The sequence below is a fragment of the Cryptomeria japonica genome, chromosome 10, assembly GCF_030272615.1.
Source record: "Cryptomeria japonica chromosome 10, Sugi_1.0, whole genome shotgun sequence".
Classification (NCBI taxonomy): Eukaryota; Viridiplantae; Streptophyta; class Pinopsida; order Cupressales; family Cupressaceae; genus Cryptomeria; species Cryptomeria japonica.
Window position 1 is genome coordinate 34,328,151 of NC_081414.1, and position 144,179 is coordinate 34,472,329.

General features: G+C 35.9%; 1 protein-coding gene across 2 annotated transcripts; it reads right to left on the reverse strand.

Moving 5' to 3' along the window:
* Nucleotides 1–1,051: 1,051 nt before the first annotated feature.
* Nucleotides 1,052–93,194, reverse strand: LOC131038234 (uncharacterized). Of its 2 annotated transcripts, XM_057970608.2 has the most exons (8): nt 93,037–93,194; nt 92,766–92,933; nt 56,902–57,494; nt 56,149–56,518; nt 55,839–55,919; nt 54,425–55,198; nt 54,130–54,299; nt 1,052–2,277 (listed from the first exon to the last, which is right to left on the reverse strand). In XM_057970608.2, exons 2-8 carry the CDS (start codon nt 92,787–92,789, stop codon nt 1,509–1,511), a joined length of 2,781 nt encoding a protein of 926 aa, XP_057826591.2. In that variant the 5' UTR covers nt 92,790–92,933; nt 93,037–93,194; the 3' UTR covers nt 1,052–1,508. The 2 variants fall into 2 exon arrangements, with proteins under 2 accessions (XP_057826591.2, XP_057826592.2); XM_057970609.2 differs by having other exon boundaries at nt 56,902–57,569; nt 92,766–93,185.
* Nucleotides 93,195–144,179: the final 50,985 nt, after the last annotated feature.

The window sequence follows — 144,179 nt, forward strand, 5'->3', positions numbered from 1 at the left end:
TGTTATATCACTTGGCCCTTCACAATAGTAGGGATATATAACTTTTTTTAAATGACAAAAGACTAGGAAACTTCATATTAAAAAGTAAACCGTTAATAAAAATTTTAACCATTTAAAATAATAAAACAAACAAATTATGCCTGGGTATGGATACACATTTCACAGTTAAAAAATCTGGATTCAAAAACATTTTAATAGAGCAATAGTCCTCGAAACATCAAATTTATAATCCAGAATAGATATCTATAATACTAAACTACAACAGAAATTGAACAACATAGAATTCCACTCCATGAGTTCCTTTCTTCACATGGAATAAAACAATGCACATGATTTCTTTCAGTGTTGTGGAGACAAGGTGGCAGTGTATACATATATAAAAACCCTATTGGATAGGCATTTTTTCCAAAACTGACAGTCACCAGCTAGAATTACCCACTTTTTCAATTATATCTATCTATTTAAAGCTTAATATTTCCCTCAGATTCAGAGGAGTATGAATCTTAAGAACTATGGGACTTTTAAAAGTAAAATCTCAGAGAAATGGCCATGAAAAGCATATTTCAGCCACAATATATGCAATTCAACATACAAAAGATTCTGAAAACCTACAGTTCAAAATACAGAATATGGTGCAGTCTGCTGTATCAAAATTTGCAAACTCTACATGGTATTTATTTATGAAAAGTAGACAAAATAAGCTCATTATTATATTACAAGAAGAGTGAATAGACCTTCTCAAAGATGCCAATTTTATTTTTTCCATTGTCTTTAGCATAGAACAATAATGTAGTTATAAAATATTTAAGATTATGCTAATCATCCAATAGCTGCTTGAAGGCGCATCATGTAAAACTATGCATGGGAGGGCCATATTAATAAACATAAGACTTCTACTTCATATTTGTGAACTCCATGCCAGACAAAAGCCTACAATACATATATTGGAAGGGCGTGCTTTTACTTGAGTATCAATGATTATGCCCAAGTAAATACACAGGTAATAACATTCTGAGCATGTGCTGCATTAAAGACCTTGTGCACAAAAAACTGACCCAAGCCTCTAATGCTTATAAATTTAATGTCATGATCCATACAGTGTTTGAGTTTGCTGGTAAAATTTACATTACTGAAACATAAAACATTTCCATTCCAATAAATTGCAGTTTCAGGTTATATACAATTGTTTACATTTTCATGTCTCGTAATTTACCTATGGGAAGTGTGTCTTGAACTAATCATAATAGGATACATATAAAGAGTTCAGCATAATTAAGCACTTGAAAAGGGGAAAATCCAAGGGCATGTATATGTTGCACATATAGCACATCTCTGCACCAGGTCTCAAGTAACATGAAATAGAATGCAAATTCTTCCTTCAGCAAAAATGAAAATTTTTATAGGGACACTGTCTCATAGAAACAGCTTCTTTCTCCATTAATGCTTTTTCACTTCATTAAAAGTGATATGTTACAGCATGCTGGAGGACTTTCTGGACAGAAATGTTTTCATCTACTGAGACGATGTTTCTTTGAGCCTCTTATTTCTGAGAATTGTTCTGATGTCATAAGCTCAGAATTTGTGTCCATAACATCAACTGCATCAGAATCTTTGTCCAACATATCAACATCCGGGCTTTCTATAGATTCTTTTTTTGTGATATTTTGAGTGCTTGATGGAAAGATGTTACTTTCTTCTTTAACTTCAGGCAAATGCTGGTGGTGACATCTTAGTTCAATTAAGCCTTCATTATTATCTATGATGGCACCCCTTTCAGATTTTTGGTTGCACTTGACACTAGGACAATTGGAATCATTATTATGAGGCACACCTTGATGCTTCGACACCAAAATACCTTCAGAGTTTTCAACATCCATAGAGGCTGGAGAACCACATATTTGGGGATCAAAAAGAACGTCAGACACAATGGAAGAACATCCTGGGGAAGAACCATTCCTATTGATCATGTTCTGAGTACAACATCCTATTCCATTATTTACTATGGATGTAGGTGATTGACCTGATATAGGGAGGTGAAGGTTGGTTGCTGGGACTACTTGCACCTCAGTGAGTAATTCGAATTCTGGAGGTTGAGACAGCCAGAAATTTGGTGTTGCAGAAAAGGATTGTGAATTTGTGGAGAAAGTTGAATTACTAGAATCTGCAGCTGCAGTCATAAGCCCTGCTGAGGGCATTGAATTTTTATGAAAAAGCAAATGAGCAATTGTTCTATCAAAGGGATTTGTCTCCGTTTCAATGTCATTCGGTCCTAAACACCTGCAATCAGAGCAGAACAATTGCCAAGTATTAATCAACTCATTACATTGTAACTCTCTTCCCAAAACATATAGTTAAACCCAAACTGAGAATAACAAAATCCATTTAAACTAGCATTTGACAAAGTAAGAATGCAATCCACACAACCGGTGTCTAGAGACATTAATGCAATGATGGGTGAACTTAAAAACATACATTTACTATGCACAGTACATCACTAGTTGATTTTTTAATATTTATGCCATCAAGGTGGACTTACTTGAAGCACAGAACCAGCAACAAGTGATATACAATAACAAGTGAACTTGAAACATACATGTACTATGGGCAATGCATAACCATTTGATTTTCTACGCCATCAAGCTGGACTACTGTAGCATTCACACTGTAGACTGTGTTGTACCTATAAATTTGCCAATTGAAAACTAAATGACAAAATATACACTTATATGATGCCTGCAGATCCAATTCTTGATTTATTCTTTCTCTTATTGTGATCGCTACAGACTGCACCCACATATTTTTAACTGTCTGCCCTTAAACATGTTTGCTACAGTATGTGAATGTGTAACATAGTATAGTTTTTGGTGGTGCCACCTTTTTACTAACAATTCTACATAGTTCATAACACCCTCATGAACAGTTCAACCAAGCCCCCAAAAGAAAAATATAATGAACAACAGACCAGTAGTTACTGAAGCTAAATCCATGTAAAAATTCAAACTATCGAAAAAGTTATTTAAGAAGTTGCAAATAAAGTACATTGAAAACGCATCACAAATAAAAACATTATTTCCAATTCACTAGCCTGTACTTTCTCAATCCTTAAATTTAATCCTCACAGCACTGTTAGCACCATATGTAATTATCCTATATCTAAAACATGTGAAAGAAAACTTAAATTTGTTGATATGACTCTTAGTAAGAATCTGAGAGAAGTTTGTGAACATGAGGTTTATAAACTTGATTATTATACTTTGTAATTTATAGAAACAAATTCTAATATTATTCAATGGATTTCAAATGACACCCCTTGCTGCCTCTAAGCCTGTCAGGTATTAAAATATAAATATAAACTTGTTCCCCTAACAAATAAAGGTGGGATTCATGTTTCCTTCTGGGATGATCAATGGGATATTATCATATTTGTAGTTATCTTTTCTCTCATCTTGTTCAGACAATACCCATCCATAGGTAATCTCAATCTGACTTCATGAGGAACAATGAGCTCATTCAAATCTTTCGCACAGGCTTTTCTGTGGTGGTGGAGAATTTGATCAAAGAGTTGGAGGGGCAGACAGTTTTAAGTAGCCTGGCCACTTATGCTGGGGCAGGTTTCAAGGAGACTGTCAAATCATATAGTCTACCAGAGTCCCTAGCAATACAATGATAGCAATTTGGTCAACTGTCAAGACTCACAACTATGTAAATTTGAAGTTATGGATGAACAAGAAGATTTTCCAGTTGTCCAAAGCCATGGTTCTGCAATGCTTTTCTGTTTTCTCAATGTAAAGATTTGCAATGATTAAATTTGTTTAGTTTTTTGTTTTTCAATGCCCGAGTTTGGAATTGCATCCAAATGACATCAGAAGTGGAAGCTATGGTCGAAAAGACATTGCTTGGAAGCATATCATATTAGGACTGACTGAAGGAATGATTTGCAACTACTATTAGCTGAAGATGAGTGAAAGCATCAACTGTCTCAAATTCAATTACCATCTTGCACAGACTCCTAACTGCAGCATCCAATTGTGCCTGAATGTCCAGCATGTAGTTGAAAGGGAGATTAATGCAACCCTATCTTTGATCAAGCAAAAAAGATTAGAGAAAGCGGAGACCCAACCAAGCATTGCATCAATAATGAATCCCAATATGATTTGTGAATCGGAATAAGATATAGAGACAAAGATTGTGGGCTTATATCATGGTCCATTAATTTGCAACTTGTCTGCTTTATCAAGTTGCAGCCATCTGCATAATTTTTTGTGAAACACAACACACCAAGTACACATCCTTTGCTTGAAGGTATTGCAACTTGTATGCTTCATCAAATTGCAGCCATCTAAATAACTTTTTGTGAAACACAACATGCCAAGTTCAAGACCTTCGCTTGAAGGTATAGGTTGGAACAAGGAAAAGCATAAAGAGGCAGGGTAGGGTTATGCAAATTTTTGGTATTACAACCTTTTGTTCACCATGGCAAGAAGCATATATCGGTACAATCCTATCACAGCCTTGATTGTTGCAAGAGACAGGCACAAGGCACTTAGACAACATAAAATTGATGGGTTGTTGCTCCAAAAAGCAATGGCGACTACACAGTCAGTTGTGGAAGAGGAGATTATATGGCATGTGGATGTAACATACTATCAGATGGGAGGACCAATCAAAGGATATGCACAGTCCTCAACTGTCTAGTTTCTTTAGGTGGTCAACAAATGATCTTGAAACCCAATGAAATGTAATGTCCCCTTTCCAGCACTAGTCCTTTTGGATGACTTTTAGCCTATTACGGAGGCCCGTAGGCTAATTAGAGACAAAATTAGGGTTTCCATCTTCTGGGAGGTTTTTAAGGGATTGTTTGCAAGAGTCTAACAGTTTGCTCTCTAGGTCTTTCTGGGTTTTCAGAGAGCTTCGGAATGGTGTGACATGCATTTCCATCAAAGGAGATTTCTAAACTTACTATTTTTAGAAATTTTCGACAACTACTTGAATTGTGCTTAAAAGGTGTTTGTAGTCACTCACTATTTTTAGCAATATGCTATTTTTAGTAAGTACTATTTTTAACAGTATGTACAACACTTGATTTCTATTTCTGGCAGTCCGATCTGAGGGGTGGCTTATTCAAGTTTCTTGGAGTTTGTTTCTGGAAGGTAATAACTGAAGTGATTTTATTATTTAAAGTTGCTTTTTGACCCCACGCTTAGGCTAAATGACTTTTAAGTTGATTTTAAAAGAAGTTCTCTTGTGGTTGCCCAAGTTGGGGATTATTAATAAATTTTATTAAGTTATTTGTGCACATGAAAAGGGACGTCCAACTTGGAGGGAAAAAAGGAATTTGAAAAGCTGGGTTTTGAGCCTATAAATACAAGGTCTCTCCTTCTCTTTTAGTATGCGATTATTTTGACAACAAAGTGCTACTGAGATAATTCAGAGACTCCTGCTTCGGAGTTTAGTGCCTCCTAGCCTCTTCCAGTTTCAAGTTTGAAAGATAACTCCCAGTTGATTGTGGTGCAGCATCATCCAGAGGTTGCCACGATATTCCAATGGAGATGTTAGCTCTTAGTCTTTCCGTTTTGTGTGGATTCGATGTTTTTTAACTGGTGTGTGAGTGGTGTTTGTTTGGTTTTTGGAGTGTGAAAACCCTATATGCTGATTCGAGTTTATACTCATACCAACTGGAGGTTTAGTCCGATTTTTGTAAGTACTGGCTCATTCTTTCCCAGAGATCTAAATGCTCCTATGCCCAAGGTTTTGTGATTTTTGATGAACACTGATTTCTGCTGCTGTTTGTACCTTTTAGCTAGCCATACCATCTTGCCTGGTCTGCATTGGGATTTGCACCTCCTTAGTTGCTTGTTTGGGACTTGAAATGATAGGAAGTTGGACACCTAGCCCTTATGGTGTCTTTGCTTTCAGTTGGAGCTCATTCGGAGAAAAATCAAGGAAGTTATTAACAATTTAAGCTATCCAGTGTTGCTGGTAGAAATAAATCAGTGTGCAGCTATTGCATATCAGATTGGGTATTCCTGCTCTAAACCCTTGGTTTTTATTATAAATTATCAGCTTTGAGTTAAGGATTGATTCTCTAACAACTTGAACCATAGTAGCAGTGTTTTGTCATTATGCTTCATTGTTAGCTTTATTGTGATTTGTTGTTATAGTAGTACTAAACAGCGTTCCTTAATTTTCAAATTTTGAAGCTAATCTTGTTAACCACTGAAAAAGTGGAAGAGGCTGGTTTACCGCCAATTTTGTATTCTATTACTTTCCAGCATTTGATATTAACACTCCTGCTGAATAAGTGATCGAGTTTAGTTTTTGTATTGCCCACTAAGAAGTGGAAGTGGCAGGTTATACCGCCAAGTTGTATTCCCTTTCATTTTCTAGTATGTTTTTCCAAGTTGTTATCTAATACTCCCGCTGGACAAGTGGTTGAGTTTGCTGGATTTTCTTATGCTAATGTTAACGGGTGCAAATTCTTGTGCTTTAAATTGAAAAAAAATTATGGGGATATTTCATGACACCTCAAACATAGTCAAGGATGTGGAGAATCTAAGTAAAATGTGAATGAGGTTGTACTAGAGTTTGGCATTGAGTATGTGGTTCACGTGGTGACAAATAATGCAGCAGCAAATGTGGCCACATGGAATAGACAGCCATCACTTCTTTTGGATGCCTTACACTACACATTGTCGTGATCTTCTCTTGGAGGGCATAGGAAAACTTGATTGAGTAAAGTCCATGGTGGGAAGCATAGAGAATGTCACTAAATATATCTACAGTCACCCTTGGGAAAGGAGCTTGTGAAAGTGAGCTAACTTCATTGCCTCACAAAGCATTCATAGTTTGATAACACCTCTAAAGCATATGTATGTGAGCTAAGTTACTGGTTCGGGTTCGACGACGCAAACCTAGTTTGTGGGTTTGGGCAAAAAAAAATTTGCCTTTGGGGTTCGTGGGTTGGGTTCATCCATAGATACATAAAGACATATATATATATATATATATATATATATATATATATATATATATATATATATATATATATATATATATATATATATATATATATATATATATATATATATATATATATATATATATATATATATATATCTGCAAAAATTTAATGAAATATACAAAATTACAAATCTAAATACATTTAATAGTATGCTACTTCATCATTGATCAATGCCAAATGCAAATTAAATTGATAGTTCAGAATTTCAATAATATCATATTATGTTATATACTCATATTCCATATAATATATATCAATGTATCATAGATTCATATATGTCTAGGTTCACGATTCAAATGAAAATCATTACAATTACAAAATTGACAATCAAAAATAATAATTGTCTTCTATCTTCTATGTTCATCAATCATCAAAAGGATCTAGATCAAGGGGCAAATTAGGGTTTTTTTCTTTAAAAAGGCAAAAAAAGATTAATTTTTTAATGTTAAAAGTCACTTTGATGTGACTTAAGCCAGCTGGTCACCTGGGTTCACCCGGGTTTGCGCCCAGGGTCGCCTGGGTTTGGCTAGGGTTCACCCTAGAGGCCCTGGGTTCCCTATGGGTTTATGAACACAAATCCACAGGGAACCCAGGGTCCTTGGGGTGAACCCTAGCTGAACCAGGCACGAACCCAGACCCACGCAGACTCGGTCGTGTTAGGGGCCTAAAACCCACGAACCCGACAACTTAGTTTGGGAGCAAAGGAAGATTCATCTTATTCAGAAAAGGAAGATAGAAAGGAGGTCATGAAGGAAACTTTTGATGATATCTTTGCAATCATCAAGGTAAATTCAAACTTTGATTTAAATTTTAAACTGTATTCTCTGGGTTCACATTTTGTAAATTGTAATTTCTAGATATTGTTCATTTTTTTGAAGTTTTATTTTTTATTGCAACTTTATTTTGTTTGTAGGTGTCTATATGATCCATAAACAACTAGGTTGATAACCTAATGGTGCACCAACTATGGTTTCCAAAACCAACTTTCCCTCACAATTCTTACCAACTATGCTTGAACAAATTAAATCACTTGCAGTAATATGAAATTTGAAAAAGCGGGAAACAACAATTTACAAAGCACATTCACACAAGAAAATCTAAGAGGGTATGCATTCAACATCCCATCACTATCTGATGTCAATATATGAAGTACAACACCACATCAATGGTCTTTTGAAGCAATTCAATGAGACCTTCACACCTTCATTCTACTACTACAAACTTGAGAACTCTACAAAGACCTCTCTAATTGAAAAAAAATGAGTCACTTTCTTGAGCTAGCTGAACTTTGAAATTGACTCCACATTTGACTTGTATCTTTCTCTGGCCACACAACACAAGAAGAAAGATGGAAAAATGCATTGGAATGGGAGCATCACATTTGCAATTGCCCAACAAACCACTATCCACATTGCCACCCAAATGACCATCATCTCAAAGCTAAATCCACCATCAAGGAATAATTGCATCACCTAGCAAAGGAAATGCTAAATAGCAGCCTCAAATAATTCAACAATCCATTGGCCCACAAAACTACTTGCTTCCCTAAAATGACCCCACACAAGCATACAAAACACAGCTAGGCAAAGTCAATTGGCCATCAATAAGAGACATTAATCTCATAAAAATACTCTACCTTAACATCCTCCTACATGTAGAATTGGCTTGAACTGACTTCCAACAAACATATCAATGGGTAATCAACTAAAATACTCCATGGTGTTGTTCCAAACCACCACCAAGATGCCATCAAACCCAAACTCCAACCTTATGTTCACTATCCACATTTGCAACATTCAAAACATTGCTAGAAGCACATATAAATTGCTTAACCAAAATCACACCAGCAAGAGAATAATTCCAAATGTGACCTATGATATATTATTAATTGAACTATAGTAGTGTTAAAAAGATTCTCCTTTGCTGCAAGTGGACTTAAAACAATACAAAATAATCTTCGATTATCCAAATGACCTCTTAGCTGCAAGAGCACTTGTAAAATGTGCCCAACTATAGAAACAAACCATCAAACATCTAAACAAGTTTTTTGATCCACAAATGCTTTAGTCAAGATTTTACATTTGGTGGATGGGGAGCAAACCTTCAACGGATTACCCATATGAGGCCATCGAAAACTATTACAAGGGAGATCCTATAGTTTGTCGGCCCATTTGGAACATCATTGATAAGAGGTGGAACAATCAACTCTGCCAATCCCATTCATGCAACAATGCACTACATCAAGGATGTTGATGGAGAGGTTATCGAAAGCCTCACAACATGTATTTGGAGATTTTACCTAACATTGAGATTAAGGACAAAATTATGGAAGATTTGCAAAGGTATGAGCATGTTGAGGGAAGTATTTTCACTTCACCACTAGCTATCCAAGGGAGAACCACCAAGGCATAGATAACAAGAAAAACTCAACCTTCACTAAAACTCACTTCAATCTTTGATATATGTGATTATTGCTACTTACAAACTTGTGAATGTTTTCTTTTGCAGTTGTTTGATGGTAAGAGGGGGGTGTTAATAACCCAAATCTTCAAGGGAGATCCCTTCAGATATTGTCTCAAACCAGTAGTACTTCTAGATTTGAGCACAATTGGAGTTCATTGATTCCATTCATGAAGAAGCACAACATGTTCACACAAAAGCGCCTCTATGACCTCGTCTTCATGCAATACAACATTTTCCTTCTCTAAAAAATGTTTGAAGCCTCAATTAATCAGAGGCAATTGACTTGGATGACAATAATCCATATAGCAAGTGGATTGCCCTTCACGACAACCCCATGTGTATAAACGATAAGATTATCGAAATTGATAGACATGCATAGCCAAGTGCTACAAAAGCAAAAGTGGGAGGCATCAAATTGGAGTCAATCATGGCCAAAGATGAGGATGGTCTTGAGAGGGTATTACCTTGTAGTTTGAGGGCAATGTTGGTGTTCCAATTAACATGAAGTAGAACCCCAACCATCACTACGATGTATGTGGCGAAGAGAAAAATTTAAATGTCGTAACCTGAATAAAATTGTAATATTTGATAATAATTTTTAATCATGTGATTCATCTCATATTATTAGCTACTATATTTGCATGTTGAAGTGATTATTGTACTCCTATTTTATTCAAACCAAAAAGAAAACATTTACCCAACATTTTACAAACTCATTTATATGTTTTGAAATTGTATTTTGCATGATATTTATGTTTTTTAATTAATTTAATATATTTTATTGTCTTCTTAAGTCTAAGTCAACTTTAGATGTATGGAGTTTTGCAAAGTTGCAAGCTTTGAAGCTATCGGGTGGATATTCCATATGCTAGTCAACAACTTATAAAAATTTGTTAGAAATTAGAATTTGAGAGAAAACAGGTGATTGAATTCCACAAGAATAATTTTATTATATATAGCATGAAACAAAAATCAACGTGACAAACACCAAAAAACAAGAGAACCAATATACCCTAGAGAAACGCCTTGTGGGTAAGAACTAAGAACTCTAAAAATTGAGTCAAACTCAATTAAATACTCCAAATAGCGATTGCAACTAATCTTTAATACATAGACTTGCTTAAGAGCTTGCAAATATTACTTTAAGATCAACTACAAGTCAACAAAACAACCATGAATATGAGCATAAAAATTTCAAGGTGGCTCCAAAAGTTTGAGCTACGCAACTCAATTGACACCATTCATGCTCAATTCAAGCTTAGAATGCATATCTATAAAATTTGAAGGCCTTAGAAAAAAATTGGAAGTTGCAAGAAATGTAAAAAATTCAGAGAATCAAAATTAGAACATCAAAAGGACATTTTGTGAGCTCAGCAAAATCATCACTTTTAGCAAAAAGAGAGGAAGTTTCACCTTGATGGTTTCAAAACCACCACTAACACCTACTAATTACCCTTATTAGCAACTTTTTCTCTCAAACCCACCAAAATCCATAACTAAGCCATAACTTTTGGATACAAATTCAAAACAAGGTGATGTTTTTGAATTGCACAACTTTTCAAGAGGAATCCAAATATGTAATAAAAATCATCTTTTGATTTTCAAGACCTGTTTTAAGACCTGCAATAAAAACGTGTCATTCCTCTAATAGAAATTGGATCCTTTTCAAATCAACCAGAAGCTTATAGTTAAGTTCTCAATTATCCTATATTCAATTTCTAAGTTATTGCATCGAACTTAAAACTGGCCATTTCTAGGTATGAGTTGTATCGAAATTGAGTATGGTGTGGGATCAACCATCGGTTCGCACAGGGTCCAATTTGCAACTTCAATGTGTTTTTGTGGCTCTTTAATAGGAAAGCTGATAACCCTAAAGTTAAATGACTATTGCAGCAATGTGAAACCAAAATCCTATACCCGTGAATTTTTCAAGGTGTATTTCATGTGACATACACACACAAATGTGGATTTATCAGTTGTTGCAAAAAGAAATACTACCAGGGGGAAGAATTTGACTCTCTTGTAGGCATCTCACCCTATTATTGAGTGGTGTAAAAATTTCGAGCTTAGGCTCTCCTCTATTGATTGGACTGAACCAGCTTGGGGGAGGAAAGAACAAATTCTTCTAAGGGAGGAAATGTTTTCTCTCGATCCTATTTCGAATGGTTGGGGTAACAGGATTCTCGATTAGGAACATATTGTTAAAAATATTTATAATTTATATATACATAACATTTTAATTTTATGTATATATATTAAATATTTAAAATACATTAGTCTAATATATTTCAAATTTTTAAATTTTATAGTAATTTTCTTTGGCAAGTATTCTGAATTTAACTTTTGTTTTCAAATATATATATATATATATATATGTGTGTGTGTGTGTGTGTGTGTGTGTGTGTGTGTGTGTGTGTGTGTGATTTTTATATGCATTTTGTATAGACATACTCAAAACATACCCAACCCTCCCTCAAAATTTTGTCGTACCAGCATATCATACCCTCGTACCCATAAACAATTCGGCAATTTAGTTTAATTTCATATTGTTTGGTAGCTTCTATCTCTAATTCTTGGTTCACACAACCTAAAGAATAAGGATAAAGATAATCATAACCAACTCAAGCTTGTCTACCAACTCTTTAAAAATCAAATTTTCTTGTGAACAAGAATTGTAAAGAGATTCAACACAATTTATTCTTAATTTGAATCTTGATACAAAAGAGTTTAGTCAATTCACATTTATCATGCACTTGATTGCTACTCAAGTATTCTTCTCTTCAACCAACATGCAAGTTACCCTCTCATCCACAACGGAATTGTTCCTTATTGCTTCCCCTCCCATGAGCACATGGCCTTTTTCTTTGTTCTAATAAGGATGCAATTATATATGTAATTCCAAACAATTCTCATCTAAATGACCATCAATATCACAATGCGCACGATGTTTCTTAGATTATTCCTTTGGAAAATTTGTAGTAGCATTACACTCAGAGTACCATTTTGACATGAAGACATCTTTACTATTTTGTGCAAAAGACGTGGATGATAGATTCTTTTCTTGGCCATCTCAAGATGATGGCCTTGAGTACATGCCACATCTCAAACTTTAGGGTCGGCTACGTTAGCCCCATTTTTAAATTCGACAAATTTTAATCTAAACATCAAAACCCTAATTAGGGTTTCCCATAATAGCAATAAGAGCAATGCATGGAAGATAAGTGGCACGAAGAGCTATCTTCTAGGAAGGCGCGTCCTTGTCCTCTTGAGTGGCAGTATGTTCAATAAATGTGGATAAGATCAGGCTGACCTCTTCCATCATAGCGTGGCAACATATTCACCTTGAATTCTATTCAGTCCAAATCATCTACATAAGTGGCAAAAACATTCTCCTATTCCAACTCCTGTTTCTGGAAGGCATCCTAGATGGACAAGAAATTTGATGCCTTAGTCAAATTTTGTTTCAGGATTGGTCCGATAATGGCGAAGAAATTCTCTTGGGTCCTGAGCTTTAGATTTTCCACCTACATGTCATTTTCTCGAATAGTCTCTTTCCCAAGTACATCAACAGCTACAAGGAAAATCTTGTTCTAAATTTCTCTAATCTGCCCCTCAACTTTGATACAATCAACCTTCACCTTTTCTTCTTCAAAATCTCCAATTGCTTCTTGTGAGAGATTCAAAAGTGAAGGAGCCACTATATCGCCTTGATCAAGAGGTTTGGTCAAGTGTTGGATATTGTAATGTCCCTACTAGTTATAGATCACTTTCCTGCAAAACAGACTGTTAGAATGCAACAAAATATATATTTACTAATTTAAACTTCAATTGCTTAATTAAACAAATCTTCATTTTTTTGTAAATAAAAAGGATACGGGTGATGTATTGGGATATGTCCTTAGGCGAGATGTAATGCCCGTCTTCTTGGAATCAATTATGGTTCCAAGCCTTACCAGGGAAGTCGATGGATAATTCGATTCTTGTCTTGGATGTAGCATCTTACATCCAAGCCTACCAAGGAAGATCGTCATATGATCAATTCCTGCCTTGGATGATACATCTTATCATCCAAGTCTACCAGAGAGGATTGACTAGATCCATCTTGTCTTGGGTGAAGCTTCCTACACCCAAGCCTTTAACATATATGCATATGAGTACTCAGTATATACTGCCTACCAGGGATTATCATAATCCCAAATTAGGCTAGGGGGATTTTTCCCATTAGCCTCCATCACAAAGCCAAATTATTGTCATTCATTAATACCCAACATTTCATAACAATTTATATTTTCATTATCATTTAAATTATAATTTATGTCTGCCTTACATACTTCTTTATTCCTATTATTGATTCTACATGAACAAGTAGATTGCAGATATATACACCTATATATATGTGTGTGGATACACACATGTACACATATTTATATATATTTGTATGAGACAACATTATAATAATAATATAATTCTGTAAAAGAGATTGAAGACATACTCCGTATGACAGATCTACCAAAAGAATACAAATATATATATGTGTGTGTTGCACACACGTCCACACACATATACGTACCTGTGGTGTAAATGCTATCTTCTTACTTTCTCTACCGCCTCTGCTAGCGCAGCCGCAGTTCCTCCCTTTTCCTTGCTCTTCGTGCTTCCTTCCCTTCGGATCTGCAAGCCGTCTTACTTTGTACCCATGGTGGGGAGGGGTTATGTCCCACCATGGGGTCCCTTCCACGGGAAGGGGTGTGACGGTGGTCGCAGCCCAAGGCTGCGACTCCCGTCCCACCACTTCCCGCGGGGGGTAATAAACTTTAGCGTTAATTCTTTGCTAGTGAACTTCTATAATGTATTAATATTATTTAATAATTTATTTCTTAATATATTAACATTATTTAATTATTTAATAATTTATTTCTTATATTAACATTATTTAATAATTTATTTCTTCATTTAATATATTAACATTATTTTAATAATTTATTTCTTCATTTTATATATTTCTAATGAACTCATTAATATATGCTATTATCATTATTGATGTATTCTTTCAACCTTTGCATAGATTTATTTAATTTTAAATTATTATTAATACCTTCATACATTTATTGCGGTAATAATCCTAGTAGGGTTTATGAATGCAAAAATAAAGAGTAGATTTCTATGATACCAAGGTAAGATTTACATCATGTGATACAGTAGAGGGTTATCACAGATATACCTCTTTAACTGCTCAATTTCTTAATTGTATTCTCTTTTCTTCCCTATTTCTTTCTCCAGTCTCGCCCTTCATGGAAATGACTGAATTGTCCAAGTCCTCAACTTCTTGACCCTTGGTGGTTGGACCTAGGTTGATAGTGGTGATTTCATACTCCTGAGGAGTAATGTCTTCCTTTGCTTTGTCCACTTTCAGCACAACAATCTAAACTATACGACAACCCGTTTCATTCCTCTGAATTGTGGAAAACCTCTTAGCTGTCTTCTTTACTACCATCTTCTCTAATGTGGCCAAGAAATCAGCTGTCATCTTCTTCTAGAACTTCCATAGGCGCTTTTATTTTCATCCTTTCTTTTAACCTATAAGGAAATGTGGACTATTCAATACCTTCTTCTTCTTGTTTACTTTCTTCACATGGATCATCCCCGACCCCTCGAAGAGCAGAAATCCTTCCCTCTTGGAATCCTTCATTCGGAACATTCATCTTATTGTTTGACTCGAGTATCTCCGTGTTTGTAGGAGATGGGGGCCCTTCATCCTCCTCCTGGATTGATTCCACATTTCCCTTATGGATTGGGGAAGGAATCCTTATTTCGACAAGTGACTCATCCTCAATAGTTAATACATTGTTCACATTCCTAGATGTGGCAGAATGGGATGGGCCTATTTTCTGCCTCTTTTCGGTAGGTTCCTAATTCACAACCTTCTTCCCTTTCGACCTTGTAGAGTCATCAACTGCTTCCTTCCTTTTCCTTGAATTAATGCTTTCAATTAGTCCGACACTTTGAGATGTACCTTCATTAGAAGAATATGATTATATTACGCCCATCAAGTTGTAAGTGAGAGTCATATTCATCCGCTTCAACTCCTAGACTTGCTGACCAACCCATCATTGTGAATACTTGACAACTGGCCGCATCAAGGTGACGAAATCTGCAAGCTCTGGTTCTGACCATCTCACAGGAGGAAGAGGCATATTCTCATCAAAGTGTGGCTTAGTGCATAGATGGACTACTCGCCGAATACTTGGTGAGTAGTAAAAACTCGCCGGGTTTTTCGGCCAAGAGAATATTTACCACTTCTACGTCGAGTTTTTGGCGAGTTTTTGGCAAAAACTCGACGAGTCCGAGCCAAAAACTCAGTCGCGCCAGCACAAAAGAAAAAAACGTCAAAAGTTCATGCCATTTCATTTCTTGAGCTAGGTTTTTTGGTGAGAAGGGGGAAGAGTGACCAGCAAGGAGATTTCAAGCTATTCTTGCTCATTTCAAGTAGATTTGAGGTGATTTTTCAAACAAAATCAAATTCCCAGGTTAGTTTTTTTTCTATGCTTTTTTAAAACAATTTGTTTATTTTTTGTTGCATTTAGATGAATTAGAAATCATTCCTAAGTAGTCTCAATCCTTTCTAAGTTATTTGCACAAGATTTAACATTAGATTTGACAAGTTTTGTTGAATTTTTCACAATTTTTTTGAAGAATCTCTAGTTTTCAAAAAAAAAATCAAACCCTAATATTTTTTTTTTTTAAATTTGAATGATGTCTAGATTTATTTAAATAATGTAGATAGTTTGCTAAATTGTTTAACTAAAATGTTAACTTCTTTTTTTCACTTTGTATGTGTAGGTTAAGTAAGCATTTATCATGGCAAGGGAGGAATGGCCACTAGATCCATGCCCATCTGGATATATAGGCACCCGTCCTAAAGGTGCTAGAGATGGGGCATGGAGGTATGCCTATGAGGGACCCGATCTTGGGTCAGTTATATGCATAAAGTGTGAGAAAATACTTCATGGAGGCATCAACCGCCTCAAATACCACCTTGCAGGAATAGACAGGCATGATGCTAGACCATGCCTTGGGACCAATGAAGAAATAAAAAGACAAATGAATGCCCTACTTGCAGCAGGGGAAGAGAAGATTGCAAAGGGAGAGGGCAAAGCTAGCCATGAGATCAGCCATAGCAGAATCTTAAGGTGTTTCTATTGACATTGAAGAGGAACAAGAAGTACTTGAGGGCGTAGTGGGCTCTAGGCGTGGCCCACGAGTTCCCAGACTCGCCGCGAATTAAGCGAGTTCGCCGAGTTGGTGAGTCGAGCCAAGCTCAGCAAGTTTTGCCAACTCCGGCCTTGGACTCGGCAAGTTTTGCCCATAAGAGTCAGGAGAGTTATGGCAAAACTCGCTGAGTCCGAGCTCCAGGACTCGGCTACGGCATGTGCAAATTTCGACTTGCAAAAACAAAAGAAAAAAGTTTTTTCAAATGTTTTTTTTTTTAATTTCTTTTTCATTTAACCCTAAAAGGTCTTCTAATTGCTAGTTGTGAGAAGAAGAGAGGAAAAGTGAGAGAGAAAAGGGAAATCAAGAGGCCATAGGTTTGCAACCAGTAGGGAAGAAGAGCATCAAGGAGTCCACATCAAGACTTATCAACTCATTTGAAAGAGGTAAGTGTTAAACTTTGTAGATTTTGTTGTTTTTTTTAGGTATGTTAATGGATTTTTTTCATTTGTTTGTTAAATTTTTTTAGTGTTGATGCAAGTATTCTCATTGATGTCAAATTAATTGAAAGCAAGAAGCATCTAAAATAACATCACAGAAAGAATGAAAATATCTAAAATATATCCTAGAGTCGGGTGTTGGTTTGGAAGTTTCCTGGCAAATCAACACGATGAAGCAAAAGATTAAAGTGAGCATGGTTCGTATCTATATCATTATCTGAAGGCAAAAATAGAAATCAAATGAAAACTATTAATGGAAAGACTTAATAAATAATCCGATATATTTATTACCCGATATATAATATGGAAAGACTTTATAATTATCGGCAAATATATTAATATAGCGGCAAGTTTATTAAAGCGAAAAAATGTTTTGATGGCGAATGTATTAACCAAGTATTTTTTACGGCACCTCATGAGCGTTAATATATTGAACAATATTATCAGCGACACACTTTAAATGAATTAAAGCGGAGATAGATATGGAGCCGCAAAATTAGAAGTGAAAAATTAATCTCGACAGCAAAAATTATTAAACTTTGTGTTTTGCGGAACTTACTTAATACCGGCTGGGAGAATATAATATTCTAAATAAATTACATACCTTATTTTTACAATACATATTATCGGGCTTTATTGAGTTCGGTGGTTTGTTTATTATGAAAAGTATTGTCTAATGTATAGTGGCATAAGAGTTTATTAATATAAACAAAAGTGTTTGGCAAACAAATACTCCCGTAAAAAGTTTATTAATAGAATTTAACAAAAAGAAGTTATTGAAATATTGAAGGATATGACTTTTCAAACTAAAAGTCATGTTGGTTTGCAACCGATGGAACTAGCACATATATATATGAATTTTTAAAAATGCTTTGAGAAGGATGTTGATATGCTGGATATATATACTTTGTATAAAACTGTGGTTTTTTGAAAGTATACCTGACGTAGGTGAAGTAAGAGGTGTGCAAAGAGAAACATGAACAATCAGTCCTAAAAGAGCATAAGTTTAGAATATAATAGCAGATATATAAACTTAGCACATGCAGATTTGAAATGAAGAGTAAGGCAAATTTATGATCAGCTTACAGCAGATTTAAGAAAGAAATTGTGACATATTTGTATGAAGATGTGTATGCAGATTTAAAGAGTGTTACCATTGTCCATCATCTATTGTTACAACAACATGTTCAAGATGGAAAATTAGATTTGTGAAGAGTGAGTTGGTGCTCACAATTTCAGCACACAGAGTTCGGGGGTTGGTGCTTCTAGTGGGTTGATGCTCACAAAACAGAGTTCGGGGGTTGGTGCTTCCAGTGGGTTGGTGCTCACAAAACAAAGTTAGGGAGTTGGTGCTCACAAAATTGTAAAAGAACATAAATATATAGCATTCATTTTCAGTGGTTTTCTCTCGCATTGGGTTTCCACTTAAATCTTTGTGTTATTGTGTTCATATGCAAAATTATTTTTAGTGATTGATTCTATCATATAAAATATTGAATTGAAAAGTTTCATTATACTGATTCACCCCCCCCCCCCCCCCAGTATAACTATGTGCTCTTCAAGTTTAACAGTTAACTTTCCAAATCTTGAATGTTTTTATTTTTTTAGTTTAACTTCAATGAGAGAAGTAGAATAATAGCAAAGTACAAACCCTACATTTTTTTAGAAAAAAATTGTAAACATGTATTTACAATTTTTTCTTAAAAAAAAGTAGGGTTTGTTGATTTTTTCTATTAGTTTATAACTTTATTAAATTTTCTTATTGCAGCAGCCTTCACGTTTTAAAAACATTCAATTTTCACAATGCCTAAAAAGGATGAGGCTTGGAAATATACTGAAGAGTTTCCTGGCAGACAAAAAAATCAAACAAAATGTTTTTTTGTAAAGAAATTGATTTTGGTGGCAACAATAGATTTAAATACCGTATTGTCGGCATACCTGGCCATGATATTGAGGTATATAAAAAACAAACTATTGAGGCAAAACGTTTTTGTTATGTCCAATTAGAAACACGTGAACAAGAAAAGTTAACTAAGAAGAGGCAATTGGAAGAGTTAGGTGTTATTGGCTCCCATGCACCCGCATCCGCATCCACATCTGTAGGCTGTGTTGGAAAGGGTTCTTCCATGCCTCCCTTTCGTCCTACTGCTTCTGCTAGTGCTAGTGATTCTACTTCTACTCTTCCTAGTGGCACTATTACCTTTGGCCCTAGAGTTCGGAAATCCAAGTTGGATAGTTATTTTGTGCCACGCAGTACTCCTGGGGCACAACCCTTGCTTGAGAGCATGGGTTGGAACAAGGAGGTTCATGATGTTGCAAGAAAATAAATTTGCAAGTTTTGGTACTTTTACAACATTCCATTTATTGCAGCCAGGTAATTCTTTTTTATTTGATTGCTTTAAGTTTAAAAGTAAATTTATAGTTTGAAGTTGAACTCTACTTTGTTTAATCATAATCTATTTGTGACAGGTCTTCTTATTGGCAAGGCATAGTAGATGCCATAACCATTTGTGGTGCGGGGTTTAAAGCCCCTATTGATGCTGAGTTAAGTGGCCCCCTCTTGTTAGAAATGATTGAGGATATGAAAGTTGAGCTAGAGGACCACCGACAGTCTTGAGGCCAAAAGGGTTGCACCATCATGACAGATGGTTGGACAGATAAGAGGGATAGAACACTCCTAAATTTTCTTGTTTCCTGCAAAGGTGATCGATCATTCTAATTTGTACTTCCCTAATTGCATTGAATAAATTAAATTTTGATTTGTTGAAACTTGATTGATACATGAAAATTGATAATTATTTTGCTCTATTTTCAAGATCCACCATGTTCTTGAAGTCTATTGATGCTTCCTCACATGTGTAAAATGCCACATACTTATGTGAGACTATTGAGGAAGTCATACAAGAAGAGGTGGGGGAAGAAAATGTGGTGCAGGTGGTGATAAATAATGCAGCAAGTTATGTTGCTGCAGGTAAACTTTGAACTTTTCAAGTCTTGATGGAGAGGCATCTATGGTTATTTAATATTTTCTTAACACATCAAAATTTCTAATTAATTTAAAATTGTTGCAGGTAAACTTTTGATGGAGAGGCACCCGAAAAAATTTTGATCTCCATGTGCGTCCCATTGCCTTGACCTCATGTTGGAGGATATTGGTAAGCTTGAATGGGTGAAATCAATAGTTGAAAGGGCCAAAAATATCAGCAAGTTTATCTACATTCATGCATTGGTCCTTAGCATTATGAGGCAATACATGGGGCAAAAGGAGTTGGCTCGTCCTGGTATCACGAGGTTTGCCTCAAACTTCCTCACACTGAAATCCTTGATGAAATCAAAGGCAACTTTGAGGTGTATGTTTGTTGGTGAGGAGTGGACTTCCTCATCCTATGCTACGACCACTGCAAGGATAGATGTGGTAAATTGCATTTTTTATGAGCCAGGTTTTTGGACCCCTTGTGAAGAAATCGTGCAGGTAAATTTATTACAATTTAACATTTAGTATCTAGTATCTACTATTTAGTAATTTACTTTTAATTTATTAACAATTTACTTTGCAATTTTGCTTTTTTTTATTTAATTTGTGACTTAATTGTTTTTGTTTAACCTTGTGTAGGTCACTGAGCCCCCTCGTAGTTCTCCTACGAGTTGTTGATGGGGAGAAGCCCTCTATGGGCTATATATATGAGGGTATGGATAGGGCCAAGGAGGCCATTAGGTCCATATATGCAAGAGATGAGGATAAGTATGGCCCCATTTGGGAGATTATTGATAGGAGATGGCAGAACCAACTTCACAGGCCTATCCATGCAGCAACCTATTACCTCAATCCGACATTTTGATTCTGTGATGACTTCAAGGCGGATGAGGAGGTTCTTAGTGGCCTGTATACAGTGGTACAGAAGTTGTGTACTGATGGCACATCCTCAAGTACAACGCTCCAGCTACATAAATATAATAATCAAGAAGGGGCAATCTTCGCAAGCAGCATGTGCATAGAGGCTCGAACACAATTGCAGCCAGGTAGAAATATATGTAAACTTAAGATTCTTAAGTTTATGGCTTATGCATTTTAATTTTTGATTTTATAATCTAGCCTTAAAGTTGGAAATGAGATTGATTTTTATTTTTTTTTCGTTATTTCAGATTGATGGTGGCAAATGTTTGACCCCTCAACCCCAAACCTTCAAAAAATTGCCATCCATATTTTGAGTCAAACCATGCAGCGCTTCTGGATGTGAGCGCAATTGGTCCATGTTCGAGCACATCCACTCGAAGAGGCGTAATAGATTGTCTGTGCAAAGGTTGAATGATCTTGTTTTTGTTCATTACAACCTCTGTCTTAGGACCAGACAGATTTTGGACACTGACTCCTTTCCGATCACTTTAGCGGAGATCAATCCAGAGTCTAAGTGGATCACTGAGTCTACCAATCTTGTCTTCACTGAGGACGACCATGAGTGGGTTGACCATGCAGACAGAGAAGCTGAGGTTGTGGCTATGGCAGGGGAGGAGGATAGAGCACGATCCGGCACAGGCACAACTAATGTTGATCATTATGGCACCTCACAGGCGGAGACTATGGCTACTTAGTCATCCAGGACCTACCTTAGATGCATTTGTAAGAAGCAGACAGACTACTCAATAGGTTGAGGCTAAGGATGAGCTCGAGCCTGAGCCATAGACTTTTTTTTGTTTACAGTTACATATATGTTTGGGAACATTTGATGTCATGGATTTTATATACATTTGACAACATTTATAATTCTATATATCTATGTTTTATATTTCCTTCAGCTACAATTTACATTTCTACGCATGTGATGGATGTATGTTTATGTATGTGATCAAATTAGCTTCTATTTGATGATGTTATGGTGTCTTTAAGCTTTATTCAATAATGGGTGAATGAAACAAGTTTTAAATCGTTAAAAATCTCTAAATTTCAAGGGTTTTTTTAAATTGTCGAGTCATTGCCGACTCATAGCCGAGTCAAGAGTCGAGTCAGCCTTGCCGAGTCCAAGTCTGGGAACTTTGGTGGAAACCCTTACAGGAGAAAACCACAGTAAATCAGTGTTTTTATATATTTTTTCTTTTACAATATTTGTAGGCACCAACCCTTAACACTTTGTGAGCACCAACCCACTGGAAGCACCAACTCCCACTTCTGAATTTTGTGAGCACCAACCCACTGGAAGCACCAAATCACACTTCAGTATATGTGAGCACCAACCCACTTCTCATAAATCTGAGATTCCACCTTGACAATGTTGCTATAACAAAGGATGATGGATATAACAATGTTTGTTGGTAAAACTGGTAAATTAAATATAGAAAATAAAAATGTACATGACAATGCATACCAAACACAACAGTAAAATATATCTTTATTCACACATGCAATCATTATAGAGATGAAGACCAGAGATGGTCGGCCAAGGATTACACAGATCCGACAATACCATGCCACTTCCTTGACAGTACACGACATATTTAAAGGACCCGACGATTGTCGAGAGGTACACAACCGTCAACCAACCGACACATAACTACCCGAGTGTAATATTCCCACTAATTTTTTTCGTTTTTTATCACAACAAATACTACAATGCACCCGTTAAAATTAGGAAATATAATCTCAATACTGCTGAAAGTAACCCTTCCACTTTCTGATCACCAAGAGCCCAATGTGGAAAGGTGAGAGCATACGGTGATAAGGGGTTTGTTAGCTCACTGATCTACTGGAAATTACAATGCAAGTACAATACTGGGCGGCAAGCCAGCCCCTTCCACTTTTCAGCGAGATGAAGGCCAAGAACTTGGCGGTAAACCAGCCAAGGGAACAAAAGCATAATCAAAACCAAATCACTCTACCGCTTATGCAGCGGGAAGACTTATGCATAAAAACTATCACTCGACCGCATATTTCAGCGGGAGGACAATATCACTCAACCACTTTTTCAATGGGAGGGCAAAGCTGAATTACAAAACATGAAGGCGGCTAAACCATCCTCTTCCACTTGTTCAGTGGGAAATACCATATAATGCAACTAGAATGATTGATCAGTACAATTGAAGCAATCTTACAAAGATAGAGATGCAAGAGAAGATAGAGTTAAGTACATATCTCTAGTATTCAATATCAAATTCACACAACAAAATCACTATTTGCTAATCTGAAATCAGAGTCAATAAAACACAAAACCAGCCACACCCAAATCCACTAAAATACTTGTAACTTTCTCAAAATTCAATGAAATCACGTTAAACCAAATGCAAATAAATAGCATAACTTAGGCAATCAGTTCAATACCATAAAATAACAGCTAGAGAGCCACAGGAGTGATGCACGCAACCCAATGCAAATCTGAAAATGGTGATTTAGTTGAATATTTCGATTTGCAATCATAAATTGGAGAGTTCCCCAAATGCCACGCCAATGTAGAAGAACTATTGTCTCTCCAATACGCTTCTAATGAGCCTTCGCCACGAACAATGCACCCGACATGCAAACAGCTACGAACAAAATACACTTCCAGCCAACACACACCAGCAACTCCAAAAAAACGCAACAGCACACAACTCTTCAAAAACACACCCAATGCAATCCCAAGTACACCAAGTAGTTCACAAATTCGAACCACAGCTAGGAGTGATATTTCACAATCGAAACTGGAAAGAAAGATCTAGGAGGTTTTTACCCTCGAAGAAGTCTACAGTCATTCTGACAACATAACGATATATTTTCTCTGGATATCAAATCAGAGGCCAAGCACCTGTATTTATAGATTTTTCCCTCTAAAATTCAAATGCAAATGGCGCCCAAAACCATTGAAACTCAATTTCATTTCATGTCATAGCCTCCCCTAGACATGGCATTAATTTTCCCAAACTCCCTATGCAAAGTTCGAACTTTTTCCGAGGTGACAACTTTGCAATATAGACATGAAATATTTCATCTTTCTCAACGCCACCTTTTTAATGCCACTGACTTAGGAAAATAACAATATTGCTGGCAGAGAGATATTTTTCCTAAGTTGCCCATAACACAATTAATCAGTAATAAAAATAATTAAATATCAAACCTTAGGATAAGGAATTAATATTTAATTAAATAACTTATAACTCCAATACTGATTAATACCAAAATCAAGGGCGAAGCTGTAATATTCTCACTAATTTTTTCGGTTTTTGAGCACAACAAATATTACAATGCACCCGTGTTGTGACCTTTTCACACATAGCCCCATTGCTAACGGGGACCCCTCTTTGTCAGCTTCCTGCGTTGTTAGGTTAGGGTTTTGGCTGCTTAGTGGGCAATTTTGCGTTTCCCGTGCCCGAGTCTCGGAGTTTTGATCATGCCTAGTGTCGTCTAGGGTTTTTGGAGTTATAGGATCAAGTTGTAAAAAGTTGATATTTTAAAGATCCTAAGTTTTTTTGTCTAAGTGTAAACCTATTGAGCGTTAACGTGTTTTTAAACACGCGCATCAATGATTTTAAAGTGCCAAGGTATTCACAGACATTTTGGAGTTGTTTTCTCGCTCCTAAGGTATTATTTAAATTGATTTCGCACTTTATTCCAATATTTTCTTAGCGTTTCGCTCATATTTTGGGAAAATTAGCCTAAGTCCAGTGTAAATTTAATGTTTCTAAGTGATTTTGAGTGGTTAAAATGATAAAATCCTAAGGGAAATCCTTATTCTATGGGTTAAAGGGTCAAATTTCATGCTAGAGGTGATTTTCCCCTCACATTCCAGACTACTCAACCCATTCTCCCACTCAAAATCCATACTGGCCACTATTTTCCCCCACTGTTTATCCATACCCAAGTCGAATTTCCCTTGGAAGTGCTAAAATTTGTCTAAGTGTCAGGATTTATCCAGACTGCCATCGATTTTCCACCAGGAGTGCGGACAAAGTTAAGGATGATTCCATGCCTGGGTCGATTTTCCACCAGGATTTTTGTGACAACTAAGTAAGGATTTTTGTCCGGATTTTCATCCAGACAGAGGTCGATTTTTCCCTAAGAGCATTTGTAAGGATTTTTGTCCGGATTTTCATCCAGACAGGGATCGATTTTCCACTAGGAATATTTTGAGTGAGTTTTGAGTGTGGATTTTTGTCCAGACTAATATCGAATTTCCCCTGGGGGTGATTTTTTGCAAGTAGAGTGGATTTTTGTCTGGATTTTTGTCCAAGCTCATATCGATTTTCCCCTAGGAGGTTTTTGTGTGCGATTTTGATGAAGTTATGCATGGATTTTTGTCCAAGCATGGGTCGAATTTCCCTTATGGTGTAAATTTTGGCATTTTAATGAATTTTGAAGGGATTTCTCAATCCCAACCTATATCGAATTTCCCCCGAAGGCTTATTTTGGATTTAAATTACAATATTTTAATAAATAAGCCCCATTTTTAATTGCTTTTAAATAATATTAATGATTATTTAAAATTTAAAAGCGAAATTTAATAACTTGCAATAATCATTTAATATTTGAACCTTCTAGAAGCAAGTTAGGTTTTCACCAAGCAAGTATTTATACAAGTGTTTTATCCCACATTGCTTGTGTGATAAAAGTGAGAGGTGAAAGCAAGTATATGAGAGGAGACTTAGCATTATTTTATTATTATTTCTGCCAGGTGTCTCCATGAAAGCGATATTTTCTCCAAGTTGAGCGAACTTTTTTAGCAAGGCGTTTTTGTGAAGTGTGGGATTGAGAATTTATTTTCCTCCATTTTTTCCAACTTGTTGATCTATTCCTCTTGGTTGCCATTAAAGACTAATTTCAGAATTTTGATTTTGCTAAGTTTGGCGATTTTTTCAAACTTTAGCATTTTTTGGTGAAAATTGGCAATTTCATGTTTGGAAACTTAGGCGATTTTTCCTCCACCATTTTGCTTGTTGTTCAGACCTTCATTGCTGCAGATTGCTGCCATTAACAACATTTTTCAGAATTCTGAAAATTTCGCTTTTTGCTAAGGAAGGCGATTTTTTGTGTTTGGGGTATCCAATCCCAACTTGGGCGATTTTTCCAGATTGCTGCCATCCTTGCTACTGCAGATCTAAGCTGCCATTGACATCATTTTCAGATTTCCATTTTGGTGCCATGCTTGAGAAAATTTCGATTTTGCTAAGGAGGTGATTTGGTGCCACATTTTGATGATTTTTGTGCATTCTTGTTGGCTGCCATCATTTCCAGCCTGTTGATTCGCTTCAGATCCGAAGTTTGCTTCAGATTTTGACCTCCATTAATGGCTGCCATTAATTTTCAGACTTAAGTTTTTATTGCCCAGCCAATTCCAACTTAAACATTTAGCATTTGGAGGTATTTTATGGAGTTTTCTGTGCATATTTTAGACCATTTTATCGCTGTTGCAGGTTTGAAACTCCATTGTTAGGTAGTTGTCCTCAGAAATTTTCATTTCCAGCCACCTAACCATTTTTGGCGATTTTGCTTGGAGTTGTTTCCTTAGCCATTTTTCATCATTTTCAGAGATTTAAACCACTTTGCAAGGTACTGGCAAGTATGAAATATCCGATTTTCAGACTTGTCCTCAGAAAACTAAATTTTACCAGCCATACTTACATTTCAGAAAATAATTGTTTTGATAATTAGAACTGATTTTTATCAAGATTATGCACATTTTGAAGATTACAACATGTTTTAAAAGTCTGATTTTCAGGTTTCTTCAGAATTTTGACCCCCATTGTTGACTGCGGAAGGTGTCTTCAGACATTCATTGTGTGAAAACACAAACCTTTCACACCTTTCTTTAGTCATCATTTATCCGGTATACTCCTTTGCATTTTAGCTTGCATATTTTCTAAGCATAAGGAGGTATTCAATAAATTTTATGGAAGGCTTCCATGCCTTAGTGTTGTCACACTTTGAACTTAAATGCTAAAATTTACCAAGTGTATGGATTATTTTCCTGACTCCATGCTCTAAATTAGGTAAATCTTTAGAAAGTCAGGAATTTTATTATGAATATTATTTTCCTAAGTCTAACTTCGAGCTTCGTACAGGTGCGATGTTAAAGTCAGGATATAAGGAAAGAAAAGAACTATTGAAGACGCTGGAGACTGGATTTTATCCAGAGTTTAAGATTTCATCCAGATGGAAGGAGATCACTGATACAAACATGCATTTCCTAGACTTCGACCATATGCAGCGTCAGATGTTCGGAGTTAGAGATCAAGTTCCTTCCCCAGCATGTGCGAATATTATGAAGAGTGGCATTTTCCATGCCGCTGGATTTCCACAGTCCATACAGTGCAGTGAGCTTATCCTGGAATGTGCATGATGTTACGATCCGCTCACAAGAATGATTAAGACTCCTAAGGGCATTGTCATCGCCTACCTTGCTGAGGATGTCATTGCTGAGGTGTTCAGAATTTCACGCGGAACAGACATGAAGGATGTGACCAAGGAAGATTATGCAGACAGATACACGAAGAAGATGGGTGTATGCAAGAATTTAATTAACAAAGAGGAGATGATTGAGCCTAGGTCTCATCATTCCAAGGCTCCCAAGACACTCATGTACATAGATTTTAAAGAGGAATATAGTGATTTAATATTCCTACTCAACAGAGTGATGGGGATGCCGTAGGGAGCAATATTTGATGGATGGATGTTCTACTGCATCCAGGATTGTCTTAGAGGAACACTAGTGAATTGGTCCAAGATTATAAGCGACAACCTGGATTTTCAGCTGAGGAATGGAGAGCGGTCCAAGTAATTCGCCATGACTTCTTACCTGGTATACCTGCTTGCACGGTTTGTTTCATACAGAAGATTAATATGCAAAGGTGAAGTCGGGAATGGGCAAGGACAGTTCAAGAGTTATGAATGCTACCCCCAGCTGAGCATGCATAGAATTGAAGACTATAAGAGAGTAAATGATGCATTCACTATGTACATCACACGGATGTTGCAAGGCGGAATCCACAGAAGATTGTCCAAGGAGGCAACAGAGTTGATAGAAAAATATGGATCGTGGTATATACAGTTTCCCACTTTCACATACCTCAAGATTCATGGGTTTCAATCTGAACCCTACAGACTTCCTAGGTATCCAACCGACAAAATGATATTGTTGGAAGTGGTGAGACAGCTTCTAGAGTTCGATGTTATCCAGAGAGAGAAGTACAGGCCAAGAATGACGTTCCCTATTTTAGTTGGGAAGACGTCAGAGGTTTGCCAATCCGCCATTGCCACCAGCACTGCGACTGAGGAGCTTGCATTCTATCGATTTGCTATATATAAGAAGAAAAAAAGATTCGATCCAAACAAAAAGGTCGGAAGGATCAGAGGAGAGAAGTTCACTCATAAGATTGACATAGAAGATTATTGGGCTAACCTGATAGACGAGCAAGCAGTGAAGAGAAGAATGTGGTCCAGAATGTCAGTGGATTTCATGAAGAAGTGTGGACTTTTCCTCATTCCTGATCAAGTATTAGATGATAGAGATCATACACATCTACAGTATGAGAGTGAAATGAAGAAGGCAATCCTATTGCCTAATTGGTCAAAGTCAGAAGAGATTGACCTGAATATATTGATGAGAGAGGTCTTGAATTTCTCCCGCCTATGGGTGGATATATAGATGAATAAGTTAGTTGACATGGGTGTTCCCTTCACTTATGAAAGGATGAAGCCGGAAGAGTCTACTTCTGAGGATGATCAGAGGACTATCAGTGATGTCAAGATTCATGCAGACGAAGAGAGTCAAGCTCCCAAGAGAAAGAAGAACACGCCAGGAGTAGTCAAGGCTAGAGGGAAGAAGATTGAGGATGTGAAGAAGAAACAGAAGACTATCATTCCTCCACTCATCATTCCTTCACCCCCTCCCAGTGTCTCAACAATCGAAGTGATTGAAGTAACAGAACAGAATAAGGAGATTCAACAGTCTTCCAACACAGTGATACTACCAGAGAATATTCAAGAATTCCATGCCACAGCGACGTCTACACCTCCTGATGAGAATAATGATCAGCCGAAATCCCCTACTGTCCTTTTGGAAGTCAGTTTGGGAAATGAGGTATATGATTGGACCAGGGATAATCCTAATGACAATGAGGATGTTATCTCGGCATTGAAAGGACTTGATCGAGAAGTATGTCTCGATGACGGTATGGAGATGGTCGTTATTCCTGAATGGTTGAGGAGAAGTATGGAAAAAAGTAAACAAATGATAGAGGTACAGCGTATTGATGATATTGATGACTACCTAGCTAGGAGTGCTAAGGGGAAGGAGCCCAAGAGAGCGGAGAATTTGTTACACATAGCTAAAGATGAGACAGAAATGCGGATTGCGCAGATTGTTGTTCCTATTGCAGACGTGACAGCGGACATTGCTACTCCTGTGGATTTCTATATCACTTCAATCGCCCTTGGTCGTACATCGAGAGAACAGGAATTCTAGGAGATTGGTGACAACCTCTAGGCAATCAATGCAAGGTTAGACAGGGCGGTTGCGGAGAATGAAAGGTACAAAGAAGAAAATATTAGACTCAAAGAGTATATTGCAGGGACAAGGCGTGGAGATCCCACCCTTATTTCCCCTATTGCAGTTGACCATGGAATACATTCACACTGTGAGGTAGCAAGAGGTACACACTCAGAGGTGGAGAAGTGGATTGAAAGCACAAGAGAGCATGCAGATGATTTCCTTACTCAGTTTGTTCATTCATATGATAGGACAATAGGGCTTATATTCAAAATCCAATATTTTGAGGGAGTTTGGGAAGAATTCCGGCCTATTCAAGACAAGACTATTCTACACCTCCAGGCATTGAAGAAGATTCCTAACTCTACTTTGGTCAGCGAGAACATTGTGCACAGTGGAGACAGATATGATTTCCATGGCTGGTATTGTTCACTAGCCGTGAAGAAATCAACTTATGAGAACACCCAGTTGAGTTGCATGGAGATGGAAGGATTAATTCAAGACATTCAGATGAAGATCTTTGCCTCGATTGAGAAATTATTGGGTATTGATGTTAGTGATGCTAGTGGTTTACACTTAGCCGAATTAAGAGACAAGATGAAATTTATGTATTTTTGCCAGTTGGACTCTTTGAAGAAGAGTCAGATAGATGATTTGGTCTCTTTGTTGATTCATGTTCATAGTTTGCAGAAGCTCGTGCCAGAATGGGAGAAAACTTTAAATGCTTGCTCTGATTCATTGGACGTGATTGATTTACAGCAGGATACCTTACCTAGCATTTCCATGGAGTTGGATTAAGTATTAGCTAGATTCTTGGAGTATGCTAAGAGAGAGAGAGATGCAGAGAGGAATCTTCTAGAAGATTCTTTATATGATGACTAAGTATCTTTTCATTGGGCCATATGTTGTTGGCGCCATTTTTTATGTAACTCTAATTAGGGCAATTCTAGGGTTTTGTTGGCATGATCTCGGTCGTTGATCTTAGATCAATCTGGGCCATCCATTTTGTAAGAGACTCTATATATGCCCCTTTGTCTCTCATTTGTAAGAGAGAGTTTTTGTAGAATTGTTGGTATACGCTACAGCTATTTGAATCCTAATCATTGTTCAATTGTTGGTGATTTTTCTCTTCAAATGTTGTATTTGCATTCATGGTTCTCAATTCCTCCAAGTTAGATTAGAATTTAGATTAGAATTTATTTTCATGTATGTTAGATTGAGTGGAAGATTTGTTGAATTTATTTGTGTGGAATCCTTAGTCCATACCACTAGCCTTTTGCCGCTGATAAGTGTGCCTTGCGTGGTCAACTGGAATTTCAGTAAGCATAACTTCAACTATTACGCGTCCGTTGACAAGCATCAACTTGGATGTCCACATTTGATGGTGATAGCCTGAAAACCTTTAAGTATACCTGTTGACGTGTATTTTGTACACTATCAAACACAGAATAAAATACCTAAAGGTACCTTATCCTCTCTTGAGTAAAGCCTCTGATTGCTGAAGATATCGCGAAAAAGGATCAATCAGGATGACTCCAAGGTTCTTGTATGTAGGGTCTCTACGTGTGGATAAGCTCTCTGTGGTATGATGTGATTTGCTAGAATCACAAGGGGACTTACACTTGATGCCTGAACTTCTGATTTGCTTTGAATATTGCTGGAACACAGGATCTTACTAGCTTTGACTTGAAAAAAAAAAAGGAAAAAAGATGAGGGCGAGGAAAGGATCTAATCCTAACACTAAGAATGTAAGAGCAATGAATGATCTTTGATGGAATTCTAACTAAGTCTTGTTTTGACATCCCAGGACCATCTCCACAAGGTTAGTGCGATCTTCGAAGGAAAGCTTTATGATGTTCAAATCATCACTGCAGGCATAGACACCATCAGGTTGATGCATATCAATGAAGAAGCGACAATTGAAGTTAATCTTAAGCTGAATGATTCCAGTTGACTACGCAAGGCAAGTCTGCAATCAACAAACTGCTAGTAGTATGGATGTACGAATTTCACCATCAATCAAGCATATTTCTTCCACTCATCTAATAACATGAAATCAAATATGAGAAGTATAAAGACCATGCAAATTGTCGAATCGACCCATAAATTTCACCATTTCTTCAATTAAGTTACAAGTCTTTTACAACATCTTGGCAACAATCTTTGCCTTCTCTCTCTACTCTACTCTAATTGCTATTCTCTCTCTATCTTCTAACTGCTTCCAACTATTCCTAACTATTTCTAATTCCCTTTACAAAATGAAATGTCAGGGCTTATATAGTGCCCTCAATACAATTCGATGGCTTAGATCAATTCGAGATCGATGGCCAAGATTTTACAATGAAAACCCTAACTAGCGTTTGTTACAACCATTACATAACATTTAATGCTTGACCAATGAAATAATTGTATTGCTTGGACACATGTCCTCTCTGGAAAAATCGACCAATGGATAGCCGGGGTAGGTACATCGGAGTTTGTGCCACCTTCCATGGGTTAGGTACATTAAATCTGGACATGTTGAGGTGGACCACACTGACTGGAGAAGTGATGACTAGGATGCCACCTCGTCTGACACTTGTAACTTGGTAAATATTCAACTTGATGTTGTTGAGAAGCTAGCTTTAATTAATTCATCTGGAACTATCTGCTTCTTCAACGAACCCTTGTTCTAACTTCTTGTGTCCTTGATGTGCAGGATGATTGATGTACCTCGCCTTGGAATACTGGATTGGAGAAGTCGCCCTTGATGACGTTAGTCCAAAGAAGGCCGTCCTTGTCGATGCTAGGTTGGAGGAGGTCGCCCTTGTCCTTGCTTGATCGTCCTTGATCTGGCTTGATTTTCCTTGAGGAGAGTCTTCCGATTTGTAGATCTTTCGAGCTTGGGAGTCGCCATCTTGACACCTACACAACATTTCACAATTAATAATATATCTTGAAGTGTAGAAAGGAAGATTCAAGATTCTAATTTTAGGAAACTTCATGATAAATCTTGAGTTGTCATTTCCTAATTTAGGATTTTCAAAGCAAAATTTAAATCTTCAAAAAAATGGTGCCAAGGTGATTACGCCATACCTCCACTTGGGAATTAATTCTAAAAAATGATGCAAAAATAGGAGAATTCGCTAGGCAAAATGTAGATCAAGACTCCCTTTAGCAGAATGCGCCCCCTTTAGCTTGGAAAAGAACTCCATCTTCCACTAGCTTCTTCAAGATCTGGAAATTCGCCTTCAAATGTCTTCAAAAATCTGGAAATTATCCTCCAATCTAGCAAGAAATACGCCTCTCCAATAGCCTTCAAGATGAATTTCGCCTTCCTTAGCCTCCACACTTGGTAGAAATTCGCTCCACACAAGCTAGATTTCGCACCTCCTTCCTTGCTTCTCCAAATCGCACTTGAAAGGATGATTGAATGATTTGAATTGTGAAACAACACTTCCAATATATAGAGCGCTCACCTTCCACTTACCCATGAGGCCGACCTTGCAAGTAAAGGCAAAAAAATAAATAAAATTAAAAAAAAAGAAGAGGCCGACTTGATAAAATGAATAAAAATAATACCTCAAGCGCTTCATCTTTTAATTTTAATTTAATAATAATTAATTTCAAATGCCTCAATAATTAAAATTTTGATTTTTTAAAGGCATAAATTAATTATTAAATGTTTTGCGCACTTATTAAATGTCAATTTAATTTCAAAAATATTTCAAGGTTTTATCGAAATTGGCATTTAATGTGTCATAGATGATATTGGCGCCTAGGCATGGCAAGATAATGGACATCAACAAGATCGCTCTGGTCCCTGGGAGAGGGATAGGAGCGCCCTTACACTTTAGCCTTGCAATTCTTGTTTTTCACGCTCAACACTTCATCCTGGACGTCCAAAATGGCATTTTACTTGAAACCTTGAGTTTGATCTATTCAATTTTTGGAACGAATGCTCCTTAGAACCATTTTCGCCCTGGTCCCTGGGAGAGGGACAGGAGCGATTTTGCATTTATAAGCTCACTTGTGTTTTGCTAGCTTCGAAAATTATCTTCAACGGATCGATTGCGTCTTCCTTCACCCACCTCAAACGCGAAACTTGCCTTCCTTTTGCCAAAAACTTGTCTTGAGGGAAAATCGCTCTAGTCCCTTGGAGAGGGACAGGAGCGCCCTGGCCTTTATGAGCTCATTTATGCCTTGTTAACTTTCAAAACTATCTTCAATAGGTTGATTACGTCCTCCTTCATGCCTTTGATGTCTCAATTTGTCCAAACAAGGTCAGGAATGACTCCACTAAGCTTTTTCGCTCTGGACCCTTGGTGAGGGACATGAGCGATTCGCCTTGGACCCTTGGAGAGGGACAGGAGCGCTTTTCGCTCTGGAACCTCAGTGAAGGTCAGGAGCGAAATTTGACTTTTCGACCTCTCTATCAGGACAATTTTAATGGAATATAACATTTAAGTATAAGTGACATTTCCTTCTATGTTTCTTCTTTCTTATACTTTAAGTTATATTCCATATATACTTTCAGGATGTTTGAGAGTGGTTTCAAACCTCCAGGAGTTATATTGCAAAATCTAGTTTTTTGAGGTTTTTCAGTTTCCAGACTTGGTCAAATTTCAGGATCAGGACATTCCAGACTTAGCCAAATTTCAGGATCAGGACATCACTCAAGCCAGACTTGCTATCCTATTGATCTCCCCGACAGCACTCAAAATGCAAAGGCTAACTAACAAAACCCTAAAAGACCTAGAAAACAAACCCTAAAAAGCAAAAAACATGGGTCCCCATTTGCCATGGGGCGATGTGTGAAAACGTCACAGCAATACCTTAGATGATTGCACTAAGCTTGTGTCAATACCTGATTGTGAGACCTTGCCTGGTTTGATTCCACTAGATCCATTCATCATTTCCTACATTCCTAGTTTTAGAATAGATTTCCTGAACCCTATTCTTTTTCCCCCTTTTTTAGTAAGAAGTAAATACAGAGCAATATTGATAAATCTTAAGTTGTCAGCACACCTATTCCGCATCATTCATGATAATCCAAACATTTGCGTAAGTCCCCAAGTGAACACAGCAATTCACATCAACCGCTGAAATTACCCACTCGTCAAGACCTGACATGTAGAAACCTTGGAACCATTTTAGTTGATCTCATTCTTAGCATCTGAGGTGATTTTGTTCAAGAGAGGGTAAATTATCTTGGTAATTTATTTTGTATTGTTATGTGCATAAAAAACACATCAACAACCCATTAAAGTTAGGAAATATAATCCCAATACTATTGAAAATAACCCTTCCACTTTCTGATCACCAAGAGCCCAATGTAGGAAGGTGAGAGCATACGGTGATAAGGGGTTCGTTAGCTCACTAATCCGCTGGAAATTACAATGCAAATATAATACTCGACGGCAAGCCAGCCCCTTCCACTTTTTAGCGGGATGAAGAACAAGAACTTGGCGGTAAACCAGCCAAGGTAACAAGAGCATAACAGAACCAAATCACTCTACCGCTTATGCAGCGAGAGGACTTTAACATAAAACTATCACTCAACCGCATATTTCAGCGGGAGGACAATATCACTCAACCACTTGCTCAGTGGGAGAACAAAGCTGAATTACAAGACATACGGGCGGCTAAGCCATCCTCTTCCACTTGTTCAGCAGGAAATGCAACACCAAATGAATTGGTCAGTACTACTGAAGCAATTCTTACAAAGATAGAGATGTGAGAGAAGATAGAATTAAGTACATATCTCAAGAATTCAATAACACATTCTCACCACAACACTACTTGCTGTTCTGAAATCAGAGACAATGAAAATGCAGAACCAACCATCCCAAAAACCACTAAAATGCTTGTAACTCTCTCAAAACTGAATGGAATCATGCCAAACCAAATACAAATGAAGCGTATAACATAAACAATCAAATCAATACCTTGAAACTGCAACTGGAGAGCAACAACAATTATGCACGCAACCTGAGGCAATTCTAGAAATGGCGTTATAGCTGAATATTTCGATTTGCAACTGTAAATTGGAGAGTTCTCCAAATGCCACACCAATGTAGGAGAATTATTGCCTCTCTGATACGCTTCCAACAAGCCCTCACCCAGAAGAGATGCACCCAACATGCAGATAGCTACGAGCAAAATACACTTCCAGCCAACACACACCAGTAACACCAAAAAAACGCAACAGCACACAACTCTTCACCAACACACCCAAAAATCATCAAACAAGTCACAACTTCGAACCACAGCTAGGAGTGATGTCTCACACTCGAAACCGGAAGGAAGGATCTAGGAGGTATTCACCCTCGAAGAAGTCACGAGTCATTCCAACAGCATAACGAACTATTTTCTCTGGATAAACAAATGAGGAGCCAAACACCTATTTATATAGTTTTTCAAGTCTCGAATTCAAATGAAATTGCCTCCAAATTCTCCTCATTCAAACTACATTTCATTTCATGTGGTGGACCCAAAAATGGCGCCCATTTCCTAGGTCAAAAATCGCGCCTAGGAGAGAGGACCACGATTTTGGCATAATTAAACTTTGAAGTATAAAAAATAAAGTCTCCTTTTAATCTTCAAATAATTCGCCCAGGCATGACTTAGGAAAAATATCATATTTTGCACAATTCCCCATAACATCTATCAGTAATAAAATAATTAAATAATAACCTTAGGATAAGGAATAATATTTAATTAAATCGCCTATAGCTCCAATACTGATTATCAACAAAATCCGGATGAGGCTGAGCAATGAGGATCACTGAATTGTGCTGGATCAAGTCCAAGTCTAGGACTGCCAAAAATTGAATGCCTAAACTGCCACTTACTAAAAATAGTAAGTCATAAAATAATGCTCTGAAAATCGTGATCTTCGCAACCAGAGAAAGAGCTTGGTGAGCTTAGCAACTCTGCACCATCCCAACGGCGAAACCCTCACTTACTAAAAATAGTAAGTTCACATTCCACCCCTGACAAGCTCGGTCGGAACTCCAAAGAACATGGAAACCCTTAATTCACCTTTCCACATAGCCTACGGGTCTACGGAATAGGCCAATGGAGCATTGAATGCAACATCACAAGGAGGGGGACATTACAAAAGTTGTGCAATGAAGACCACCGAACTGTGCTGAGTCAGGACCTTGTTCGAGACTGCTAAAAATAGAAATGCTCAACACAGCCACTTACTAAAAATAGTAAGTCAAGAAATACTGCTCCGAAAAACATTATCTTCGCACCCAAAAAAAGAGCTTGGATAGTTCAGTAGAACTGCATCATCCAAACAGCCAAACCCACTCTTACTAAAAATAGGAAGTTCTGACTTCACCATAGAATCAAATGCATGTTATGCCACCTTGGAGTTCATGGAAAACCCAAAAGGAAACCATAAGCAGAACTGAAGAATTCCCTTCTGACAAAACCTAAAAAGCTTGTGCAAAACTCCACAAAAGTTGGAAACCCTAATTCTCCTTTCCAAATAGCCTACGGGTCTCCGGAATAGGCCAATGGACCACTGAATGCACATCACTGAGAAGGGGACATTACAATCTGCCCTTCCCAAAATTGCTTGTCCTCAACCAATGCCACCACCACTCTAGAAAATTTCAAACTGATCCACACCCAAGCAATTACGAGCCCAAGGTCCCATATCCGTCTCAAGAAGAACCCACCATGCCGACGCTACGCCACTTTGATCACATCAGTGAAAACATCACGCCAAAACTGCACTAACCTCCCTTGTAACTCCAAAATGTTACCATCCATGATACTCAAACTGAAAATCCCTGAAGAACTGAAATCAATATCATGCAGCATCTCGTGCCCATAAGGCTCTAAGTAATTAACATCGACAGTGTCACTGTCTGTCACAAGCTTGGGCAATAGAAAATAAGGTCTACTCAACTCACGATCAAACTCCACAACACATCTCCATATGGTATCTAACAGAGCCACGACTGTCAATGTGACATCTCCAAATCTCCTTGCAAAGAGGAAAGCAGTCATTTGCAAGAGCTCATCAAAATCATACTCATATCTGCACATGAATCTACTACGCCTCAATTGAAGTACTCTGATACAACCATGGAGATTTCTGAAAACTCTTACAGTTTTATTGATGTGTTTTTCATGCACATGCGAACACAAAATAAAATACCTAAAGGTACCTTATCCTCTCTTAAGCAAAGTTTCCCGACTGCTGAAGATCTCACCGAAGGATCAGTCAAGGCAACTCCAAGGTTCTTGTATGTAGGTTCTCTACTCGTGGATAAGCTCTTTGTGGTATGATGTGATTTTGCTGGAATCACAAGGGGACTTACACTTGACGACCTAAACGTCTGATTTGCTGGAATCATAGGTCCTATTAACTAACTGGAAGACAAACAAATGGCAAAAGATGTAGGGTTCAGGAAGTCTACTATTACTACCTAGAATGCGAGAAGATGGATGAACGACTAGGTGGAGTCCTACTGGGCTGGGTCTCACCATCAAGTTGAACAATTCAACACCAACTCAGTGTGATCTTCTAGGGGATGCTTCAAATATATTCAAATCGGACACCATCAGATACTGATCATCATTCAAGTTAATGCATGAACAATAGACGTGTAACGACTTGAGATTAAGCTCATTTTATGCCAGTTGACCATGCAGGGCGCACTTACAATCAGTAAGAGGCTAGTGGTATGGATTAGACGGATTCCACATAGGTGCATTCAACAACTTCTTTCATTCAATTTAATTATCTATCATCTGAAATGAAGATTCAACAAGAGACCATGCATATTGCAACGAAACGACATATTTCACCATATCTTCAATGAAAAAGAAGTCTTTACAATTAAGGCAACAATGTCTTGTCTTCTCTTCCTAGTCTACTCTAATTGTTATTCTATTTGCTATTCTACTACTTATTCACCGACTATCAACTATTTTCTCCCTATTGTCTATTAGCTAACCATTAGCCTTTACAAATGAGGAGCCAGGGCTTATATAGTGCCCTCAATACAATTCAATGGCTTAGATCAACTTGAGATCAATGGCCGAGATTTTACAATGAAAACCCTAATTAGGGTTTGTTACAACAACTCAATTCTAGCCAATGAAATAATTGCATTATTTGGACACATGTCTTCTCTGGAATATTCGACCAATGGATAACCGGAGTAGGTATATCGAAGTTTGTGCCATCTCCAATGAGTCAAGTACATTGAATCTGGACACGCTGAGGAGACTGTAAAGTCTGAAAAAGAGTACACTAGTAGCCCACCAAGTCTAAAATGATTGTCTTGACATCTGATTTTAGGAAAATCAGCATCCAAGAAGATGAGCAGCTGCTGCAACACAGGAAATCGTCGTCCAAAACAACACATCTGCTCATGTCCAAGGTTGGAAAACACCTCCAAGCAATCTCCAATTGAAAACCATTACTTGCATGACCAAAGAAATTGCACCAACTCCCCTGAATGGGAGCAAACCATAAAGTGAAGTGGCTAATCTGCAACCAATCAGCAAGCCCAAATCTGAAAATCTGATCCATTCTTTTCCAAAAAAGATGCCTAAGAGTATGCATGTGATCAATGCTCCAATTTTGAAACAATATCTCATGGTTGCAAATTGCACCTAGATCCCAGACTCTACAATGTGATCCACCCTCATCACTGAAGTCAAAAGAAATTCCCACATCAAAATTAAAAAGTGGATTAACAAATGTCCAATCAGCATCTGTATCAAACAACGGACTATCAACCTGTTGATTACTATCAGAGTCATGTTCCACCCAAACATTCTTTTGCTCCGAAATCACTTTCTGATCTTTGGGGACAAAGAGCAAGATCATACTCAACCTGAATGCAATCAAGCTCCTCCATTACCTGATTAATCTCCTTGGCCATTTCTCTATCCTCTTGCTCTCTTAAATGTTTGAAATCAGCAAACTGATCTTCTACCTCCATTACAACCGAGTATTTTCTAACATGACCTTTGTTGATTCAAGCTGAAGAGTAAGCTCGTCAAGTTTTTTTCTCTTTTCCTTGGAAAGCACTAAGGATCTTCTTTGCAAATTCAATGGCATAACCACGATCTATGATCAATTGTATGCACTCTAATTTCAATGTCTCCAAAAAGTCTTTGATGAGTTGCAGATTGGGGAGAGCAACTTCATCCTTAACTCCCTTCCGTCTCTCTTCAATTTGAGCCTTCCAATAGAGTTCTTCTATCAAACTATGTGTATGGTCAAACCCAGATAGAACTCGCACCTGTTGTGACCTTTTCACACATCGCCCCATTGCTAACGGGGACCCCCTCTTTTCCTGCTTTCTGTGTTGTTAGGTTAGGGTTTTGGCTGCTTAGTGGGCAATTTTGTGTTTCCTGTGCCCAAGTCTTGGAGTTTTTGATCATGCCTAGTGTCGTTTAAGGTTTTTGAGGTTATAGGATCAAGTTGCAAATGTTGGAATTTTAATGATCCTAAATTTTGTCTAAGTGTTGACCTTTTGAGCGTTAACGTGTTTTTTAACATGCGCGTCGGTGATTTTAAAGTGCCAAGGTATCCCCACACCTTTTGGAGTTGTTTTCTCGCTCCTAAGGTATTATTTAAGTTGATTTCGCACTTTATCCTGACAAATTTCCAAGTGTTTCGCTCAATTATTAAAAAAATTTGCCTAAGTCCAATCTAATTTTGAAGTTTCTAAGTGATTTTGAGTGGTTAAAATGTCAAATTCCTAAGGGAAATCCATATTCCAAGGATTAGAAGGTCAAATTCCATGCTAGAGGTGCTTTTCCCCTCACATTCCAAACTACCCACCCTTTTCCCCGACTCAAAATCCACACTACACATGGGTTTCCCCTGAAATCCATACTGGCTATGATTTTCCACCACTGTTTATCCATGCCTGGGTCGTTTTTCTCCTGGAAGCATTAAAATTTGGCTAAGTGTCAAGATCTTTCCAGACTGCCCTCGATTTTCCACCAGGTTGTTTTGTGACAAGTTGGTGCGCATTTTTGTGCAGACTCTCAGTCCATACCCAAGTCGATTTTTCACTGAGAGCATTTTGATGAGTTTTAAGTCCAGATTTTCATCCAAACTGAGGTCGAAATTCCACCAGGGAGTATTTTTTGCAAATGGAGTGTGGATTCCTTCTCCATGCCCCCATCGATTTTCCCCTAGCTTGTTTTATATGCATTTTGATGAGTTTTTTGCATGGATTTTTATCCATATTCCCATCGATTTTTCCTTGTGGGGAATATTTTGGCGTTTTAAGTGATTTTAATGGGATGTTTTAATCCCTACCGAAGTCGATTTTCCCCTAGAGACTCAATTTTGACTTAAAATTGAAATATTTAATAAGTGAGCCCCATTTAATTGTTTTTAAATGATGATTAAAAGATTATTTAAAATTTTAAAAACAAAAATTAAATAACTTGCAATAAGCATTTAATGTTTTTACCCTTCTAAAAGCAAATTGGTTTTACCAAACAAGTATATAAGCAAGTGTTTTATCCCACATTGCTTGTGTGGTGAAAGTGAGACGCAAAAGCAAGTATAAAAGAGGAGTCTCCAGCAATATTTTATTATTAAATCTACCAGGTGTCTCCATGAAAGGCAATTTTTCTCTATTATTGGCGAATTTTGGCGAAGTGTTGAAGTGAAGTGTTGGATTGAGGATTCCTTTCTTCTCCATTTTTTTTCCCAACTTGGCTATCCTTTCCATTGCTGCCATTGAAGATAATTTCCAGATTTTCGATTTTTCCCAAGTTTGGCGATTTTTGGTGGAAATTGACGAGTTTTGGTGTTTGAGGCTTTGGCGATTTTGTCTACCATTATTGCTTGCTGTTCTCAGACCATTTTCAGACCATTGTTGGCAGATTGAAGTATGCATTGAAGACATTTTTTTCAGATTTGGAAATGGCGCCATGGCTGGAAAAGTTCAATTTTTGTTTGGAGCATACTTTGGTGGATTCCATGCATATTTGATGCCACCTTTGCCCCCCTAATTGCTGTCATTTGCTTCAGATCTGAGTTTGCTTCAGGTTTTGACCTCTATTGTTGGCTGCGCATTCATTTTTCAGACTTAATTTTTATTGCCCAGCCAGCTGCAACTTTAGCGATTTGCATTTGGAGACATTTTGGAGGCATTTTGGGATATTTTCAAACCATTAGAAGGCTGTCTCAAGGTCTGCAACTGTGTTATTGGCTACTTGTCCTCAGAAATTTATCTTTTACCAGCCATACTCATGTTTCCAAGATTGATTATTTTCATCATCAAGACTGATTTTTTATCAAGTTTGTGCATATTTTTGAAGGATTGCAACATGTTTTAAAAATTTAATTTTCAAGTTGTCTTCAGATTTTGTTGACCTCCATTGTTGATTGCGGAAGGTGTCCTCAGACATACCTTGTGTGAAAATACAACCTTTCACACCTTTCCTTAGTCATCGTTGATCCGGTATACTCCTTTGCACTTTAATTTGCATAATTTCTAAGTATAAGGAGGTATTAATGAATTTCATAGAGGGTTTCCATGCCCTAGCGTTGTCACATTTTGAATCTAATTGTCAAAATCTACCAAAAGTATGGACTGTTTTCCTGACTTCATGCTCTAATTAGCCAAAATCTTTAGAAAGTCAGGAATTTTATCAAGAACATTATTTATTTTCCTGAGTCTAACTTCAAGCTTCGTATAGGTGCGATGTCGAAGTTCAGATTTAAGGAAAGGAAAGAACTACTGAAGGTGCTGGGGACTAGATTCTATCCAGAGCTCAAGATTTAATCCAGATGGAGGGAGATCACAGATACAAACATGCATTTCCTACACCTTTACCAGATGCGACAACGGATGTTCGGAGTAGGAAATCAGGTTCCTTCCCCAGCATATGCGAACATTATGAAGAGTGGTATTTTTCGTGCCGTTAGATTTCCACAATCCATACAGTGCAGTGAACTTATCCTGGAGTGTGCACGATGTTATGATCCTCTCACGCTAATGATCAAAACTCCTAAGGGCGTTGTTATTACCTACCTTGTTGAGGATGCTATTGCTGAGGTGTTCGGAAATCCACGCGGAATAGATATGAAGGATGCGACCAAGGATGAATATACAAAAAGATACACGAAGAAGATGGGTGCTTGGAAGAATATGATAAACAAAGAGTGGATGATTGAGCCTAGGTCTCATCATTCCAAGGCTCCCAAGACAGTCATGTGCAAAGAGGAGTATAGCGACTTAATATTCCTACTCAACAGAGTGATGGGGATGCCGCAGGGAGCAATATTTGATGGATGGATGTTCTATTTCATCCAGGATTGTCTTAGAGGGACATTGATAAATTGATCTAAGATTATAAGTGACAATCTGGACTTTTAGCTGAGGAATGTAGAGCGGTCCAAGTCATTCGCCATAACTTCCTACCTGGTATACCTGCTTGCACAGTTTGTTTCATACAGAGGATTGATATGCAAAGGTGAAGTCGAGAATGGGCAAGGACAATTCAGGAGTCATGAATGCTACCCCCAGCTGAGCATGTATAGAATTGAAGACTATAAGAGAGTGAATGATGTATTCACTATGTACATCACGCGGATACTGCAAGGCGGAATCCACAGAAGATTGTCCAAGGAGGCAATAAAGCTAGTAGAGAAATATGGATTGTGGTATATTCAATTTCCCACTTTCACGTACCTTAGGATTCATGGGTTTCAATCCGAACCCTACAGGCTTCCTAGGTATCCGACCGACAAAATGATCTTGATGGAAGTGGTGAGACAGCTTCTGGAGTTTGATGCCATTCAAAGAGAGAAGCATAGGACAGGCATGACATTCCCTATTTCAGTTGGGAAGACATTAGAGGTTTGTCAGTCTGCCTTAGCCGCCAGCACTACGAGTGAGGAGCTTGCATTCTATCAATTCGCAACATATAAGAAAAGAGAAAGATTTGATCCAGATAAGTAGGAAGGATCAAGGGACAGAAGTTCATTCACAAAGTAGACATAGAAGATTATTCGACCGACCTGATGGACGAGCAAGCAGTGAAGAGACGAATGTGGTCCAAAATGTCAGTGGATTTCATGAGGAAGTGTGGACTTTTCGTCATTCCTGATCACGTGTTAGATGACAGAGATCGTACGCATCCACAGTATGAGAGTGAAATGAAGAAGGCAATCTTGTTGCCTAATTGGTCAGAGTCAGAAGAGATTGACCTGAAAGTATTGATGAGAGAGGTCTTGAGTTTCTCCCGTGCATGGGTAGATATACAGATGAATAAGTTAGTTGATATGGGTGTTCCCTTCACTTATGAAAGGATGAAGCCGGAAGAGTCTACTTCCGAGGATGATTAGAGGACTATCAGTGATGTCAGGATTCATGCAGACGAAGAGAGTCAAGCTCCTAAGAGAAGGAAGAACACGCCTAGAGAAGTCAGGGCCAGAGGGAAGAAGATTGAGGTGAAGAAGAAGAAACAAAAGACTATCATTCCTCCACCTATCACTCCTTCACCACCTCTCAGGGTCTCATCAATTAAAGTGATTGAAGTAAAAGAGCAGAACAAGGAAACCCACCAGTGTTCCAACATAGTGATACTACCAGAAAATATTCAGGAGTTACATGCCATGACGGCATTTGCACCTCCAAATGGGAATGATGATCAGTCGGGATCCCCTACTATCCTTTTGGAAGTTAGTTTGGGAAATGAGATATACAATTTGACCAGAAATAATCCTGATGGTCATGATGATGTTATCTCGACATTGAGAGGACTTAATCGAGAAATGTGTCTTGATGATAGCATGGAGATGGCAGCTATTCCTGATTGGCTGATGAGAAGTATGGAGAAAAGTAAGAAAATGATAAAGGTACAGCCTATTGATAACATTGATGACTACCTAGTTGGGAGTGCTAAGGAGAAGGAACCCAAGAGAGCAGAGATTTTCTCGCACATAGCTAGAGATGAGACAGGAATGCGGATTGCACAGATTGTTGTTCCTATTGCAAGCGTGACAGCAAACAATGCTACTTCTATGGATTTCCAGATCACTTCAGTTGCCCTTGGTCGTACATCCAGAGAGCAAGAGTTTCAGGAGGTTGGTGAAAACCTCAACGCAATCGATGCAAGGTTAGACAGAGAGATTGCGGAGAAGGAAAGGTACAGAGAAGAGAATATCAGACTTAGAGAGTATATTGCAGGGTTAAGGCGTGAAAATCCCACCCTTATTTTCCCTATTGCAGTTGACCATGGAATATATTCACACTATGAGGCAGCGAGAGATACACTCTTGGAGGTGGAAAAGTGGATTGAGAGTACAAGAAAGCAGGCAGATGATTTCCTTACTCAGTTTGTCCATGCACATGATCGGACAACAGGGCTCGTATTTAGAATCCAGTATTTGGAGGGAGTTTGGGAAGAATTCCAGCCTATTCAGGAGAAGACTATTCTACGCCTCCAGGCTTTGAAGAAGATTCCTAATTCCACCTTGGTCAGCAAGAAGATTGTGCACAGTGGAGACAGATACGATTTCCATGGCTGGTATTGTTCATTGGCCGTGAAGAGATCAACTTATGAGAACGACCAGTCGAGTTGCATGGAGATGGAGGGATTGATTCAGAACATTCAGATGAAGATCCTTGCCTCAATTGAGGAGTTATTGGGTGTTGTTGTTAGTGATGCTAGTGGTTTACACTTAGCCTAATTAAGAGACAAGATGAAGTTTATGTATTTTTGCCAATTGGACTCTTTGAAGAAGAGTCAAATAGACGACTTGGTCTCTTTGTTGATTCATGTTCACAATTCGCAGAAGCTCATGCCAGATTGGGAGAACACTTTGGATGGTTGCTCGGATTCACTAGACGTGATTGATTTATAGCAGGATACATTGCCTAGCATTTCCATGGAGGAGTTAGAGTCAGTATTGCCTAGATTCTTGGAGTATGCTAGGAGAGAAAGAGATGCAAGGAGGAATCTTCTAGAAGATTCCCTATTTGATGACTAGGTATCTTTTGATTGGGCCATATGTTGGTGGCTCCATTTTTTATGTAAACCCTAATTAGGGCAACTTTAGGGTTTTGTTGGCATGATCTTGGCCGTAGATCTTGAATCAATCTAGGCCATCCATTTTGTAAGAGACTCTATATATGCCTCCTTGTCTCTCATTTGTAAGAGAGAGTTTTTGTAGAATTGTTGGTATATGCTGCAGCTATTTAAATCATAATCATTGTTCAATTGTTGGTGATTTTGCTCTTCAAGTGTTGTGTTTGCATTCATGGTTCTCAATTCCTCCAAGTTAGATTAGAATTTTAGATTAGAATTTATTTTCATGTATGTTAGATTGAGTGAAAGATTTGTTGAATATATTTGTGTGGAATCCTTAATCCATACCACTAACCTCTTGTCGCTGGTAAGTGCGCCTTGTGTGGTCAACTGGAAATTTGAGTAAGCTTAACTTCAACTATTATGTGTCCCTTGACAAGCATCAACTTGGATGGTGTCAACGTTTGATGGTGATAGCCTGAAAACATTTAAGTATACCTTAGACGATTGCACTAAGCTTGTGTCAATACCTGTTTGTGAGACCTTGCCTAGTTTGATTCTACTAGATCTGTTCATCATTTCCTACATTCCTAGGCCTAAAATAGATTTCTTGAATCCTATTCCTTTTGCACATTTTTTAGTAGGAAGTAAATCCAGAGCCATATTGATAAATCTTAAGTTGTCAGTACACCCATTCCGCATCTTCATAATCGAAGAAGATAATCCAAACATTTGTGTATGTCCCCAAGTGAACACAGCAATTCACATCGACCATTGAGTTACCCACTCGTCAAGACCTGACATGTAGAAACCTTGGAATCATTTTAGTTGATCTTATCCTTAGCATCTGAGGTGATTTTGTTCAAGAGAGGGTAAATTACCTTTGGTATTTTAATCTGTAATGTTATGTGCATAAAACACACATCAACATGTCCGCATATAAAGGAGTTGCAGGGACTTTGAACATCTTGTCAATTGTTTCTGGATCTAATCTGATTATAACATTCCCATCTTCATCGCTAATTGTTCTCGTTTCTCGATCAAAATGAGCAACACATGCGAGAACAAATTCAGGCTCTAAGGCAGCCACTGGAAATGAAGACACCAAATGAATATGACTGTTCATAAGCAGTTGCATCCCATGTGTAGGTGAACCCTCTGTCCTTTCCAAGAACTTGGACATGTCAACATGTCCGATCTCCATGTCTCAAATCTCATCAATGAGAGGGACTACTTCAATGGGAGCAATCTCATTCTGGTATTTGTCGTATTTGTATGTCATCTTCTTGTTTGGAGGTGATGTCAGTTCCTCTGACATCGAACAAGAATCTGCAACACTGTGATGAAAATTCAAAAGGGTAAGAACATCTTCAACAGCAACTGGGGATTCCATTGTCTTCAAGCCTTGAAAACAAATGCCCATACCACAACTTGGGAGCAATTTCATTATGAAACAACTTGGACTGACTCAAAGATGCTTTATGGATGAGCTCGGACAGCGATGGCAAAGCAAATCGAATCTCATGAGGGTGACTGCAAGTGGAATAACTTACACAGTTCGCACTTGTAATCGGGTCTCCAAGACCCGACTGCAAGTGAGAAAGTGAAGTTATAAGGCAAATAATGATGCATACATGTAATTGAAAGCTTGAAACCTGATTCAAATGGATAATATGTGAAATGACCTTGTGGAAAGCCTCTTGAAATGGAGGGAAATGACTGCAAGTGGTATGATTTTGCCAAGCCAAAGGATAGAAACCAACTTTGGTACTTGCGGTCGGGTTTTGGGGACCCGATTGCAAGTAAGCATGAGGGATAAAGCAATGTGCTTTACTTGTAATCAGGTCTCCAAGACCCGACTGCAAGTAAGTCTTTATATTTGAACTTGCAGTTGTAAGAACAAGACCCGATTTTGCTTTGAGGGTAACTTGAAGTGAATATGTCAAAGTTTCAAACACACTTGTAGTCGGGTCTTGGAGACCCGACTGCAAGTGAAAGACACATGTATTTGCAATCTAAATGACTTGCAATAACACATAATAAATCCGATTTTGAAGACAACACATCACTTGCATTTGCAATGCACATGGAGTACAAGAGATTATTTATGACAAGAGCTTCAATGGGACAGACAATATGCAAATGGGAAACGACTTTGGGTAAAGCAACCTCTTATTTACTTGTAGTAGGGTCTTAGAGACCCGACAGCAAGTAAGTTTGAATATTTTTGAACTTGAATACGCAGTCATAAGACCCGATTTCATTTACAATAAGGAAAGAACAAGTAACAAAGGAAAGCTTACATGACAATATGCCTTGGATGCATGGGAAGAGCATGATGCCAACATAGGACTAATGATAGATGCAAAGAGGAAGAACACAAACTTGGCACCGAATGAAAAGGAAGACTCATAGCACGAGGTATACTTGGACGCTTAGGACATTATCATGGCATGATAGGAAAATCCGTTGCTTGTAGTCAGGTCTTGAAAACCCGACTACAAGCTTTTAACACTTGCAATAAGCTAACAAATATCCAGCAAGACATACGAATGAAAAAGCAAAAAGAAAACCCTAAAGCAATCAATCAAACAAAAGAGGAATCATAAGAACATACCTGAAAGACGAAACCATTGAATAAAAAAAAACGACTTAGAAGAAACAACAAAAACTTCAAAAACTTGCAAGAACCAATCACACACTTATAAGCGATATGAAAGAGACTCCCCTTTGGATGCAATCACTTCTGCATTGATTGATCTCCCCAAAAATCGTAGAAAATGACCAAGGGAAACAAACTCACAAACTTGCAAGAGAAAATGATGAACGCACTGCCACATATGGTCAGGCTATATGAACTCGACCACAAGTGCTAAAAACTTGTATCGGGTTTGAAACCCACAATTACAAGTCACAAAATAAATTAAAGTTCCAAACATGTAATCAGGGTATATTTACCCGATAACAAGTGACTTAAAATATAAAGAAAGGCACAAAAGTGAAATTGGATTATATTTTCATCAATGCAAGCATAAAACACTTAACAAAACCCTTTCCACTAAGACCCGATTACAAGTCATCAATATCACTTGCAATGTGCTTAGAAAAACCCCCAACTTGCACTGTGACCACTGAAACCCGATTTTGCACTAAGGGTGCAAAAAAGAAGAATCAAAACAATTAAAAACTAACCAAAGAAGATCAAAAAGAGGCACACACCCAAATAGACAAGATTTGAAACAAATTTCAACCTTGGGAAGCATGCAAAAAGACTCAAAGGATGAATTTTAACAAAAAATCAAGGGGGTTGCTCAAATTTTTGTATGACAAAAATGAGGACAACAGATTGCTTGATGATTTGATACATTATAAAGGTAGAATCTCCCTTGTACCTGATTCTAAATTCAAAAAGAAGGTTCTACAATCATTTCATAACTTTCCCTTGGCTGGTCATCAAGGGTATTTTAAGACATAGGCAGATCCATGAGAGATTTTCATGGAAGGGACTCAAGAATGAGGTCCTTCGCTATATTAAGGAGTGTTTGGTCTGCCAACAAAACAAAAATGAACACACTTTCCCAGCTAGTTTGCTGCAGCCCTTACCCATTCCTGATCAAAAACGACAAAGCATTTTAATAGATTTCATCATTGCACTACAAAGGGTTCAAGAGAAAGATTGCATATACGTAGTTGTGGACAGATTGACTAAGTTTGCACACTTCTTTGCCATTACCATCTCATTTACAGCAACTCGGGTTGCTGATCTCTTCTTCAGAGAAGTGTTTAGATTGCATGGTTTGCCAAAAACCATTGTGATTAATAGTGACAGCAAGTTCCTAAGCATCTTTTGGCAGGAGATCTTTCGATTGAGTGGCACAGTACTCACTCCTAGCACCAATTATCACCCTCATACTAATGGACAAAGTGAGGTTGTGAATAAATGGTTAGAAGGTTATCTCAGAAATTATGTGTCAAGGTAGCAGAAGGCTTGGATGAGATGGCTTCATTTGGGAGAGTATTGCTACAACTCTTCCTATCACATGTCAATTAGGATGCCTCCTTTCACACAGCCCTGTATGGATATGAGGCACCTAGCTTTGTTGATTTGATGTGTGGAGATAGTAGAGCCCTTCAAGTGAGGGATATGTTGCAGCAAAGTCAAGACATTCTGAGATCATTGAAGAACAACCTTCCGCATGCACAGAATCGGCAAAAGATGTATGTTGATCGGTAGCGAGTAGAGTGTTCTTTTGAGGTTGGAGATATGGCCTACTTGAGGTTGCAGCCTTACCGACAGTCCACTCTCAAGAAGAGTGGAGTAGAGAAGCCCAAGCCCGTTTTTATGGACCATTCAAAGTCACCAGGAGGGTTGGGGAAGTAGCTTATGAGTTGGAGTTACCTGAGAACAATAAGGTACACAATGTTTTTCATGTGTCACGCCTCAAGGCACTTGGGCACAATGTGGTAGCTTCATAATATTTACCTCCTTTGGATGAGGAGGGACAGTTGGTTCTGATTCCAGAGGCCATTATTGACTCCAATGCATGCTCTTTGAGGACTCTTGAAGAGCACATGGTTAAATGGAAGAACCTACCGATTGAGGATGCGATTTGGGAGAATGATCAGATTTTGCAACATCCGGCCTTGCGATTGCTTGAGGACAAGCAATCATGGGGAGGGGGAACTGTAATGTCCCCTTCTTAGCTCTAGACTATTAGATGGATCTTTAGCCTATTTTGGAAACCCGTAGGCTAGTCAGAGACTATATTAGGGTGTCCATCTTCCGAGTGGATTTCAGAAGGGTGTTTGCAGGAGTTTGGAAGTTTTCCTTCTGGGTTTTTTTTGGTTTCGCGAGAGCTTTAGAGTGGTATGACATGCATTTCCATCATAGGAGATTTCTTTCTAGGTGGATTTTAGAGGGGTGTTTGCAGGAGTTTGGAAGTTTGCCTTCTGGGTTTTTCTAGGATTCTCGAGAGCTTCAGAGTGGTATGACATGCATTTCCATCAAAGGAGATTTCTGAACTTACTATTTTTGGTAAATTTTGAAAGCTACCCAGATTGTGCTTAAAAGATGTTTGGAGTCACTATTTTTAGCAGTACAATACAGCACTTGGTTTCTATTTCTGGCAGTCCAGTTTGAGGGGTGGTTCATTCGGTTCTCTTGGAATCCATCTTTGGAAGGTATTATCTAAATTGATTTTATAATTCCAAGTTGCTTTTTGACCCCCACGCTTTGGCTCAATGACTTTAAGTTGCTATTAAAAGATGTTCTCATGTGGTCCTCCAAGTTGGGAATTATTAATAATTTTTATTAAGTTATTGGTGCACATGGAAAGGGAAATAAAATAAAGTAAAACTTTTAATCCCACATGACTTGGAGAAGAGGGTTGATTCTTGTGAAAAAGCTATAAAAGCAAGTTTGCGAGGCTCTTTTGCATATGCTGGAATTTGATAACGAAGTGCTGCCGAAATGTTTGTAGAATCTTGGCTTCAGAGTTGCGTGCCCCCCTAGCTTTATCACAGTTTCGAGTTTGAAAGACAACTCCGAGATATCTGAGGAATTTCATACAGAGATTTCCAACAGTTTTCAAAGAAGATTGGTGTGTTCTTTCTAGTGCAAAACAAACCCTATAGTTGAAGTACATTTCTATTCATCCTGGTTGGAATTGTTATTTGATTTTTGTGGGTACAAGCTCAAATTTCTCATATGCTCTGGGCGCCTATTTGCTCATACTGTGGTGGATTTTGGGGGAGAGATTCATTTATGGTTTCAAATCGAACTTGTTGATGATCGCCCTAGCGCATTTTCAGCATTGGAATGCATGCCCTTGCTATGACCCTGTTTGGTGGCGAGTTTCCTGTCTTATCTTGGTCGCCCAGCTCTCATACTTCATTTGCATTCTACTTGAGCTCATTTGGAGGTGTCACGAGGGAGTTGTGAGCACTTTGGTGATCCTACGGCTGCTGGTTTTTTTGAAAATCAGAAATCATTCTTCATGCTTCAGGGCTGGTAACACGGTCTTTGATCTTCTGATTTAAGTTATCATTTCCCTTCAAAGTTAGCTTATGTAATAACTTGTTTAGTAGTACTAAACAACCTTTTGTTCTCATTTTTGGAAGCTAACTTCTTCCCACTGAGAAAGCGGAAGTGGCTGGTTATACCGCCAAGTTTGTGATTTTCAAGACTTTTCAGTTTACTTGTACCCCCCACTGAAAAGTGGAAGTGGCTGGTTATACCGCAAAGTTTGATTGGAGTTATCTTGTAATTCCCACTGAATAAGTGGAAGTGGCTGGTTATACCGCCAAGTTTTGGGTTTTAAGCTTTCCATATTTTGTAATTTCCCACTAAAAATCAGTGGAAGTGGCTGGTCAAACCGCCATCATGTAATGCTTTCATTGTTTATGCTTCCCTCCAACTGCATAAGTGGTCAAGATGAATATTTGCTAATGCTAATGGGTGCTAAATGTTATGTTTAAAAATTGAAAAAATTAAGGGGGTATATTTCATATATCTACTATGTTTTCCCCTTGTGGGAAGTGGCATCAAAGTTATCCATTGTTATCAATGCATGAATGTAATTCTTCCCATGAATTAACATTATAAATAATTAACTGATGTCCATGTCTTTGCCATCTTTACAAAACAATCAGCAGCTCATTGAGTTTCTTTGTAAGCATGCTAAATAGTGAAGGAATTTTGAGCACCAATATAGGGCCAAGCTTGGAGAAGAATATTATTAACCTTCTAGTTCTCCAATTTTTGTTTTTGGATCTAGATGATAATGGTCATGAAGTCACCTTTGATCTCAACATTCCTCATTCCAAATTGATGGCATATTTGGAGTCCCAACACCAATGCTTGTGCCTCTACCTTGTTATGCTTGTGCTTGCATATTTGGAGTTCCTTTGAGACGGCAACTTCCAAGTTTCCGTCTAAATCTATAATGATGCCTTCTACTACTAATCTTCCAAGGTTTCCTCTAGATGCTCCATCAAAGTTCGATTTTGTCCATCCCCTTTGCGAATGGCTGCCATTTTATGTCTTGCCTATGGAATTTACATTGCCATCCCCATGGATAGGTGGTTGTATGTTGTTTATTTACTAACATTTATGAAAAGGGTTTATTTTAGATATCTTCAGGCATAGATTTCTATTTGTATTAAACCTTGCATCCATCATGAAAACCTTCATTACAATTTCTTCTTGTTTGTTGAAGTCGTGACCTTTTCCACTAGCAATTCAATTTTCAGGTTAAAAGATAAATCAGTACAAGGGTAGTTGAAAGTAAACAAGTACTGAGTGAGAGAATTCTAATTACACACAAGCGAGCATATGCACAAACTTCATATTTATAAACATTCAATAAACAAAGTACAAAACTACTTAACTGCACAATTAAATATTCCACCTATATGCGAATAGATATGCTTTTAAATTACTTGAATGCAACACATATCATCTCCAAGCATATTATCATTGATTTATGTTCATGGATGGCCTTCTGAATAATGATTAAAAAGATATTTCAAAAATGAAACTACGATATGTTACTGACTGGAAAGGGAAATACAAGGAGTTGTCTTCAAGAGTGGGACTCCTTTCAAAGATGTAGCAGAGTCATGTTACTTTTTCTATTGGAGTGGTATGGCATGCATGTCAATTAATAGGTCACTTAAAAATATATGTGTCTACTCTATTTCTAGTGTTAGATCCTGTTTATCATTCTTCCCTAAATGAATATCACATATTGACGTAATTTAAAAATGCAAAATTTCTCTCTAATATTCCTTGTTATATGTTGAACATACTTATCAATATCTTTTCTACTTATTTTCCAGTACACATGTTTTTTTCAGTGTCTGCTAAGCCACATTTCTTCACAAATCCCTTGCAAAAGAACTATTGTGGAATTCTTATAGAAATTAATATTCAAAGGACTCCTTCTTCAGTACTGCAATTATGTTCTTGCAGTATAGGGTGTTACTATATTGTTTCAAGGTTTAAAAACATTTCACCACTAGATGCCTTAACTTTGGCAATTAGTCGACTGTCAAAGAAATACCAGGAAATCTTAAAAATACAGCTATGCTCGTGATAAAGATTTGTCAACAAATACAAAATACAAAATTGCATCCAGATGCTACAAACAGATAATTTTGTACCTATGAAACATAAGCTTGAACAATAGTGCTAGATGACAAATGGACATTCTCTTCTCAACTTACAACACCTTTCCTATTTCTGACACTTTCCTCAATTTTTTAATGATATGTACCAGCCTAACTATTATCATATTTGGCTTTCCTTCACGTTATCAGATATTACTTCCCTTATTCCTATCTTGACACAGTAACATAAGAAAAGTAGGAAGATTGTTTCTCATGGTTATTTCAGCATAACTTAAAATTCATTGTCCATAACTCACATAGGAGCACACACTACCAAGTTTTTGTAAGAGTAACAAACCTATCACTTTGAGTTTGGTCGATATCAATAGATGTGCATATGCCAACCGCTTCAATGTGTTCACTATTTTCACCACTGCTCTTGGTATCACCCACAAAGCGTCTTTGCATGGCACTTCTAGCAAGACGATACAATGAATCCCGAATACACAATCGCTTTTTCATACCTAACTGCATGAAGAAAAACATTTGCAAGACAAGTGCTCCAATTTAAATAGAGATAAATATGGTGCCATTCTTTCCAAACTAAATATAATTGGACAACATACAGTAAGATTCATTGTTTTAACTATTACCCTAGCAATGACATTTTGAAGCTGATGAAGTACATTCGCCTCCAATGAGCCATCGCTATCAGAATAAGTAAGTTCAGAAACTGCTCTGGAATTTTCATGTGGGGCCAATGAATCTGAATCAGTATTTGTTGACTGCAATACTTTGGTAAGACCTTCCATTGGTTTCACTTCTACCTGCTGACAATGAATATTCTGTGGTTGCTTGTGAACAGGAGAATGGTTTGTACAAGTTTTCTGACTATCAAGTTCCTGGTGTTGGTGTTCAACAGCAAGTCTTGCCTGCATCTGCTGGCGCCATCTCAGCTTCTCAATCTTTTCTTGTGGTGTCATACTTGAAGGCCTTGAGGGAATCACAGCCGGCTTACTTATTTGATGTGGTTGATTAGAAATATCTGTTGGAATTTGGCAACCAACAAATAGTGGATTACCTTGCTCTGCTTGAGGTCTAAGATTTGATAAATAAGGCATTGCAGGCACATGATGCAAAGGATATCCATATCCTGCATGAATGTATGGAAATTGAGGATAGAACTGTCTTAAGGAACCAGTTTCAACCAAATTCTTCTGAGATGCATGCACTGGAGAAGGGAATATTTGAACTGCTGATGATGCTGAAGTCTGCCACCTGGGAAAAATGTTGTGTTGCACTTGAAATCCTGAGGAATAGGTAATAACAGATGGCATATTTTGCGTAGTCTTTTTATCAGATAGATGCTTCTTATGCTTCTTTTCAGGTTGCTTGTTACCCATTACCTGTTTTCTGTATGAACTAACCTGTAAATAACAGTAGTGAGGTAACATAAACCAAGTCATTTTCATCACATCAGTGACTTATCCTTTGCAACTAATCCTCAATAGGATCAGCAAAGTTTTTCTCATGTAAGAAGGCCAGAAAAAGATGTACTAACCTACAAAATTACCAGGTTGAGCTAGCTTTTTACTTTTTAATGTAATGTCCAAGAATTAAATTTCTCAACTATAAGCGACATTTCATATACTTGATCAAGGCTGCAGAACACTGAAATACTATAAGTTTATAATTTTTGTCTTCTCCGGAGCATAAAAAGCATCACTTAAATAGTCACCATGCAATGCTGAATCTTGACTACCCCAGATGCACCTAAGATCCAAATCAATGTCTAATTCTAGAATATCATACAAAAGCTAGCAAACTGACCTAGCAAATGATCCCCTTCTGCATGCTCACAAGATATGGTTTTTCTATTGTATTTGTTCTCCCAAAAAGTCTATGCTATATTTATCCTTCCCTGAATCACCATTCTACTAAATTAATATGTTTCAGAAAATAGGGTAGCAGAGAAGAAATGAAGTACTTAAACATCCCATATCCTATCAAATATGTGATTATATACAATAACAGCAAATAGCAGGGGCAAGTCCTGAAGTGGGTTACCTTGTCAATATCCTGACAATTGTCACCATTCTCTTTTTGAGATATCATTGTTCCTTCAGACCTCCAAGTATGTCCCACTTGCTGTCAAGCACAAAAACAAAACTAAAAAATTTCCTCAGCAAGATGCCACTCAGAGACCAAGAACCTTCAAATTTTGGCCCTTTATAAATAGAATCAGCTATTATTATTTTAAATTATTCTTGATAAGTAGTCACTATGTAGTCTGGACTATAACTAATGAAATTTGAAAGCTCGTTTAAATTCAACCTAGCCTCCTTGTCCTAAATTACTTGGTATGTCATCCAAATACCTGCTGTTCTTCACATGAGCATTTGTTATCATTAACTACATTTTGTTGCAATTCCTGTATATTTCTTGATGACTCATGCCTCAAATGCTTGTCTGTAATTGATATACTATTGTTTTTCTGATAATCCAAGCCCTTTGAACCATCGATCTGACATGTAGCCAGAGAAGGATAATCACAAGGCATAAATTCCATTTTTTGTTCGTTTTGTTGTGATTTCCCTTTAAGTGCTCTTGATTCTGGGCTTGATGACGCCCGCCCTTGTTGAACATTTCCTTGAAAGCTATTATCAAAGCAAGCAGAGGAAGACGAGGGCCACACTAATTCATCCACTCCACTATTCACTGAATGTCCAAATGTAGATTCACAGCTTCTGAAAAAAGCATCACTCAAGATGAAAAATACATAAATATTTATTCAACAACATTAAGAAACAATTACACTAGTGATTAATTGATCTGAATCAAGCACAGAAAGTGAATTATGAATCACAAAGCTACATGGTAGTAATCCATGAGCGAAATGTGATTAGAACCATAAGATGAATGATATGATAACTCATAAGGGATTGATTCACCCTTAAACAAAGTCATAAAGACCAAACTATCTCTATATTTATCTAGGTTCACATAGATGCACATATGTATAAATACTAAACAGTATATATCTCAAATTTGATGTGACATATTCATAATAGGATAAATAAAATATTTCTGTAGGGGAAAGAAGCTACACATGTTAAAACTTAAAAGTTACCTAAGAAGTCTGTCCACATCTTCAAAATTCCCAATATTTTCCCAACCGTAATCCAGCAGGGTGCAACTCTCTTCATCTTCATGTTCATTTCCAAAAAATTCAAGATCTCCTTCAGGAGGACAAATATCACTCAGAGAGAAATGGCAAAAATTACTCACTAAGCTATCATCTCTGTCCTCAATTATAGAATCTCCATTCTCAAGCATAGGATCCTCCTTACAAATTCCTATAATCAGGTCATTTTCAGTTGACTCTTGCTTAATATCTTTGTAGGTTTTGCTGTCCGCAGATTTATTCGCCATTTCAGCATTGACATGCATCAGGTTGTAAGTTGCAGATTGCTTTTCACAGTGTAGATCACACCACGAATCCATATCCAGTAACTGAGCCGATGGCTCCTCAGTAATTGAAGATGACGTATCTCCTTTCTCTGTAAGACAAACATTTTTATTTCCTACAGATTTTTTCTCTGTAAGACAAAACTTCTTCTTGGGTTCCCCCTTCACCATGCATGTACCTTCCCATGCATCTTTGGGATCAGGCACAATATGGTCATCACTCTCCCCAGATTCATTCCAAACTGCGCCATCGATCTGAAAAATGAATAAAAAAGGGTTCTTAGATAAACTTTCACCAAGCTAGAAAGTGATATGAAGTTTGTTCCAGTCCTGAACCAAGCAAACAAGAAACAGTGAAAAAGGATTTTTTCACAAATTAAAATGGATATTCAAGAACAAAATAAAATTTCAAACTCAAAACTTCATCACAATCAAATATACATGACAACAAAATTTATTACAAGCACATTTCCTCACTAAATAGAACAGATCAAAATGAGTAGAGAAAAAGTGATTTTGTTGAGAAATAGCCAAATTGAAAAACTAAAAACATCATTTTCCAGATAGACAAAAAAATCATAGAATCACAAGTGCTTCAAATAACATTCACTTCCATCATAACTTGACTTATCAATGAATTGATATGTTAGGCATTAATGACAACTGAGAAAATGTTGTTATTGATAAGATATTCATTCCAAATCATTACTGTAAATTATACAATACATTTAACAAGTTAATCAGAAAGATTAAACTTCACCTGTAATAAATTAGATTTCTTGAATTAGACATCTTTCTTCCCATAATCATTTCTTTTATTTTCAGAAGCATTGCCATGACATGTTTTATACATCTGTAAAGGTAAAATCATAGATTGCAAACTCGGAGAGTACTTTGCAAGTCAGTGAGTACTTGCAATTTTACTTTTTTGCCATGTGCATTTCCACCGGTTTAACTTGTAGCAAGTACTCAGTGAGTCTGTAAAAGGAACTCATGAATGACGAGTTGTTGGGAAGTTTTGAAATTAATTATTTTTTAAGTTGCTGAATCTTTTCCAAGTTTTTAAAATTGGAGTCTGCCAAGCCAAAGTTTGGCAACTGTGGATAATATAATATACAATAATAATTACATTTTCAGATAAAGGGCATAAATCCCTGAAAACAAACAAGCTTGCAGCAGTATATTACAATAAACATAGCTTCACAAACCATTAAATGAAGAGATTTCTAACTGGCATATATAACTAGCCAACAAAAACACAGCAACAGCTCTAAAATGTATCTGTACCTATAACATGCTCTAAAATACAAAAGGGATCTGTGGAAAAAGCTAAAAACAATTATTGCATGTTATGCTCAAATACATTCTCCTTTGTTAAATCTTACATACAGTCAAATGTTGGTATTTTTATATGCTTTTCTGATCCTTTTTCCAAAACTTATGGCCTAAAAAATGTTTATATTTATTTTCTTTTTAATATGGGACCAAATTACCTCTTCTTTTAAATTTCTTTTTATTGGAAGGATCATTTCTAGGGAGGAGACTCCTTTTCTATTTTGCCCTTTGACTAAGTTACTAATCCTGTTACTGGTTTGAGTTTGGGTTTGCCAGTTCAGTTCCCAGAGTCAGCCAAAAAAAATTGGGGTTGGGTTCATTTCAGTTTACCGGTACAAAAACATATAAAAATCATAAATATATACACATTTAGACCCTAAAATCAGGAATACTAGACATAATATATATATTTCCTTATACTTTTAATCACGGATGAAAAAATCTTTTAACCCCCAATTTTTTGCAAGTCATTTATGACAACAATTTAATCTGTAAAAAAATCTTGGGCGATTTTTTTGAATAAATCTAGGCAATTTATTGAAAAAAATCGGGAGAAAAACTCAAATAAATCTGCAGCAATGATTTGTCAGTTATTCTTTTACTGATTACTATAATGCAATTGATTGCATAACCTTGCACCTCGTCATTTGCGAATCAATTAGTGTAACTGTGTACCTAACCACAAGTTAAAAATAGATGCCTTCAAGGGATGTGGCATCTCCGAGGGAAGAATGCGAATCCTTTGGGTGTATGTGTGAGGAAAACTTCAGTATGGTGTTTTCGCATGATATGGTAGTTTCATGTGGAAGTCTCGTGCTTCTTGAACCATGTCCTTGACGCTGAAGTTATGTTGTGAAGGCTGACAAAGTTCATCAATGTGTATGAGATGAGCTGAAAATTTGAAAGGCTTTGTGTGCACATGCCAATGCCAGCTATTGAACAAAGTATTTATTTTATGGAAAATGAGAAGTAGAGGAGTTTTAATTCTATAGAAAGGAGATTAAAGGAATGCAAATCCTCTATAATATGTATTGAACTCAAATTCAAGTTGCACTTATTTTTTCGTATATGATACGTATTTTAACTCAAACTTCGATTTATAAATGATGGAAAACAGTAATATGTTCTACAAATTCAGTGTATATGTGTGTTTTTCAAGAATATTTTAAGAATTATAAATTTTCAAATGTTCGATAAATTTGCCGAGTTTTTGCCGATTTTTTCTGATTTTTTGCCAAGTCCCGAGTTTTCAAAAATTTTGGGCCAAAAGAGTTATTGCCAAGTAAGAGTTTTTCATCTTTGCTTTTAATATATGGTAATATTTATAAGTTCAAATACAATATCATAATATAATAATAAACTATCTAGATAATGGTATTGAGTGACGGCAATAAATTGTTGTCAGAGAGAGATACAAGTGAAGTAATTAAAAAGGCTCATGCTTCATTGAATATGTGTCATTACATTGAGTGTTAAATTTGGTATGTGGTGTCTTTTATAAGCGTGTTTTAACAAGCCTCTTCTCTATGGTTTCTAGTGTTGGTGTTCATATGGGCAAGAGGACTAGTGTCCAAGTCAAAGGTAAACAGTTGGAGGTGGGTCCAAAGTGAAGGAAGAGGAAGGTGTTGAGGGAGGAAGCTATGGTGAGTTTCATTATGTATTTAGATAAAGAAATTTAAGATCCTACTTTGAGGTCGTGGGCGGTTAGGATTAGAGAAATGGCCAAGAGTTTAGATTATTCTCTTGGAATTTGTATTTCTTGGAGTTTGTATTTGAGAAGAGTTCCGCAAGTTACTTCTAGATCTGAGGTACCCTCAAAAGTGTTAAAATACTTTCAGTGTCACATAATACTTGCCATGTGTGGCCATTATCTCCTCTATGACGAGTTCACACTTGTTGCACAATGATGTGAGCAACATGACAAAGAAAAGCGACATTCATTTTGCCTATGACATGGAACATTTGCGTGCCATAAAACAACCACAAATTTGTTTGCAGTTTGCAGATGACAATTGAGGAAACTGTTAAAAAAGCTTCAAGTTTTTCTTCCAAAGGAGGTATTCCTCTATTTTCCAGTTGCTGCGAGACTGAGGAGGGCAAAGTCAAGGAATTGAAAAATCCGAACAAAATTGTGGTATCTACAAAATGGAATTATCAATGTATTACAGTAGTTGTTGTGAGGCTTGTGTAATTTGCCTCAGCTCTTGTTATATAATACATAGGCTGACTTAGAAACATACATATATAGTCGATTAGGGTTAGGATGGCAACAAGAAAGTTACAGCCTATCAGGGTATGGGATTGTTGAATGTGAAGTTTTACTTCCAATTTGATAGCTGGTCAACTAGATATTCTTCAAAGGTATAACCCAATTTTGTGGTTCTTGGACTTCAACTAGGTTTTACTAACAATATATATGGTTAGATTATATTAAAACCTATTGGAGTTGAGGAAAAATCAACTCTACAGCTCCCAAAGATCACCTACACGCAAACCTGTCACAAAAGGAGAGAAGGAAAAAAACTATGGAGGCCAGACTTCAGAGATCCAGAAAAGAGGAGTCATATTGATTGTACAACAAGAATGCAATTCAATAATTTTAGTTGTTATGAAAATACAATGAGAGAATCCTTATAAAAGGATACTCGAAACGCTAAAGGAGAAAAACCCTAAAGAATTATAAGATTCCTAAGTTTAACTTAAGCATAGAGTATAATAGACTAATAATTAAATAAATAATTATTATCTAATAAAAGATTACTCTACCCACCCTTAAGATGAACTTAGGGAGTAGCTAAAAAACAACTAAGGACTAAAAAAAACATGTAAAAAATGCAGGAAAGCAACAATGGGTCCCGACAACTAAGCTTGATGAGGTACCCAAGTACAATAAAATCTCTGTAAAGTGGAGAAAAAGGAGAAAGCCCTGTGGGAACAAAACTCCTCTCCAAGAAGAGATGAAAGCTCAAGTGAACGACTAAGAAGCCTCCAAACAAGAGTGTTCTAGAAGATAGGAACAAAAAGAAGAACACCACTGAAGCATGAAATAGCTGCAAACACTGTCGAAGAGTAACTGCTGATCTGAAGAACCTCCACTGAAATAGAACATGACCAGGTAGAAAAAACTGTAATTTGCATGAGTGCCCTCAAATAACACTACTCGAATCAAATGGCAAACAAAGGCAAACAACTGAACTCGAAGATACAGATGGCATGAAACACGAAAGCCTGAAGAGTTGATCATTCGAACCAAGGAAGCATTAGAACCAACAGGACAAACCTCCCCATAATGCTAAAAAGGGAGAGGGACAGGTACACTAAAAAGAACGGCCAACAAGAGTTGCATGACGAAAAACCAGGAACATCGAAGGTGCAAAGAAAGTACATAGTGTCATGGAAGGAACACTCACTTGACACACATCATGAAGCTAATGTCATGGAAGGAACACTCACGTGACAAAGGTAGATGGCAAACAAAGGCAAACATCAACCCCCCCATGGCACTTTATAAGTAGTGCATGTACAGTAAGGCACAAGATGTGCAAGATCACAAGTATACAATGCATGATGGCACTTTATCTTGATACGTTTGCATAAATAAAATGCTACAATGATCAGAAGAGACAGAAGACTGGAAACATAAATAACATCCAAAGACGAGACATCCTACTCAAAGAAAGAGATCCCAAGACCTGAAACATCTAAGATATTCACTAGAGTGTTGAAAAGCAAAAAACTAAATAAAATATAACTGGAGAAGAATCTGGAAAGAACCCAGAACAAGCTTTCCAACAATATAAAATTTTCGAAAAACGGAGTTCGAATGCTCAAGTTATGTCTCTCGGAGTGCAAAAAAAGAACCTCTGGCTTTGACAACAAAAAACGCCATCAAAAAAGAAAAATCAAAAGTTCAAACCTCGAGATCTAGATAGAGCTCGGAAAGAGCTTTTTGACGATATAAGGTTTTTGAAAAAGCGCCTCAGTATGACCAAGTTACGACCAAAAGAAAAACAAAACCCCTCTTGTAGAACATAAAGAGGGTAAAAAATAAATTTAAAAAAAAAAAAAAATTTAAATTTTTTGACACATTTGCAAGTACAGCCATACAGATTTTTGTGCCTTGAAAAACGTGCCAATAAAAAATCATGCCCTAGATGCCCTTGTCACCGAAATAGGTCGAATTATATATCAAAATTCGTGGAAACGGCCTCCTGAATCCAACCATGAGGTCCTTTTGGCACCAAAATATACCAAAAAATCAGCTACCCCGAGAAATGGAAAAAAACCACTGCACAAACCCTCGAATACACAGATCTGAAGAACAAGGCCCAAAATCTCTTATGAAGAGAACATGGGCATGCAGATCTAGAGCTCTGATACCATATTGGAGTTGAGAAAAAATCAGCTCTACAGCTCCCAAAGATCACCTACATGCAAACCTGTCACAGAAAGAGAGAAGCAAAAAAACTATGGAGACCAAAATTCAGAGATCCAAAAAAGAGGAGTCATTGATTGTGCAACAAGAATGCAATTCAATAATTACAGTTGTTATGAAAATACAAAGAGAGAATCCTTATAAAAGGATACTCGAAACGCTAAAGGAGAAAAACCCTAAAGAATTATAAGATTCCTAAGTTTAGCTTAAGCATAAGAGTATAATAGACTAATAATTAAATAAATAATTATTATCTAATAAAAGATTACTCTAACAAAACCAATAGGTCCTAGGGGTCAAACTAGTAATGTAGCCTTTTGACCCTTAATTGCCTTGGCCAACATGATCTAAACCTTGGCATTGTTATTGCAAACAACATTCCTACCTCTAGGCTAAGGACAATGGACCTCCTCGTTATCAAGCTAGAAGTATTAAATTTTATTTAAGGTACATTTGGCTATAGCTAAAGAGTAATAATTATCCCTCAAAAATAATGTGATCTAGCATATTTGAGACCAATATATGGTCTATAGAGGCTAAACCTTTTCAACACCATTTTGAGATGAAAGACATTTTTTAAATCACTGAGGTAAGCATGAAATACAAACCTTTTTTTACCATTTTGAGATGAGACTTTTTTTTCAATTTTAAACAACACAATGCATCCGTTAAGGTTAGGAAAAATAAATACAATACTGCTGAAAGGTAACCCTTCCACTTTCTGATCACCAAGAGCTCAATGTGGGTGAGGTGAGAGCATACGGTGAATAGAGGATCGTTAGCTCCAAAACAAACTGAAGTACAATGTTGGGAGGCAAGCCAGCCCCTTCCACTTGTCCAACAGGCAAGAACAACTTAATATAAATCATCTACCACTTTTCAGCAGGAGGACAATTATTACAATACTGAAAATAAGATCACTTAACCACTTATTCAGCGGGAGGACTATGAAACCAACTTGTTGACGTGTTTTTTATGACTACATCAAACTCAGAATAAAGTTGCCTAACAGTCACTTCACTCTCTCTTGATCAAAGTGCAATTGCATGCTAAGATTGCAAGAAGTTCAAACAATCGACTCCAAGGTTCCTTTATGCTATGGACGTGACTCAATTGGCTGATGTGATTGCTGGTAATCCAAGGGGCCTTACATTTGGATCATTCTTTCACTTCTTTGTTGTGGTGTGGAACTTCATCATCAAATATGGCAATTCTATGATGCTTTTGCTTCAAACAAACTGAACTGGAATGAACTGGAAATAAAGGGGAAAGGGTTTAGAAGGATCTAAATCTACTCCTAAGGGCAGTGATATCAATAGATAGTGCTCTAGTGGACGAACTCCAAATAAACCAAGCTCTGCTTCGCCAAGGTCAACTACAACTCCGCAAGAACCAGTGCAATCTTCTGAGGATGTTGAAGGATTTTCACATTGAGAAAGTGCATTTGAATACCCAACATGGCGCAATCCAAACGACTATTCACAATCGAACTTAGCATAAATTTGGGGGTTCAGGCTAACTTTACACTGCAACTTACAATCAGCAAGATGCAAAAAGTATGAACCATGGGAATTCATCAAACACCATTACATTGTCCATTGAAATCAAAGCACTTTATCTAACAACTTAGAAAATAAAATTCTACTCTAAGTGAGGAAGGTGAAACCATGCAACTTTTGAAAAATAACTTAAGTGGACACCATCAAAGAACAATGTTTCATTGTTATTATCTCAAAAACGTATCGCAACAATTTCATACAAAGCTCCCTCCTCTTACAAATGAGGGGGTCACCCCTTTATATAGGCCTCAAGCCATGATTACATGCAAAACCCTAATTCGGGTTTCACCCTAGAAGATTCCCCACTCAAGATGCAACAAGGTGGGAATCAGTAATTAATACCTACTAAGCCTATGTACAATTAATTCAAAAGTACCCAAAATAGCATCCATTGCGCATTAAATGCACCACCTCTTTCAAATTCACCCAACATGCGTTGAATATTTTCATCCATGCAAATAACACCCCATTATGTCATAAATGCTCCATCATTTCCACATGCGGCAGTTGCATGCAAAAAGAATCTGCCATAAATTCAACATGCAATGACCGGGTCGCCATTTGGTCAAATATTCCGGCAATGAATGTGCCACCATACTGCCATGCGTTCAATAGATCCTCGCCATGCAAGTGGACCCTACCATCGTATATCCACTCCTGCACATTTAGAATTGTTGGAGAGAGAAAATTTGATTCAGGAAGAAATTTCTTGAAATCTCTTCAACTTTCCTTGCTCGAAGAAGGTTTTCCATCAATTTTCACCATCTCCTATTTTTTTAGGAATTTTTCACAAATTGGGGTTTCAAGTCCAGGAGGGAGAGAATTCTCCTACGAATCCAAATCTGTAAAAATATTGACATTTGGATGTGATTTGACACCCGAAAATAGATTTTTCGAAATTTTTCCCCAGGGAAATTTCTTGTTCAGTTCATCCTTGATTCCTTCCTTGCCTTAGAAATTTTATCTTCAATTCCTCCTTGGGTGTGATTTCTTCCTTGCTTGGAATTTTGTCTCGAAGGAAGGAATTTCCAACACAGCGCCAAATTTTCACCTTTTTCAAGAATTTTGTCATGAAGGAAAGAATTTCCAACACTTGGTCAATTTTTCACCTTTCCTGGAATTTTGTCCTGAAGGAAGGAATTTCCAACACAATGCCAAATTTTCACATTTCCAAGAATTTCGTCGTGAAGGAAGGAATTTCCATCACTTAGTCAATTTTTCCACTTTCCTAGAATTTTGTCATGAAGGAAGGAATTTCCATCACTTAGTCAATTTTTCCACTTTCCTGGAATTTTGTCTTGAAGGAAGGAATTTCCATCACTTAGTCAATTTTTCCACTTTCCTGGAATTCTTCACCTTGGGCGCATTTCTTTCTCGAGGAAGGAATTCTTTGTGCTCTTTGAATTCATCACATCTGCAAAGAGCTTTTTGATCAATTTGCCACATTTCCTATTTTTGGGGGATTTCCCAAAAATTTAGGACTCGGGTCCAGTATAGAGAGAAATCTCTCACGATTCCAAATCTGCAAAAATATTCGGATTCTAATAAGATTTGGTATCTAAAAATAGAAATTTTAAAATTATTCCTGAGGGGATTTCCTGCATTTCCATTCCTCCTTGACCCCAAAAATTCTCCTTTGCCTTGGAAATTTCCATCTTGGACTTTCAAACTTAGGCGTGGAACGTGAAATTCAGCTTGCCCTAGAAAATTTTTAACTTCCTCATTGGGCCTAGAATTTTGACTTTGATAGAGGAAATTCATCCTTTCCATGCTCTTCCATGATACCTTGACTTAGGCCCCTGCCTTTGGACTTGGGCAATGATTCCGCACTGGTAAGGAATTTTGTGATTTTGAAGCTTTCCATGACCATCAAGTTTTGGCGCCCTGGTACCTTCCTTAGGCGCAATTCTCCCTAAGGCAAGGAATTCTTAACTTAAACATTTTTCCATGAATCATCCACTTTGGTGCCCTTCCAAGTCTTAGGGCGGAATTTTGCTAGGAAGAAGGAATTTCATTACATTGAAGGTTTTCCAGGATAACACCTCTTTGGCGCCTTCATCATGGCTTGGGCGCTAATCTCCTATAGGCGTGGAATTCTAAACTTTCTCCATTCTCCTTGAGCACTCCACTTTGGCGCCCTCCCTTGGAGCAGGGCAGAATTTTCACTAAGTGGTGGAATTCACAATTTTCCATTCTTTCCATGTCAACTTCACTTTGGCACCCTTGGTGAAGTATGGGCGCTAAAACCACCTACGCAAGGATTTTCACATTCTCCACGTTCTCCATGGGCTCCTTTGTTTGGCGCCCTTGGCCAAACTTGGGCACTGAATTGACTTGGGGAAGGATTTTCATGATTTTTCCTCATTCTCTTCATCAGGATATATATGAAATATAACATTTAAGTATAAGTGGCATCTTCAATATGTCAAGTTATATTTCATATATATTGGCAGGATGTTTGAGAGTGGTTTCAGGTCCCTTGGGAATCATAATGCAAATTTTGGATTTTGGAAGATCTTTCAAATTTTCAGACTTCGTCAAATTTCAGGCCATTTTCGGATCAGGATGACATTGGTAGATTGATGTGAATTTCCAGACTTATATGATTTTGCATGCTTTCTTCTTCTCGAACAGGAGTTCCATACTTAACCATTTTTTTGATCCAACTTGTCTGCTTTCTAATTCTTCCAGATTTAGAAATGGTCTTCAGGAACGTTCAGTCTTCAGCGTCTTCAGAGATATTCAGCTTTCAGTGTTTTCCTGTGAAGATCCTGCCAAAAATAGATTTTCCCAAATAGTAAGTGTTTCAAAATGTTAGGGTTTGGACAAAATAGGTTAGGAATGCACTTACTAAAAATAGAAATTGCTACAAATAGTAAGTTTGATTTTTGGCAAAATTAGACCAATCCGGGAGGCAGTGAAACTTACTACAAATAGACTTACTAAAAATAGTTTGTGCTCAGAATCCGCTCAAATTTTACTGGGAGGTTCCTTGAAGGAACTTGATTCCAATTTTGCATTCAATTTTCTAAAACCCTAACAGAAACCCCTAAAATCTAGGACTACAGGCAAAAACCCTAAAATAACCAAAACAACCCCTAGACTTAATCAAATTCACCCAAACGAAAAGCAGACTTAATCAATATGACCCCCAAACACTTGCAAAGCAGAGAGATTGAAAAGACCGCTGCGAAAAGACCCAAAAAACAAAGCCAAAAGACTGGAAGGGCCTAAAAAGTAGGGGGTCTCCATTTGCAATGGGGCGATGTGTGAAAACGTCACAACACGGCTGAAATTAAAATATAGGCAGCTAGGCCATCCTCTTCCACTTTTTCAATGGGAATACAAAATGTAAAATGCAATTAAACAAAGGCTGATCAGTACTACTGATTTCAGCGTTACAATGAGAGCATTAGCTTGCAAATTACAATAGGAAATTGATATCCAAACACCTCAAAATGTTAGGAATTGATCTTCTAAAAATATAAGTTATCCAACATATGAAAGGTATCCAAATAGGTAAATAACTCAAGTCTGATATGAAGAACAGTATACTGATATAACATAACAGCAAGAACAGAAATCACCTAAATGCTCATAACTTTCTCCACGCGGCTCCGAATGACTTAAAATCAAATGCAAATGGTCCCTGGAGAGGAGACATCCAAGACAAGACCAATAACCCACTACAAATCGGTTCAAAACATCAATGCACACTTTCCAAGGCAACCTCCAACATGGTACAGCCTGGGAGACAGGGTGATTTTATCTATAAATTCCAAATCAACTCCAAAAATCACGAAACTTAGAAAAATGAATCGCCTAGCCATGAGGAAAACATAGGATGAATACCCAAAAATGACAACTGAACTCTCAGAGACTTATGAATGAATTTCACTTTCAACACCATACATACAGCAAACTCCAAAATCTGAAAAACAACACTCCAAAATCAAAAGGCATCAAATAACTTCATCTTTATTGAGCTCAATCTGCTCCTCTGAATGAGAAATAGTCATAGCATTCAGCTAGGGGCTATCTTTCAAGCACGAAATTGAAGGAGGCTAAGAGGTATGCATTCCTCGAAGCAAGAGTCTGAAATAATTTTGACAGCACTTCGTAATATTAAGCAAAGATAGTCTCAAATGAAGGCCACGGCACTTATTTATAACTTTCTCCCAAGTCGAACCTCCTTTTCCCTCCAATGTGTTACTTAACAATGGAATTCAAATTTACTTTTAATTTTTCATTGTTCACCAAGTCGTCCCATTTTGCCTAGACAAGAGACTTTATTAAAATGCAAATAATACATAATATGAACACCCAACATATAAAAATGACTTTTAATATAACTTAAGCAATCCCTTTAATAAATCGTCCATATTGCCTTAAGTTATAAGGCAACTTAAAACACCATTTTCCATCAAATACTAAACCTGCCAAAACAAGCTCCAAGAGTATGTGAGATCAACTTAAAGAACTGCCTTGCCAAAAATAACCACTGCACTGAGCTGCAAAAACCCTGCCAAAAATAGCACTGCTAAAAATAGTTTGTCCAAATGCATTTTAACCACATTCTGAGCAGCCGTTGCAACTTACTAAAAATAGTAAGTCCAAAAAAGTCTTCAGATTCATTTGCATGTCACACCATTGCAAAGCTCTCAGAAAACCCAGAAAAACCCAAAGAAATGAGTTGTCCTTGCCCCTACTTACTAAAAATAGTAAGTTTACTAAACTCCAATGCTTGCTATGCATGTACCATCATTGCAAATCTTTCTGAAAACCCAAAAGGAATCCAGAATCAAAACTATAAAACTCCAACATGCAAGCCATCAAAAACGCTGAAACATCCCCTTAGAAATAGGAAACCCTATTTTTTGCTTCCGACTAGCCTATGGGTCTCCGGAACAATCTAACAACCAACTGAACTGATTACTGCTGAAAAGGGGACATTACAGTCCGCCCTCCACAAGATTGCTTGTCCTCAAGCAACCACAAGTCTGGATAGTGCCGAATCTCCTCATTCTCCCAAGTAGTAGCATCCTCCATAGGTAAATTCTTCCACTTCATCAAATACTCCTTGATTGTCCTTCTCAAAGAGCGTTCTCTAAAATCAATGATCTCCTCCAGAATCAACACCAATTGTCCTTCCTCATCCATGGGAGGTAAATCAAAAGAGACCACAGCATTGTGTCCAAGTGCCTTCTTGAGGCGAGACACGTGGAAGACATTGTGAACCTTGCTACTCGTTGGTAGCTCTAACTCATAAGCCACTGCACCAACTCTCCTAATGATAGAACCGTGGCTTGAGTTTCTTCGCACCACTCTTCTTGAGAGTAGATTGTCTTAAAGGTTGAAGCCTCAGATAGATGATATCTCCAACCTCAAATGTGCGCTCTATACGTTGTTCATCAGCGTTCAACTTCTGTTGATTCTGTGCAATTTGGAGGTTATTCTTCAAAACCTTCAAAATATCTTCACATTGCTGCACCATGTCCTTTGCTTGTGGGGCTTTGCTATCACCAAACATCAAATCAGCAAAGTTGGCAGCCTTGTATCCATAGAGTGCCATGAAAGGGAGACGTTCTGATGGACATGTGGTGGAATGAATTGTAGCAGTACTCCCCTAAGTGAAGCCATCTCACCCAAGCTCACTACTGCTCTGAGACATAATTCCTAAGATAGCACTAGAACCACTTGTTCACAACCTCTGTTTGCCCAATTACGTGACAAACATCAACAGCCATACTAAAAAACCTGAGACAACTGAAATCAATGCCATGTAACATATCATGCCACGACAACTCTATAAAATCCACATCAACAAACTCACTGACAATCACGATCTTGGGTGAAAGAAAGAATATTCTGCTCAACCATAAAACATAAACCCAAGCATCACTTTTCATGATGTCCTCAAAATGAAGATCAATCATTGTTACTACTCTAATATCTAGCAACCAAGGAATGCCTCTACTGTCACCAATCAAAATCATATCACCAACCCTTAAACTCAATGTCTCAAGGGAAGAAACTCGAGTACCCCAACAAGCCAAACTCACTATAGTCAACCAACCATCATCTAGAAGTATGCATACTATCATTATGAAGTGACTGCAGTGACCCAAATTCTCCCATGCGGAAGTGGGGAATAACAGAATCATACCTAGAGGATCTCCTGCGGCTAGTTGCATAATCATCTGCAAGTGCTCAAAATCAAACTACCCCAAGTCAGAGGTCACCATAAATAGTGTGGAACAACTCAGACAGCTAAAAACGATCTGAAATCTCACTAAATGCAGAGGAGATGAGTGTGGGAGTAGCTGAAAAGCCAACTCCTCTAATCAATTCATCTCTACCATCAATCCTCAACCACGAACAACTCATCTACTGCCCTGAAGGAACCATCCAACATATCTGCTGATCAAAATCTAAACTCATGTGTAAGCTGATCCAATTGTGGACAGTAGTGCTAACACTTATTGTCACAACTCCAAGGCCCTCTGAAATATGAGCCAATTCTAAGCATAAGATATTTTTACACTAGGAGGGGGGCTTAGGCAAAAAAGTTTGCCCGTTGTTTTCAATATTTGTGTGTTTCTTATTTGTAATAAAATGAACAATTTCAGGTAAATCAAATGCTTTTTAAATGAAGATAGATCAAAATATACTTAATATTTATTTTTGAATTTACTGAAAATATGTGGCCACTAAACCTTAGAAATAGGGGTAAAAACATCAAATGGGGCATTGACACCTCATCTTGAATTCTTTTGTCAACTATCCAATGTGTAGTTCATATTTTTAGGTATCTTACCAAATGCAACAATCCCGTTGCCAAATTTTTCAAAAGCTAACAAATGTACATTGCAAATAAACATTGCGTCATTGAAGGATTCACTCTGGCAGATGGATGTGGAAGCATCTATTTAAAGTTATCTTGATTCTACATACTTGAGAGATTTGTGATCCCACACATCTGACATCATGTTTAATCCTAAGAACATGGCCATGTTGGAAATCATTTTGGCAATCATATTATTCTTTGATACCTATGACATCTTTTTTGAGGCACAACTTGTCAATGTGTTTTTTTCATGCAAACTCAAATTTTAGCGGCATTTGTCTGAAATTGCATTTTTTCAAGAAAGATATAATGATGCCCACTAATTTCCTCATAGGATGTGTTATTTTGATTACAACACTGTGTCATAACTGATCTCATGAGTTGCGTTAAACGGGCTTGAACTCTATCTTCGCCTTCCATATATTCTTGCATGAATCGTAATGTTGGGATCTTTAGTTGCACTAGAAAAACAGGTTCTTGACCATAAACTAGAAAATAAGGGGAAGTCCCTAATGAACTCTTAGTTCGAGTTCGATCCGCCCAAAGAGCAAATCTCAGCTGGGTGTGCCAATCCTTCGGTTCCTCTCTAATAGTTTCTTGATTATACTCAGTAGGTTCTTGTTTGTGGATTCCGCTAAGCCGTTGCCCTACGGGTAATAATTTGATGAAAATTTAAGTGTTATTCCATATTCAAAGGCCAAATTGGAAAATCTTAATGATGTAAATGCATGACCATTGTCGCATATTAAAGCATGAGGGCATCCAAATCTACTTATGATATTTTCTTCCACAAACTTAATTACAACATCAGTATTGCAAAATTTCAAAGCTTGAGCTTTCGTCCACCGAGTACAGTAGTCGATAGCGATTAGAATATACCTATGTTGTGCTGAGGAAGGTGGATTGATCATACCGATGAAATCTAGTCCCCATTTGGCGAACGGTCAGGCTTCTATCACTGGTTGCAGCGGCATTGCTGGATTCCTCTCGTGAAAAGCTGCTACCTGGCAAGTGTGGCATGTCTTCACGTGCTCGTAAGTATCTTTGAATAGTGTAGGCCAATAGTATCCCGCCCTTAATATCTGATGTGTCGTAGCTAAGCTTCCTCCATGTCCTATTCCAAATTTGTTGTGGAAGTGTTCCATGATTTGTTTTGCTTCATCCTTGCTTACGAACCTTAAATAAATTCCTTCATGATTCTTTCTATATAAAACTGAGCCTTGGAGCATGTAGTGTTGGCTTTTCAATCTAAGTGCTCTCTTCAGTGTAGGACTCATGTGTGTGGGACATTTATGATTGAGTAGATAAGTCACAATATCCTTATACCATTCATCTGGTGTGAGGTCATCCAGTTCATACACTTGTTGGATCAATCCTGGTCCTTCTACAGCTAGAGTTTGTGCGAGAGCCTGTCCTCGAACTAGCTTCATTGGTTGAATCTCAATATCATATTCTTGGATAGTGGCAACCCACTTTCCTCTTCTTTCTCCAAGTTCATTCTACATGAGGAGAGTTTTTGTAGCTGCATTGGGCACTATTGCGTACGCCTTGCTCCTTAAAATGTAATGCCTGAACTTCTTGATCGCTTTTACTAGGGCATAGGCTTGCTTTTCAATATTTGGATGTCTTAATTCAGCATCTTTGAGCGGTGCACTTGTGAATGCTATAGGATTCTCATCCTTTTCTTCGCTTCTCTGGGTGAGAAAAGTTGCACATGTGTGTTCTGAAGCGAAAGAATCTAGATAGAAGGGCTTTGTGTAATCTGGGCTGATTAATACAGGAGCTTCAACAATTGCTTGCTTAATTTCTTCAAACACCCTTTTAGCTGGTGCACTCCATTCCATCTTGGCATCCTTCTTCAATATTTCATTCAGTGGCCTGACTATTTCTGCAAACCCAGTGATAAATTTTCTCACAAAATTGATCTTGCCAAAGAATGCCTTGAGTTCTTTCTTGCTTGCAGGGAGATTGATTGTTGATATTGCTTTAACTTTGTCAGGATCTATAGAGATTCCTTTCTCTGAAATAACGTGTCCCAATAGTTTTCCTTATGTGACTCTTAACATGCATTTTTTAGGATTTAGTGAGATTCCATATCTCTGACATCTTTGAAAAACTTTTCTGAGATCTTCTACATGCTCTTATCTTTTTCTTGAAAATACTATGATATCATCCATGTAGATAATAATACATTTTCCTATCAAGTCCCTGAATGCAATATCCATGGCTCTTTGAAAAGTGGCTCCAATATTGATAAGCCCAAAAGGCATTCTCCTGTAAGCAAATGTTCCCCATTTGGTTGTGAAGACTGTCTTTAATCTGTCTTCTTGTTCAACCATCACTTGATTGTATCCTGAATATCTATCTAGAAAAGACATCATTTGTGACCCATTGACTATTTGTCATACTTCATCTAGTGATGGTAACGGGTAGTTATCCTTTTCTGATGCTCTATTGAGATTCCTGAAGTCTACACATAATTTGATTTCTCCATTCTTCGTTCGTACTAGAACCAGGTTGGCCACCCACGTCGAATGTCTTACTAGAAAAATGATCTTTACTAATAGTAGCTTCTTCACTTCTTGATATATTAGTGGTTCCAAAAGTGGGTTGACGAGTCTCTACCACTGTCTGAATGGTTTGCTTCCTGGCTTCAAAGGTATCGTGTGGGTGATGATTGTAGTATCATATGTTTTTAGATCTTCATAGCTCCAGGCAATGACATCTAGGAAGCCTTTCATGTTCTTCAAAATACCCTCCTTTTCTTGTGAAGTGCAAGCTTTCCCTATGAATACATTCTTGACTTGTTCTTCATTGCCCAAGTTGACAGTCTCACATGCATTTTCTTCCACATTATGACTCTTAATCACCTGCAACTTATCTAGGTCAAAAATTAATTCCAATTCTATCATACCCTTTGGAATAGTATTAGTTTTCAAATTCACGATACCTTCTGGATCAAACACTGCACCTTCTATGTCTTCCTCATCAATCATTTGAGTTAAGAAGACATCAGTATTGGTTAAGAAATCCAATATATGTTTGTCGTCTTCAAATACTTGAAAATTTGTAACATTATCCGGAATTGAAGGTACTGGCGTTAGCTCTACTGTGAATTTCTTCAAACCTTCCATGGCAAGTGGAGCTAATGAGCTAGCAGATTGAGCAAGGGAATTAGCTACTTGATTCTAATGTTTGTATACTGATTTGATATTGAAAGCATCGAAGCTCTCAATGAGATCCCACACACGATTGCAGTATCTTGTTAGCCTCTTGTCATGACACACATATTGCTTCTTTATTTGTCTTATCACTATTTCTGAGTCTCCAAACACATGTAGGATCTTTGCTTTCTTTTTGATAGCTAGCAACAACCCATGAATCAATGATTCATATTCAGCAACATTATGTGTACATGGGAATTGCAATCTATATGCAGCTAAATATATTTCCTCTGAAGGACTGATTAACTGAAAGCCAGCTCCTGATCCTTGTTTTGATTTTGACCCATCAAATCTCAGCGTCCACGCTTGATTTTCATCTTTCTTTTCTTCTTCTGGTAGAGTTTGATTTTCATTGTTGCTCTCCTCTGATGAGTTGGATGAAGTGTCCTCTTCGGATGAAGTGTCAGTCTCTGGTATTTCAAAATTTCAATCTCTTCTAATGTTACAACCTCAGGAATCTTCTTGTAGACTTGCTCCAAAGCAATCTTGCACATGGTGCATGAGAGTTCGGAATGGAAGGCATTATGTATCCTACACCAATTTGGCAATAGTAGATCTTGGATACATGCCAGATTTCCAAGCTCAATCCCTTGTTGGATATTCTTAGGGACAAATCCCCTGAAATTTTCAAACATTCCTTCATTATCTGAATCTCGATCGCTTTCAACAATTGCCTCAATTGACTCTATGATCTCTTGCGAATTATACTCTTCATCAAGACCTTGTAACATTAGGACTTCTTCGACTTTGGGTTTCTAGGTCCTCAGATCTGTCTCGAGGAATAGAATTTCATTATTCTCACCATATTGTGTTATCATCAACTTCAGTCTGGGAGTACTGTCGATCTTGATCTGGTTGGGAACTCCTCTCCATGGTAGCCACATGTGAGAAAAATCTGTTGAAACATAACCATTCAATTTGTGTGACATGTCGTAGGTATCAGGTATCTCTACTAAACAACAACATGTCGTAGGTATTAGGTATCTCTACAACTGATATATCAATGAAGTGTTGAACTCTTGGGTCAGCTGCTAGTCGCATGTGGATATTGTTGAATTCCCCTACCACTAGAACTTTTGTTTTGTCTAGTTGAGTCACTTTCTTAGCAGCAGGTGTAGGAGTTAAAACTGATTTTTGACAAATGGCTAAGGGCATTACGTTGCTTGAAGCTCCCGAGTCATACAAACAATTGTGTAGAAGTTGCCCAAAAATTCTTATTGAAAGCAAGAATGGAGGTGGTTCGTCCTTCCCGTGGCATAGAGTTGTAGATTTATCTTTCTGCTCTTGCTGATTTGCTTCATTCTTGTTAATATTGTTGTGTCCTTTTGAACTATCGCTTTCAACATTGTTTTCTTGTTTTGATGTTTTTCCTTTAGTTGCATCCTTTTTGATGGCGGTCTCTTTCCTTTGAACAATCTGACTTGAAGTAGGATTTTCTTCTACCTTTAGGGTCTCTGAGTTCTTGTTGTTATCTCTTTTGAGTAGCTTCTTACCTTCTAACATATCTTCTTTCTTTGGCAAGAAGGGCGAAATCTGGACCATGCATTCATTGCTAGCTGGTTGTTGCTCTTCATTTGCTACTTCTTGAATCACATTTATATTAGCTTGAGGAGCGTTGGTTGTTCCTCTTGAGGTGTTGGAAGTGTTCTAACTATTCGGCCTTATTGTCGTAGCCTCACTCAAACTGTTGACCAATGTTTCCTTGATCTCAAGTACCTTCATCAACTCAAATAATGACAAGCTGACTTTGACCTTTTGAACTCTTCGAGCACATATAAGCTTACTTTCTTCAATTCGTCCTTGGGAGGAGAAGGGATGTTCCTTTGTCTATATTTTGTCGCATCTTGTGGATAGCTTGGGACATTGCTAGCATTTGGATCTGGCGGGGTAGAGAAATTGTTTGGAGGAATCGATGTTGTTAACGGCTCTTGATTTCTATGATTCCTCTAGTATACTTTCGGTCCTTGGTTCCCTGATGATTGTTGTAGCGTTTGTACTTCCTTTATGCCTTCAACTAGAACACTGTTGTTGAGGGGTGGGAAAATATAGTCTGAATCTTCAATGGGTCCGTTTGCAGAAGCAGGTGGAAATTGGGAACCTGGTGGCACCATTAGCGCATTAGTGTATTGATCATCTTTGCATGCCAAAGTGTGCTTGAAGCTTTCAACAACTAATGCTTGATCATGTCGTGTTGTAGGAACCATTTCATAGCCTATTCTAGGAAGATTTTCAAGTGCTTCTGTGTTGCACATCTCTTGTTGAAATATGTCAACAGCTATTTTGAATTCAAGGCATTGGAGCTCGGAGTGCTGGTTTGTATTATGTAATCTGCACCAGCTAGACAATGTTGCTTCTACTAAGAACACCTTGTCAGCTGGACGCTTTTCTTGATTTTGTGAGTTGAGTGGATTATCCAACAATGAAACTACATTTCCATTGTTAGGAGCTCTATTCCATGTTCTCCTTTGAAATCCTTGGTTGTTACTCCTAAATCCTTGACTGTTACCTCCTTGATGATTCTGATTATTTCCTTGGTAGCCTTGATTACACCTTTCAATGCTCTGCAACTAATTATTTTGATTTCTCAAGTATGTTACTTCAGTTGACAACTTCTTGACTTGCTCGATTAATTCCTTCATTTCATCCTTTTCCTCTTGCATCCTTGTAGATGTTGTCGCATTTTGCAAGTAGACTAGATGTGTTGGTGGAGCTTGAGAAAGCGCAACTCCTGGATGAAGTACCAATTGGTTGGATGGCTGCATGTTAGGATATGTTGCTTGCAGAATTGCAAGCAAGACTGGATTTTGATGCATTAAAGCCTGACTTATAGCTTGAATTAGGTTGGGTGAGCGGGAGGTCCCATGTGAAGCAATGGTCCCGTGATGTTTTGACCCATATTCTTGCTCACTTCAATAGCCTTTGTATATGCTGCATTTAAGTCATTTGGGGAGGGGTATGCTCTTACAAACATGGAAGTCAAATGATCCAAGGCACCATAGTATATTTCTCTTGCATCCGCAATAAGATAAGGAGCTCAGAATATCGTGTAAGCTCTATGGAATAGGTTATTGAAGGCAGTAATAGGCTCATGTTCTCTTCTTTTGATTTCTACAAATTGTCTGTATAGCTCAACAGGGGTGGTTGGAATGCCAAATTTTGCAAAGAATGCATCTTTCATCGCATCCCATGTTCTTATTGATCCGATAGGCAGATGAATGAACAAGAAGTATGCCTCCTCTCCTAACGAGTATGGAAAAGTCTACAAGCCACATCTACATATTCAATTTGCCTATTACGTAGGAGATCTTCGAACATCTTGATGTGATATTCAGTTGTCCGATTGAAATCATTCGCATTGAACTTTGGGCAGAAATTCTTCGAATTTTTGGGCATTTCATGATATACTACAAATTCCAACAGGGATGGATTGTTGATCATCCATGTAGCACCATTAAGTACATGAGCAGGAGGAGGAGGTGGTCTCAAATGAGCCATTTTACTTCCTGTACTTTGTGAACTTGATTGGGTAGCTCGTTTGCGATGTTGATTGAGAGCTTGATGAAGTTGAATGAGAACTTGCCAAAGTCGAACTCGCTTGACTTGCTGATTGTGTAACTGTTTGGATGCTTGTTTGAATTGTAACCTGAACTTGTTCCTAGAGTGACGAAGTTAGAGATGAATTGACTTGATTGAATAAACTAGCTTGATCTTGTATTCTCGATACAAGCTCTCTTGATGTCTCTCCTTTCTTTGCGCGTTTTGTTCTTGAAGTGAACTGCAATTCAATTAGCTCCTTCTCTCCTGGGGTTGATCTCAATATCCTTTGATGCTTCTCAAGCAAGAAAGAACCTATGCGCTCCAGCGTGAAGTGATTGTCCCTTTCAAACTTACTGTGGATTTCTTTGATTAAAAAGTGCTCTTGTGGCCGCTCTTCGTATTCTTTTAGCTTTTTCTTCTTCTCAGTCTAGCAAGATTCGGATTCTTGTGTATTATTCTTCACTTCTCCTAACGCTCCAAGCTAGGTCGTTCAATCCTGAGAGGATGTCTTCTTGTGCGTTGCCTAATTCCAAGTTTGGTTGTACTACTTCGTCCAAACCTCTATGTGGCAATACCATTGAAAATGACGACTCCTTCAATTAAGCTTGCTCTTGAATGACTTATCTGTGAACAATTCGGTCTTGTAGTCTTTGGGCAAGCAAATCTCTTTCCACTTGAGCTTCAATTCTATCAGTTATTTCTTCTTCTTCGTCCAACACAAAAGTGACTCCAATGTATTGTGGTGCACTTGTTTTCACTTCCCAAGCAAGGTTGTTTAAAATGGCTTGATATCTCTCTCATCTCCTAAGCCTGGTTGTTTGAATTCACCTTCTCTAGCAAGTTCGCCTCTTCTAACAGGAGCGAGTAGCACCATAATGATTCATATTCAGCACACAAGCTCTTGAACTAATTCAATTTCTCCTTTGTTGATTGGTAGCAGGTAGATTCTCAGTATTGCTTGCTCTAGGAACAATGATAACTGGAGGCGAATTTCCTAATTGCTCTTCTTTATCAATTACAGCTCTTACTTGTCGGAATTCAGCGTGACTTCTTTGATTTCTCCAAGCAAGAGTGTTCAACTATGAGATAATATCTTCTTGTTCACCTAAGATGAGATATTCTTCAGGCAGTACCATTCCGCATCATGATCTAAAAGAAATCTTTCACTTTAGTGAAGCGTGCCCTCCTTCTAGCGCCAATTCTGTTGATGTGTTTTTTACACACATGCAAACACAAAATAAAATACCCAAGAGTATCTTATCCTCTCTTGAACAAAGCTTCTCAAATGCTGAAGATTGGCTTAAGGATCACTCGAGACAACTCCAAGGTTCATAAATGTCAGGTCTTGAGGTGTGGATAAGCTTTGTTCGTTGATGTGATTGCTGTTTCATCAAAGGGCCTTTTGTATAAGAAGAGATTTCATGAAGCACTGTGCGGATGATATGCGGTGAAGTTCTTTCCTACTACTACTGAATGTTTGTCAAAAAAATGGCAAAAGATGACAGTTTGAGAGGTTCTAAGCTATCCTAGGAATGGATGGATGAAGAACGACACAAGTGAAACTCTACTAGTCTTAGCATCGCCATACAAGAACAACTCCACCAAAACTAGTGCAATCTTCTAAGGATGTTTGGAGATTTTCAAATCGTTACTAAGCATAGACACCATCACTTGAATGCATAACTATGATTGAGCAACAATTGAACTTAAGCACTTTAAACTTTAAATGATTCCAATTGACCAAACCAAGGCACACTTACAATCAGCAAGAGGCTAGTGGTATGGATTATGAGTTTCACAATACATCAAATACAACATTCCATTATTCAATCTAAACTTAAACTACTATCAAAGATTGAGTTGAGAGGATAAAGAACCATGCAATAAGCTTCAAAGATTGAATAGAAACACCATAACTTCAATGTTTTATTAATCCAAAAGCCAAACAACAACAATTCTTCAAGTCCTTCTCTCATCACTCTTGAATTCTATCTCTAATATCTAATCTCTCTCTAGCTTACTAATTTTCTAATCAACTCGCTATTAATCTCTTACAAATGAAATGAGTGTAGTTTATATAATACTCCCAAATACAGTGAAGGGCCAAGATCGAATGGAGATCAAGGGTCGAGATTTTGCCACCTAAACCCCAATTAGGGTTTGATACAAATGAAACCCTATCTAGATAAACATCATCATGGAATCAACCAATGAGAAAATAGTATGTGCTGGCACAGAAATCAAGGAAGCATCCTCCAATCAGAAAATGAATTGCTGAGTAGGATCATAACAAACTGTCTTCTAGAATCTTGTTTCCTTTTTCCCCTTCCCTTCTGGCATATTCGATGAATCTAGTCACTATGCCCTCTATCTCAGTCATCGAGATATTAGGTAGAGACTTCAACTATTCCTACATGTGCATGACTTCATCGAAGGCTCTAACGATGGCATTCTCCCATTCAGGTTCATGTTCTTGAGTCTTGTTGACTAATACCACGAGCTCAAGCATATCACCCAACTGTCCTGTGGTGACCATTCCATCAGCCCCATGGAAGATAACCCCTTTCCTCCAATTCTCTAGCCTCTATAATCGTTCCTGGATCAATCTTCCTTTCTAAAACGGTTTGTGCTACTTCTACTATCTTATCATGAATTTGGTGCATATAATCTTGAACTTGACTGCATCCGTTTTCCATCTCCTCAAAATTGATCTTCTTTGTTCAAAGTAGACTGCTCCATTGTAGAAAGTTGGGTGTAGATCCTTCTCTTCTTATCTTCTCTCTTAATAAAACTTCTCTGGGTGTTTTCCTTATTACTTGAAGCACTGGAATGATAACGTCTCTAGCATGAGCAAATGCTTCAAAGGCTTCTACGAGGACATGGGTTCTCCCAAGAACTTTTATAACTGTGTCGAGTGTCTTCATTATGCCCTTCATGAACTTGCTAACTCTAGTATATGAATCTTCTATCCATGTATCCATCAATTGTGCCAAATTCCTCATCTTCTCCATATGATCAACCGAGTCCACAAGAAGCAAGGGTGGCGGTGTAGTTGTTGGGTTCTGATGTCTCAATGGTTCCTGAAATTGCTAGAAGTAGTTTCTACATGCACTTATTTCTTTCTCTAACTTTTTATTCTTTTCTACTTCAGCTCTTAGCATATCATTAACTGCCTTTAATGAATCAGTTGCATCACCTATGGCTTGCTCGGAGATGAGTGGAGCCAAATCAATAGTCTCCATATCATACTTATCTGTTGTGATCTCACCTTCATACTTATCAAACTTTGGAGTAGCTATTTGCAACTTCCTCAATCCCGAATCATCTCTAATCACCTTGGACATCTTTGCAACTTTCTTTTTCTCGGTGACCTCTCGAGTGTAGCTTAGAAGGCTCGCTATGTCATATGTTGGTTCTTCATCCACTACTATTACTTCTTGGCCTACTCTTTCCTTTAGCCATTCAAGAATAGAGGATCTTCCTTCTTGAATTTGTGTTTCTTCATGCATTTGCTCATCTCTAGGTGGTGAAGTGGTCTCATCATTGTCTTCTTCTTCATTTCCTTCAATTTCTTAAATGAGATGAGTGAGATCTTCTGATGATTTCTCCTTGCCTTTATCATTGTGAATTGTGGATTCCATCGATTCATTTGCTCCTTTACTCAATTCCTTTTCTACCCTCTGTTCTTTGTGTCTTTCATTCTGGTTCCGCTCTTCTTCATGCCTGGAGGAAGGATGACTAGAACTCAATTTATGCTTCTTCCTTGAGGGTTCCTTTTCTTCACGATCATCCTTTCTCTTAGAACATCTTGAGTGAGATGGTTGAGGTGCACTCCCACTTGCGCTTGCTTCATCTTCACCATCTGCTTTTTCTTCTAAGTGGAATGTCATTGCTAAGTTTTGTTCTTTCAATTTTTGGTGCTATATGTCTATCCATATGTGAGTGTATTCCAAAACCAGTTTCATCAATTCCTTCTAATCAACAACCTCCATGTCAACCCACTTGATGTTGATCTCCTTGTTTTCTTTGGCATAGGCTGATTGAAGATATTTGCTACTGTCCTGAACTTGATCGGCAACATGAAAAAATTTGCATTTCCTTATGAAATCGAGAGGTAGCCTGGAATACATCTTCTTCTTCACTTCTAAATCCTTTTGAACATTCATCCAATAGTCTTCTAACTGCCACTGGTGTCCATACTTCTTTCCCAAAATTCCTTTTACATTATCATATGGATCGAAGCAATCTCTGTGAGTGAATGGTTTGAGTGAATGGAGTGCCAACTCTCTCTCGGCATCCTCATCTACATGAATGGAAGGGCATACTTCAATAGAATCTCCAAGCATGATAGGAAAAGAAACATTGGTTCCATGCTTATGCCTATATGCATTGACATATGCCACCAATTGTCTCACCACCTCAAGTAACACCATTCTATTTGTTGGGTAGCGCGGCAACATGTAGGGAGGAGAGGGACATCCTTGAACTCTGATATAGGTGAATTTTGGGAATTGGATGAACCATGCACCATGTTGTTGTATCAATGCTTGTGCCACTAGAGAGAGTCTTCGCTGCAATCCTCGTCGAAGCATCCTCGTGATGTGCATAGTGAATGCATCATTCACTCTTCTATAGTGTTGTTTAGGTGGATGATTAAGTTGCGTATAACACTCATGCACCTTTATCTCTCCGGGTCTCCTTCCGACTACGCCCCTATACATAAATCCTGGATACTCGAAATTTCTTGCAAGGGAGTATATGACGTAGGAGCTCATATAGAATGTTATGGTGTGCATCAGCCTCCTTAACTGTAGATCGATGTTGTTGCTGATGAGTCTCGCCCAATTGATTGCATCCTTGCCATGAGTGACAGTCTCTATCAAGTAGAACATCCAGTCTTCAAAATAAGAAGCCTCAAGTCCACCAACCAATCGATGAAGTAGGGTGATGAAGTCTCTGAATTCATCATTGAAGTCCACCCTATGTAGTCTGTTGGGTCATCTGCTCCTACCACCTCTACTCTTCTTCAACCAAAACTTGTCGATGATCTTTGCACAAGCATCTCGATCATCATCATAGGTGGACTTAGCTCCTTCCATGCTTATGTAGACCATGTCCTTAGGTTCAGGTAGATGAAATGTTTCACTAATTGTTGTCTCCAAGAGATATGTGACCATTGTTCCATCCTTCACTACTATTCTTCTTGAGGGAGAGTCACAATGTTGGGCACATTCCACATTTAACTCGTAGCATTGCACCGCGGGAGGGAAGCTAGCTGCATTTATGAATCCCACTTTCAATCATCTTCTTGGTTGTGGCAATAGGTTCACTTGTATACGATGGGTGCCGGAACTCTTGGTTTCAAACTTCCCGAGATTGGTGTCTCCTATTTTGCTCCAATGCGATGTGATCCTGCTTTCAAATGCACTGCTCTTCGAGGCTTCTTGATGAGTGCATGACGGGTCATGGTTTTGTTCGGTTTAGGAGCCGCCATCTTTCACCTATAAGAGATATGTAAGTTAGGGTAGTGGTGAAATATTGATGTAACGAAGCCTATTTACTTAGTAAGCTAGTTATGAAATTAATCCAAATCAATCTTACATCTTAATAAATGTGAAATTAATTGCTAGATAAGACTGATTTGCTTCTTTAGATGAATTAGGGAAGTCTAATTTGCCTAAACAAAATCAATTTCTGACCTTAATCAGACTTGTAACTGATTTTGTATCAGTCCAAATGATGCACTGACTTCTGATCTCTGATATTTATCCTCAAAATTTGATCAATGATATGACTGTTGATATCCAAGGGTTCGCTGTCTTCTCAAATTCACCTTTATTCTTTGACTGATGTTGCTGTTGTAGGATGAATTTCGCCTTTCAATCTTTAATATTAATGCTAAAATTTGCCCTTGTGATGATGAAATCGCTGCTCCTTTGGGGTGAATTTGTTGTTGATGATGATGAATTTGCTATCTTGCTGCTAAAATTCGCTAATCTGCTCCTTGATTAGAAAGAAGAGTTTGATTTGATTGATGTTTGAAATGATTGTTTGAGCTTCTTCTTATAGGCAATTAGGGATGTTGGCATTGTATGAAGATTGCATTGATGAAGTATAGTTTTGTCATTGATGTCAATAGTAACCGGTAATAGAGTTGTATTGCAACCGGTAGTGATGTAGTAATGCAACCGGTAGTTGAGCAGTGAAAGAAACCAGTATTGGTATTTGAAGCAAAGTGATCAACCATTAACCCTAACCAGGTTATATGTCGAACCCTAATCGATGGAGCTTGGTGAATCGGTTAAAATGATCTATGATCGAATGGTGATCGGAGATGAAGATGCCATGTATGCATGGTGCACGTGATGAGTTTCAAAGTGGTTTTGGCGCATGAAGATAACTGTTTATCTTGGGAATGAGCAAATGCATAGCATGAAGTGATAACTGTGTGATGAGTTACAAGATTCGATGTGCGGTGATCCAAGAGCGGTTCAAGTTGCCTAGAACAATGTGTAGTTGATTGCTATGTAATCCAACGGTCATGATTGAACCGATATGTTTGTAATCTCTATGAGAGTTGTAGGTTTTGTGATGTGTTACCGACCTACTGTATTTGCTTATAAGGTCGATGAGTTGTTTTGTAATTGTGTTGGCAATTTGGTTAAGTGTGGTAGTGTGACTGTTGTCGAACCAGAAGGAGTGTCTGCAGAATGTTTTGAAGGCAGATAGGAGCATAAAAGGATCTGACTAAGCAAGGTAGTTCTATTACTCCCTCATGAGACACTACGTGACCCATGCATTGCACCTTTTGAAACCAAAAGCACACTCAAAAGATTTAGCATAAAGCTAGTGTTGTTTGAGAGCTTGTGATGCCTAATCTACACGGGGCAAATGATCTTCCTAGATCTTGCTATAACTAAATATATCATCAAAGAAAACTAATTCAAATTTACTCAAAGATAGAATTCATCAAATTTTGAAATGCAAATGGAGCATTCGCAAGACCAATAGCATCTCTAGAAACTCATAATAACCTGCATGAGTCCTAACCGTTGTCTTGGGAATATCTTCTTTATCAAATTTGCTCATAGCTGGATCTAAAATCAAGTTTTGTAAGAAACATAGCTCCATTTAATTCATCTAGTAAATCATCAATGATTGGAATAGGAAACATATTTTTGATGGTGTACTTGTTGAGCTCTATATAGTCTAGACACATGGGGCAAGTGGCATCCTTCTTATGTACCATCACCATGGGAGAGTAGGCACTATAGCTATGCCTCATAATACTTGCCTAACTCTACCATTTCCTAAAACATCTTCTTAATCTTACTTTTTTGTACATAGGTGTACCTGTACAACCTAATGTTGAGTGGTTGGCTCCCAAGTACTAGCTGACTTGCATGATCCTTATCACTTTTTAAAGGGATTCCTTTTGGCATCTCACCAAAAACTATTGAATGATTTTCTACAATTACTAGTAGATCTAGTGGTCTAAGAGAATTTAATTGATATGCTTAAAATGAAAATAATTGGACCACAAACCCAATTGCCCCCTTCTTAAGAATCTTTTGCATTTGATGATAGTTTGCCATCTGTAAAGACTTTGCATTCAATTGCCTTAATTCTACTATCCTTCATTCTAAGTGGAAACACATGAATAGCTCCTACAAATTTGTCTCAATTATCCTCAATGTAGAAAGCAACTATACTCCCAAAACAGTATATGTTGCATCCATGGAAATAGCAAACATTGGGCAATCAAGACGATAATCTCCCATGGGTAATTAGATGTTTGATTATTCCCTGAACAACTTACAATACCCCCATCTACTTTAGGACCTAAAATTTTAGAGCTAGATATATAAAGCATTTTTTATGAGCAACTAAAATCTAGTTGGCGATGTTGTGAGTGCTTCCTAAATCTACAAACACAATTATTCTCTTTCTTCAAGAAACCCACTACCTTGAGAATCTATAGTGTGCTAATTCCAATAAGTACATGACATGAAATGGTTGGTTTGGTATCTCCCAATTCCTCATATGTTGCACTATCACCCTCAAATATTACTTCTTGCTCCTCTTTTTCTTCACTTGGCCCTTTAATGTAAAAGAGTTTCATTTCAGTACATTATGTCCTCAATTGTATTCCCTATCACAACTAAATCATACCCCTTTAACTCTCTTCTCTTCAATCATTTTGGAGTCAATCTAGTAAGCTAAGGAATTGACTATGTAAGAGTGCTTTTATCTCTTATGTTAACAAAACCTTTGCTTCTATTGGCCACATAATTTTCCTCTACTTTCCTTGCCATAATCATCGCTTGGATATAGAATTCATCAAAACATGTATCAAGTATTTGATGTGATCCTTTAAACTTGCTAGAAATAATTGTTTCCAATTTTCCCTTAAGACATTCTTGACTCTTAAAGACAAAGGTTGGAATTCATGAATATAATCCTTGACCATACTTGTTTTCTTTTATTTAGTAAACTAATTGAGCTAGCTATCTATAAGATTGTCAACATAATGTGTAGTGAGCTCCTCTTGGAAAACAACCATATGATAACGCATCCCCTCTTTTTCCTTCTCTTGACATAGCCAATAATACCAAATGAATAGATCTAGTTCCAAGTATAAGGATGCCATTATAACCATTTGTTGGCATGGCACATGATGAAGATTAAAGAACTATTCCATTTAGCAAAGCCAATTGGTTGGATCCTTGCTATCAAACTTGTGCATATCCATCTTAGGTGAGAAGTGTCTGGCCATAGATTTATTAAGGTGATGATCCCTCTTATAATCTAATTCAAACCCAAAAGCATCATGCCCTGTAAGAGACTCATCTTCTCATTTCTTGTTGTGATGATCCATGTGTTGAGCACTTGTAGAACCTTGGCTAGAAATTATTTTGTCAACCATCTCTTTGAGACCTCCTATCACTTCTTTCATCTCTCACAAAATTTCTTCATCTTGTTGGTTCCATCCATGATTTCCTTTTTTATTTCTTCCCTTGTAAATTTATTATCTTTGGGATCACTATCCTCAATTCCCACAACATCATTCATTAGGGATTTTCTAGGTGTGACAAAATTCTTTTTGCCTCTTGTTGCAAACTACACCTTGAACAAATGAATGAATGAAAAATTTAAATGACATCACGAGACTAAACAATCTATGGGACCTAGACGAACACCCTCTTGTTGCAAACTCCACCTTGAACGAATGAATGAATGAAAAATTTTAATGACATCACGAGACTAAACAGTCTATGGGACCAGATGAACACCCTTAAATTATCTTCAAATTCTTTTTGATGTCTGATCTCCTACTATTGATTTTCACTAGGAGGTTGGTCGTATGGTTAATCATATTTACCTCAAATAACTGGTGCATGTTGTCAACCTTTGATCCATTTGTTTACTAAGTACAGATATCCTCATAGGTTGTGCATTCCATGATGAAGTGACATTCCGTTTCTACCGCCTCCTTATTGCAAAAATGAAACTCTTTCCTCCCAAGTTTCCTTGGGTATTTTCCACCTACCAGTCTCACACCTAAGATGATGTGATCCTGTCCTCAGTTGTGCAATTAACATCCTTGCTTTCCCTTTGATAGCTGCCCCTAAATGTGTTTTTTCACCATGTCCTTCGCTAGGTTAAACTCTTTGATGTAGCATGTTTTTTTCCACCCAATCTGTTTTGTCCATTTTCAATCAAATAACTTTTTATTTCACCATTGGTGCTAGGACATTCATGCAAATTGATGCCTCACTTGTTCATCCAGTTGTTATTTTGCTTCATCCATGTTTTCTTCCTACAGTCTAGCATCTCCTCCACAACCATTTTAGGGAAACGTTGGTTATCCATATTTTCAACCTTCTTTAAATAACTTATCAGCCGAATTATCATTGATGCTTCCAATGGAAAAGTTCTTGCTCCAACTAAAAGAATTTCAGATGGGACTTTGGTTTTAACTTTGACATTACTTGATATTAGATGTTTCTGGATTCTTTATGTTTGTCTCCAACTACATTTTGACATGCTACTTCCCCACACTTCGCAGTCGTAAAGGACAGTTGGTGTGACTAGCAAACCAAAAAGGGTTTTCCTGACTTTCCAATCCCAAAGTTCAGCTTTTTTGCACCTATTTTGAAGCAAGTGTGAAGCTTTCCAATCTCCCTATATCCTTTTTGTTCTACAAGTTTCCCGACTGAGCTTATAGTGGAAGTCAATCCCAAGATACTTGTATTCTTTCACTATTTCTAGCGGGTTGCCTTCAAAGAGAAAGGTAATCTACTTATCTTTTCTTTTTAATGAGAAAATCATGATTTTGGTCTCGATGATGTTCACTTGCATCCCAACCTCTTGTCAAAACCATTCTAAGGCCTTCAAATGTTCACATAATGCATGAGCCGATTTTGAAATTAGGATAAGCTCATTAGCATATAAAAGTAGTTTCACCACATGACCTACCTATTGAACACCATCCTCATCTATCTTGCTTAACCATGCCTTCAACTTATCAATGTATAGACCAAAAAGTATGGGAGATAAAGAGCAACCCTACTTAACTCCAATGTCACTACCAAAACACTCTAACATACCTTCACTTAAAGACACCAAAATAGTTTTCACAATAACTTACTTTAAATAAATCAAAATAGTCTAAAACTTTTCCTATAACTTACTAGGGCCTAAATCTCACTTAAACAAAAAAAATCTCCAAGAAATTCATTAACTGCAACCTTGAAATTGAATTTAGGGGAAACCCTAATTTTGCAGTAACTCCTCCAAATATAGTCCAAATGACCTCAAATCTAGATTGCAACGACTTTAATATAGACTAGAAAAATCATTTTTTTTTTTAAAGTGAATCGCCAATTTGAGAGAGATGTGCACCTAACAATTTGGGCACCTAAGCCAATAAAAATTGCCTTGGTTTTTGCCCTTCGAGTGCCATAATCATGCTCTTATACCACTTGTAATGAATCAACTTGCACAAGCGAAGAATACAATAGGAAATATGTTACAAATACTTGATAATAATTGTGAATAACAAGCCACTTTGAGGGTGCAAACCTCCAAAAGTTTCCAAAAAGAACACAATTCACAATATGATGATGATAAACTAACCAATAGCTTCTATATATACCCATCTAATGCCTTGAATGTCAACCAAGCTGACTTAGATGCCTAAATATAACACCTAGGACAACTTAATTATCCAAAGAAGAATATATTAATAATCATATAACTTAATTAAGAGTTAAGGTAACCACAAGCCTACTACTCATAAGCCTATGCACAATATAGGATTAATGTTGTAGCAATAATTGACTAATAATAATGAATAACTATAAAATCTTTTCCAATAATAAAATAAATATTATTATAATACATTAATTATAACGATATATTTTTCCTCTCTTCTTATAAGAGTGATTAGGCTATACCCCTAATAGCAAAGGGAATGTTGCATTGCTTTATAATTCTAAAAAATATAAAAATAGGGAAAAAAACAAAATGCATTACTCAATAATTGCTACTTCTTTGTGAATCATTGAGCTTTCCAAGAAGTAAATTTTATTCTTTAAGATGAACCAAATTTGTGCAAAAGATGCATATAGCATGCAACAACCAAATGATCATCCTTAATGATTTCCTAAAACCTATTTTTGGAATACTTCAAGATTTTCTATAGTATTAGATGATGAGAAACTATATTAATATTCATCTATATAACTTTTGGACTAGAGGAAACTATATAGACCTAATAATTTACTGAGTATAGAATAACTCAAGAATCTTTCCAATTCGTTAAATATAAATATTATTATGATACACAAATGAAAATGAAATTTTTCTTCTTCTTTTTGTAAGAATGATTAAGAACATCCTCAAGCTATAGCTCTAAGCATTTTGATAGGCTCACAATTTAAAAATTGTATTAACATGACACCCATTAATGAGAAGTACATCAAGTGGTAGGCCGCTTTATCATGAATAGGATTTAAACCTTGGTCACTCACTTTTGAAGGCATCCCTTAACCACTACACCACAACACAATAGACTAAAATGATATAGCTTTCTACTTTTTATTATTGTATTTAAATGTATGGTTAGATATTCTATCAAGGAAATTTATAAAAAAAAAATGAAGGTATAGCTTAACATTATTTATCTTGGTTAAATCTTTGAGTAATGTTATTGATTGGTTAATCTAATGTTTGTCCAATTTTACTAGATTAGCTTATAAAGTTTTATTCACTGAAAATACAAACCTAAGATAGTTATTATTAATATTGATTTAAAAATTGAGATGTATTTTAAATTTAATATCTGTAGGAACAATCTTCAATAAAAATAGTATACACTCCAATTGGTCCCACAAACCAATTTGCCCTAAAGGACATAACTATTCATCCCATCCCTTATCATATCATTTCATAACTAAGTTATATATAAACTTAGCTAAAGTTTTAGGAAATAGTGTCAACTATTATCTAGAGAACTCAAATATTTGAAACAAAATAAAGTTCAAAATTGTTTGAAATGGGCCAATAAAGTTTTAACTATTCTAAATAAGGTACACAATTCAAGAAAAGAAACACATTACCTGAAAATCTTCTAAAATGAGTCTACAATTGTCCTTTGATAATGAAATATGGCTAATGCTTTTAGGAAACATATTGTAAGTTAGTCGATCTAGTAAGGGCCAAACTTCTTGAGTTTGGTCCAAGGAGTTCTCATCATTCTAGAGTTTTGACACTAGAAAAATACCTTCTTGCTTATTTCCATATGAAATATTTACAATTTTTTACTCCAAAATACACCATGACTCCTTTCTTGCCATGTACATTCTCTATTAGTATTTAGCAATCCCATTGACTAGTCCATGTTCCTTTCTAGGCATAAGCATATAATTTTCTATTAATAAATAAAACTTATTTAATGTACCACAAATATATCAATGAAAGATTGCAAGTAATTTTTATATAAAAATTTAGCTCATGTTTTTGGAAAATCCTATCAATTGACTATATTTAATATTCAAAAAGCTGTCAAACTTATAAGAAAATTAGCACATTAAATTTTCCTATGTTAATAATCAAAAATACTTTTTGATGGATTCCTCCCATGAGTGCCTAAAAGCAGAACGTATAAAGAAAGAATCTTATCCTAAAATAGAATTTTTAAACATTTCGGTCCTAAATATTTATAATTTTTAGCTCACATACACTGTAATTCCCTACATATCATTATATCTTTAGCAGACCCATTTCCTGTATTTTGGTCCTTTTTAACCATAAGCTTGCAACCTATTTATTTATTCAGTTATTTCCCCATCACTCAATATGCATGTGATATTATACATAAACAAAAAACAAAAAAAGGGTCCCTTCTCAGCTTCAAGTATACACTTGTTTTTCTGAACTTTTATAGTTATTTATACGTAATTATTAAGCCATATATGTTTTTGTTGTATAATGCATTGCAAGCACTTGTCATCTTATTTATTTTTAACATTTTTATTTTATAACTAAAATTATTTTTTTCTTTTATGTTATAAGTTAAAACTATTTAAGGAATTGTTGTAATACAGTTAACGATGGACTAGTAAATGAGGATGACCCAAGCAAAACCCCTTATCCACAAAATAAGGCAGCCCATAACTCCGAAAGACATCTAGCCGAAGTACATGGAAAACATTTGAATGGGCTCAATGTTTACAGACCTAAATTATATCATCCAAGCTTGTCCCTCACTGTGTTAAAAGGCAGTAATGTAAATTTGAATTGGTTCAAACTTTATAAACCTCGATAATATTGTCCAAGCTTGTCCCTCACTGTGTTAGAAGGCAGTACATGTACATTTGAATTGGTTCAGTCTTTATAAACCTCGATAAAACTGTCCAAGCTTGTCCCCCCACTGTGTTAAAAGGTAGTACACAGTACTTTAAACTAGTAAATCAAATTCCAAGGCACTGCTTTCTAACAAAAACTACATACAGAACGTGTGGAAAAGCACCATTACATATATGATTCAATTTACATTCCGATACCCATCTTCAGAGTGAAAATTCTCTATTGCTCAACAAGAATTTTGGTGGGTAACGAATTTAAGCCATGCATCAAATTACCACTGAGATGCACGACTCGCCCATAGCAAAAGGAAATATGGAAGAGGCTTAAAATTTGTTAGAGAGGATAAACTGCTTAAACAGGATAATGTATCAGAGAGCACAAAATTGCTAAGCGAGGATTTTGCCTTATAGTTTATTTTCTCCCTTTTTCTCACTTTGAAAAAAAAACATAAAATCTGTACTCATTTTGAAAGCAATCTGCTCTAAAAGACCTCATTCCCTGCCTACCTAAAACAGAATTTATCAGCTTGAATCTTCTAAATGTTAAAACTATTAACCCTACTCTTTGCAAGTAATGTAGGGTCAAAATTTACTCGGCCTAAATATTAACACTTCACTGTCTTAAATACCATTACACACTACTTTTCATCAATTTTCCATGCACCCTGTCAAAAAAAGGAGGGTTTTAAGTGTTTTCTTTATTTAAAAAAAAACTCACCTCAAATAAGCTCCAATCTGACATAGCTCAAACACAAACGGGATATACTGGCAATGGCGTTGCACTGCAGGAGGGCGCCGCCAAATTAGTTGTCCCCATCCGTAAACCCCTCTATTTCAATCAAAGAGCTCCAACTCCTCCATATTTACAGCCAAATTTAGCGGGTTCCTGAAACATCTATGAGCTCAGTCGAATCTGATCGTTCCTTAAAACCAAATTTCCAATAAATTCAACACCAAAATAACTTAACAGAAAACCATCTGCAGAGTACCAGGCTTTCAAAATTCCGCCACAAATGACTCAAATATTTTGCGGCCCAAGTGTGATTTGAAGGGCGTGAAGAAGAAGAAGACCCTAGAAGGTTTGTCTTTGTTTTTATTTTCTCTTTCCGTCCGTCGTTGCGATCTGAGTTACAGTTTATTTTACTGGTGAATATATTTTAGAAATAAGCGATGCAGAGAATTCTGACACGTGGAAACGAGTATCAAGTGAATGGACCAGAAATGTCGATCTGATCCGATCTAATGCGCGGCTCTCATTGGCTGAATCTGCATTTACTTTGATTTGCATTTCATTTGGTTGGTGTTATTAATAGTTTATGTCAATGTTTATGGGGGCTTGTAAAAATTATGTGGAGGAGAGGCATTAGTGGTGACCAACTACGCGCACATCAATAAATATGATTTGGAGTCCTAGTCATGGTAACTTGCACTTCTTCAAACAAGAAAATATGTGTACCCTACGTAGCCTCTAACTTCCCACCCATTCTAGATAAGGAGCAAGTACCCATTTGAATGCTCTACTCCCAAGCTGTTTTTTTTTTCCAAATTTAATTTTTCATTCATAGTATCGATTTGAATTTAGTTTAATGTTTCATTCATAGTATGGATTTGAATTTGGTTTATATTCAACTTACGATTTGAAATAATTTTTTATTTATTTTTTATTATTTTAGTGAGGTTTTGTAAAGAAATATCATGTTTAAGGGTTATTGTATAGTTTCTATATTGTAAAAAAGTTTATTTTTCTTAAAGTGTTGTTTAGATTAAGTATAACTAAAAAGGTGTATAAATTTAGATGACAAAGTTAAGGATAAGGAATATATAAAAAATTAAAAGATTATTTTAGATTAATTAAAGAAAGTAAGAAGAATGAAGGCAATGGGAGACATTGTATTATGTTACACGAACTAGGGTTATTGTCTTAATCGGGTTTTTTCTATACTATTATGCATTGATCAGGGGCAATTTGTGGTGACTTTGCTTGTTGTTGGCCTGGATATGGCTCGTGTGGTAATTAGGAGGGTTAATAATCAATTTTTAGTAGATTGTGCAAGGGAGGGTTTGGTGCAGGTGACTTGTTTTGACTGTGTAGGTGGAGTTGTGGGCATTTTTGTTGGCAATAAAGTAAGTTTTTGCTTGCTCAGACTTCTGTGGGGGTGATTTTGGCCCTAATGGGTTAGGGATGGTTGTGTTTTGAGATTTCTAAAGCTTTGTGTTTGAGGTTATTATTTCAATGTGTGGGCTTGATGCTTCAACAAATTTGTCAAATTGTGAGGACTTAGTGAGGGCATATCCATATTCATATTTGCATGCAAAGGCTATGGATCATCTGAATTAGGTTTCATACAGTGAGGGTTCTTCTTTGAATGGAATGCCCAAAGTCAAGAAAATGAATGGATGTTTGAAGAGAAGCTAAGATCATCTAATTTTGGTGATACAACCAAATTTTGTCATGGATGATGTTCATAACCTGAGTAATCATGCACTAATATGCAAATTCATAGGATTTCAAGAATCTGTCATTTCTAGAATCGTGCACGCATAGGACTTGGAACCCTAAGGGAGATATAGAAGTAATGTAAGCAGCTAACAATTACTTTTTGGTCTTTTTTTTAGCATGGCAGATAGGAATAGGGTACAGGCTTCAACTCCACGGAAGAGCTTCTCCCTTCAAGGGTACCTATCTAGGTACATCTCCTAAGGCTCTCGTTAGTGTTTTGGAGAATGAAATTATACATATAATCACTCTTCTGCTTAATAACTCGATAGGCTCGTCGTAACATATGTTAGATAAAAAGGTAATATCCTATGCTCGAATTTATGCTGAAATCAATTTAAATAATCCTTTACCAAATGCGATGGAAATTTGTCTTGGGTCCTCTTCTTAGACTTAGCAATTTGATTATGAAGCCCTCCCTTTTTTAATGTTCAATATTCCATGAGTATGGACACCTACAAAGGAAGTGCTCAAAAATCAACCATACAACTCATTCAGCTAATGTTCCCTCTCACCTTGATCTTAAGGTTGATAAAGGAAAAGGTCCTATGTCATAAGGGGTTGCAAATAAGGAGGGTTTTAATCCTGTGAAGCCTAACAATAAGGGTAGAGGACAAAAGAAAACCCTTAAGGATAGATAGAGTGATGGGATCTTTAATAGGTTTAATGCCTTGGAGGAATTGGCTCAAGAAGAGGGGATTCTGATACGTTTGCATTCTGGGATTGATTCCTTGAAAGTAATCCAGTCGAAGTTCTGAGAGAATGAATGTTTTAATTTGTCACAGGTGGATCTTTGGGAAGCACAAATGGTAACATATCAAACTCTTCTCATTCCTAGTGAGTCAATGCCAAGCCAGATTAAAGATTTGAGAGACGTTTCAACTCTGGTTAGTCCTATTCCTTATTTAGAGAATGAAGTTTTGGGTTTTGTAAAAGGCAATGGGGTCTCGCCTATTTTGGGCTTGTAGGAAAGGTCCTTTGAAAGAGTGCTTTGGAGAAGCTCCCTAAGGTGGGATGCAAGAAGGATCAAGAAAAAATAAAATTAACTAGTGAGGTGTTGATGGAACCCAAGTCAATAAAAACCATTGACTCCCATTTCTCTCTCACTCCCAAAGATGATTGTCCTCTTATGGGATGTAAGGGGTTTGAATAGAATCCCTAGACAATAGGATATTCAAGAGTTGATCAGTCCTCATTCTCTTGATATTGCTTTCATTCGGGAAACTAATTATCCATGGATGGTATGCTAAATAAAGCTTCTATAATTGAGAATCATGATCAATGCCAATGTATTGGGGGTCAAGATAGTTCAAGGAGTGTGGCTTTCTTTTGGGACCCATGCAAAGTTGTTTTACTTTGGTGGATCTCTAGTAGATCCTCTATTACTTTGGCAACTTCAAGTATGGAATCAGGTGAAACCATTCTTTTCACTTATGATTATTCTCTAATGGGTCTTCTTAGAAAATCTTTGCTTTGATTTCATATCAGGTGTGTATGATCCCTTGCCCTCTATCTTCCTTGGATCCTCGCTAGAGACTTAAATGTCGTTTCTTGTTTAGAGGAGAAATAGGGGGCAATGTCATGCTAGAGCCTTTTATAGAGCTTCTAAGGGATAATAAAAATTTCTTGAATTTAATGGATACTAAGCCTAATAATGGCTTATTTACATAGAATAGCAAAAGATGTGGAGAGGATGCTATTTCTGAGAGGGTACACAAATCTTTAATTTCTAGCTTCTAGGTTAGTGATAGTTGGGTTACCAATTTAGAGATTTTAGATTGGAGAGGATCTAACCACTGGCTGATCAAATCTTCTCTTGGTTCTTTTAGAGCCTCAAAAACTCCCCTTTTTAAATTTTAGCTTATGTGGCTTTGGGACCCCTCTCTTTAGGATTTTATGCTTGAGTGGTGGCATAAAGGGAGACCTGCTTATGGCACAACAATGTACTCCTTTGTTAAAGGATTGCAATTTGTGAAGTATAAGCTTAAAAGGTTGAATAGATAGTGCTTTGGCAACTTCTATTTGGCTAAAGTGCCTACTCAATCTTGTTTGAATGTCATTACCCATCAAATTCAAGATCACAATCTAACTAATAAAATCTGTAGAGAGGATATTGCAATTGTGAATGAGTTGGAGGAATGGGAGATTTGAGAGGAGATTTTTTGGAAGCAAAAGTTGCATATTGATTGGCTTCAAGGGGATAGAAATATCACCTTTTTCATATTTTTTGTTAAAGATAGAAAGAGTGGGAATCTTATCACCTCTCCTATGTCCTCTAGGGGGAATCAAATTCTTCTTTCAATTATATTTCAAGGGAGGCTTCTTGGTTCTTTTCATATATTTTTATTGAGGATTGTCCCCATACAAGTGATGAAGAAAATTCTATTATAGACTACATTCTCTCTCTAGATTCCAACGAAATGAACGAGGCTCTTATTCGACCTATCTCTTTGGCTAAATTCGAAGAGGTTGTGTTTTAGATGAAGAAAGGAAAATATCCTAGTCTCGATGGATTTTCAATAGAATTTTAACAAGAGTTTCAGGAGATTATCAAATTTGACATTTTGGAGGTAGTTTAGGAGTTGCAAAGAAACAAATAGATGTTAAGAGCCCTGAATTATACATTCCTTCATCTTATTCATAAAAGAGAAGAGGCCAATTCTCTAGATCTTTTCAAACCTACAGCTCTCTGTAATGTGCTTTATAAAATAATTACAAAAATTATTTCATAGATGCTCGAGCCATGGCTCAATAGGTTGATCTCTAAGGATTAAGGTGGCTTTGTAGTTGGTCAAAAAATTTCAGATGGGATAGTTGTCACTATTGAGGCTATTCATTCTATGACCACATATAAGGACGAGGTTGTCTTCATAAAGTTGGACATGGCCAAAGCTTATGACTATGTCAAATGGGATTTCCTTCATAAATTGATTTTAGCTTTTGGATTTGGCAGTAATTGGGTTGATTGGTTCATGAGTTATACCACTTATTCTTTTGTTGTTCTTCTCAATAATGAGATGTTTGAGTTATTTAGAGCCTCGGGGGACCTTCAGCAAGGCGATCCCTTATCTCCTTATTTTTTAACTTTAATGGCTAGAGAGTTAGGAAGATTTATCAAGTTTTGTGTAAGACAAGGTTTGATTCAAGGTTGGAGATGGGGTAATAGCTTTCCTACTCACTCTCTTGTATAGTTTGTCGATGATACAATTGATGGGTCTAGCTAGAATCAATAAGGCAACATACTCAACAAGGAATTTGGATATCTACTTGATTGCCTCTAGGCAAAGGATTAATGAGGATAAGTCTTATATTTTCTTCCTAATTAATTTTTTACTCGGGGGTGTCGGTAGGATATGTTGGATAAGTTTCACGTAAGGGTTATCCATTGGACTTGTAGGTGGGTCTCAGCGATTGGGAGAGTGATTCTTTTAAGGCCCTCCCTGTTTGTAGATGCTTTGTGTAGGTGACTCCTCCAAGCTTCATTAAGGAATTTGATGCCCTCTCATATCAATTCTTATGGGTTGGCAATTTGATCTTCACAAAGTGTATTTTGGCTAAGTGGGAATCTGTTTATAGTTTGAAGCATGAGGGCGGTCTTGGTCTTTGTTGGACATGCCTTAGTGGTAATGTTTTGGCTGCCAATCTTTTTTGGAGATGGTGGATTAACCAAGATCAAGATTAAGTTAGAATCCTTATGAAGAAGGATTTGGGGGACATCTACAACAAGGATGTCCCTCAGTTTAGCCTTGTGGATAAGGGTTCAATGATCTATGACACTCTTAAGAGGGGTGCTAAGTTAATTAAATAGGGGATTTTTTGGACATGTAATAAGTGTTATCAGGATATTATCTAGTACGATTCATGGGTTGGTCAACCACCTATCACCTATTTACTTCCACATGTGCAATCCTTATGCAATAGCTTTCTTGAAGCTAGTTAGAACAGGGTTGAAGACTTTAAAACAATTAAAGACTTGAACCAAGTGGAGGGGTTTAGATGGAAAGAACTTTATGAGTGGCCACCAGGAGGTTTGGAGGAGGCTCAAAGGTGTATTGTTGCGATTTTGGTAGGTAGAGTTTGCAATTATAGGGAAGAGATGTTCTTGCTTGGGGCCCTGATCCAAAGGCCAAGTTCTTGGTTGTTTCAGGTTACTTGGAGTTAGATAGGCAAATTTATGAGAGTGTTGGTATTTCATTGTGGAAGTAGGTGTGGATTAAGTTTTTTTGGCTCGTGTATTTTTTTTCTTTTGGATAGTTTCACAAAATAGGTGCCTCACTTGGGAGAGTTTACAAAAGAGAGGATTTAAATGGCCTTCTATATGTGTTCTTTGCGATAATAGTGATGAATGTTCCTTACAAATTTTCTTCTAATGTTCTTTTACAGGAGAGATTTGGCACTTTTGGTTCGAGGATTGGAACCAAACTTGTGTTCATGTCACTTCTCTACTTGAGTTCTAGGGTAGTTTGTGAGGACCCCCATCTAAGATTTCCTTTCTTAGAGTAGCTTCGTATATTGGTCCTACTTTCATTCTTTGGAAACTTTAGCTATATAAATAAATCACATGACTTTCTAGGATAAGAAAATGTTGGTATATCGGGTGTGGTAAAGGATTACTAGCATGCTTCTAAGAAAACTTATTGGCAAAGTGTGACCTTTCTACTGCTTTGGACCAAAGTGATTTGATTGTAATCCAAAATTTGAGCTTGGCTATGGTATTGGATATTCCTTGTTGATATTGAGGTGGCATGCCAAAATGAATATCTAGCAAGAATATTGGTGGTCTCCCCCTCCACATGGAGTTCTAAAGATTAATATTGATTGTTCTTCCTTGAGGAATCTCGAGCATGATGGGATTGGAGGTATTGGTGGAGATAGTTATGGGTTTGTCATATTCTTCTTTTCTATGTATAATGTGCAACAAACTAATAATTTTATGGAGGCTCTTACTGTTTGTTAGACACTAGAAAGAGGTTGTGCCCTAGGCTGGTGCAAGATTATATGTGAATCAGATTATCAAGTGGTGATTGATATGTTTAATGAGTAGAGGTTGGATTAACTTAATTGAAATTGGCTTTGTTGGTCAGATAGATTCTTAGTTTGAATGATTCCCTGGATTCTATCTCATTGCATCATATTCCTCGAGAGTGGAATTGGGTGACATATTATTTGGCTAAATGGGCTTCAGTGGGCTTCAGAGCAAATGGATGAGTTGAATGTTGGTGACTAGCCCGACATTTGTCCCTAAATTATTCTCAAATGTTAGAGAAGTTAGTTATGGAGGAAAAGACATGATAACTAGTGTCTCTACTTGGGGTCCATTTTGATGGGTTGTTTCTCAATTTGTTGGTAGTTTTCTTTTGGGCATATTGCCCTTCTTACTTTGTAGTGGTTATTCCTGATTAATAAATTTTTACCTCTTCCAAAAAGTGAAACAAAGTAAAAAAAGAGGTTAGGGCACTTAATTATATTATTGCCCTAATTACACACACACACACACACACACACACACACACACACACACACACACACACACAGAGTAGTAGAGACCCTATCAAAAAACTAACCCATAAATTATATGTTTCTAAAAAATTTGCAAGGAAGGAATATATGTGTTGAGGCAAATTCCAGAGGCCTCATGGCTCCCCAAACATAAAATTACATTTCCACAATGCATATTCAAACCAATATACTTCTTTGCAACTCCATCTTCATCTACCTCGTAATCTTTGAAACAATCCAAGTCCACAAGGATGACATCTGTAAGGAGAGTAACCTTCAAGCATAGACAAATTTATGCCAAAGCATGTTTGAGATAAAGTTTAAGCATTTTGATAACATGAAGATGTTCCAAAAAAAATTAAAATGGACATCTACTTGATATTTGACATCTCCAATATCATCATGAAGCAAGAAAGAAATAGTCATGGTCAAAAGTATGGAGGCTCAAGAGAGGGATTGCACATGCAGTTCACCTACCTTGAGTATAACCAAAATCTAGAAGGAACTTCACCATTACCATTCAAATAGTAACACAAATCTATCTCTTTAGCAATTTCCCACATTCTCACCATCCATAGAAAAAGACCAGGGTTCAAAATATCCTGTCTCGTAATTCATGTAATTTTCTATTGCATCTTCACCAAAGACTTATCATTTCCATTTTTTGGTAACCTTTTTAATAGCAACAAATTTATCCCTAAAATCGCCACTACTTTTACCCTGATCCCTACATGCCAACCAAAAAGGCCATTGCAAGAAAACAAACTCCCACAACACACCAAACAAAATGAAAAGGCGAGCAATCAATTGCACCAACCAAGAGTTCAAAGTACTCATGAATCCATGGCATGATATAATTGCTATGCAGACATTGCATTTGATTAATGTCAAGGCTATAAAAATAATACCTTAAGAGTATTATTTTCTCTCAATTCTACACAAGTTTTGGTGTCTATATTTGACTGAAGACTACAAATGTGGGTGATCCCAAGAGCAAGGATATCCTTTATGTGCCACATATATGATCCTACAATTTGTATGTTCTTATTCTCAAGTTCATTGAATTTATTGATTTCTATTATGCTCTAATCACCAAATTTATTAATGTCTAATATACTCTAAGGACTTGTGGTTTTAACAATACCTTTAAAGGGTGGTTGGGTTTCTAGGGGGCATGTTCTCCTATTCTAACCCCTGTAAAATATTAAATTTGTAGTAATGCTAAGAAAAAATGATACCAAGCAATCATGTAAATGTCTTTAGATGATGGAATGCATATATATATTCTTTTGAGATGCTTGAATTGAGGTGTTCCTGGTAGACTTGTAATATAAACATAAATGGTATTAAAATTATGCTTAGAGGTATACGAGGATGACACGAGAGTGCAATTAAATGCCTTTATATACCAAGGTGCAAAAGTATCAAACAAGGGAAATGGAAAAAAGAAAATACCCCCATAATGGGGGAAATTAATCACATAAACTAATATAGGTGGAGAAATGAGCGTGTGGTGCACAAGAACAAGGCATATTAAAAACACCAAAATTCAAAAGCAAGGAGGTAAATGCATGAAAAAATTTAAACATAGGTATATGTGTTTGTTAGTGTTCATGTATTATTGCACAAACTTTAGAAGCTTAACATTTTCCTCAAAAGTCTCATCATCATCCCCACAAAAGCCTTCTAATTTATCTATGTCAACTCATTCTTGTTCTTCCTTGTAACTCACTTTTTCTATCACATTTATCTCTTCTTCGTATTCCTTTGTATTATGTACTTTTCATACCCAAATGTATTGCTTCCTTATTTGTGGTTATGAATGAATAATGAGCATTTGATGCACCACAAATTCTCGCATTAGTTTCAAAGTGATCTTTTGCACATGAAATTCTAGTATTCGAAGTACTTTGTCTTTTGTCATTTTCATTTGTTCTTTTTTGGGGTGTGAACATGGTGTATTACCTAACTAGTTTCATATTAGGTCATATTCACACTTACAAGCTTAATCTGACTTAGGTCATTTACTCTTTGTGTCTCACATCATAGCATTAAGGCACTTGTCATTATCTTAGTATATCCAAGGGTTTCATTCTTATTTTTAGAACAAAGGTTTATGCATTGTATATTATACTAATTTCATTTACACATCTAATGAATTCTCTCATTTCATAGTATTTATATTGCTTCTGTCTTATTTGAAAGTTTTTTAAGGTTGCATGTTGTAGCGTCATAAAATTGCGACCCTGCAATTTTTGACCGCATTTGGGTCTCCACATTGGCAAAATGAATCTCTAAGCCTGACTGGAGACCTAAGACATGCTCACACCTCCTGAAACATGAATTTCCTTGCATCCTGCACTGCCTATTCCCACTTCATGTCCTGGATTAGGGCAAGATGGGGGTGTGGCGCCCCTGTCCTTGCCCTATTTTGGGCCCACTCCACTTAAACCCTACATCGGGCTTGTCAATGGTGAAGCGGGAAAAGGTTTTCTATGTCGGCCTAAGATGAAAAAATTAGTCAAATAACCCTAATTGCCAAGTATATAAGACACATTTTTCCCTCCTATTTGCATAAGTCAATAAGGCATACAAAAGTTTAATAAGTGGAAATTGTGATCCGAAGCGAAATCAAGCATTCAAGTGTCCATTCAAGTATCCATTGACCATCTCAAGTCTCCTTTCAAGGCTAGGTGTTGCATTCAATCCAAGGATTGAACCGTTGAAGTGGAGATCTCTTTTGACATTCAATTCTACATATCCTTTCAAACAACTCTATCAACATTTCAATTGCATCCTCTCTTGAGGTTGCAGGTGCACAATTGTATTTGCAGGTTTAGGCTTCATTTTTAGAGACGGAAACACCCTTTTCGGTTTTGGAGGACCAAGTACCTTTCAACCCAGTCCCGACAACTTTCGTTCAAATTTACAAGGGAGCTTCGTCTTGACATTTTACTGCTAATTCCAGGTGCACAACTTCATCCTGCATCTCTATCTCAAGTTATAATCATTTCTTTGTCATCTTTACACTTAGTCTCAAATTGCTTAATTCAACTTGTCCATTCTGAAAGAGGGGTTACTTTACTTTTCAAATTCATTGTCAATTCACTTAGCATTCAATCTCTTTCCATTGATATTGGATCTAGTTAATTCAACCCCCTCTTTTAATGCAATGTGTGTGAGAGGTTGAAGAGGGTCCCTTTGTGAAACTTTCACTCCTTCCTTGAGGAGGGTAAAGCTTGCCACTTGATCTCCTCATCACCCCTTTTTCACCATTACACATGTGATCCTTAGGCTTCTATGGGGTTGACAAAGAACACTTCCATGGTATTAAAAATCCAAATCTATAATTTCCTTCCCCTTCTTAAAGAGATTCAACCTGAAGATTTCAAAAAAATCATCATTTTGCAAAACAAATCATGTGGTTGAACTCAAAATGCCCAAAACTCTTTAAATCAATATAAAACATGATAAGTTTTGGCATCGAAAAAATGTAAACTTTTTTGGGGGTTTACAAAAAACTTAAATAAAAAATCCATATGAATGTATGGATCCGTAAATATTTATATTTTATTATTTATAAGTTATTTTTTTCTTTTTAAAAAGTAGATCATATAGCCTACATAAGGCTAATATCAATACCTACATAGCTATTAGAACAAGCACCTGGTCATGTTGGAATGGAGCCCCTATATAATACCAACTCTGTCAAGCCTTAATTTTATTGTGCAGTGCAAAGTTTGACACCATTATGTAGCCTTCATGTCACCATTTCTACTACTTTCGTTCAACTTGGCCCAGTGACACTGCCCATAAGTCACCCAAACAATGTTAAGGCTTCTTTTTTATCGCACAAAGGAGCTATTTTTGGGGGGAGCCAAAACTTGGCCATACAATATAAGATTTTCACAAATAAATAAGTATTGTATAATTAATTTTGTGTAATTTTCAACCATGTATCTAGTTTTTCTTGATTTTTCTTCAAGTGTGTATCATTGTAGTTTAAATTCAAATTTTATGCTTTAACATATCTTTTGGAAAAAATGAAAATGTGGAATTTACTCTTGTATGAGAGGGTTGATTACTTATATTGTAAGTGGTCTATTTTTATTTCACTTTCTATGTTTTTACTTGTTTGTATATATCATAAATCAATCCTAGATCACTTATCTCACTCCATATGTTACTATGGGTGGAAAAAATAAATGGATATGCAACTAAAGAAATTAGAGTTCTACCAAGTTACAACGGGTATAAAAATTGAACCAACAACTATTGTAGAAAAGAGAAAGTGGTATACGAAACTTTACTATTCCCACCCACCCTCGGGTTCCCTTTTCTCACCCCGACTTTTAGTTGGGCCCCTTTCTCTCCCGAGAGACATGTACGCTCGCGACTCGATCGAAGTTGTCGAGAGAGAGGGGAGGCCTAGCTCCACTCATGAAGTTGCCCAAATCCGTTTGATGAAGCCTATGAAATATTATGCATTTTTTTTCTCTTGGACTCATTTTTCACACCGAGTCTTGCACAATATTGAATTGGATTTTAACTACATTGGAGAGTTTATTTGGGAAGAAAGATAGTTTGTGAGTTTTTCAATTAGAGAACAAGCTCATTAGTTTGAATCCTACTAAATTTGATAGCATCTAGGACTTCTTCACTAAGATTATAGTTGAAACAATGTGGTATTAAGAAACATGACACCTAGTTGATTGTTTACATCCTTTCTAAACTTGGTCCTAATTATTTAATTTTTGCTTCTATATTTTATGTCACTAGGTATTCCCTTAGTACTACAATCCATATGCCTTCACTTGATTATTTCTCTACTTCACTCACCAAGGAGTACACAGAGATGGTGTAGAAAGGTATATTGAACTCTCCAAATCCACTCTTATTGTTAATCAAAGAATAAAATTAAAAAAATATTTATGTAGCAAGGTAAATAAACTAAAATATTAAGGACTTCAAAAATAACAAGCCAACCAATTAACCAACATCAAAGAATACCTCTAATCCTTTTCCTTTTCTATGGGGGAACACCTAAGAAAGGGAAATTTAAATGTACATGCTACAAGAAATAGGAACATCATGAGCACCATTTGTATACAAAAAAAAAGTGATGAGTTGAAGCACCTTACTTAGAAGTACAATGCCAAACTGCATTAAACACTGTTATCTAGTTCATATTCTTCTTTGACATCATCATCATCTCTACAATCAAGGACAACTAGAGTGGCTAATGACATATAAAAGAAGACGAGGCACCTTGTGTATCTACAATTATTAATTCAAGGATATAACTTTTTGATTTTAGAACTTCACATCACAGGGTATGTTCTCTTCATTTGATGCTTGTTATTTTACTACACATTTTTATTGGGAATAAAACATTTGTGAGTGTTTTTTAAGAAAGTATATATGTATATTGGAGAAGGAACTTTTGATGATGCACCGTGTGTTCCTTCCTTACCAACCAGTCTCCTTTCCATCTATCAGATTGTTCATAGTGGAGTAGGAAAGACTTTTGAGATCATATTGTTAGAAACATGGTTGTCGTTGCACCAAAAGATTAACCTGTTAATTCCCAATACAACTACGAGACTTAATGAAACCATGGGAGGCAGTTAAGCCATGTTATGAACCCAAGCACTGCGTTGCACAATACAAGGAGACCAAGGGTGCACATCTCGTAATAACCCCTCCCCAACGCAAGCAAGCAGTTCAAACCTATGACCCAAGCTCTGATATCACTTGCTAGAAACACGGTCGTCGTTGCACCAAAAGATCAAATTGTTAATTCTTGATACGAGACTTAATGAATTCATAAGAGTCGGTTAAGCCATGTCACAAACCCAAGCTCTGTGTTGCACAACGCAAAGAGACCAAGGGCGTACACCACAAAACACATACTAGATTCAATTATTTTTAGAGACTTGATGAGTGGTGAGATTTTTTTATTGGAATGGTTAATTGTAATTCCTTTGACTGATATTTATAATTATGCATCTAATATGGATTGTAGTCTTAAGAATAATGTTGACTACTTGAACCAAAAGATCAAATTGTTAATTCTTGATACGAGACTTAATGAATTCATAAGAGTCGGTTAAGCCATGTCACAAACCCAAGCTCTACGTTGCACAACGCAAAGAGACCAAGGGCGTACACCACAAAACACATACTAGATTCAATTATTTTTAGAGACTTGATGAGTGGTGAGATTTTTTTATTGGAATGGTTAATTGTAATTCCTTTGACTGATATTTATAATTATACATCTAATATGGATTGTAGTCTTAAGAATAATGTTGACTACTTGAACCCTGGTGTTATTTCATCCATGCCAATTCTTGAAACGTGTGCTAATTTGTCATCTCCTCCACCTCCTAAACTTTTTAGAGGTTAGTGTCACTATGACTTCAAATACTTTAATTAAACAATATGTTTCTAGTCTCTCATATTTAATATTGCAACTATAAAAAATACACTTGAAGATACCAATATCCTCTTTGCTGACAATCACAACACCCTGCTATCACATTATCATTCTCTTTGGAGATTATTCTTCACAAATCTTGAAAAATTATTGCACTAATTTTGTGTTATTCCATTATGTAATCCTTCAATTATGGAATGCAAACACTTCAAAATAATTCAAAGGAACACATCATGATATTTATTGCCTCATATCTCTTCTTGGAATGACATTCTCTATACCAAAACCATTAAATTTGTTTCTTCCTAAGGGGAGAAATGTTGTTTGCTAGTTTTGGATCATCTTTACCATTCATCTTTGAGTGTTCGTCATTAGTGTAGGAGCTACTTCATTATTGCGTGGATACAGTCACTCTTTTTATCTCCTATGAGAGGATATGTATTATACACTAGCGATGGAAGTGTTCCTTCAAGGTTCATGTTGAGTCCTCCTTCCTGTTGGGAAAAATGGTGTCTCAACCTTGCATTTATGCGAGGTTACTATTTATAGTAAGTTTTTATTTGAGCACGAAATGGTGTGAAACTCTCCCTGAAGCTTCTGGTTGGCTAGATAAGCATTCCGGTAAATTTGCGTTGCAAGGTCACAGCTAGTTTTGAAGATATTAAAGTTTTCGTCTTGGAGGGGTGCAATAAAATGTTTAAACTTAATTTTAGGGACTTTAGAGGCTCCTAAATGTCCTGAAAAGTTTCCGTAACTGGCGAAGCGGGTTACGAGGTGATAGATCACTTCGCGAGCTTTCCGGCGCTTCAAACGGTTCGTCAATCGGACACCCGGTTCTCAAGTTATGGCCTCCGGAAGTTTGTACTCCTGAAATAGGAAAAATAATTTGTATCGAATACATAAATGAGCTGTAAAAGGGAGCGACACGTGTTGATGTGTGCTTTAACATGTCATAGAAGGGAGATAAGGTCGGCTACACCTTATTGGGTGGTTTTAGCCCATGGTTTTGTAATACCGTTTGACGGTTTCTTGTATTGTATCTCCTATTTATGAGGTGTGTGAGATAGAGGTTGTGTGTAAGAGTCTTATGGCTATTGAGTTGCCTCTGAATCTCTGATTAGTGCTACTCCTGCGAAGAGCTTGCTCTGCAAGTATTTTGTAATCTGTTTTGATTGCTGAATAAAATATTGAGCTGCTTTTGGAGGGTGGGGTTTTTCTCCCGAAAGGGTTTTCCCCACATAAATCATTGTGTTGTGGTATGATTGCTATTATATCTATTTCTATTTTCTGTAACTATTGTAATGATCTGAAAAAGTTTTGCATTACCCTCCTCTCAAGGTTAGTGTAGGAAGTTGTTTCCGCTACTTAACTTCCTTACACTTCCTTCCATCATTTGTGCATGTCTAGTATAAGAGCTACTTCATTTTGGGGGGCATGCATAGTCTCTCTTTCTCTCTCATATGGGGGGATACATATTATAAATTGGTGGTAGATTTATTCTTTGGGGAGTCATATTTATTCTTTATTTCACCCATAAATTGTGCATGTTTGTTTGCTTCTTTTCTCTCTTTTGGAGAGGGACTTTTTCCTATGATTTTTTATCCTTTACTTCACTAGTGAGAGGTTTCTTTGCACATGTATACCTAACATGGGCTTGTAATTGGTACCCATACTTTGCATCTTTAAATATTTTTTCATACTTCCTAGGATGCACCTAAAGAGGGTGTTGGTGTAAACGTGGTATATTACCTAACTAATTTCATATAAACCCATGTTCATACTTAAATAATCAAGCTTACTTATCTTTTACTTTATGTGTCTCATATCATAAGACCAAGACAATTTTCATTCATAGTATGTCCGAAGGTCTCATCCTTGTATTTATAACAAGGGTTTCTTTATTGTATCTTGTACCAATATCATTTATTTATCTAATTAATTGTTTGGCTTCACAACCTTCCTATTGCTTCTCTCTTGTTTGGATGGCTTTTTATTTGGAAATTATCCTTGAGATTATATGTTGTTGATGAATAACACTCACACTTTCTTTGTATATTCCTTTTGTCTATTTCGTTATATAATTATCCACTTTAATCTCCTTTACTTTTGGATGATAAGATTTTTGTTTCAATATCTTTTGAGCTATTTTTATTGCTTGTGTATGATAGCATTCCTTTCACAAGGCATGTTTTATAGTGTCTTTGTTGAGAAATATGTTGAAAGTGTGGAAATAAAGTCTTCTACATAGTATTAAAATACATAAATGTTTTTTTATTATCAAGGATTACCATAAAATAATATCATTTAGATACAAATATCAACAAACTGTACATACATGAGATTTACATTGTAAAAATATTTCATAAAAAAAAATAGTAGAGAAAGAGGACAAGTATGTACTAATATTAAATTCACTTGAAGATAATATTAACACGCTAACATTCTAGATTTCACAACAATAAAACAACACCTATGTACCTATACATAATGAGATGGTAACATCATCTTATTCCTTCAATAAATAGGCAAAGAGAGAAGCCAAGACCACATATTTTTACCAAAACAATGGATACAAAAACCATAGCATCGTGCAAAAAAACCCAAGCCTAACGTGGAGAGCATCTTCTAAGAATAGTAAATACATCAAATGAGTTCATGAGTACAACATGGGATCAATCGATGATTATATAAATAAAAAATATCATCTCAAATAATCTTTGACCCCTTACTCCCGAACAACTTAGATCCTTAACTATATCACTTTATTTTTTATTCCACTAACTCATGTGAGGCCTATCCCTCATAACTAGATTCACTTCTCCTTGTAGCATCTAGAAATGGGAAAGAGCCACAAACACTTCCTCAAAGTCAACTATAACCATGACCATTGTCCTCCACCTCCTTCATGAATGCATATGACAACAAATACTAAGAATATAGAGGCATACACATTATAAATTACTTATCCAATTACACTCTAAGTATTGAAGCATACCTTCCAAGAGTATTGGAGACACATAAAATATACACAAAATTATAGGGTAAATGGTACTTTGAACCTAACAATATTTATAAATGTCTTTAATGTGAAGTGACTAGCATCAAATATTGGATTATAATGAGCCCTATCAAATCAAGACACAAATTTATTATATGATTTAAATAGAATGAGAAAAATCTAATAGTTCTTTAGTCCAACTTGGAGTTATGAAATGATTCATCCTAATGCATTGATAATCATTCCATAGTCGTCTTAAATTAAATAATGTGCATACTATTAGTGTTTCATATGGTAATTGGATAATAGTTATTCAATGCGGACATAATATTGGCATGTATCAGTAAGAAAGTTAATATGTCATACACATCTAAAAGTACCTAATATGTATAATAGACCATGACAACTATTTTGTGGTATCTCCTCATTGAAAATATAATCAATGGAGTTGGAGGAAGAGAATATTTAACATTAAAATTTAATGACTTCCTCAAGATCATGCTGATATGATATATCCTCATTTTTCACACCATCCAAATTTATATCATCATGTACATGAATATTATTTATGGGTTGGAAAAAAAATGATTTGTCTATATTTGCAATCAACTATTTCTTTGTATGTACTAGAAGATTTTCATTTTTCATTGATACCTTCAATTTGATAATGTTGTTATTAATAAGGTTTTGTACATTATTTTTAAGGTCCTTACATGATTGAGTCTAATTACCCTTAACCCTGCATAATTTATAATATGCTCGAGCATCATATGTTTATTCAAATCACTTGTTGTTTGAATACAATGTATTAACAAGAGGAAGAGTAATTGAGTTACCATCTGGCTCACCTTTAAGAACAACATTCATAGATTATCAAAGTTCAGTGAACTTCCTAGGTAATTGGATAAGAGTGTATACACGTTTTCCATTCTTCACGTTTCTTTCAAAAAAGTACTACAAGCACTACCCAAGGGTCATCCTTTTCTAAATGAGACTTCATTCCAACAATTCTTCTATTTTTCTATTCAATTCCATGCTCATATCAAGTCTCTCACTATGAAATTTTAATTCACACCCCATGGTATTTTGTGTAACCAACAAAATAAGTAAAGGAATACATTTCATAATTGAGTGGATTTACAACGATCCCATTAAATATTTTGGCACATATTCCTATAATTTTCTATTGGGAAATTAAAAATAAACAAATTTTCCCAAGTAAGTACAAAATGGAACCTTATAATTGATTGTAGTTACTAGCATACAGTTTATAATTATATTAGTTTTTATAGTTCCACAATTTGGCAAAAAGTTGAAATTACAACCCTAGTATAAAATCCTACACTAAAAAATGGCTTGTAAAAACAAAATTGTTTAGGCATTTCAAGTTACAAACTTAAGGATTTGTTATTAAAAAATTTGAGGAACTAAAAATGATAATCAAATATAGCATCAAATGTAGAAACCACTGACCCCATTATGAAGGTTGAAAAAAAGCTACTTTCTAAAAAATGCAAAAAAAGGATGTCATATGGTGAACTTGTGGCCTCTCAAATTTGGATACCAAATAACGAAACCTCATTAGACAGGAGATGAGTCTTCTCAAAGGATTGTTTTCACTAGCATGAAATGAGTGGTAGAGGGTGAGCAATAACTTAGGATGCCCAAGAAATAATTGGCTGACAAAATGGTGGTAATGTTTTGGTGATGAAATAGAAGAGTAGAGGTAAAGTTTGGGTGGTTCTAATGGTGTTGCTAATGAGTGTAGTATTGGTGGTAGGTTTATAGTGGCTAGTGAAATTTTAGGCACTTGAACATAAGCCTATTAGAGTTGATCAATCCTATTATAGGTACAATAATCTAAGAAGATTCACTAAACTAAGTACCTATAGTAACACCTAGGAGTGACAACTATGGAGATACTTATTAGTTTTGTGGAACATTAGATCACCTCCTTTATGCTTTAAGGGTCATAAAGGTTCATATATATATCCTCACAAATTTTGCATAGGCTCTTATATAAATGCAACATGCTTTGTAGAGAGATAGATACCTTTGTGGCAAATATTATTCAAATAATCAACTTGTATGTAGTGTTCTATGCATCATGTTCTATAACAAACATAATATTTACAAAAATACAATTTCACACATTGCCATATTAATTGGTCAAAGAAATGATTAATAGCTTGTCTAGCCCCACCGCCTACCAAGATAGAGCCTCTGACAAAATGACACATCAATAATTGTCTTGTTGTGTTAGAGTTATCTTGTATTAGCTAATAATTATTTATTTAATTATTAGTTTATTAAACTCTATGCTTAAGCTAAACCTAGGCATTTAATAAATATTGTAGGTATTTAATAATTAATCTATATTAAATACACATTATCCCTTTAGGGTTTCTTTAGGGTTGCATATCTTTAGGGTTTCTATTATCCTTTTATAAGGATTGTATTGTACTTGTTCATTAAATTGATTCCCTTTCTGAATGATAATTTTCTTCTTCAGAACATTTATGCTTTTTTGCTTTATGTGCCTCCATTCTTCTCTTGTGACAGGTATTTTCATGCAGGTGTTCTTGGGATCTCTGAAGTTGTATTTCCTCAACTTCTTCATGGAATTAGAGCCTACATTTGTTGTTGCTTGTTCCTGATTTTTCATAAGATTTTTTGGAGGAGGGTTTCAAGCTTTTTTCAGAGTTTTTTTATTGGATATGGGGTAGTTGTTTTGTTTTTGATCATTTTGGGCTCAAACGGACCTCACCGTTGAACTCGCAATGCCCAGAAACCCCCCATTTCCACATAAAATTTTGACAAATTTGGGTTCTGAAATTTTTTCTTTTGTTTTGCCTATTTTTTGGCATGAATTTCAAGAAATTCGTCAAAAAAAATCATTAAAAAGATTCAGAGCAATTTGGGCCAAAAAAGACCTCAACGTTGGCTTTCGAAGGGCGTTTCCAGTCATTTTGATATATAATTCGTCCTATTTCGATGACAAGTGCATCTGGCCCATGATTTTTTCATTGGCATGCTTTACACGACACAAAAATCCATATGGTTGTACTTGCAAATTCGTCAAAAAAAATAAAAAATAAAAAAATTTAACCCTTTTTATGCCCTAAAAGAGGGGTTTTTTCTTTTGGCCATAACTTGGTCATACGGAGGCGCTTTTTCAAAAACCTTATATCATCGGAAAGCTCTTTCGAGCTCTATCCAGATCTAGAGGTTTGATCTTTTGATTTTTCTTTTTTGATGGTTTGTTTTTTCTGTCAAAGCCAGAAGTTCCCTTTTGCACTCCGGGAGACATAGAATGAGCATCCGAACTCCATTTTTTGAAAAATTTAAATCATTGGAAAGCTTGTCCTGTGTCCTTTCTAGACATATAATTTTTCTTTCCAAATTCTGTTCTAGGAATATTTTATTCAGTTTTTTTCTTTTCAGCACTCTAGTGGATATCTTGGTTGTTTCAGGTCCTGGGATCTCTTCTTTGAGTAGGATGTCTTGGTTTTGGTTCTTCTTTCTATTTCAAGCCTTCTTATAATTGTAGAATTTCATTTATGCAACGCATTGAGATAAAGTGCCATCATGCATTGTTTACTTGGTATCTTGCACATCTTATGCCTTATTGTACATGCACTACTTATAAAGTGCCATGGGGGGGTTGGTGTTTGCCTTTTGTTTGCCATCTACCTTTGTCATGTGAGTGTTCTTTCCACGACATTAGCCTCATGATGTGTGTCAAGTGAGTGTTCCTTCCACGACACTATGTACTTTCTCTGCACCTTCAATGTTCCTGGTTCTTCGTCATGCAGTTCTTGTTGGCCGTTCTTTTCAGTGTACCTGTCCCTCTCCCTTTTCAGCATTATGGGGAGGTTTGTCCTGTTGGTTCTAATGCTTCCTTGGTTCGATTGATCAACTCTTCAGGCTTTGGTGTCTCATGCCATCTGTATCTTTGAGTTCAGTTGTTTGCCTTTGTTTTCCATCTGATTCGAGTAGTGTCATTTGAGAGCACTCATGCAGATTACAGTCTTCTCTACCTGGTCACGTTCTGTTTCAGTGGAGGTTCTTCAGATCAGCAGTTACTCTTCGACAATGTTTGCAGCTATTTCCTACTTCAGTGGTGTTCTTCTTGCTTTTCCATCTCTTTTTGGAGTAGAGTTTTTTCCCACGTGGTTTTCTCTATTTCTCTGGTTCATAGAGATTTGGTTGTGATTGGGTACCTCATCAGGCCTTGTTGCCGGAACCCAAATTTGCCTTCATCATGTAGTTGCATTTTTTGCTTCATGCATTTAGTTTTTTAGCTACTCCCTAAGTTCATCTTAAGGGGGGGTGTTAGAGTTATCTTGTATTAGCTAATAACTATTTATTTAATTATTAGTTTATTAAACTCTATGCTTAAGCTAAACTTAGGCATTTAATAAATATTGTAGGTATTTAATAATTATTCTAATTATTAAATACATATTATCATTTTAGGGTTTCTTTAGGGTTGCATATCTTTAGGGTTTCTATTATCCTTTTATAAGGATTGTATTGTACTTGTTCATTAAATTGATTCCCTTTCTGAATGATAATTTTCTTCTTCGGAGCATTTATGCTTTTTTGCTTTATGTGCCTCCATTCTTCTCTTGTGACAAGTATTTGCATGCAGGTGTTCTTGGGATCTCTGAAGCTGTATTTCCTCAACTTCTTCATGTTGTAGCACCAAATATAAAATACATTTTTACACCTTGTAATCTTGTATAATTCTACTTAACCTCCACATAGATTCATTTTTATATAATATCTTGATTATCTTAGAGAATAAATAAATCCTTTCCCTTGCATGGGGGTTCAACTTTATCCCATCTCTATGATTTTTGGAGACTAGACACTATTTATCGTCTACATAATTAAAGTACAAAAATTAGACTTAGCACTTGCACATTGAATGACACATCCGGCCCTAAAATTGTCTTATCTAAAAGGAAATCAAGTTCTAGAAGAGACAAGGTCCATAGCCTCTCTACACCAACTAAACTTCCTTGTGTAGACATCTAAAATTGTCCTTTGATTAAATAAATATTATTTATTTATTAAATTATTTTATCCTAATGTCCTCTATTAATTAAATAAATACTTTTATTTATTTAATTAATTCATTAGCATCTTCCACTATTAATTAAATAAATATTTTTATTTATTTAATTAATTCACTAAGCCTCTTCTTTCCAATTTAAATAATTATTTATTATTTATTTAATCCTTCTACCTTTCTCCAAAATTTAATGTATATTTTATTTATTTAATTTACCTAGCCATTTGTTCTATTACTTAAATAAATACTTTTATTTAATTAATTAATTAATTTACCTTTTTCTTCTTATCCACATGAGAACACTTCTCCCTAAATTACTTACTCCTCAATCTTAGCCCTTCATTTCATTTTAACCTCTTAATCTAAGCCCTCCATTTTTAGGATGATCTCTATAAAAGAGGCTTCCTTCCTTCATTTTCCATAACATGTAACTTGAGAATACATATACTCTATCAAAATCATTCTAGAATACATCATCACAACCACATCCATTCTTCCTTGAGCTCTTGTCCAAGTGCAACACAAATCTGAGAGCAACTATTATAAAACACAAGATCGTGGAGGATATGAGAACAATAGAGACAATCTTATTGTACACATGAAGGTATAACTTTGGTTATTTTATGCATTTACATTTTTGATGTATTCTTCATTGATATTGTATTGAATTAGATTTGTAGATCTAGGGTTTAGTGGTTGGATCTTAGTTAGGGTTTACAAATAGATTCAAATTTTGACATAAACACATTGTATTCAATGACTTAGTGAGAGAATCTATAAAATTGACCAAAGTATAAACCTTATATATTATAGTGCTTCCACCCTCAACCATCTCATGGACAAAGTGACACCAAACATCAATATGCTTATTATGAGCATCGCATATCAAGCTATTACAAAACAAATAGCACTTTAATTGTCATGTCCAATTCTAGCACATCTAAATTGAAATCCTAGACCTAAACACACTCTATATAACCATGTCGTCTCTTTATAGGCATGTGCCATAACCATTTGCAATATACTTCTATAGTGGAAAATGTAATTATAAATTATTGTTCACTAATCTAAATTGTTGGTGCTCAAAATCATAAATCCACAATCATAGGGTAACATCCTATTTTTAAGGCTAGGTAGCCATCTTTAAGAGGACAAGCCTTGGGCTCATCAATAATTTATGGATGATTAAGCCCAATTTTTCAAACTGGACATTCTCTCCTACACTTTAGGCTCAACTTAACCTACGAGGGTGTTCCTAAAGGTATTACCAAGAGGATATATCAAATAATTGGCATAATTCCCTAAAATAGTATATAACCTATAACCAATGTATGGTTAACCTAATAGAGTCACAACTTAAAAAGAGGATTGAGGATTTCCTAGAATCAATATTGGAACAAAACTTGCATGTGCATATAAACTCATGAGATAATGAAATACATAAATCGACATCTTTAGTTATTTAAAATAGATCATTAGTACCCCACACATTGAAACAAAAGGAGACCATTATAAAATATTTTGCAATGCTTTATAATGTTGGTAAGAGACATTGCATTATTGTTCATATGTTGTCATTGGTGGCAACTAGAGTCAGATATTCAATTTGTATTTCATAATTCATTCATACCGGAAGATTGATTGAGGTCCGATGAGATAGAAAAGAATATCTGGTAGTGTTCAGTGTTTTGGTTGGTGATTCAGTTGTATTGAGTATTTGGTGTTTTAAATCTCAGAGATGCATTGTGGATGTGTAAATTACCTTATTCCAGGTGTGTGGCATCCCGTGATGAGTCTTGTGTAAATTGAAAGATCTAGTAGACAAGTTTTTGGTTAGAACAATGTTCATCAGCAATAACGTGTGGAGATTAGTTATGCAGATCGTGCAGAGTAATTTTGGTGATTTCTTTTGTGTTCAAGGATGATAAGCCGACATGTGGGAAGTGTGTGGACAATTTGTTTTGGTCTGTTGATTGTTTATGGATCAGATTAAGCCGACTTGGGTAACACATTTCATTTGCGTGTTATGCATTTTTGGGCTGACATGTAATAGATCTAATTTGATGTTGCTGATATATATGAGCGATTGATTTGAACATTTTTTATATCAATAGTTATGTGTGAAGTGTGTATGAGCGATTGTGCACAATTTCAAATGCACGATTGAAATATTTAAGCTCTGAAATATAGCGGAATATCAAAACAAAGCAGTATTGCAGAGCAGAGTATTTTGTGCTTAACCATAACTATTTTTGGCATTTGTAGATGTTGTTTATCAGTTCAGACATTCCAATTATTATCTGTAATATTTTGTAAGGCAGTGAGCCTTTCGAGGTTGTAGCCCTTATTTTAATTTGAGTAGTGAGCTCTAGGCAGTGTGCTTGAATGCATGTGCATTCCCCTCATGTAATATTATTATACTTCTAATAAGGTATATTAATATTGTGGGTTTCAATCCCACCGTGGTTTTTCCTTTAACCAGGTTTCCATGTAAAAATCCTGGTGTTATGGTGTTATTGTTATTTGCTTTGTGTTTCTGCACTGTACTTTTATTCATTTGCATTAAGTGGTTTAACAGATAGATTAAGAATATTAAAAACTGCAAAACACCGATTCACCCCCCTCTCTCAGTGTTCCTTGATTCCAACATATAATTCTTGTCATACATCAATAAAATCTTATTATAATCATGCTACAAAATATGGCAAGTGAGAGACAATGACTAGGTTTGAATTCCCCTTTGAGATAGTACAACCTATCACAGAGAATGAGATTCACAAGAAAAACCTTACTAGACTACTCCTTCCTTGATCTACAAACATGCTTTGCCATTTTCAAAGCTAGGCATTCATCATTTGATGTCCTATTCTATCCTAAGACAAATACAACCAAGAAATTGGTTTCATAACCAAATCTTATTATATCCTAAAAATATGTATAAATATCATTACATTCAATATTGATGCTTGGTTGGGAATATAGGCCACCCATATTTATTGTATGACCACCTTAAAATGGTTGTGCACTTGAAACTACACCCCTTTCATCAACAACCATAAACCTTTTCACAAAAACCATGTCCCTAAGGGCTCCATAAGTATTATGAGGTATTTATAGCAATTCTCCAATCTACTAAAATCTACTTTACACCATTAATATCATAGGTCATACAAGGAGGTATGTTGGGTTTTTTACTTGAATGCAAAGGTTTCAAGAACTCGCATGCCAAAGGGTCATGAAAGTAAAAACGTCCTAAAAGCCTAAAATGACATTGTCAAAAGAAAATCCTAAAAGGGTGTGTTATGAAGGGGAACCCCAAAATGGTATTATGGGAAGAGAAACCCTAAACCCTAAAATAAAGGGATTTAGGAAATGGGGACAATAAAGTAATGGTATGTCAAGTAGGGAAAACCCAAATGGCATGCTAAGAAGGGAAACCCCTAAGCATTGAAATGAATGAAAATGTGAAAATATGGATATAAAGGAATGACATGCTAGAAAGGGAAACTCCTAACCCTAAAATTGTATTTTAAGAAGGAAAATCCATAAGCCCTAAAATGAGGGCAAGTGAGAAAAGGGGAATTTGGAGGTGTAGCATCTGAAAATTGTACCCCTTGCAATTTTCGACTGCATTTGGGTCTTCGCTTTAGTTTTTATGCCCCTCAACCTGATTGAAGACCTAATTATTCTCTTGCACATCTCAAAGGCCAAAATTTTTAACTTTACACTTGTTCTGCACTCAATCCTAGCTCCAAAATATGGCAGGACCAAGGCGCTATGTCCTGGTCCCCCTCATTTTGGGCCCAAATTAAACCCTTTTCCCCATTTTAAATTTGGGCGGGATTTCTTTCTCTATGTCGGCTCATGTCTAAAAATCAGTCAATTAATCCGACATGAAAGTATATAAAGAGGATTTCCCCTCTCATTTGAATATCGACATGAATACACGAGAGATCAAGCATCCATCAAGAACTCAAGCAATCAAGCATTAAAGAGAAATTAAGCATTTTCAGTCTTCCTTCAAGCCTTGGAGAAGCAATAAAGTCAAGGATCAAGCATTGAAGTGTAGATCAACATCCTATTTCATGAAACCCTAATTCCATGTGTAGGCAAGCAAAACTTCACAAGGAGGTATAATCATTTCAATTTCAGTCATAATTTAACATCTCCCTTAAAATGAGAACCTTTCCTTTCAGTCTTTTCATTTATATTTATCTCAATTTGATGGTTAATTCCAAAATTGGGGTTTGACGAAAGGCAAACCCTTATTCCCAACCTATTTCCCCTTCTTTTTGCATGTAGGAAACATGTGAACAATTGTTCTTCTCAGATTAAGCTTTATTTGCAGAGACATAAAAACCCTTTTCGACATGCGAAAAATTCAGAGGACCAAGAGGCAACACCATGGTCCCAGCTTTTTTGGGGCATTTTCGTAGGGCAGATTTAAATCAGCTCACATTTCTTAGATCCAAGTGCCAACTGAATCTCGTATCTATAGCTCAATATTTTCTCAATTTTGTGTCCAATTTCAGCACTTAACCCTAATTCAACATTTCAACATACAAAAGAGGTAAAAACACATCATAATTTATCAATCCACTTAGTATTTAGTCCTTATCTGATTTGTGATTGAATCTAGTGGATTGCCCCCTCTTTTGAATGTAAAGGAAATCCCCCATCAAAGCGAAAATTGATTTGGTGATTTCTCCTTCGATGTTGCAAATTGCCAAATTAATTTTTCCCCTTTATAAGAGGAATAATACATTGGGAAGGGTAACCCATAAATTCTAACCAAGCCTAGAAAATGGTTTGAATACCTTAGTAGTTAGAATGTTTTGAAATTTAGGTTTTTGATAAAGCAATGAAGGGAATAAAGTCACATAATGACCAAGGGAGACCACTTAATAATTTTCTAATTGATTATCAGTGATGGGAAAATAAATGGTTTAGTGCTCAAGGTATGAATAATAAACCTATAAATATCTAGAAGAACCTAGGAATGTAGAGGAAACTTGAAAAATCCAGGAAAGATGAGGAAAGTCACGAAAACTATAGATAAAGGAAAAGACAAAATATTATATGGTGTAGGGTTTGGAATCAAGGTCTAATATGGCCTAAAAGGAATTCAAAGGAAACAAAAAGGACATAAGAGAAAATATTTGACATTAATCCATGTGCCAATATTGGCTCTTCATGAGGATGTGGACCTCCAACAAGCACAACGAGGATCCAACCAAATCTTTGGGGAGTAAATCAAAAATATTAGGGAAAGAGAAGGGTGAGAGAGCAAAAAGGACACAAGACAAAATATGTATATAGAAGGTAAAGCTATGGAAAGGAGATTTCTACAAGAGAAATAATAATCTACAACTAATGATATTATGGGCCACAAAAGGGACAAGTATGATTATAAATAAAATAATTTAAGACACTTCTAGTTTAGACCTTACGAAGACCCATGACACAATTTTATGAGAAAAGTACTGAAAATCACATACCTGAATCAAAATAAGTTGCATAAAGGAGATGGATTTCCTCAATCTAAAAATGTACTCACCACCCAATTGTAGCAAATAATATCTCTTATGAGCATGCACGATCATAAAACTAATGTTTGAGAAGTGAAAATTGAAAATACCCTCAAACTAACCATTCCAAAACAATCACAAGAACTAGGTGCTTGATCTAAGTCATAACTCTTTACCAAACACTTCATGTTCTTGTTCACCGAATCAAAGCATGGATCACCAAAAATAAATTTAGCAGTAGAATTGAATCACATCGATGAATGTAAAATTCCACCATCAATGGATACAACATTAGTTGACCTCATAACTTTTTTCATTTGAACCAAGGCAAAAAGACAACCCCCCAAATTACATAGAGAATATACGTAACTATAACCTTGGTCAGCATAGGGAAGGATAAATTCATCCACTCCAAACTAGGCTAAATTAAAATAAGTATGCAGTGTAGTAAATTGTGTCCCTTTACAATTTTACACTTTCTTTGGGTCCCTACTTTACTGTATCTTTTTCTAGATCATTATAAGCCTATTTGGGCCCTATTATATTGCATGGTTTAATTGTCAATTTCACAATTTAATTGTTGTCAAATAATTAAATTAGGACCTGATTTAGCATCATAAATCTTGACACTCTTTACTCCCTTTCATAAGCACTATTTTGGTAGAACCAGGGTGCTTAGTACACTTGTCCCACCAAAATTCCTCAAAATTCCAACCACTTCTAGTGTCAGCCTTCACAATTTCAATTTCGATCTCAATTTTTGTACTTGACCACTTTATGTCGACCTAAATTCAAAAATACCTTGTGAACATATAAATCAATAATTTATCATTCATAAGTTAGAGGTTCTAATATCAAGCATCACTATTGAATTCAATCAAAAGCAAATCTAAGCACATTGAGGAACAAGCTACAACATTCTATATTTATCTACCATTTCAAGTTCATGATTTATGTTTTGTGGTCATGTTATTACATCAAAACTTGGAGTACTTGTTTAAAGAGGATTGCATCATCACCTTTATGTGAAACTCCATGAGAGGGTTTCATACCTAAGGTAAAATCATTTTTCAATATTTCCATTATTACAAGCACTCTTTTTTCATCATCACAAGTGTTGTGGAGGTGGAAACATCAACATGAGGTCTAAATTATCAAATCTACTATACAACACAACCATTTTCCCATTTTTTGTGTGTGTAGGTTCAAATTTGACAACAAAGGAGGTTGCAAGAGTGTAGGGCAGATTGAGACAAATAGTTGTAGATTTTGAATAGGCACAAACACTAAGAATTGGGCACCCAAAATACTTGTCCAATATTTTTGGCCAAGATTCTAGTAAATGGGCTTACAGAACCTCTTGGTTGCATTTTTGAAGCTTTTTGTCAATTTGGACACCCTTTAGACTAGGGTGTCCAACACGCTGGTCCAACATTTTTGGCTCTAGATTGCAGCGATAGGTTAGGATCGCTATATCTCATTTCTAAATATGACCTTCTATGTTGATAGTTAGTTCTATATTTTATTGATTATGCCGAAAGCTATAATTTTTCTATCACTTAACCTAGTTCATTCACACACATTTCACAATCTCAAATCCATTGCAACAAAGGAATAATAAACCACAAGTGTTCAACTTTTCTATTAAAACTACATCTGAACCTAATTACGATTCTAATGATTTTCTATGGAGATTTGAGATGTTAGTTTACATCCATAGGCCTAGGATCTCATTCCCCTCATATCATTTAGTGAACCCGATTCTTCTTACATTTTGCATAATTTTTAATGTGGATTTTTAAATCTGAGTTATTTGCATATTTTTTTAGATTTAGCTACTCCCATTTCTTAAATTTATTGCTTATGTACTTACATTGGTTAATTAATCACATTAGTGTTATCTCAGATCACTTAATTGGTTAATTATTGGCATATATTATGGATTAGAAAGCAAACTTGTTTTATTGAACATCTTGTTTAATCATAGTGCATTTGATGGCTAGAGTTGTTATCTTATTTTTCTAGTTCAATTTGATGTTTTATCCAAAACATTTATGATATTCCATTTAATGCATATGAGATGATGACTTAGCTCTTCCTTTTATCCATAACTCTTTTAGGGATAAAGCATTAATGAATAATGTTCATAACTCTCATAAAAAATTTCCTACTCATGAGGATATTTTTGTATAAGATGATGAAAGCACTTTAACATTTCTCACTGCTCTCCCTTCGATAGATGAAACATTGACAAATCATCTTGTTCCTCTCCTAATATTTGTCCTACCATTGAAAATATCTTGGCACAATAAGATGATATTATTAACACATTCCTTGATGACACTTTACCCTCTATTTACTTACATGATACACTTCTAGAGATGAAGAATGAATGAACCTTGTTAAGTGTTCTCCCAAAGATTGTCCTACTCATGAAGTCATGAAGGTATTTTTGAGAAAATGGATAATATCATTAGCACTTTTCTGGATGCTCTTCCTTGTAGAGATAAATCCTTGGTCAACAAAGAACCTAATTAAAGTCAAATAAATAAAATAAATATTTTTAATAATACAAATAAATATATAAAACCTCCAATTATTGTTCATCTTCATCACGTTGCCCCTCAGCCACAAAAGAAACGAGTGATTGTTGTCAAATTTATTAAAACTGTGTAAAACAAATCACCCAAACTAGTAGACTTAATCAACAACCTCATTATCATGCAGTTTCCCACACATATAACACATGAAAGAAACAATAAACAAGATTCATTTTTTTTCCTAATTCTCAACCTTTTCTTCCTCAATATGTTGGTAAGGAATATAATCTTGTTGAGAAAATTTGTGCTACTCTAGCAAATATATCACTTAGGAATTTGATTAAAACTTCACTTACATACCACAAGATGCTCCAAGAAGCCTTACATAAGGTATTTGTCTCACTTTCTTCTAGACCAAATGATATAGAAAACTTGTTTAATTGTATGCATACAACAAAGTCAAATATTATGTTCTCACAACATGAATTGTCTTCTTTTGAAGTTAAGAATCAACAAAATCCAATCATGATTATACCTCACATTAATAAAAATATGATAAAGCGTACCTTAGTTGATAATGGATCACACATTGATATTTTTAACATAGACTTGTTACATCAAATCAATATGGAAACCTCTCTCATTCAACCTAATTCTCTCTCTAATAATTGTTAGAAACATGATTGTCGTTGCACCAAAAATTTACTTGTTAATGCCAAATACAACCATGCGACTTAATGAATCCATGGGAGGCAATTAAGCCACATCGCTAACCTGAACACTACATTACACAACACATGGAGACCAAGGGTGCACACCTTGCAACAATCCACCCAACACAAGTGAGGGCTTTGAACTCGTGCCCCAGGCTCTGATACCACTTGTTATAAAAATGATTACCGTTGTATTAAAATATAGACTTGTTAATACCCAATACGACTGTGAGACTTAATGAATCCATAAGAGGCGATTAAGCCATGTTGCAAACTCGAGCACTGTGCTACACAACACAAGGAAACCAAGGTCTCACAACTTGCAACATTGATGGCTTTGATAATGTTGGTAGATAGTGTATAGGTACAATCACATTACCTATTATGGTTGGACTTGTGGCTTTGCCCATTCCTATCCATGTCATGCTCTATACTCTCACATACAATCTTCTCCTAAGTAGATCGTGGATTCATACTATGAAAGCAATCCCATCTACTCTTCATCACACAATAAAATTCATACATGACAATAAGCTTTACACAAATCAAGGTTGATCCCAATCCATGAATTGGTGTCCAAGAGGAAGTAGGATGTATAAATTCCTTTATCATTATGATTACATCCACAACATAGTGATGCAGGAGCATCCCCGATTCTTGGCAATATTACATCAACCAAAAACATTTCTTTTCAGTTTGTTTTCAGTTTTGCAGTTTTAACATTTCTTTCTGCATTTTCTTGAATTTTCTCATTGGATCTTGCGGAACTGGATTTTGCTTGTAATCATGATTATCTTCCTTATTCCTGAACTGCGGGATGTTTGGATCATTTTCAGGCAAATTATCGATTCTGGATTCTGAGACAATTTTCTGGCTTAGAACCCTGGAACTGCTTGGACCTATTTGTTGTTGGCGAACCTTGCAGATCCTTTCCTTGGCTCGCGGAGCCCCGGTTCATTATTTCTAGCATTCCTTGGCATGTGGCTGACCCTCCCTCTGGTCTGCACTTCTTCCTTTGGATTTTTTAGAGGATTTTCATTGGTGGAGGCCGACCTGGTGGTTTTACACTTTTCATCATGTTCATCATTGTTTGATTCTTCTTGGACCGATCGGATCCCTCTAGACCATATAAAACAATGTAATTTAGCTTGTATAAGTAAGTTTTGAGAAACGAGAAAGATCTATCTTGAGGTTAAGAGGTCCAATATAGACCGAGACTGTAATTGAGCATGTTTGTATCTGGCCAGTGAGCTGAATCTTGTAGCACGCATGTTGTCGACAGACTGTAAATAGTTTTTCATGATATAATCAATCAATTTTGCATTGCCTCCATCATCTTGTCTTTCTTTTGTTGTGTTTTACTCTTGCTACATGGTCCAGATAGATCTCATTGAGGTCCCTCCTAACCGTGACTACACCACATAGTCTCCTATTGATAATAATAATATCTTAGAGAAAATTTAGGGTCCACTAGACTTTATACCCTCATTTAATGGAGAATATAAAGTCCCAAAATTCAAATTTAAAGCTTCAAAGGAGCTTTGTGTTTCATTTATCCAAGCTACCTCTTCTTCTTCTAACACATGTCTTGATAACAATTAGAGCTTTTTAGACTTTAAGCCATATGACTAATTGAATCTAAGATTGAACCTTATCATCCTAACATCTCAACACCCAATAAGGATCCTCATTCTGGCAAATGAATTGATTCTTATTATACTACTAATCCTACATTTGATTTGGAAAAATAGTATGGAGTTGGTTTTAAAATTCTTTCTAAACATGGATATAATGGACATGGTTTATGGTGCATGGAATAAAGCATTGAGGCTCATGTGGAACCTATATCATGCTTTTCGAAAGAGGTTTTAGGTTTCCAACCTCATCCTTTATATACATCCCCTCCTCCATTGTATAACACATCTATGTCTTCTTATGAATAGAAAGGATTGGTTCCTACTCTTAACCATTCATCTAAACAAAAGAGTTTTATTAATTCTTCTTTAAACCAACTTTCTTACTCTTCCAAAACCAAAATGAAAGAAAAATCATAATCATGCTCAAAAAATGTTTTCTTTTTGTGTGTATCATCAAATTCATGGCTATTCCACTAATGAATTCCAAGCATTGAAATGTAAAATACAATTTATCATATATAGTACCATTCAAATGACAAGGGACAATGAGTTGAACCTTTGTCCTATCCCTTCTAAATAACAATTTTTTTTTTATGTTGATCCTCACTATGTGACATTAATAGCTCTACATGGGGGCTCCTTATCATTCATGGTGGTAGAACCTCAAGTGTAACCATTCATTTTATAGGTTAAGAAACATAATATTCCATAGTGTGGTTGTCCTTTCCTACACACTAGGGAGCATGGATAACTTGTTTTGAGGAATGCGTCCTTTCTAGAGGATCTCCTCTCCTTATTTTGGGTGCATCCTTTTTTAAGAAAATCCTTTTCTTTTGTGTGCATTCTTGTTTGAAGATATTTTTCCTTCATGTAAATCAGTGTCATTAGACAAGTATGCTTACCTCTCTAACTCTTTGATAGCTATGTATCCTTCGAAAGGATCCCTTTACACTTGCTGAAAGATATTTCCTTTAAAGCAATCTCTTGCTCAAATATTTGCATCCTTTATAAGGAATGTCTTCATATCTTGGAACACATGCATTTTTTGAAAATGATATTTTCTCGATGTTGAAGGTGTTTATCCTTGATATGCATCTCTATCTTCCTTGAGATATCAACATAGAAATATGTCGAAATCTCAATGGGGGCATATGAGGCCTCTTTTTTGCTTGTATTGGTTCATTTATGTACCCCTGAAGTAACGGTGTTGTGTTTCACAATGCCCTCTAAGGCATGGTTATCAATCTATCTCTAGCAAATTGCATGACATATAACCTTTTTTTAATTATCTAGCATAAAATGTCTTACTAGTTTGATCCCCTGAGGCATTGATGATATATGGATCACCCATCATAACACAAATTGCTATCCAATGGCATCCACATGACTCATCTAGATCATCTATCATAACATAATTTTGTAGCTTGATCCCTTGACAAACATGTTTTACAGTCGCCGAAGAGTTGGTTAACTAGTATAACAAGCATCTCTATATTGAAAATTGTTGTTTACACCTTCTCATGTATTGACATCTAATATAACATTGTTACCATGATCATTCTTGTTTATTATTCTTTCTCAAGCAATAATTACCTAGAATAGCATGGCTTTCTAGTGTGATCATTTTGTTGCAATACATGAATCACCCAACATAACACAACTTGTTAGCGAATGAAATTCATACCATTTATGTGGACCCCTAGAATAACACATATTGCTAGTTATTGGACCATGGACCCTTGTCTCATCAATTGGTGTATGCTCTTGTTTCTTTCTAGAAGTCCACTTGTGCTCTTGCAATAACATTCTCAGAATGATACTAGTGCTTGAGACAACCTTTACATCGAGATCTCTTCACCTAGTTGACTTGGAACCTTTTATTTTGTTTACTACTAATATTGTTTTCTTTGTATATGTGTATATTTTTTTTATTTTTTTTGTGGATTGATAGGAATTTAGCTTGGGGTTTTATGCATCCCTCAACTTAGTGTCATCCTATCCCTTGTATGCATTTCTCTTACCTACTCTATCTTTTTATCTCTACTTTAACATGAGTATGAGCATAAGTATATTCTCCTACTAAATTAGGGGCTATAATGTAGTGAATTTTATCCCTTTACAATTTTGCACTTTATTTGGGTCCCTACTTTAGTTTGTCAAGTTTTCAAGATCATTTTAAGTCTATTTGGGCCCTATTTTACTCTATGATTTAATTATCAATTTGGTATTTCAATTGTCATGAAATACTTAAACTAGGGCATGATTTAGCATCACCAATCTCAACACTCTTTACTCCCTTTCAAAGGCCCTATTTTGGTTGGACTAGGGTTCCTAACACACTTAACTTGCCAAACTTTGCTAGTGTCAACCTTCATAATTTGAATTTTGTTCTCAATTTTTGTACTTGACCATTTTATGACGGCCTAAAATCAAAAATAGCTTGTGAACCCTATAAAAAGAAATCATTTATCATTCACAAGCTAGAGGGTATAATATCAAAGATTCCTATTCAATTTAAACAAGAGCAGATCTAAAGAACATTGAGAAGCAAGCTAAAAAGTTCTACATTTATGTATGGTTTCATGTTCATGATTTATGTTTTGTGATCGTGTTATTACATTAACACATGGAGGACTTGTCTAAATAGTATTGCATCATCATATTTATGTGAGACTCCATGATAGTGTTTTATACCTAAGGTATAATCATTTCAGTTTAGTATTTCCATTATAACAGGCACTCTTTTTTCATCATCATACCTATTGTGGAGGTGGGAACATAAACACAATATTTGACTTAGGAAATCCCCTATACAACACAACTATTTTTACCCATTTTTGTGTGTGTAGGTACAAATACAACAATTGAGATGGCTACAAGACCGTAGAGAAGACTAAGATAGATAGTTCTAGATTTCGAATAGGAAGAAACACCAGGACTAGGGTTCTTAGCACACTTTTCCAACACTTTTTGGTAAATATTCTAGGAAAAAGGCTTATAGGTTCTCCTAACTACATTTGTGGACTTTTCTATCAGTTTGGACACCCTCTAGACTAGGGTACCTAGCACATTGGTCCAGCACTTTTGGCTCCAAAATGAAGCTATAGGTTCCTCTTTGTATCTCATTTATATATTTGATTTGTTGTGTTGATTATCAATTATGTATTTAATTGTTTACGTTTAAAGTTATATTTTTCCTATCATTTAACCTAGTTCATTCACATACACTTCACAATCTCAAATCCATTCCAAAAAAGGAATGATAAATCACAAGTGTCCAAATCTCCTTTAGGATTGTAGCTGAACCTGCTTATGATTCTAATGATATGTTATGAATATTTGAGAGCTCAGTTTGCATCCATAGGCCCAGGATCTGATTTCCCACATATAAAAGTATAACATCAAGTTGAGTTGCAAAATACTAGAATACAATTTGATACACATGTTAAAACTTAATAACACTTTCACTTGTATATTAGATCCATGTAAAATATTCTAATATTGGTGTATCACCATTATCCACAATGTTAGAAACTTGACATTTGTCAAAAATAAACTATTATTATTATTATACATTCTAAGATCTTAGATAATTTTTGGCCTACATACACCATTGTCACATGTGTTGATAAATTACTCCATGCTTAGATCAAACACTTGATGCACACCATCATTAAAACCATTATAATTGTCATTGTAAGGTACCTCAAGTGGTGGACTAGATCCACCCCATTGCCTCTCTATTTCATTCTCATCTTGGCACTTAGTTGTGCTAGTTTCACTACTACAATTAGACACATAATTATTTACTTTGTTCCCTTCCTCCTAGACATAGGCACAAAGGCTTACTACAAAATAATAAATGTCAATTTCAACATTCTTAAACATGTCAACCTAAAGAATCACATCATGATTCTTATGATTGATAATGTAAGGAATGACTTAATCAATTGACTGATATAAATCAATACAAAGTTCAACAAAGAAAAAAAGGAAATATTGAGGATCACCACATAAAATAAGGGGCACCCCATCCTCCACATGAGCATCTACAATATCGTTATCACCTACATAACTAGAAGGAAAAATAAAAAATTAGAGCTCATTAATGAGTAGTTATCATTATTTTTTAAAGATCAACACTAGTGCACTTATTATTATTATCATCCTCATTAGTTGACCTTTTTCGTAAACAGATAATTTAAAAATTATCAATATTATTAATATAGTTATTTTATAACGCAGTATTATCCTTTTCAAAATCCCTTCAATACTCATTAGGCACAATGATCTCTTGTGTATCTCTAATATATTACATACCTTCAAGTTGATCCTTTCAAGTTAATAGCCTTATTATGTATTCATCTCTTATTTTCTCAAGGTAGTCAACCCATGGATAAGCCTACTGCAAACTTGGAAGATTTATTTTACTGGGCACCAATCTTAAGCTATCCACATATGTATCACAAAAAATGCAAATGCATGAATTTAAATTTGGCTTATTCTCCTTTGTAATTTAAGAGAGGGCAACAACAATCCTATGACTAAAGTCTATTTAGACTCACCCTCTCGACCTTTTATGTTTGCAATTTCATTGAAAAAAAGCAAGTTCCACCTTGTACAATTGTCATCAAATATAGTTACAATATCATACCAAGTAGAGAAATGATGAGCACGAAAGCCACAAAGCCATATTAATGAACTTACATGGAGAAATATAACAAAGAATCTCATTTATATGTCATCATCATAAATATCAACCCATTCATAAAATTATAAAATATATTAACACAATCACATCCTTGTATGTTGTCTCACACATCAAATAAAGGCATATGAATGAAGAACTAACATTTTTTCTTTACATTTCATTGTCAACCCAATAGATGTCAAGCTATTTTTAAGTGTTGTCAAGGAGCATAATAATAGATTGAAAAATATGATTCTTTGTAACAATAAGTTTTACATAACCATGTGTCTAGCTCCATCTACTATTCAATAAATTGATACAGAGAGGGAATGCATATATCTCAACAAACCAACATATTCCTTATCAAGAAAATCACTGACTTAGACATGCTACATTTAATTTATCGACTAGGGAATCATAATTTCTTTAATGGTGTTGGTATTGTATGTACAATTAAGGATTCAAAGTTTTCATATAAATTATGAATAAGAGACTTAAATGAAAGTAATTCTAATTGGAAATTTAACGAAAAACATTTTTATCTAGAAACCAACTGTAGACACTTAACTTGACTAATAAATTTAATCAAATTTGTTTTCGTTAGCCGGTCACATTAATTAAATAATCCATATTATTTAATTATATGTAGCATCCTATCCTGTCTGGCTAAATTAATTTAATTAATAAGGCCATCCCCAATTAATTGATTATATATCTTAATTAATTAATTCCCCTTATCCATCTCCTTATTTGAATTTAATTAATTCAAATACTTCATTTGAGTCACATGCATCCTAACTTTAACCACCTAACTAACCATATCCTTTCCAACCTCCCCCCACACATGTGTGTGCATATTCCTTGTTTCCTAAATATTAGGAAATTGAAACCAATTTTGGGTGGCAAACTCCCAAAATTGACATGTGTCTTTAAGGACACATGTCATGCCCCTTCTTGACATTTGTCCCTCTTGGGGACACTTGTCTTTCCTTGTTTCAAGCCACTTGTCCTCTTTGTGGAATCCCATTCCACATGGCACCCTTAGGATTTCCACTTGTCCTCCTCAAGTGCCTTCATCTCCATTCCTTTCCTATTTAAACCCTCCCTTTTCTGAGCCATTCATCCACCTTTTATATATCCATATCATCGTAATGCAACATTTTCATCCATCTTTTCATTCTCTTACCATTACCATGCCAATTTTCATACTCACATCCCATCATCCCACACTCATATCTTGAATCCAACTTGCATAATCTCACATCATAGAGCATAATTGAGTATTCGTGACGTCATCAACCACACATCCAATCGGAGAACAATCAAATCAAAAGGACATTGGTTTGTGTTTATTTAGTATTATTTTATGTTTCCAATTTCCTTTTCTAAAAGCGTTCTCAATCTCGAGGTGTTTGAATGAATGTCGTGTTAGCTTAGATTTTCAATCACTCATACTTGAGCACACTTTCATCCACACACTAACCTAATAGTATAACAATTACTATGGGTAGATGCTCCCGATAACATTGATAATGCTATAACTACTTTCTTACAACTCATTTCTAAATGACTTTCAATACCTATTAATAAGATTAAATCAAGTAAAGAAGTATAGCCTGATAATTTATTCTAGCATTAGTAACAATATAAACTATGAGGAGTATTGCAATTACCTCAAGTGGCCCTTGTTTGAATAGTTACAATCCTAAAATATTTCTATCAAATCTTAACTCAGAGTTCCATTGATTGAATCCATTTCTTAATGTATTTCAAAAAGGATAACACAAACTAATAATAGAGTATTGATTGAAAAAGTGTTGATAACCAAATCTACTAGCCTTTTTTACTCTGATAGGATCTAACATATAATACAATATCTCAAGAGTCTAATTATTGTTGGACTCAAAACAACTTGCAAACAAATGTTAGATCCCCCCAAAACATAGGGAGAAGACTTATTCTTATTCTAAACAACAATGTGAACAAATCATGCAAAGGTGCAAGAGTTATAACCCTATTAGGATTCCACAACATAAATAAGGTTGTTATAACTAGAAACATGTAGAATCAAGGCATAAATATTTATGATCCATGATCTACCATTACCACAAATATCTTCTCATTCCCATGATTGTCTTTATTTATGATGACAACATTACTAAAAGTATAATAATTTATAAATAAACCATTTCCACAGTACTTGACCACTACCCCCAATAGCTAAAAAAGATTGCATGTGTTTTAGGTGATGATCATTTTGTTGTGAGTTGACGAATATCCTTTTATGCAAGTTAATTTACTTCAAAAGCATATCTTCATCATTAATAATCATAATTAACATAAACATCCATCACATTTCATATAAATGCACAAATACATACAATCATTTATTAATATAATATATCATTCTCAATGATTTAATACTTAGGATAATTAGAAATGTCTGGATAATGTCTCAAAATTATTAAAAATGTCATGAGAAATGTGAAACTTAAAACAAGGAAAATAGGGTAATTTCATGACTCGTCACTATGCAAGCTAGCCTCAAGGAATTTGATTTGGTTTTTAATTTATTTGTGTTGTACAAGTAGTTTATTTTAATTTTGTATGGATGTTGGCATGTGTTTGGAAAAGATTAAGGATGGAGTATGACCACTAGAATAAGAACAAGATTCATCATTATAGCAATCTAGGTCATACTCATCAACATATTATCTAAGGCTTCAATCATGAGGATGTAAGTGTGAAGGAGAAACCTTAAAGAAAATTTTAGAGCTAAAAACCATGACTATAAATTTATAAATATTGAAATTAAATAGCACCCCTCACAAGTAGAATTGTCTTTTTATGAAGAAATAAAGTATCACTAAGAAGAAGATAACATCCATGTATATTAACCTACTATTACACCAATGTGTGATATGAATTGACACACCACCAAAAAATGCTTCAAATTTATGATAGAAAAGTTTAAACCTAACTCAAAAAAGGAAATCCTTGATGCACATCAAGTCTCTAAGGTAGAAAAACCTTACGAGTCTTCTCACCAACAAAGACATTAAACTTCCAAACTATCTAAGGTAAGGTCATTTTGAATCCCTCACTTATGATGATGTCTTATTAGTGTTAAAAATTACATATATGTAATCCTCGAGTAACATCCTATCTTTGAGCATAAGCAATTATCTTTAAGAGAATAGGGCATGGGATTGTTAAAAGATTGTGAATGATTAAAGCCAACTTTTAAGAGAAAGCACTCTTTCCTACACTTTGAGCTCAACTAAACCAAGGAGGGTGTTCCTAACTTTATTCTTAACAATAAATTTATCAAACAAATGGTAGAATTTTCTAAACTAGTAACAATTATATCCACTATGTGCTTGACCCATAGATTAATCACTAGGCCAAAGCCTAACTAGTTGCTTGATAGTTTCTCATTAAGCATCTAAACATGACAATACACTTTTAAATATGCACCTAAACATGATAATAATACTATATCTAAAAATTGAATCCACATACTATTACATACATAAGTGTAGGGTGCAGGAACACATGATGATTTTTTTATTAATAGAAGTTATTCAAGGCTACTTAAAATGTTCCTTGAGTTATACCACTAAACTATGAAATAATATAGTACTCTAATCTAATCATTTTCTAAGAACAAAGGCATATTTTAAATAAATTTGTCTAGTCCATCTTATAGAATGGTGCCCACTCCATTGGGTAATAAATTCACAACTAAGAATGAGGATGTAGACATGAATGCAAATCAACTATTTAACAAAGATTGCATACACATATAAACTCATAAGACAAGGAATCATGCAAATTAATATTATTAGTTATCCCCAAAAAATTGACAATACACCAAATGCAATAAAAGGAAACCATTACAAAATAGTGTATAGTACCTTAGAATGCTTACCATATATTGATAAAATCTTAAAATAATCTTGTTGATGAATGTGGTAAGTGAGATATAGCATCTAGGTTCAATGACCTCCTTGAGATACAACAACCTACCAAGGAGACAAATTCACAAGATTTTTTTTACTAAAATACCCCTTCATATGATCTACAAGCATGCTTCATTATTTATAGAGGTCAATGTTCATAATTTGATGCCCTAGACTACCTCGAGACACAACAACTAGGAAATGGGTTCCATGACTAGCCCTTGTTACAAATTATAAATGTGTATATATATTATTATATTCAATCTTTATGGTTAGGTAGGAATAAAGCAGTAGCTAATGAATTTGTTGCCCATGTATATTGCATCAACTTGACATGGTTGTACAATTGAAACCATGCCACTTGCATAAGAAATAACCATATGAACTTGTACATAGATAATGTCTCTAAGGGCTCCACGAGTAATAAGAAGCACAGTCTTCCCTTGTCCAAATACATTCATTTGATATTATTAGTGGTGTATTGAGACACACAAGGAAGTAGGTAGGGTTTTAAGTTTGGAAAATAAGATTCCAATAACTTGCATAGAAAATGAGTAAAAATAAAAATATTTTGAAAGCCAAAAACGACATGCTAAGGAGGGAAACAATTAAATGGCATGCTAAGAAGGAAAAATTGTAAACATTAAAATGAAGGGAAACTGGAAAAGGGGACTATGGAGGAATGGTATTCCAAGAAGAGAAAAATAAAAAATGTATTATGCTAGGAGGAGAAACCCCCAACCCTTAAAACAAAGAAGAAGAAGAAGAAGAAGAAGAAGAAATTATTTTAACGCCCACGAGGCCAAATATAGCCTATGGGACAGATCCTTTTACAAACCAACTTTTGCATTTCAACTCTTTTCTTGTTCAGAATGATGATGAGAGTGCCTAACTTCTCCTCACACCCTTCACTAAATAGATTACCCCAAGAATTGGATGCCAAAGTGCTTTCAAAGGAAAATGAGAAATGGGGACAATGAAGGAATGACACATTGGGAGGGAATGACATGTTGGGAAGGGATGATAAATGGGAAGGAATGACACGTTGGGTAGGGAAAACCCTAAACCACAAAATGAAAGGAAATAGAAACAAAGGAATATGAAGTAAAGACATGCTAGGAAGGGAAAACTTGAAATGCGATGCAAGAAAGTAAACCCTTGAAATGGTATGTAAGGAAAGGAAACCCCTAAAACTTGAAATAAAGAGAAACAAGAGGCTATAAAAGAATAGTGTATTAGGAAGGGAAACCCCAAAATTAAGGGAAATAGGGAAATGGGACTTTGAAAGAATGGTATGGTAGAAAGGAAACCTTAAAATAGTGTGCCAAGAGAGAAAACCCCTAAACTCAAAAATGAATGAAAATAGGAAAAGAGCACTTTAAAAGACCGACATGAAGGGAAGCCCTAAAAATTTTCCCAAGCCTAAAATTAAATTTGGAAGCCTTCAAATTTAGAGATATTTTAAATTTTAGGTTCATGACCAAATAATGAAGGGATTAAAATAAAAAATGAACCAAGGGGATCCATTGAATAGTTCTCTTGTTTTTTGTCAATGATGGGAAAAACAAGGTATAAGAATGAGAGAAAACCCCAAAAAGAAAGAAAAACTAGACAAAGGAAAATATTGAAAAAAGGGTTTAGGGTTTAGGTTAGAGGTTAAACAAAGTCTAATAATAAATACAATACAATAAATAGGACACAATAAAACAAAAATTGATTGTTAGGGTAGTCACCAAACAATTAATTGCTCCTCCAAGGAGAGTGAACATACAACTACTAACAAAATTCATGCTATTTGAATCACCAACCCAATCCGAATCACCAAAGCCCTATCTATCAACAATATTCTTGACATACTAAATCCCATGATGAAAATACAATAATTATAAATCTCTTATAAATAATTGAAAACCATTTGTACACAACAAATATGCTTTTACTATGCTTAGACATAAACCTACTAAGAAACCTCAATACTTGGGTAATCTTTAGTCTTGTGTAGATCATAACATACATTAGGCTTCATAAGACACTAGCACAAGGAACATTAAATATATCCTTCAAATCACTATATGACATATCATTTACTCAATGATAACTTAGTAACAATAGGTAAATATATGTTAACTGGCTTGTAATCATGTATTGTAAACCTCTACAAAATATTTTTAATATACATACTCTTACTAATCCAAATATTTTTCTAGCTTGATCCCTATTAATATTAATATCCAAACTTTACTACACAACATATACATCCTTTAGATCAAGGGTACCAAATAATTGAGTTTTGAGCTACTCAACTATTTCCTTATTGTTTCAATTGACAACATGTCATCAACATGAAAGACAATGATTAAAAATTGATCATCAACTAATTAAAAATAAACACAATGATCTAATTCACATATAACAAACCAAAGTGCACAATGAAAGTCTCAATTTTTTAATACCACATCTAAAATGACTAGTCTAGACCATACAATGACCTTGTCAACCTACAAGGTAAGGTTTCCTTCTATTTTAACTTATCATTTTTTTTTCATATATATCCTATCCTTAAGATCCCTATGCAAGAAATCAATTTTAACATTCATTTATTTTGCTTCTAGATCATATTCAACAACAATAAAAATGAATCTAATAGAAATCAGTTTTACAATAGGAGATGAAATTTCACATTCAACTCTGGATCTACATTGGAGTACACTTTTTAGAGAAGCCTTCCCTTGTACCTTTCCAATTATCCATGTACTTTATGTTTATTCTCGGGCATGTACTTGTAATCAACGGGTTTCCTTCCTTCAAATAGATCAACTAGATCACAAGTAATACAGATGTGCAAGGCCAACATATCATCATACATGGATTCTATCCAAGACTCATGCTCCTTTGAAGATATATTCCTTCATGGATCTTAGTTTCTCATTAGTATAAGATAAATAAAATATTTAACAAAAATTTAGTGACTATACTTATTAACTACTATTTATTGCCTCTTGGACTTGCACAAGGGTGTAATAATAAGATCTTACTATTTTTCCTCCAAACTACCAAATTTTAACCCTTTTCTTCATTTACATCCTCTTTTCCAATTCATTGTTATTCCACCTATGTATCTTCTTTCTTCTCAATTTTGGTTTCAAAATGTAGATTTTTCTTTTCTTTTTCTTTTGATTGCATGTTATCAAACATAACTCTAGTTTCCCTAAAAATTACATCTTTGGAATAAGGTTAGAGGATTTTGAACCTTATAACCCTTAATGTTTTATTATAACCAATGAAAATACATTTGTTAGCTTTGAAATTCAACTTATACTCTTTGTTAGTAGGAATGTGAACAAAATCCTCACAATCAAATACTATAATTTACAAAATAGAGGCTTAATTATGTACATTTCACATGGTGTTTTATCATCCAGGGTATAATAAGGTGATCTATTCATCAAATAATAAGAAGTTCTTACGACCTCAACCTAAATAAACTAAATTGATTGATGCATAACATACTTATGGTTTAGTCAATGGATGTCATGTTTATTTTCTCTTAGATGTCATTTTATTGTGCCATACATGGAGTTATTTTTACCTTATAACAATTGCATGTCTATAAAACTATCAAATCATCTGTAAAAATAATCCCCTCTAATGCCCGACCTTAATAATTTTATTTTCCACTCCTTTTAATTTTCAACAAGAACTTTAAAATCACAATCTTCAAATTTATTCCTTACAAATAAATTCAAGTATAATGCGAGTGGTCATCAATAAAGACACCAAAAAGACATGATTTTCCAATAGAAGCAACAGTTATACGCCCAAATATATCACTATAAACTACTTCCATCAATCCTTTTGCTATAATGCTACCAAAATTAAAGTTTAGTCTACTTTGTATACCAATAAACATAATGCTCACAAAAATAAAAATATATACAATGATAGGATAAACCATCTACCATATTTTTATTAACAATGGAATCAAGTCATTCTTCACTAGTGTAACCCATTATATGGTGCCACATTATGCATCAATTTAAATTTTTAGTTATATAGGCAAAGTCATAATATGTAGATGCATTAATCTCAAACAACGTCCCATATCAAGATCCTTGGGCTATCACCAAATTCTCTCTTACCAACTAAAGTGATTCTTGTAAAAAATTACATGCATTCCAACATAATTCATTTTATAAACTAAAAGTAAAGCTAATCCTTGCATGTTCAACACATCTACGAGAGATCTAATTCTCATCATTGAGCTTAAGTTTTACCTTCCTATTGTCAAAAATCTAATGTGAATTGTTATTTCCAAGGAACACCTAACCACTATCATATGCATTGCATGAAGAGAAAAATTCCTTGTGAGGATTCATGTGATACAATGCACCTCAATCAACTAGCCACGAGTCATCACTAGCAATGTTAGAACAAATACTCAATTCATTATTTTCATCATTGGAGGCATTTTAATTAAAGGAATATTGAAAAAGATTATTCTTGTTGTTACTTTTCTTCTTTCCATATCCCTATTCACCATAGTTCCAGTAATTTAATCTACTCTTACTATTGGTTTTAGACCATCTTTTTGACCTAAACCTTTTGTTATCCCTCTTTTTCTGACCACCTTTTTTGGTGGGTCTATCACATACATGTAGTGCACCCTTTGAACCCTAATCCAAGGATTTTCATCTCTTCTTTCAATGAGAAAATTAGGAACAAAAGTAGTATATGTCTTAGGCTCTACAATAGCACCACTAATTACAACTATTTGATTCCCCTAAGATTTAGGTAAATAGCATAATCGTAAAATATATTTATCCTCCTAATATAACTTGACATTAATTCTTCCTAGCATCTCAAAATGATACTAAATATATTTAAATTCTTGGCTCCAGACCCCTTTTTAACAAATAGAATTTTTCTTTTTAAATAAAACCTGTTTACTAGCCTCTTTGTTTTATAAATCTACACAAGCCTTCCCCATAGATAGCATGTAATAGTATCCTTGGAGACATTTAAAATAATTAAATTAGAGATGTAACTATATTGTCCCTAAAGATATTTTGTTCATCTTTATCCAATCTACATCAGATATATCTATAGGTTTATCTTTTTGTGTGACAACTCCTCGTTGATCTCTCTCCTCCAAGAAGTCATTTTCAATTTTCACAACTCATATGAAGATTTGATGCCATTACACTTTTCAATATTTTATCATAGTGTATTTTCCATGGCTTCTATAACCACATTCATGTCTATAAAACCATTAAAACACAATTCCCATTGCAGTTAATTACAAAAGAAACCCAATAACACTACAAGAAAGGCATCCATTTCTACAATCTTGCTAAATCTCCAATAACAAATGCTGAAATGCAAGGTAAACAACACAATGTAAATAGTGAACAATATAGAGTTTAATCTAATACAATATGATTAAGCCAATAAAATCATATCCAAACAAATGAGAAGCAAAATAATAAATTATTGAACTCATAAAAGTAAACCATTATAGTTCATATAAACAGAGAAAACCTTGCAGGAAAAAAATAACCCCAAGGAGACCCAAGATTGCATTACTCTCAAGAGATGAAGTACACAAATATGATCAACTTATCCATTTGGTATTAGAAGAATTACATATTTTACTACTTGCAAAGAACTATGTGATCCACTATTCCATACCTCCAATATATAAAGAATTACAAACAGGAAATCATCAAGTGGTATCCAACACCATTAGTCAAAACCATAAGCCATTAAAAAATATTCTCCTGTGGTCAAGTTCAAGCATATTAGAATATTACGTAACTCATCTTACACTTATTACACACCCCTTACTCATGGTGTATGTCATATATTTGGTGATAATATTTAATTTGACCAAGATTCCAAACTTACATGCTTCAAAAGGGTATCGATTACCTTGTCATGACACCAAAACAAAAGATCTTACAAGTTACAATCTTGACTAATTCTTCCTAATCTCAATATTAAATTTATTTTTAGACAATATCCCAAGTATTCTAGAAAATGAAGAAATAATAAAAGAATCCCCTCCCTAACATGGAAATTCTCCCTATTCCATGATTTGGAGACTAGACATAAATCTCAATGAAACAACCAAGTTTCCATCCATGAGCCTCACAACATGCCAAGTCACATATTAACTAATTAAGGGCACACTAGCGAGTGGTTACCTCTCCACAACTATTAGGGGGTGAGAAAATAATAAAGGAAATCATTCTACTTCTAAAAATGATAACTTAACTTTAGAATGACTTTTGAACTCCATGACATAATTATGTGTAAATTATAAATACACGTGTATAAAATAGTCTAGACATCATCATTGCAATCGTAAAAGTAGGCCAAAGATAAACAACCGTACATCTTTCTTAAGGAAAATCTATGTATAAAATAAATTGTTGGATAAAATACACACTCTATTTATTTTTATATCTCTCTATTTATTTTATTCAATTGTCTAAATAACTTTAAAATATGCCACAACTTATCTCGATTGTCATCTAGAAAGTTGTCCTTTGAGATTCTAAGCCATGGGGCCCCATACCATATAGTGGTTGGGTACCATGGGGAGCCTCTATCATGGAGTACCTTAGGTAGTTGTGTTCTAATATGTTATAAAAGATTTCATTATTTAAAGCTCTGTTTAAACAAATTCTTTTTCATTATTTTTTTAAAAATTATTAAAATAAGCTTGTAATCATTTAATGTTAGACCTACACACAAGTCATAACACCAAAAAATGTGTACTTGAGCTAAAAGAGTGGAGCCTCAAATACCTTGATTCAACTTTGACAAATTAATAGTTGATCTTAAAGTTTTTGGCTCTCCTATACAAAATTTCATGCTTATATTTGTTCAAATTTTCTCCTAAAATTATGTAGCTTGTAAGTGATGAAGATAAAACATGCAACCAAAGACTAAAATAAATTAACTTCAATATATCCAATTTGGACGGAATAAAAGAAAAATCTAGTAATTTCAACTATTATGAACATGACAATTAGATCATTTTTTCTCCAAAAATGTCAATAAATGTTGGATTTCAACACTCTAATGGTTGAAACGTGTGATATACAACCAATCCACATTGGTTACTTGAAAAACATGAAACCAAACAAGGGAATCTTATAAAGGGAAGGAAATTTTTCACTTATACCATGTAGGAATAATCAAAATATTATATTATCCCATTAATTTCTAAACTATCAAAACTTTCCAATAATATCTATGCACAAGTAAATAATAATGCAAGTTAATAACAATAGAGTAATATTTGATAGTCAAATTAATTGATTAATTATAAACTGCAAATCAACTCTCAATTATAGAGAGAGCAAGAATGAAGATAATTAATGCACAATAGGTGGAAGTTATTTAAAGTTGACCTAATATAATAGGTGGAAACAAATTATAGTTAATAGCATGATATATAAAATATAACAAAACCTAAAATAGTTAAGTTTGAATCACATACATAGATATGATCAAATAAATAAACAACACATACTTAATTAATAAAAGTAGAAAATGTTGGTGTAAATAGAGTCATTACATAACTTGTTAGTAGTTATCCACTTCCTAGGATAACCTATTCACATTAAATTAAGTTTACTTATAGGATATTTAGATATTTGTCTCACCTTATGTGGTTAAGACATGTGTACTCACCTAGTGAGACACCTCTTGCATACACCTATGACACTTGCCTATACAGTTGTCAAATTACTTATAGGTCTCCCACATATGGAGGGGTAGTTAGTGATCATTCCCTACCTTATCACTTCACTTTCTTTTCTATATAAGAAAGTCTACATTGTACATTTTACTTCCACTTGTATTCAATCATTCTTGTATTGCATTATTATTTTTAGCTTTATAGATTGAGTGTGCATTTTATTGACTTATGTGACTTATTGATGCTAGTTTTCAAATCAACGAGCTTGACAAAACTAACAAAAAAATAGAGTGAACAATTAAATATAGATAGAAATAAAAACAGTATGATGAGATGTTGTGAACAACCAACCTAGCATGGGAACTAAATTTTCTATGTTGTCATCATTGATTATTAACTTACAACACTTTATTGATGACTTGCACTTAGTGTAGAAGATGATCTTCCTCAACCATGCTTTTTTAGCAGGCATGGGTTTTAAAAAAAATCTTTGAAATCATAAATTTTTTTGCAGTCTTTAATGTGATTCGTTGTACATCTCTTTTAGAAATGTCTTCTTCTTACACCACTAAATGCATTTATCTACACAACCTTATTCAAATGTTAAAATTAGATATTGAAATTCTTGATGACCTACTTTATCATATATGAAGCAAGTCCTAATGAATCCTTTTCCATGACCTTTACTTCCTCTTCTTTCACCTTTATTGGAGTTGTTCTCATCCATTAAACTTTGCATAATACTATTTGACTCAATCATCTCCTCTATGCAAGTTTTTCTTCTACCACCCTATTTTCTCTTTTCACCTAGGCCTTTATTGGATGCACCTAGTTGTGTACAAAGTAACATCTCCTATATGTGGAGTGTAATTTCTAATAGGATTACTCTACAAACCAAATCTACAATAAGAAATCTCATCTTCAATGGAATAATATAGACCATTTATGTATCTTGAAGCCTTCTCTATGTCATCCTCTCCATGAATAGAGCAAAGGCTAAGCTGGTAAAAATATTCTATCTATTCTTTCATCGTGATTTCTTATTTGAAAAAAAATATAGATTTTTTTATTAATCCAACAAATAGTTGGTACGTATGAACTTTCCTTTCAACTTGGTGTCCAAATGATCCTCATTTATAATATTTTGGTTCCCTATCTACTTATTCTTCCTAAACCAAATCTCATCATGAGGCGGCATGCCTTTTAAAATTCATGTTTTCCTACTCCACATGCTTTTGGTGGTATATGAATTCAAACTAATTTTTTTCTACCTCAAAGATCCTATCAAATAAATATTATAGGTTTAAGCATTACAAGAAGATTGGCAAATCAAACCTTGGTTTATTCCCTTCCCTCATAAACATTAACGAAATTTTCTCTTCAATAGATTATTTCTCTTATGATCTCAAAACACCATTTTTTGGTTGTTCTTGATTTGCTTGTTCATTGTGTTAGGCCCAATATGGAAGGCTAATGTACTAAGAGGGGAGGGGTGAATCAGTACTCCAAAACTTTTCTTGAATAATAACTTTACTGTTATGCATAAACCGAATAGTGCAATAACATAATATAAAGCTAAAACAAATAGATAACAATCATACATGATTCACTCCATAACACATATATATTGGTTACGCAGAAACTCTTGGTTAGAGAGAAAAACTGCAGTGGGGATGGCACCCACAAATTCACTACTACAATAATAAAGAGTGCTCGGTTAGAGCTACATGTTTAGCTATTTCTGGTAGCTTACCCTGTTAGGAGTATCAAGATTTGTTAGATCTACCTTGCTAAAGGATTTTACAACACTTCATCTAAATGCTGCACCTGGTTAGAGGCTTTACAATTTATAGACTTGATTAGAGTCTTTTACACTGATAAAGGTTTCCCTTACAACTTCACAATATTACAATAAAATCATTACAAATATCTGCAACTTTACATCTGGAATGTTACAGCAGATTCTATGTGCTCAGAATAAGATTACCTTGCTTATAGCATACCTCGGCAACCCATATAGTAACTTGATAAACCCTTATGTTTACTCTGTTCTTCGACTATTCTCTGAAAACCTTCTCGGTGACCTCCGTGTCTCTGTAACAGTCTTCTTACACTCATGCTCACACCCCTCTTTAACTCTTAGCTCATGCTGTATAAATAGATCTCTTATGATGGTGATCCTTTCATTGCTTTGATCTTACAAACACGATTTATTGAATGAATAACCATGCAAATTATTTCATTGGTTAGATGACCTCAAAATCATACACAATCTTTAAGTACAATTTCCAATGCGATAATGTTTAGATGTGCCTCGATCTTGTAACACGTTTTCATATGCATGTTCAGGTTCAATGAATCTGGTAACACGTTTCACTCGGTGTATATCAACTCAGTGTGTCATCTTTGCTGCTCGGTAGACATGTAAAGATACTCGGTAGACAACTCGGTGTATACTGCGTTTTGTGACTGCTTTCTTCTGTAACCGACTAGACTGTGCATACCGACTGAATATCTCGGTAGAGATAACCGACTAGAGTATATAGTATAACTTTGACATAAAACTAATGGCAATCTGATAAGTAGTAACAATCTCCCCTTTTGACATTAGTTGAGATGTTTGACAAAAACTACTTTCAAAGTTATAACTCAAAAATCTATATACTTGCAAAATTTGACTATACTGACAGTATATACAATAGTCAATAATATAATATATCAGATATACTCCCCTTATCGATATACTGTACAAAACTCTGATTTTGCATGCTCGGTGATTTGTTCTGTATGCTTTGCTTAGTGTTCTGTTTACTGCTCGGTGTACTCCCCCTGTATACTATA

What these genes read in the sequence shown, in the direction of transcription:
- LOC131038234 (XM_057970608.2), bottom strand. Translation starts at nt 92,789, where the DNA reads ATGTCAGATTGGAGCTTATTTGAG. An exon ending in GATGTGGACAGACTTCTTAG is followed by an intron (nt 56,519 to 56,901) that starts GTAACTTTTAAG and finishes TGCTTTTTTCAG; the next exon opens with AAGCTGTGAATCTACATTTG. An exon ending in ATTGTCAGGATATTGACAAG is followed by an intron (nt 55,199 to 55,838) that starts GTAACCCACTTC and finishes TGTTATTTACAG; the next exon opens with GTTAGTTCATACAGAAAACA.